This window comes from Lemur catta, chromosome 4 (assembly GCF_020740605.2).
Source record: "Lemur catta isolate mLemCat1 chromosome 4, mLemCat1.pri, whole genome shotgun sequence".
NCBI classification, from domain to species: domain Eukaryota; kingdom Metazoa; phylum Chordata; class Mammalia; order Primates; family Lemuridae; genus Lemur; species Lemur catta.
Genome location: NC_059131.1, coordinates 22,947,006 through 23,063,235, shown reverse-complemented (window position 1 = coordinate 23,063,235; position 116,230 = coordinate 22,947,006). Strand labels below are relative to the sequence as shown.

Below are 116,230 nucleotides of genomic sequence, written 5' to 3'. Positions count from 1 at the left end.
TTGAGGTAATAACTATCCTAAGGTTGATGGTTGGTGTATAACTTCCCCTTTCATGTGTATACATACACACACACACACACACACACACACACACACACACACACACACTTTTTTTTTTTTTTGAGACAGGGTCTTGCTCTGTCACCCAGGCTGGAGTGCAGTGGTGTCATCATAGCTCACAGCAACCTCAAACTCCTGGGCTCAAGCGATCCTCCTGCCTCAGCCTCCTCAGTAGCTGGGACTACAGGTGTGCACCATCACACCTAGCTAATTTTTTGTATTTTTTGTAGAGATGGGGTCTCACTATGTAGCTCAGGATGATCTTGAATGTCTGGCCTCAAGTGATCCTCCCATCTCAGCCTTCTGAAGTGCTAGGATTAAAGGCATGAGCCACTGCACCTGCCAGGGTTAGAAGCTTGATAGTGGTTACCTTTGGAGGGATGTGTACTAGGAGAGAGCAAGGGAGCTTCTGGGGGCTTGGTCGTGTTCCACTTATTTATCTGGGTGCTGGTTTCCAGGGTATGTCACCTTTCCAGAATTCATTGAACTGTTCATGATGGTTTGTACATTTTTATATATGTATTAACATTATTCAATAAAGAATTTCCTTTAAAAAAACAAACTACATCCATGATATCATAGAATGATATCCTTCTGCAACTTGTTTTTTCTACTCAACATTATGCTTTTAATATTTATCCATCTTGGCCCATTTGATCTGGTTTAACCATTTATCTGTTATGTAGTGCTTTATGTTATGTATATGTTAAAATTTATTTTTTCATCCCCATACTAATGGATGCTTTTACTGTTTCCAATCTCCTATTGTTACAAACAGCACTGTGGTGAACAACCTTGAATACACTTCCTTCTGCAAAGAATGAGTGTTTTCCTCTAAGGCACATACCCCAAACTGGGGTTTCTGAGAGTACCTTCTTCATTCCTTTATTTTCAGCTGTTCATGTCATGTTTTAGTTGGGTCTTGTAAATAATATATATGGTTAGTGTGTGTATGATTTGGTCTCTTATGAATAGTATATATGATTGGGGTGTGTGTTTGTGTGTTTAAATGCAATCTGAGAATATTTCTCTTTTCATTGGCAAAACAATGTGTTTACATTAATTGTGAGTAATAATGTACTTTGACTTATTTCTATCTTCTCCTTTGGTGTTTTTCTACTAAGCATGTTTAAATTTTTAGCAGGCATACTTGATTTAGCAAAGCCCATGTTTAATTAATATTTCTATGCTGTCACCATACAGTACGAGAAGCTTAGAATGCATTAACTTTGATTTTCCCCTCTCTTGCTCCGTGTTTCTATAATCAAATATTTTAGTTTCACCTCATTTTAACATGCTGATTAGTCATTGTTGTTTTTTTTCTTGTACAGTCAAATGTCTAGTTTTACTCACATACTTATCTTTGTTTTTCTCACCATTGCTTTTATATCCCACTCCTTCCTTCTGGATTCCATTTCCTTCTTTTAGAAACATGTCAGTCAATAGTTTATCAGCCAAAGTTTGAGAATGGTAAATTCTTTTTTTTTTTTTTTTTTTGTACAAATGTGGTTTTTTTTCCCTCATCCATAAATGATGATTTAGCTGGGTATTGAAATAGCTGATATTGATTTAGCCAGACCTTGGAATATATTTTTCTGATGTCAGTTTGTCATTCTTTTGCAGGTTAATATCTCCTCTCTCTAGCTGCATTTATTCTGTTAAGGTATTCTGTAAAATAGGCATGCCATTGTCTAGGTATGGATTAACTTTTTATTCCCTGTTCTTGGGATTCATTCTGTTTCTCCAAACTAAGAACTTGTTTTCAAGTCTGGAAAATTCTAAGTCCTTATTTCTTGCACCATTATCTCTCCTTCAGTCTCTCTATTCTCTTCTTCTGGAACTTCCAAATAAACTTGTACTGAAACTTCTCATTCTGTCCACCATGTGTCTTAATCTTTCTTTAATATTTTTCATCTCTTTATCTCTGTGATGCTTTCTGGATAATTTCCTAGGTCTACATTTCAGTTCACTGATGCTTCCTTTGACTCTATCTTCCTGCTTAAGTAAATTGTGGTTTCATTCTCAGTTTTTATATACTTTTATTTCTATACATTCTAATTTTTCTTTCTTTTCCCAATTCACCTGAATTAGTGTAGAGTAGATTATGCTACAGAAACAAAATATCAGCTCAGCTCTTGCTCTTCCCATTCTGATGTTGAGTTTCCTCTTCTTTTCTGGAACCTGAGAGTTTTCCTTTCTTTCTTTTGAGCTCGGATGGGGGGGTGGGGGTGTTAAAAAATTGTATTACATTTTCTACAACATTTCTATCTATTTGAAGCAGGGGAAGAACATTCATTTCCTTAAACCTTCATGTTACCAGAAGTTGAATCTTTTAAGAGGTTATATTCTAAAACCTTTTAGATCCCAACTTTCAATCCTATTTATTTTGTGTATTAATTTACATCTTTGGGCCAACTGCCTGAGCAGTCAGATTCCAAGCATCAGAAGATTTAGATATTCTACTTTTGCACATTATAGGTTTTCTTATGCTGTCAGAATCCATCATCAATCAGCTATTCTTTTCTGTATTTGAAAATATTTCTGGGGTCCATAGTCCAATTCCTAATTGCCATAGCAATTTATTTTATTAAACAATAAGCATCCATCCAGGTAGTGAGCCACCTTTCAACAAAAATTTAGCACTGGCTACCCATGAGGTGCCATGCTATGCACCTGAAAGGAAAATAAAGATGCACAAGCCTCAGATAGTCCTCTGAGTAGCACACAGTATCTAGTAGGAGAGATATGACATGTGCACAAATAACCCTAAGACCAGGTGGACCGTAGTGATGGCTGAAGAGACTTCAGGGCACAGTGCTCGGAGAATTCAGCGAAGGGAACACTCATGTATGGTAGATGGAATCAGAGGTGGTTTCACACACGTGGCATTTGTACTGACACCGAAGGATGGTACATTAGTCTTTTATTGCTGCTGTAATAAATTATCAAAAATGTAACAGATTAAAATAACACCTATTTATTATCCCACAGTTCTGGGGGTGGAATGTGTGGGGTTCATGTGGCCCTACCGGGTCCTCTGCTTAGAGTTTCACAAGGTCGAAATCAACCTTGGGTCAGGCTGCATTCCTTTCGGGAGGTCTGCGGATGATCTGCTTCTAAACGCGTTGAAGTTGTTGGCTGGATTCAATTCCTCGCCAGTCGTCAGCGGGGGCTGCTCACATTCTCCTTATGCTCACGCAGTGGGGGTCGAGTCCCTCTCACGCTCCCCATCTCTCTGACTTCTGCCACTTCTGACCCCAGCTGGAGAAACTTCTGTGCTTTTAAGGGCACGTGTGATTAGATTGGGCCGACCTGGATAATCCAGGCTACTCTTACTCCACTTTAAGGTCTGTGACCTTAATTACATCTGCAAAGTCCCTTTTGCTATGCAATGTGATGTATTTATAAGATCCAGGGATTAGGGCATCTTTGAGGGGCCATCCTGCCTACCAAGGGTGGGCAGACTTTACACCTGCTGAACCATGTCAGAGGGCTCTTCGGGCAGAGGGAATAGAAAGAACAAAACCGTGAAGGCAGGAAACCTCATGGAGGGGGCAGTGGGAACAGCCAGCCTTCCTCAGGGTGCCAACCAGCCAGCGTCCTCCAAACGATGAGATACGTGTGTGAGCTCTCAGACAGAGTATGACCTTCTGAACGAGGAAGGCAGCCACAGACGCCTGCCTCAAGGCATGTGGGAAGTTCAATGCCACCCCCTCAGTTCTGCAAGCGAGATTGCTCTTGTGACATTCTACGCTTCCTGTGTGCTGTGTTCCTCAAGATGGAACAATGTGGAGCTGAGCATCGTCAATAATTGTTATTTCATTTCACATGGTCTTTGCACAAAGTACTGGCAAATCAGAAGACTATAATAATCGCCCATAATCTGGACGCTCAGAGAGAACAACTGTGAACACCATGGGGGTCTCTGAGATGCCTTTAATAGGCAGCTTTCTGTGTCTATTAATATTCTTCCTCGAGGTTATTTTTAATGGATGTGTAGTTTCTATTGTGTGGATGGCACCAGTTTCATGGATGCCCCAGTGTTGACATTGGGCTTGTTTCCACGTTGTCTCACTATCATAAACAATGCAGAGATAACATAACAAGGGTTGTTTTTACAGACTGTTAAACAGGATGTCATCAGACCCCGAGCAGGAATGCAGAGGGGAGCCTGGGGGTAGTTGCGGCTGTTAGGGTGAGCGGCCACTGTCCTCTCGGCTGAACCACTGTGTGCTGCTTTTGCTAACTTGGGCCCGCTGCGCCTGAGGGCTCCAGCTAGTACCCTCTGGTGTACAGAGAAGAGGTGCTGGCACTGATGCTGCAGCATGAGAGGAAGGCTTCGTGGAGGAGGAGGCGTCAGAGCACAGGCTGAGGGGTGCTAAGTGCAGTGGGAGCCCAGGGGGAGTAAGCTCCAGGGCTGTGAGGGGCTGGCAGGCTCCTGAGCTCTGAGAGGAGCCACCGGGGAGACATGCTGGAGCTTTCTGGGTCCTCTCTTGGAAGTTATTTCCTTTGGAAGGAAAGATTAGAAAGTAAAAGGTGTGTTGCTTCGGTAGGAATGAGGGGAGAAAGAACAAGCCGTTGCCCCATGCTGCGACAGGGACTGGGACGAGATTTGTGCTTTCTTCACGTTATCCAGCTCCTGCGTCTCAGTTTCCTCCTCTGTGCTCCTTCCCTGCTTCCAGCTGCTTAAACAAACTGGGATATCTTAGAATGGAACCTCTTCCTAAGCGGTTTGCTCCAGAGCATGAGAACTGACTGGGAGAGGACATAAGGGAGCTTTCTGGGGCGATGGAAACGTTCTGTGTGTTGGTTGGGGTGTGGATTATGCATCTATGCAAACTCATGGAAAGGTGCACTCAAGAGCTATGCATTTCATTCTTTGTAAATGACCTTCAGTAATTTTTTTATGTTCAGATTTGCAAACCAGCAAGATCTTGCTGTTTTTGTGCACGTTAACATAAATGGGATTGGGTGGAGTGAAAACAGGAAGAGAGCGACTGTCCAGGGCTAGCCTCCCGCCCGGGACACAGGGGGACTCAGGTTAGTGAGGGGCGGCCACCGCGCTGCTTTGACCCTTGGCCCCGTCATCTGCAGGAAGCCCCCCCTTGCTGGCTTGTGCTGTGGTGGGGGAACTGCGCTGGGCTGCGGCTCTGCCCTGTGGTTTCCCCTGTGGGCTGGTGGTGAGTCAAGGGGCCCCTGGAAAGAAAGGAAAGAAGATTTGGCTGGAGATGCTACTAACTGCTTATTTCTGGGGGCCAGAGAAACCTCAACCCAGGGCTGCTTATTATTATTATTTTTTAATAGAGATGGGATCTCACTTTTGCTCAGGCTAGTCTCAAACTCCCAAGCTCAAGCGATCCTTCTGCCTTGGCCTCCCGTAGGGCTGCTTAAATGTCTCTGTAGGCACTGTGTCCTCTCCCCCTTCTCATACCTTCATGTGGAAAACAAGCCTGATTACTGTGATAAAATATCAACCAAAAGTAAGTTTTGGAAGGGTTTATATATACGTACACTTGCTTTAGCTTTGAAGTAATTTCTATTTGAACAGCAAGCTGCAGTCTTAACATCTAGTTATTGGCCACAATTTGTGTGGACACCAGTCTGCATCCTTCCATACTATAGGGCTCACCGTAACACCCTCAGAAAGCCAGATTGGTGGTGAAGAACCAACCAGAGTTATCATTAAAGACCAAGAGGTGTAGCAATTTAATATCATGACCAATTCAAGACAACAGCGATGGTCCCCTAGTTACAACGAGTCTTCTAAATGTGAGTATGGACGTCCAGTGACATCCGTACACTCTATAGGTGCCCGCAGATGGCCTCGTCCTGCAGGGCTGCCTTCCCTCCTGGTAAATGTGAGCTTATGAGTTACAAATAATGCTAAAAACTTAACAACTCACTAGGTGGGTATTTGGCAAATGATCTTTTTATGTAAAAATGTGCTTGTGTACAAATTGACGGAAGATCAGTGCATGACTTTGAAGAATCCTCCTAGTGCTCTACGGGGCCAAATGTTGTATCCTGAGAACTTGAAGAAAGCAACTGAGTCACCTGAGCTGGTTATTGAAAATGCAGCTTCCAGGGTGTCTGTCACAGAGATTCTGATTAAGTGGGTCTGGAGTAGGGTCCAGGAATCTGCCTTTTAAACAAGCACTGGAGGGGGATGCTGATGCAGGTGGTCCACAGATACAAACTGATGGAAAACGCCCCAGGAGAATGGGACCACTCCATGCCAGGTGCTATGAGCACCTGCTATTCTGAGAGTGTGTTCACGGCTGGAGCCTGTCTGGGTGGGGAGGCAGGTCAGGCTGGTTTATACAGCCAGAGACAGGGAGGACACTGAAGAAGCACCCGAACGTGGGGGCGCTCCATGTTGGAGAAAGTTTGGTTTGATCCTTGAGTTGGAGCAGCGCAATGGGAACCAAAGATGTCTTGGAGGAGTATGGGCCTGAGGCATGAGAGACTCAGAGGCAAGGACCAGAGAGGCAGCGTGGAAGAAGGGACCAAGGAGAAGGATGGAAGGACATAAGGAGGTGGTAGAGGGGAAGGAATGCACAGAGGCAGGCACTGGTTATGTGCCACGGGTGTGGCATGGGTTAGTGTATCCACTCCTCACAGCAACGTCTGACGTGAGTGATGGCATTCCCTGTTTTACCTGCAAGCAGACAGTGGCTCCCGAAGGTTAACCAACCAAGCTGAAATAAGCATGGAAGTCAGGATAGTCAGGATTTCATTCCAGGACCACAAGGTCCCTGAGCTGTCGCTCTTAACCTTGTGCTTCTCAAGGCAGCAAATGATGTGCGGCCAGTCCACCCACCTCCACAGCTGCTCAGTGCTTCACTCACGTGCCCCGCATGGGTGGGCTCCTGCTAAGTGCCAGGCACCGAGAGGGGCTGGGGATTGACAGGTAAACAAAAGACTCTGTCCTCGGTCTTAATATAAAACACGAATATTAAACAATCACGCTTAACTATAACTTCGCAAACAGTCGTAAGAACTAAAAAGGAAAACTGTAGACTCCCTGAGAAAGAAAGCAGGGAATCCTAAATTAGACTGGAGGGTCAGAAAAGGCCTCTGTGGGAACGTGAGACTTGAAGGATGGGTAGGAGTCAGCCAAGCTCCAGTGTGGGGACAATGTTCCAGAACTATGCTGTCCAAAAGAACTTTCTGTGATGATGAAAATATTCTATGTTGTGCTGTCCAATGTGGTAGCCACCAGCCATGTGTGACTCTCAGGCACTTAAAACATGTCTAGTATGACTGAGGAACTGAATTTTTAATTTTATTTAATCCCAATAATTGAAATATATAAATTTAAAGAGCCACATGTGGCTAGTGGCTGCCATATTGGGCAGCACAGCTTAAAAATAAATGGAAAGTTTACGTAAGGGACCTGAAAGAGAGTTTGATGGCTCCTAGAAGCCTAAAGTGTAGTGGGTTCAAGGGGAAGACTGAGGTAGAGTGAGGCCTGAAGGGAGCAGGGTTCAGATTGTGCAGGCACTTAAGGGAGCAGGGCTCAGACCGTGCAGGCACTTAAGGGAGCAGGGCTCAGACTGTGCAGGCACTTAAGGGAGCAGGGCTGAGTGTGCAGGCACTTAAGGGAGCAGGGCTCAGAGTGTGCAGGCACTTAAGGGAGCAGGGCTGAGTGTGCAGGCACTTGCAGGCCTCATGAGTGGTTTTCAGTTTTACTACAGTGGGGAAGTTGTTGAAGGTTTTGAGAGGAGTAACTTGGTCAGTGTTTTTTTATTTTAAGTAGATCACTCTGCACTGTAGCAAAAGGATCAGAGGGGATAAAGTTGGAGGAGGGAAAGCAAGGAATAAACATTGTCATTTCCTTGATGAGAGACGTTGGTGGCTTAGCCTAGGGAGGAAACTGTGGAAATGAAGAAACGTGGGTGGATGTGTGATATAATTTTCATATAGAATTAACAGAACATATAGTTTTAACGAGGCAGAATCCAACCACACATCCAGCAGCCTAGAGCTGTGTTGTCTGATATGGTAGCCACTAACCCCTTGCGGCTACTTAAATTTAAATTAATTGAAACTAAAGGAAATAAAATAAAAATGTTGCTCTGCTGCATTAGCCACATTTCAAGGGTGCAAAGGCCACATGTAGCTAGTGGCGGCCATTATTGGACAGGGTAGCTTTTAGTGACCATTTCTACCATCACAGAAACTTCTACTGGATAGTGCTAAAGTCAGCTGGAAAAGTATTAAAAAATGGATCTAGAGGACATCAAAGAGGCCATCAGTCCCACATGCTGACTATAGAGGTGATGTGCAGGAGGACGCCCAGGTGATGTCACTGGAGTGGTGCCTACACCAGGCTCTTGGACAGCAGCCTCTTCCTCTCATGTGCATTAAGCGTCGCTTGTGGAAACACCTGCTTTGCTAAGGGCTTTGTTTCCGAGAAAAGGCCTTGCTCCAAGAGCAAAGGGCAAAGCCGTTCTCGCTTCTCTCCCAGCTCTTATCCAGGAGAGGGGGATGGAAGCAGAGGTGAAGGCGCCTGGATGCAGTAATGGTACCCAGTTGTCAGAAGCTAAACTAAGGAGTTACCAGCAGTGCCTGGGTGACGGGAGGCTCAGGCCTGATTCCAACTCAGGCCAATTTAATAATTCCATAGCAGCCTGAAGGAGGAAGGCGGAGATGGAAACAACGCAAACACGAACACCATTATTGTCTCCAGCGAACGAGGTGCGTTGCGGGAGGCTTGGAGAATGTGTGTTCAGTTCCTTCTGCAGAAAATGCCACATTGCTTTCTGAAAACCACACACCGCACAGCTCATTCCGTTCCATCCCTGCACTCAGCCTCTCCGAAGAAACACCAGAAATGGGTTCCAAGAAATACCTCCAGCTTACACCTTATAGTCAGCCCTAGACCCCAGGTGTCCTTTGTTGTCTCCAGAGAAGGAAAAGAAAGAAGAAGAAGGAAAAAGACACTGAGGTAGCAAAGCCTCCCTGTGACCTGGTACCTCTGGGAAACAGTGAAGTGAGTTCCAGGAAATGCGTGAAGAGAGAAGCCTTGTTTTTCTCACCTCTGAGCTTCTGGTTACGGGCAGGGCTTAGTTCCAGATGAGTCAAGTGGGGGCTGGAGGGGGAGGCTTCCTGGGGACCCGGCTTGGGGAGGAGGGGACAGGATCCTCCCAGGTCCTGATGTGCTAAAACCTGGGGCAGACTTCACTGCAGGGCAACAGGTTTCTCTCCACCTCCCCTCCCCTGGTGCAGGTAGCTCAGGCCTGCGGACCCAGGGGCACAGGCTGGTAGGAGACCCCCAGATTCAACCTCGTTGGTGGCAGTGGTGCCCTGACGGTCTTCGAGCACTCCCTGTTGCCCTGGGCCTTCTGGGAGTGTGGATAGATGACCTGTGACTGTGACATCCCCACACGTCATATCTCTCAGTCAATACTGGGATTCGGGTCTCTCAATTTTGTATTGTCATTACCCTTGAGTCGGATGACAAGGACGCTACTGTTAGTTGAGTACAGCCTGTGTGCTGGCTTCATGTGCATCATCTCAATTATACTTCAGGATAACTCTACAGAATGATTGTTATCTTCACTTTACCAGTGAAGAAAACGAAGCTCAGAAAAGCAAATATGATTTAGTAACCATGCTCCTCGGTATTTACCCAAATGTGTCGACGACTCATATCCACACAAAAACCTGCACGTGGGTATTTATGGCAGCTTTGCTTGTAGTTGCCAAAGCATGGAAGCAACCAAGACATTCTTCAGTGTGTGATGGACAAACCGTGGTTCATCCAGACAATGGAATATCATTCAGCACTAAAAAGAAATGAGCTATTAAGCCATGAAAAGACATGGAGGAAATTTAAATGTATGTTACTAGGTGAAAGAAGCCAATCTGAAAAGGGTGCATACTATATGATCCCAACTATGTGACATTCTGAAAAAGGCAAAACTGTGGAGAGAGTAGAAGGATAAGTGGTTGTCAGGGGTCTGGGGTCAGCAAAGGATGAACAGGTGGGGCACAGAGGACTTTTAAGGCAATGAATCTACTGTGTATGATACTGTAATTAATGTTGGATACATGTCATTATACATTGTCCAAACCCACAGAATATAAGTGAACCCTAATACAAACTGCACTCCGGGTGATAGTGATGTGTCAGTGCAGGTCCATCCATTGTTACCAATGTCACACTCTGGTGCAGGATGTTGGTGGTGGGGTAGTAACATGGGAAATCTCTGTACTTTCTGCTCAGCTTTGCTGTGAACCTAAAACTGCTCTAAGACTAAGGCCTATATAAAAAATAAAAGTGTCGGCACCTGTCCAAGGTCCCAGCACTCGTGACCAGTGGAGCTGAGACCCAAGTCGGACACTCTGTTCTTTATTATCCCACTGCTATAGGCTTTCATATCTCACAGACACCTTTGTTTTTAATGAACTGCTTTCATTCACAGGGATTCCATGATGTGGGCATTAATTCTATTTTCCAAATAAGGAAGTAGGCTCAGAGAGGTTAGCTAACTCTGACTCAAGCCATGCACTGGGTAGGTGGGTAGCTGATTCAGAAACTGAGTCTAGGTTAACTGACTCAAATATCTGTGCTGTCCTCAGATAACACACCTGATCCAGGAACTCATGTGACCTGGAACACGCACAGAGTGGCATCTGGGCTGATTGCCTGCACCTGCCAGCAATAGCTGTTATGTTCTGGCTCTGTGACTTTTGCTAGACCCTGAGTCATTCCGTCAGCTGCTGGCAGTTGATAGAGCCTGTGTGTAGATTTGGGTCACTAATCCATGAAAGCGAGATGCATGAAAAACAGCTTTGTCATTGGTTCACACCCAGAATGCCAGGGTGTGTGATAAACAGAGAGGTAACTGGGCCAGGGATCTGAGAAACTGAGACGCAAGCCCAGAACCTCACTTCTCACCAGAGGTGGCTCAGCGCTTCTTCCCGCTGGGCCGTGGGACTCTGGGACGTGGGACTCTGGGCTGTGGGACGCTGGGCTGTGGGGGGCCAGACTTCTTGGCTCCACGGTTGGCTGTGAAGAGCCTGCAGCCAGGATGTGGTAGGACGAAGGAGGGACACCCCCCAGAGGAAGCTGATCCATGCACTGCAATGTCTAAAAGTGTGTGTCCGTTCATGTATTCACTCAACAAATGATTACTAAGCACCTGTTGTTTACCTAGTGTGTCTTCCCTGGAGACACCATGATGAATCCATCCAATGGCCTCTCTTCAAGGAACTTCTGTTTTCTGTTACCTTTCTGCTGGTGCTTGTGCCTGGTCATGAACTTATGGAGCAAAGTAAGGCTTTACTGCCACTGTGTCTCCTTGAGCGTCATGTAGAATCTGGATCCGGGCTTGAAGACCCCGGTGAAGAAGTATGGTCCTGTGAACATCCTCTCAGGCAAATCTTGGCTGCCCCAGATGGGATTTTCTGATGTCCTGTGTTTGATGGGGGAAGGACGGACTGTTTGTCTGTAAGGACTGGACAGTACTTCACATCCTTTCAGGAATTACGGGAGGAAAAATCACAGGGTCATTCCCAAGGGAGTTTGGGTGAGAATGAGATCATTCTTCTGTAATATACATATTGCAGGTCTACAGTCCATTACCTGTAATTCTAAAGTCAAAAAGAGCTCTGAAAATTGTACATTCAGTATCAAAATTCATTTGGAACTAAAACCTGTCCTGAAGTGGCATACAGCTACATTTGGGTTTTATTTATTCCAGTTAGTATAAATATTCATATGTTTCACTGCATAAATGCTAATGAGGTACCACTCTGGCCCCTGCTAGGGTTGATACATGGTATATTATACATGTACCATCTCACCTTTCTGAAATCCAAAGAATTCTGATGTCCAAAACATACCTGGTCCCAAGAGTTTAGAATAAGGGATTTTGAATCTGTATTGTTTTTTAAGAGCAGAGTCACCATGTCCCCTGATTGAGTTGCAATAGCAGTGACTGTCAACTCTAGAACCGTGCGAGCCAAAACCCAGAAAGGAATGGGATTCACTCTCTTCTCTCCTAGAAAAAATTATAGGCAGAAAGAACTAAAGGTCATGAAGTCAGCTAAAAAAATATATTAATATATCTTTTTCATTTGCTCATGTGATCACTGAGGGGGTTTAACAGGGGGTCTTCAAGAAAAATCTTGAAGGACCCTTTCAATTCCCAGATCCCAGGAAGGGTGGTGACACTGTTACCTCCTGCTTGTTCAGCATATTGCTAGGCTGGGCCAGGGAAAGCGGGGCAGAGCACTTGCCCCTCAGAATCTGTGCTTTCATTAAGGATATAAGATAGGGATGCCGGAAACAAGCTGTAATAGATTAGAAGATTAGAGATAAGATTAGGACACATTAGATTATGACATTAATATTCAGGTGAGTAACAGAGCTGGCATGTACCACAGGAGTTCAGAAAAGGGACCCCAAATGTCAGGGAGCTGGTCTAAGGTGAGCTAATTCTTAGAAGAACACCCAGGAATGGATAAGAAAGGAGAGGAGGGGAAAACTGAGGATGGGGTGGAGGGAGAAGTTGGGACTTTGGAGTTCGGTCCCAACTCCACGTTTACCAGCTATGTGGCTGGGGCAGTTGGTCTAACCCTGGAAGGCTCAGTTTCCTCATTTCTAACACGGAGACAGTCATAGCTCTCTGTAGCTACGGCTATCGTGTTAACTAAAACAGTGTTTGACAAAGGCACAGAGATCAGGAAGAAAAACACTCATTCAACCAGCCAAACCCCAAACAGGTCATCCCTTCACCCATTGCTATTTGGCAACTCTCTCCCATTCAGCCCTGCCCGTTCCTCTAGTTCAGCCATGTCCTCCCGCTGGGCCGTGAGACTCTGGGGCGTGGGACGCTAGTTCAGCCATGACCTCCACCCAGCGGTGGACAGGGGAAGCCAGCCTGCCGGTGGGACCTTTGCCCGCAAGTCAGGGGTGTTTGTTCTTGGGAGATCTCATTTTATCTTCTTCCTGGGACCTCGTGGCCTGCTGCAGTGCACAGCACCACCCCGTGGGTGGGTTCCTGATGGATGATGATGGTCCTGACATCTTGGCCCCAGTGGCATTGTTCATCCTCAACAGGTCACACAGATACAAAAACCATATAAATCCTACGTATCAACTAGGGGAGAGGTGAAGGGAAGTGCAAAACAAAAGGGGGTAGAGGTTATCACTGGTGGGAGTGCAGGGTGAGAAGGCTGCACTGTGTCTAATGCAGAAGGAAAAGTGGAAGGAACAGTCGCCAGAGTGGAGCTAACACTAGAGCCCACGCCACAAGCAGGGAGCTCAGGAAAACGCTCCCAATTCTGATGGGAAACCTCCCCACCCTGATAAAAATCACCTAGTAGAACAGGGCAAATAAGGTTTTGATGAGTGGAGCAGGAGTTTGGTAACATTGTCATCATCACCATCCTCCTCCTCCTCCTTTTCATCATCATCATCCCCTTTTATAGAGGATGGTTCATGAAGATCAGCTCTTCTCTGAAGCCTGGAGTCAGGAAGAGCTAACACACTCCAGCGACAGTGAGAGGCTAAAGCAGAGGCCGTGCCTGGCAGTTCCAGTAGAGAGACTGGAAGAATTTGAACAGCAAACTGAGCCTTCTCCTATAGTCACTGAGGTGACGTTGAGCATTGTTGAGAGAGCAAAGCATCATGACAGGTGATTCGAGTGCTTAAAGGGGGGGGGGAGGGGGTCAGGGAGATTGATGGGAATAAAAATAAAGGGATGGGCCATGATGACATCTTTGATTTTTGTTTAGATTATTTTTATTATTAATTATTCTTATCGCCATATATAACTGAATGGATGTGAAATTCACTTCACCTAAACTTGGCTACTAACGTGAACAATTCAGTGGCATCTGGCACATTCATAATGTCGGGCAGCCACCACCTCTATCTATTACCAGCTCCCAAACATTTCTATCACACAGCAAAACCCCTACTGCTTACGCAGTTCCCCACCCCCCCAATCCCACCTCCCTCCAGCCCCTGGTAACACCACCTTGTCTTCTGTCTCTATGGATTTTTCTATTCTGGATATTGCATAGAAACGAAATCATACAATATGTGACTTCTTTCACTTGGTAGGACGTTTTCAAGGTTCATTCACACTTGTAGCAGGTGTCAGTACTTCATTCCTTTTTATGGCTGAATAATATTCCATTGTGTGCACGCACCACTTTCTGTGTATCCATTCATCTGTTGACGGACATGTGGGCTGTTTTCACCCTTTGGCTATTGCAAGTAGTCGGTGCGAACATGTGTGTACAGTCTTGATGACATTTTAAAGATGACTTTAAACGGCTTTAAATGGCTCTGTGCATCCTCTGCTTGGATGGTGTGGGAAGAGAGAGTTCCTGAAATGTATTTAAGAAGTTAGGGTGCCAATTTTAGTTACTGGGGAGCCACGGACATCCACGGTCAGAAGAGGCTTAAGACTGGAACCCGCCATCCTGGGGAAGCCGTGAGCGCCAGTGTGGTCTGGGGAGGACCCCTCAGGCTGGAACCAAGACAGGCCCAGGCTGCAGTGGTGACCCTGCTGCTCCCAGGCTGTGTGGCAGCTGAGTAGGTCTCTCACCCTCAGCTTCCTCATCTCTCAAAAGGCGCCAGGATTGCTGCTTGCCTTCCTCACAGAGTCGTTACAAGGCTGAGTGCGCTGTCAGACGGGGACCTATATCTCAAATGGCTGAGGATCACACCTTTGTGCTGTGACTTATTTCCCTGTTAGAAGACATGCAAGGTGACACTTGTGACTCACCATCAGTAGGCTTTTGTGTTAGTCACAGTGCATTACTGGCAAGTGTTAAAAAATGGAGACCTCTTGGAGGGCCGCTGCGTAGCCCACAGAACTGAAGGAGAAATGAATAATCAGGCTTAAAGGGGCAGGGGGCAGACAAAGTCTGGGGCTTCTAGGGGTGGGGGCAGACTGTTGAGGGGATAAGGAATGGTCATTTTTCTCTCTTTGTGTCACTCCACTCAAGGTTCACAATCCCAGGAGGGGGCTGATCCATGGACGGCTTGACCAGGGGAGGGCAAGAGTCCTTGACTGACAGCTCCACCAGGCTGCACTGGGGAAGAGGTGATTCCCCAGGTGGAAACTAGGGAGCTATGAACAGAAGGAAGAGGATGTGGGTGCCAGGAGTCCCCCAAAGCCTCAACTGTCCACTAGAAATGTGCGCTTCGAGGCTGGCACTGTTGAGCCAAAGGATCTGGGGCTACCCTAGAAGCAGAGCACAGGTTGGAGGGACAGCAGATTTGTGCTGAGGTCTGGAGCCTGGCGCCTGCGTGCCCCTGCCAAGTGCTGCCCTTACACAGCATGCTTGATGCACGAGGTCTGAGAGCTCAGGCCTGAGAAGTCTGAACCCAGCTGCATCTGGCAACTAAAAATATCCCGGCTCCAGGGAAGCAGTGGAGAGAGCTTTTCCAAAGCCAGCTGAGGCCTTCAATATAGGTAGGAAATTATTAATCACACCCTGGGATTCTTCTTGGTATGAGCTGTCTTTGCACTTTAAAAATAAAGAAATGTGAACCGAGGCCCATCCGACCCCTTCTTTCTTTAACCATCCATCTCGGAAATAGTTGGTAACCCCCGCTGCCTGTGCCCCCAGTATAGGCTGCCCTGCTTCTTGGAAAAACAGGAATTTCTTATCGGATCAACAGGAAATTCTATTTTTACTTGATGTTAGAATTTAAAATATCACAGGGAGAGAGAAGCTGTCTTATATCCAAGCCTTGCCCTAAATTCATCCTCTCACCGAGGAGCTCTCCTTCCAAGCTGTCACCCCCAGGGTTCCCTCCCTCTGAGACTGGCCCCAGATGGCAGGTGAGACAGAGAGCTTTGACACCCCGGCTTGGTTTTCTTTCTAATCTCAGATGGCAGTGTTGCCATGCAGGTCATTTAGGGAACTGTAGGAGGGTGCTGCTCCGTGCAAGGCATGGTTGGGCCTAGAAGGTGTTTCACAGCAGTCACTGAGACAGCTCAAGTTAGCAGCACTTTCACACTCACTAAAGGCCCCGGCCAAGAGTCATCCCCAAACTAGACGACCCTTTCTCCAAAAGCAAGCGGGAGCAGTGAAGCCAGAGTTCATCTAGGCCTGCCTGTGTGCCAGGTATTTCCTAGCACGGGCCAGGCCACTGGATCTTTCCAGCAGCTGTGGATGAAACCTCATCAGCATCTTCAGCATCTTCCCCAATTTACAGAGGAGCAAGCAGAGGCTGTGAGAGGTCGTGAGGATTAGAACCTGAGTCAGTTTGATTCCAGAGTTCAGGCTCTTTTCTCTTTATTGCCGGTATTTGTTCAACGTCTTGCTGTAGGTCAGAAACAAAGCTAATGGCTCTAGTGGCCGCTAGTGTAGGCGCTACCAGCTGGATGACTGGCAGCCTGCAGGAACCCTTTCTTCTGGAAGGAGCAGCTGTTTAGGAGCAACTGCCTGTGCTGGGCTGTAACCACATGCAAATAACTGCCTCACTCAGAGAGCGCTAAGAAACTTCCTCAAAGCCCAGCTTGCTTGAACTTGCAAGGTGCAGGGTTCCTTCCTGGAATCCTTCCTTTTCTCTGAGAGTTGTGTAAACCAATACCTTATTTACTTACTGAATGTTTTGTTTTATTTTGCTTTGCTTTTTTTTTTTTTTTTCTTAGTGGTGCAAATAAAAGAGTGTTGTAGAACAGCCGGGCTTTTAACCCTGGCTCTGAAGCTGGGATCTTATGAAATTCACTTCTCATTTCAGAGCCTCAGTTTCCTCATCTGCACTAATAAGAGGGTGGATCCTGACATGGCAAAAAGAGGGGCTAGAGAACTCACTGGAGCCTTTTTCATAAGGGCACTAATCCCATTCGTAAGGGCTCCACCCTCATGACCTAATTACCTCCCAAAGGCCCCACCTTCTAATGCCATCACACTGGGGGTTAGGATTTCAATATATGAATTTTGTAGGGACACAAACATTTAGTCCATAACAGCTCCCATCTCTGAATGTCACAGACCCCTGTCCTCTCTGCCACCAATAAAAGGAAGAGGGCACCTACCCTCTGAGATCCTTCCTGCCGTGGCGTTGACCACCCCGTTACAAAAGCCAGGCATTTGGCTAATGGCTGAGGAGCAGCCTCGACTTCTGGCACTATGTCCAGGAGTGAGAGATGCTTGCTACTTTTTAAAGCCTTGATAAGTTTCTTAACCTCCAAAGGATTGGTTCTATTCATGCAGAAGCAGTCTAAGGAAAAGAGATCAAAAGACAAAGAAAATAGGAATTAGAGCATGTGGTGGACAGAAACTCAGGACTCGGGTTAAAAGCCTGGCTTGCAGAGTCAGGTAAGGACTTTGAATATTAATTGAATGAGTAACAGGTAAAGCCAGGGCCTGGATAGATGCGAGTTGAGCGTAAGTACAATACTCCTGGGCCACAGAAGGAGGAACCTGGAGGTGTGAAAGTTTGTTCAAGAGTAGGCCAGTCCACCTAGGCTGCTTTTCTAGACGTGATGAGTGAGTCTCTTCGGGCATGGGAGTGTCGAGGAGAACCGGTTGCTGGAGTGTGCAGTCGGGCTGAAGCAGTTCTAGATGTGAAATTTCAAGCCCGTGTCCCCAAAACTGCTAGGGAGCCTAGGAGAGGATCCTTGAGCTGTCCAGCCTGTGTTCTCTGAGCACGCACAGACACATGCGATGGGCTTGGGATCCCAAAGGGGCAAGGGCAATTTGTTTGGGAGTCACCTGGAGCTGTCCCAACAGATGCATATTTCTAAGGGGACTTCCTGGGAAGCAAAGGGGTTGGCACTGCCTCTCTCTGGCCCCAGGGCCTATGGAGCTCTATGCTGAATTCTAAGGTAAGAATGAGGGGAAGACAACAGGAGGACACTCTGGCCTGGGGTCATGGTCAAAGGCATGGGCTAAGTCCAGAGCCAAGCAGAGGGGGACCTGAGGCATCTGCTGTTCTTCTCTTTAAGCGGTTGTTTGTGGGTCTCCTGCTCTCCATGCGGAGAGGCTGATGGCTCTGCAGAAACAGGGAGAAGAAGTGAGAGGAGTCGGTGACCTTATCAACTCTGAATCCCTGTCCGTGGTGACAGAAGGAGGCCGTCTCTCCACTGGGCAGAGGTGGAAATGCCCCGACCCCAGGCTCAGGGCTCATGGAACGGCACGCTGGCATCTCACCATCCCTTCTGGAAAGGCCTCGGTTCCCACTGGTCATTTTGTACATTTTGACCAGATCTCAATGTGCCATTTCTAAGGCTGCTATAGTCACCCTGAATTAATCTAGAAGAGATGTTGACAAGCCCTCTCAGCCCCTGCTGCTGACATCCTCCTTCAAGACTCTCAGTATGATTATTTAAAGTAATAATGAAAAGCAAAACAGGAAATTCTTATCCGTTTTGGCAGGAAATTCTCGAGCTGTGTGGAAGGTGCTGCCCTGGGGGTTTGTGCCCTCCAGGGCCTGCTGGGAAACGATTTATGGTCCGAGGTGGCCCAGTCCTTCCTCCAGCCTTGGGGTGGCAGACGGAGGGAAGAGCTGGACCCTGGGAAGCAGGGGCTGCATTATCTTGAATTCTTGAAATGTATGTTTCTATTGATAACACACGCTTTGTGTCCGCTAATAAGTTATGGTCCTATTTTTGTCTTGTCCTGGAATGGGAGTACCAAATTCAGGCGAAATAAAGATGAACCATTTCAAGTTTGAAAAGTTGCATTCTTTAGTGTGTATAATTTATGTGACATCCTAGGTAATAGGACTTAGAGGAGAAGATTTATATTTATCGAGGACCCATGAGACCCACGTATCATGATAGGTCCTTTACGTATGTACGTCATGGTCTGTTCTCTCATGATGGGTATTATTTTCTCCATCTTGCAGATGTGGAAACTGGGGCTCACTGAGGTTAAGGGACCTGGTCAGAGCCGCGGCAGTGCTAAAGGGTGGAACCAGACGAGACATGTCTTCAGTAGGCTGAGTGGCCTGAGGCCCAGGCCAGGCCGGCTCTGCCAACCACTGTGTCCACGGTGCCTGGACTAGAGTAGGCACTTGGTGAATATGTTTTAAATCAGAGAATTTAGGTGCGTTGGTGACGTGGGGAGGCTGCTGACCCGAGGTTTGCTGCAGGGTCCTATGACGAGGCTTCCTTGTCCCTGTTCCCACGAGGCCTTTCGATTGTTTGCAGTGTGCACTGTGCCAAATCTCACAAAAATGCTGAGGGAGCGTCGGGTGTCACCAAGAGCCAATTTCTCTCTTTCTCTCCCTCTCCCTCTGCTCCCTTTCTCTTATTACCTCCTGGGAGTTATGTCCTTATGTGGGCTCCTTGCTTTTTATCCCACGTCCCTTATTTCAGATTCCTGGTCTCGGAATCTGCGTGAGAACAGAGCCGGTGCTGACGGTGGTGAGCGGCCGGGCTCAGGCTGAGGATCCGGGTCTGTGCGGGAAAATCACAGAGTGATTACCCAGCTTCACAGTGGGGTGCAGATGGTTCTAGACCCTTTTCTCAGGGGAAAGAGAGATGGGGAAGTGTGGATGAATTTAGGAGATTAGTAAATGATTGTTAGAGGAATTCAGAGGATTTGAAGAACATTTTAATATAATGGCCTGGGATGAAGTCCGTTGGGCTCACGGAGCAGAAAATGGTTTGTGCTAAGTCTGTCCAGGTGTGTTGATGGACTTGTCTTTCCTCCTGTGATATGAGTCCGAGTGACCAGCGGTAATGGTTTTCTTCTCCGGCAGGTCTGGACTGCAGGCAGATAAAGGAACTTCTGAAAACAACTTCTTTCTGTGCTTCAGGAGAGACAGGATTGAGAGACGGGGGGGGGGGGGGGGGGGGGGGCGGTCAGAGAGACCTCGAGGCCTCTTCTTCAGTGCAGGGTGTCAAAGCACCATATTTGGGGTATTGGTTTCCGAGCCCCGACAATGACAAGCCCAGCACTGCTTATTGGTTTGTGCCTCTGCTGTACTGATTTACATCTGAGTTTGAATCTTCAGACTAGACGGCTCCCCTGGCCACTTCCAGGGCCAACAGCCCCTGTGTCTGTGATTCTAGGACAGCTTTCCACGCTCCCTTACCCTGCACTCGGCTCCCATTCAAGAGGTTTCTCACCAGCATTGGTGTTCCTCTCCTGTAAGGCCCATCTGTGGCTGCTGCTTTGTGCCTGGTGTCCTGACACTTTGCCTGTCCTCATGCCTACTGCGCCACTTCAAACTCCCACCGCTGGGGGCTCCAGAACTTGGGACTGCCGGCCCTGGTTTTGTACTGATGTTATTAATAGTTAGCACTGACTGGTTTTTAGGTTCTCCACGGGTCTGACCTGAGTAATTCCATATTCTTTCATTCATTATTCAGCAGATATTTATTGCTAGTTTTCATTATGTCTTTTTAATTCATTGTTACTTTCATGCTGTTAGCTTATGGCGGGCCCAAGAATTTACAATCTGTTTTTATTTATCCCTTCTAATTTAATCATTAAGCTAATACTTGGAGGTAGGTAAAATATACCTGCCAGTCCATTTGGGTTGCTATAACAAAATACCATAGACAAGTTGGCTTATAAACAACAGAAATTTATTTCTCACAGTTCTGGAAGCTGGAAAGTTCAAGGTTAAGGCACTGGCATATTCGGTGCCAGGTGAGGGCCTATTTCCTGGTTCATAGTCCTCACGTGGTGAAAGGGGCAAGGCAGCTCGCTGGGCCTCTTTTATAAGGGCACTAATCCCACTCATGAGGACCCCACCCTCATGACCTCGTCACCTCCCAAAGGCCCCACCTTGCAGTACCACCACGTTGGGGCTTAGGTTTCAACATATGAATTTTGGAGGGGACACAACCATTCAGATCATAGCAATGCCCATTTTACAGATGAGATAATGGAGACTTAGAGGGCTCAAATGACACCTGTTCAGGGTCATGTGGCTGATAGCTGCAGGCCACCAGCTGTTCCCTGGTCCTCTGCTTCTAGCTTTTCAAGACTCCCTGTTTGGTTCTAGCTCCTGACCAACACAAAGGGGAGAGGTTTTTCAGCTCTGGAGAATTTCCTAATCTCTGGGAAAAGATGTGCTAAAAAGGAATTGTGCACCTCCACCCTTCTGCAGAGAAATTGCTGTTACAAGAAGCAGGTCTGGGATGAGTGAGGCAGAGTAAGATGTAGCAACAAAGGGATTTGGGAATGTGGGCTCTGCAGGGCGGGAGGGAGAGAAGGATGCAGGACAGCATAACAAGCCGGTGCACACGCTGCAGGCCTGAGTGTGTCCTCCCGAGGGCCTGGGGACCCCTGCGGAGGGCTTGAGGTTTTCAGAAAAGGACCATGTGAGGAGCTGGTAGCCAAGTATGAATCGGTGGCCACGGATGTACTAACACCATCACCTGTTGGGAAAGGCAAGGAACTCAGTCGGAAGAGGGTGCTTGGGAGGCCCCTGGAGAAGAGGCAAGTTCTGGGAATTTCTGTGGGTAGAGTTTAGGTGACTTGGCAGGATCTAGGAAGAGCACTTCGATTGGAAGCAGGGGACCAGCCCTCCCTGACTGGCAGCTAGAGGAGCTTTTTATCACCAGGGCTAAGGACTAACAGAGTGGTAGCTTGGCCTTGAGTCGGAGCACAGAGAGCTGAAGGTCAGTGACCAGAAGGCTCTAGAAAGCAGGAGTGAGCTGACCATGAGCATGAAATAAGGAGTAGCAGAGAGAAACCAAGACTTCAGGCCTGCACCAAGCTAAGTGAGCAACCGAGAGTGTGTTTCCATAATTTATAAACCCATCTGTCCTTTGTGTGCCAAGACGCTTCTCAGTGTAATAAAAATTGATGTGTAAACATATCTGTCTTCCTTTCCCAGGTTAACCTTTCTACCTTCTTCAGGATCCAGTAATTATCTCACTCTATCCTCACCCTGTCCCGTTAGTGCTTGTAGGATGACGCTTATTCCAGTTTGCCTGAGACTGTACTGATTTTAGCAATGAAAGTCCCATGTCCCAGGAAACCCCTAAGTTATAAGCAAACTGGGACCTTAAAGTTCTTTTTCTCCACTGACTCTTCCTTAACCTGTGGACATGCCCAAGTCTCCTCTGTGTTAAACAATTTTGCTTTTCTTGAGTCCCTATTTCATTTTGTTTCCCTTTAACAAATTTCATTGCTAAGTTTCTTCCGGATGACTCCTGAACCTTCTCTTATCAAACTTCACCAGCCCTCACTCTTGATAACTATTTCATCACATTAGCACCACCAGGTTCTGGGATCATATTTTCTCCTCCCAGCTCTGAAGCTGCCACTTCTCTGTCTCAGATCTGGAGAGTGAACCCCCACTCTGTTCTCTCTGTCCATTTGGGATGCCCCTCAAGGCTCAGGTCTTGGTTCTGTGCTCTCATTGATTTGCATAACAACCTACAAGAGTCACGCAGGCAACAAAATATGTTAGGCTGTCCCAACAGAGACAGAGTAAACCAGAGAGTTTGTGCTCCATCTGAAGAGGTTTTGAATTTAGCAGGTTTTCAAGACTTGGCCACCCTTACTTTGAGTTGGGGTTCAGCTGCCATATGAAGCAAAATTTGCAGGGGCCACATGATTCAACCTGGGAATGGAGTATTTCCACTCAGAGCAATAGTGGTACATCTGGATATACCATAAGCAAGAGTTCACTTCTTAGAGCTTTTGGAAATATCCTATTTTTCACATGGGAGAAATGCTCTTGGCCTTACACTGGGTGGAGAAGGTTCTTCTCCTCACCCAACTTTACACCTGCCCCCTCGTCCCCAAGCAGGTGATCAACAAGTTCCTGATCACACAGGTTGTCACGGGGCAGTCATGACCTTAATGGGAATAGGTAAGGGCCAGCTATTGAAGTCCTGGGAGCATTATTAATGTGGAAAAAACTTTTAGCTGATAAAAATCTTTTCACTCATCACAGATTCATTCATCTTTCCATTGCAGTTAAAGGGCGGAGTGTGGCAAGACAGTGAGCCCATGGTCATAAGCAGCCAATGAACAGGTCGATCACGAGTCATTTCAGACATGAACAAAGTCAGCAGCTTGGATATTTAAGCTATTTTTAGTATTCAATGTCACAAGTCTAGAACTTTGAAGAATAATTTGTTTATTCTTCTGGTCTTTTGTGGGGCTGTATGTATTAATAAATAATCTCATATTTTCTATATTCTAGTTTTTATTATTTCCCTATACAGTTTGTGCCCTTGACTCCCTTTTTAAAAAAAAAAAACAATTCCTTCATGCCTTTCTTTAGCATTTTTTTGGTGTCTGTTTTAAAGGCTATATCATTGGATATAAAGTCAGTAAAAGGTATATCTTTATCCTTAAAAAGTCTTTATTAGAGATGAGAAGGCAAGATACACATGTGAACAGCAACCGTTGAAAAGTCTTCTGTTGCTAATCCTAGTCTGCCACTCCATGGGTGACCTTGGACAAGTCACTTTATGTCTCACATCACATCTCAGCCTTCCCTTAAATTCCTTATCTGTAAAATAGGGGTCACAGTAACAGTGCTTACCTTCCAGGGTTGTTCTGGGGTTCAAATGAAATGCATGTAAGGAACTGAGCCTGGTATACATTAAGCACTTAACAAATGTTAGCAATCGTTAATAATGCGGATAAATCTCGGTGGCGAGAGTGCCTGATGTCATTGTGCCTCCAGCTGAGCAGTTTGAAGATCCAGGACAAAGTTTGCATATTATTATGGTTAGCTGACAGCCTGGCTGGGGGACAAAAGGACAACACTCGAAACCCTTCGTAAGCAGCTCAGTCACATGTTAATAGGTGCTGAATTTGTGGATACTGTCAAGTTCAGGAAAGGGAGAGGTCACTGTGGACGTGTGACCAGGGCTGGAAAGAGGAGGGGGTGGTAACAACCAGACGGGCTGGTCCCCTACCTGCCTTCTGTGGGAGGCTGTTGGCAGGCATGTCAGGAGGAAAGAGGACAGAGCCATGCTTGTGCCCACGCTCCACCAAGGGGTGATGGGGAGACAGCAACTGTACTGTCCTGAGCACCTGCTCGGTGCTGGGTCTGTTATAGACACTGTCTCCTTCCATCTTCATGAAAACCCTGTGGCAGTCAGTTTAATCAGCTGTGTTTTACTGATGCGGTTCAGAGAAGGGTTCGATGACCTGCCCAGGTGATATGCTGCAGAGGTACTGGCAATGGGCTTGGTGGCCTTGAGAGAGAACGGTTTGATAATATGGAGGCACTTTACAATGTCCTCTTTCGAAAGCTGGAATTGCTGAGTAGAAACAGCATAGGAAGATTCTAGTAAAGTGCTTTTCAAAGTTGTTTTCAGGTGCTCTTCAAACCTGTTGCACCACTAAAGAAATGGGTTAAAAACAGTTTTCAACACACACACTGGCACATACACAAAGACACGCATACATAAAGCACACACATAAATGCACACAGCCTCTTTCTCCCTCTCTCTCTCCCCCTTTCTCTCTCTCTCTCTCACACACACACACACACACACACACACACACACACACACACACACACTTTCTCTCTCTCTCTCTTCTGGATGCTGAAGCCCTGTAGACACACTGCAGTGCTCCCAGTACTTTGGCCAAAAAAAATTGGGTTAGGGCCAGAAACTACAATAGTTGAAATAACTTTGCATGAAACCACTGCAGGCATTGGGAAGAGTCAGAGAAAGGGCATTGGAAGGATTATTTCACTTTTTATCCTTGTTTAATTAATGCTCGCAGAGAGGGGGGAATGAACTGAAACTGATCATTTTTCTCCCATCACAAACCTGCCTTTTTTTTAATCTAAAAAAATAAATAAATTAAAAAAGACTGTGGCTTGGGACACATGAATGATACATTTGGTTTTCAAGGGAAATTTTATTTTTACATTGGAAGAACACTAAAGAGTTCTTCTTCTTCTTCTTTTTTTTTAAACTTATCTAGAGTTACATTTCCTGAGCTACAAAGAAAAAAAATCTTTCCTTCTTGTGACTTATCTCCTTTTCTTTCAACAATAAGTCGTCGTGGGTTATTTTTTTCCATGCACGGATCAAATGAGACCAACAACACAGGGAAATGCTAGGACATGATAATCTCAAAGCTGGCCTTGCTGGAGGGCAGGCTCCCACCCAGAGAACTGAAATGGGTGCAGGGAAGGGGGTTGCAGGGACAGGGAAACCAGGTGCTCCCAGATAAGCTATGATTGTAAAGATGAGCAAATTGCAGATAATTAATTAAATGATCAGGTTCCAAACTCCCAACTCAAGATACAAACAACTCCTCATAATAACCAGCAATCATTGATGTTATTATTTTTTATTTTATTTTGATGGGGAAGAAGGAGCCAGAGGACCCAACTCCATTGACCCCAGAGCACATCCTTTACTGCTGCATATAGACGCTGAGGTCCACCTGTACAGCGAGGGCCCTAATTTCTTTCTTCTTAAAAAATTAATACACATTATTTTTTAGGGCAGTTTGAGGTTCACAGCAAAGTTGAACAGAGAGTACAGAGAGTTCCCATATAGCCCTGTTCTCATACACATACAACTTCCCCCATTGTCAACATCCTGTATCAGTAGGTACATTTGTTATAATTGATGAACCTACGTTGACACATAATTTTCACCCATAGTCCAGAGTTTACACTAGGGTGTAAACAACAAGGGTTCACTCTTGTTGTTCGTTCTGTGGGTTTTGACAAATGTATAATGACACTAATTCCTTTTCAGATGTGGTTCTATGTATATGTTCCAAAGGCAAAGTATTGAAATGACTGGACAGCCACTGCTATCTGAGTTCATCACTCAGCGAACCTTCCAGGGCAAAGGGGACATTCCCCTCACCCCCACACCACACTGGGTTTCAAATTCCTACCGCCAGCAGTGTTCCAGGGCGTCGCTACCAATCCGTGGTAACTTGGATTTTGAAACCAGCTGTGGGTATCTTGAACCCCCTCACAGCTTTTGTGGCCCCAGTTCTTTGTCATCCACTGAGCTTTTATATGCTACAGATCTGCAATTTAAAGTATGTCATTCTTATCATTGAGGCTTTTATGTCACATGTCAGAAAGTCTCAAAGTGTCAGTTTCTATGTGCGATTGTTCTAGGCTGCTGCTTAAGGGCAGTATCTTCATCAGTTTCATTCCTAAGGAAGCATCCTTCCCTCTAATGCTTGGTTTCTGAAAAGCTGGCGCTGGAGCTGCACCCCAGAAAAGGATGCCCTCTCCCTCATCCGCCAGCCTCTGTCTCCCTCTGAACTATGGCATGTCCCAGAACAGGAGGGTTTTGCCCCAAAGAAATAAGCAGTGTACAAATGGATCATTCATTTTAAGGCATGAGATGATGTTGAAGATGAAATCTCCAGTGCAGACCATCCATGTCAATTTGAGAGAAAAAAATTCATCTTGTTCATGCCCTAATGGAAGAGGACCAACAATTAACAGCAGAAACAATAGCCAACACTGTAGACATCTCATTTTGTGCAGCTTACAAAAGAAGAAACTCCAGATGGAGAGATCTGGAAAATGGTCTCATTTGGCAAAGAAGGTGAGTCCTGTGGGCCTTCTCATCATTTCCTAATAGCAACCTTCTGGCTGGAGCTGCCCGAGGTGTAACTCTGGGGCCATGTTTGCCTTATCCTACAAGGTCTATGGCTCCATCTTCTCCCAGTGATTCAAAGTGGCCTGCCCAGTAAGGAGAGTCTGATGGCTTGTGGCAGTTATTTTAACAAGGTCACTGCACCTATTTGCACGGTCAGCTAACTAGTCCCCATGAGGTCATCCTCTGATTGCATCTATCACTGAGCAATTGGCTGTTCGATTATGCCGACAAGCATCTATTGAGCAGCTCTGATTAGCTAGACACAGCTGCCAGTTGTGCTCCCTGGAAAGCAGACTCTGAGACGGAGTTTCACATGTAGGAAGGTTATTCGAGAGTGTGCTTGGGTTTTACAAATTAGAAAGGGGAAGGGAGGGAAGCAGGATTGGTGGAGGGAGCTGTGGGGCTGCAATGCAGTCACAAGGACCCACTGATCCCATGGGGACCTCTGAAACTGGGATGGCCTTTTGGAACTATTCCGGGTTGTGGCAGGGAGCAGGTCTTCCTATGCCCTCATTGACCAGCCATTGGATTAGGCTGCCCCTGGGAAGAGGGTGTGACATTGGGGGAGGCAGATTTTGCATCTGAGGGCAATATCTGGAGACAGCTTGCAGCGGAGGGCTGGCAGCTGGCAGCATTGTCAGCAGCTGGGGAAATAAGTCCTTCATCCCTGAAGGGGGACATGGTGGCACAGCGAGGTATCCGCTGTTCTGTGCAAAGCATGTTCTGTGCCCCTGTGAAGCTTATTATCTGGATGCGCAGTGCTAGAGCAAATGACAGTGCTGTAAGATGGTGTCAGGCAGGTGGCACTCTCAAAGCTCTCGTGGTTTGCAGATGGTGGGGATGGTGGGCATGGGGGTGTCACATTTGCTTGGGGGGAATATTTGTACTAGGTCTTGGAAAATCTTAGCTTGAGGATTTCTGTCATTGTCCAGTCAAGGTAGCTTGATTGAAACCCTTGGTGCATGAAGTGGGGCTTCTTTTACAGAGACCACTAGACTGGTACTACAGATGGGACATTAAGTAAATCCCCGAGGCAGAGGAGTCATGCCTGGCCAAGTGCTACAGCTCAGAGTCAGTTTGCTTATTTTCTCTTCATCTCAAGAAGTTCCAGGAAACGTTACTGGAGAGGTCAGGGCTATCATTATCTCAGGCCTCAGTTCCTGCAGCGCTCGGACACACCAGGGTATCAAGAGGACAGGCTGCAGCTGCTCGGGGGCTGGAACGGTTACTCCTCTCAGGGCAAGAAGCACCAGCTGACTTTTCTGGTGTGAGTTCTGTCTTCTCACCCCAGTGCCTGCCCCTGAAGACTAGGGTTTTCTGGAATGAGGGGAATTGCCTTGTAGCCAAGAAAGCTGTGGAGGCACTTAGGAAACAGATAGGATCGGGGGAATTCTGCACATAAGCAGGTGCCTACAGGGTAGCATGGCCAACACCTGCCTGATCCTTCATCTCTCACTGCCTTTGCTGCCAGGTTGGCGCGGGCCTCTCTTACTGGCTTCAGGAGGCTCCTGTTAGATTCATATCTGTGACCAGGTCAGGGCAGCATCTGCCGTGGCCGCTCATGCAGCCTTCTGGTTCCTCAGATCAGCCTGTGGTGCCATAGCAAGACCCAGCTCTGTGGGATGGAGCAGATATGGATGAGGGGAATGAAATATGTGTGTGTGTGTAGGGTGCACACACATGCATGCACTGGTGGCCTAGGGAGGACAGAATGCCCAGTCAGGGGAGGGTGATCCTCTGGCACCCTGGGCTGGGGGCAGACAGAACAGCAGGAAAGGGGAGAGGGAGTGGCCTGTGAGAAGGGAAACCTGGACTGAAGTCACCAGGGTCATTATGACGCCACTAGCTTGAGAGTCTCTCAAAGGGGAACCAAATCCCAGTCCGGGCCTGTCATGGAACTGGGATGCAGCAAGAGTCCCCTCCTTGCTACGCTGATCTGGCATTGCTGCTGCCTTAGCTCCTTGTCTTAAATGAGGCTTAAGAAATGCTATGACAAAACACTGGCTAGCAGAAAAGGAGACTTTTACCTTATGGAATAGTGTGATCCTGACACTTAGTGAATGAAGATAAACATTTGCCATTTGGGTCATGCATTCAATACCTGGAGGATCCGCCATCACCTCTGAAGTTGTGAGGTAGCCTGCATTGCAACCAGGCTGTCACATGCACCAGCCCCTGCACAAACTCACCCAGTGAGTGCCCCTCGAGAGTTCACAGCCCCCTGTCAGCACCAGATCATGGTGGCTGGAAGGCCAGCAGGGACTCTGGGATGTGCATTTATCTTGGTGGCAGTGGCCATGCTGGGCCAGGGCCTGCAGGTAGCCCCTAGATAGTCTCCAGGCCCCTGAGCACCTTTCAGGTATCGAACATGGCAAGCATTGCTTTGCCTGGGACCTCCACATCTCCTCTTCCATCCTCTTTTCCCCTGTGCGTTTGCAGGGCTTAACTGCTTTCCTATTCCCAGAGATGGGATTCTCACCTCTTCCCTGAACCGTGCCTCTTATGGCATATGCCAGCAAAACTCACTCCTGTATTTATGTTGGTAGTGAACTTTCCCATCTGTTGTCTGCTTGTATCCTCATAGTATCTCCAAACGACTGAAATAACCCCCACTTGGGGGAAAAATAAACAGATGCCCAGAGAAGCCCCATGGCTTGTTCCAATGGTGGAACGCAGGTCACCCGCTCCCCTTGGCCCTGCTCCTTCCAGCCTCTTCTCTGTGCAGTCTGCGTGTTTATGTGCTGATCTGTCCTCAGGCCGTGCTGCCACCACTGTGCGTCAGTGATGCTCCCTCAGGTGGGAGTTGGGGAACCACCCTTCATGAAAGTCTAGGGAGGGAGATAGAACTGCTACTTCTAACACATCCTTACTTTACAGTCTCAAATGTCCTACGTGAACACATTCATCCCCATAATTCTTAGGAAGGGACTCTGGCTTTGAAAATGTCTCCACATCATCCTTTCTGGGAAGCACCGCCACACCCTCTCCTCTTCACTCAGCCAGCAAGAACCAGCGCAGTGTGGCCTCCCAACCGGACCCAAACACACGTGATGCACACACGCACGCCACACTCTCCTGCTGCAGCCCGGGTCCCCTCTGAACATGGCAGCAGTGCTCTGGCACAGTGGACAGGTGGGCAAACATCTGTTAGTGTCGGCCACCACCACCTTCTTGAGCACACATAGGAAGCTGCGAAGCCAGGAAGCTGTTATAGCTGTATAGCCGCTGTGGCATGATCTGCTTTAGCACAATCTCCCAGGAATATATCTGGTTGGCAAGACCTCAGATCACATCCTGAACCTGGCTGCAAGGGAGTCTGGGAATTGTAGTTTTTCTCTTTCTAAACTGGCCACGCCCCTGTGCATCCCTAGGCAGACAAATGCCCAGTCAGTCCCCAGTATCTACATTCCTGCAGAGAGAAGGCAAGTCCTGAAGAAGGACTTGAAGGGTGGGACTTAGACAGGGCAGACTATGGCTCAGACACTGAAGGACTTTATGCAAATCCCACCCATCCCTTCAGCTTCAGGTGAACTTAGCTTTTTTTTTTTTTTTTTAAGAGACAGGGTCTAGCTCTGTTGTCCAGGCTGGAGTCCAGTAGCATGATCATGGCTCACTGCAGCCTTGAAATTCTGGGTTCAGCAATCCTCCTGCCTTGGCCTCCTGAGTAGCTAGGGCCATAGGAGTGTGCTACCACATCTGGCTAATTAAAAAAATATATTTTTAGAGGCAGGGGTCAGGGGTGTGGTCTCTTTATATTGCCCAGGCTGGTCTCAAACTCCTGACCTCAAGTGATCCTCCCACTTCAGCCTCCCAAATTGCTGGGATTACCAGCATGAGCCACCATACCTGGTCTAGTGACCTCAGTTCTTAAGAAGTCAGGAACTTAGTCTCCTTTTTACTAGCTGAATGGGCTGAACTATTGGAAGAGCTCACCAGTCTCCTGGGAATGATGGTGCAGGCCATGCTGGGTAACAGCCCGTGACTATCAAGGGCTTGTCATCAGAATGATAGAGTGTATGTCTCATTGGTGCCAGCTGTCCAGTGTGGGTAGGGAAGGGGTTTTAGCGTGACCTGGGACTCAGGCTGACCAAGGCTCCATCTTCACACTTGCTCCCACGTGCATTCCTGGCCAGGCAGGGAAAGTGGAACGTGGCAAACTGAGCATTTGTTTCTTCTGCAAGGAAGGGACATGTTGCTTATGCTCTTGTTTCATGTGCCAAAGAGCTCCCCAACTTCAAAGGAGTGGAAAGCTCACCTCCCATGAACCAAAACGTGGCGAACAGCACTGGGGAGGAGTCCCTGTCCTTACCGTGCTATGGCTCCCTCGGCTGGGATAATTGACATTCCTCCATTACCATTTTTCTATTCCTCCAGGCACTTAAAATTTCACCTTTAAAGATGCTGATAAAATTTTCACTTGAAAATGGCCCGTGAAAAACCCCATAGCCCCCAAAGGCAAGATTCTAATCATGGTTTTTCTCAGATACATCACTGGTTCTCAGCCTGTCAGATGTGGTGGGCAGGGAGCGCTCTGTGCTTAGTTTTGTATAAAAATCCCGCGGATCTGTCTTACATTAGGGAAGAGGACAGGCACGGGAGGCTGGTCCCCGCAGGTTTCTGGGGGTCAGCCCAAGTGCCCACCCTCGCCCAGGCCTCCTCTGGCCACCGTCTCCGCAGTTTGAAGCCGTTTCTGGTCTCCGGAGCCCCTGCTTTGCCTGTACCCCCTTCCACGTTCCCTCTTTGTAGTACCAGTGTTGCGTAACCGCCTCACTTCCCCTACCAGGCTGCGAGCTCTTTGTTCTTCGAGGACCTGGATTTGACCCATACAGAACTGTCCCTGCACACAGGTAGATTTTATTGAGCATTTTTGATTGGCTCAAGGAATGGAGCTCCAGATTTTCCCTCAGGGTGTTTTCTGTAAGAGGTGCTCAATGTCTTTGAGTGAAAAGGATGGATGGATGGATGGACGGACAAATTAAAGAACAAAGGAATGAATATACATAGAGGCCAGTCAGCATCACACAGGGAGAATGAATAAACCTATTTGCCTCCCCAGACAGTTCTGCTAACTCTGATGAGCTAACTCATAAATACAGGCTTTTGGAACAGAGGGGACCCAGTGGGAGTGGGGACAACTGAGGGCCACACTCTGCTATGGCCAGCAGAGGCACCTGGACGTGTGCACGTCTATACCTTGGTCCTGACGTAGCTCTTAAGTATGGGGGGAGGGGGAGCTTCACTGGGTCTGTAGCACAGGGTGTTGCTGCTTTTATTGGGTGACTTTCATGGCCCAGGCTGAGTAATGAGGGGGAAAGAAGGAGCAGTAAGTATGACAGGTGCTCTAGAAATTCTTGTCTGTGGGACTGCCATGTGTCTCTGCTTTGCATAGCAGATATTTCCCAGCCTGAGGCGTGAGATCTCCCCAGCCCCCCAAGCCTGGGAGGGGTCAGCAGGCCGAGGCAGCGAGGCTGGAGGGCACTGCTCCAGGGAGAGTGACCCGCACCTTTCCTCTCCCCCACACCGAGAGGACCTTCAGACATCCCTTCCTCTTTCCAGGCAGACAGAAGCAGTGTGAACATGGAGTCCCCACGCGTCACAGGTCCCTCCTGGGTGCGGTGCCACAGAAGGCAAGGAAGAGAGGCAGAAATTTAGAAGGGCAGGAGAAGGGTGCACGTGTCCATGTGGGGAGAAGGGATAAGATATCCCCCTTTCTTTTAAAATAAAAAACCAGAAACTTCACCTACCTCTGCTATTTCCTCCCCATTTCTCCTTCAGCTCAAAGAAAGGTGTGGAGCTGAGAAATGGCCCCTCGCCTGGGCTTGGCACTCTGGGGTTGTCTCCAGAGAAAGTGAGAGGTTGTTGCCTTGGCCTTCATTTCGTGTGAGAGAGAATTGTGTGTTTGCAGAAGGAAGCCTAGAGGCTCAGGGGCCATCTCCACTCCAGAGGGGCAGGGAGCGGTGGCTCCACCGGCTCTGCCTGGCGTGGGCACTGGGCCCAGAGAAGCACCAGGCCGTTGGCATGTGGTTGGTGGATGCTGACCTGCGGGTAGCCCCAGCGAGCCAATCTCTGCCAAAGATGCCGCCAGGACGTCTCAGCAGGAACCCAGCCCCTCTTCCTCAGCCTCCCATTGAATGACACACTGTGGCCAAGCGTGTACCAAAGAATAAATGGACTGTATTAACATGAACACTAATGACAAATGCACTGCAGTAGTAAGCACATCACAGATACATAGAATATTCTCTATATAGTCTGAACATAGGTATAAAATAAGTTATACTTGTTTTGTTTGCTGTCACCGCATAGCATACAAAGTGACTGATTCAGCGGCCATGAAGCAAGCCAGGGGCGAGGGGGGACCAGGAAGGAGGAAGTAGGGCACTGAGTATGGCGGGGGTTTGCCATGGACACTGCAGAGTCCCTGGGGACACTGCAGAGAACAAGCCCCCAGGAAGCTGAGAACTAGCATGGGGTCCCACTTGATAAAAGAGCTGGTGGCTGCATTTGAGCTGGGATGATTCAGGATACCACGTGGGAGGCTGAGCAGGGATGGCATGAACAGCTTCCAGCAGGCCAGCCCCCTCCCCGCCTGGCGCTGCCGGGCTTCTGCGATGTAAGGAATGTGGGGCGCTTAGCCAGAAGGCACGGTTTGCTTCTGTGCTGTGACAGACGGCCAGACTGACGGCCCACCAAATGCTGGGCAGCCTGCTCTGGGAGGCTGCGAGGGGGCCTGCGTGCCTGGCGTGTTCTCCACCACGGTTTGTCACCAGGTAGCAATGCCGGGATCTGCACACATCATAGCACAGGGAAGGGTGTGAGGGTCGGAGGCCCTGGCTTGGGATCCTCTCTCCAGCACGCGTGACCTCTGTGAGTTTGGGAAGGTCACTTAAACTCTTCTGAGGATTCTCAGTCTCCTCGTCTGCACAGTGGGGAGGATGATACATACTTTCCCAGGGCAATAGTGAGGGCCACGTGGAATAATGTGTACAAAGTGCTGACTGCAGCTCCTGGCACACGCGAGGGGCTGGGAAAATGTGAGTCAAGTATGAACATCCAACCATCATAGGCCAGTGAAAAGAACATGAATCTCAAACTCTATAAACTAAAATCACCTTGACTGGTTTTGAGCTGACTACAGGGCAGTTTCCTTGCTCTTTCCAACCAATGTTTGCTCTTTGTCCCCTGCTGGGATTCTTTGAAATGAAGTGCAGGGTTCAAAGCCAGGTTTGCCAAGGAAGACAGCCTTAGATTAGGAAAGAACAGGGCTCGTGGCCACTGTCTCTGGAGGATGCTTCCTTCCCCCGCTACCTGCAGCGGCCCCCCCACCTCATCTCTCCCAGCCCCTGAGTACATTACTTATTAGGAAGCCAAAGAGGGGGGAAGTGCAGGAAAAAAAGTGAAATGCCTCATAAATGCCAAGCCTTTTCCATCTGCTCAGAGCCGGGTGTGGGGGTGTGGAGGCACCGGGGAATGTGGGAGTGGGCTGCCGTCTGTGCTGGAGTGAATTGTCCCAGGTCTCTGGGGAGTGGGAGACGGGAAGGAAAGAGGGATGGAGATGTAGGCTTGAACCCTTGGACCTGGGAGCGCTCCTTCCCTTCTACAAACCCCGAGAACTTAGAGATGTGTCCAAACGAGGATCAGCCTGGAAAGGTGGGGATCACTGTCCTCTCATCTACAGTGCAGTTCTCAAGATCTGTGTGTGCGTGTCTGTGTGTGTGTGTGTGTGTGTGTGTGTGTGTGTGTGTGTGTGTGGTCACTGCTCCCATCTCCCCCTCTAACACCCGCCTGTCTGAACCTCCTCCTGCTCCTGTCACTCGGCAAGTTTCCTCTTGGACGGGGGCAGGAGGTGGGCAGGCAGCTCGTTGGGCAGCTCATGCCCTTCCAGCTTGACCTTGATGAGGTGGTTGGCCAGTGCGAACTCCTCGTCATCCAACATGCCATCCTTGTCGATGTCAGCCAGCTTCCAGATCTTGCCCAGCACGCTGTTGGGCAGCTTGGAGCGCACCATCTCCTTCTTGGCATTAGCACCTGTGATCTTGCCATCCACGGGGGACAGGGTGTAGAAGATCTCATCGTACATGGGCTTGTCCTTGGCCACCACCCACTCAGCGTCATCGATGCCCTCCCCGGCCCCCTCCCCGTAGCCGTGCCCGAAGGGGCCTTGCGAGGTGCCCTCGAACGCTCCTCCCTTAACCATCTGGACGGGCCGCTGGGACTCCTCCTGGCGCACCAGCACCATGAGCTGGGCAATGTCGTTGGCCAGCATGTCGTCCACCGCCTCCAGCAGCTTGGTCTTCAGCGGCTGGAATTTGCTGAAGTCCTGGGCCTGCAGCTGGTCCTGGGAAGAGCGAGAGAAAAGAAGGTAGAACACGATGGAAGGAGAAACATCCAATCCACCCATTTGTTTGGGAGGGAAGACGCCTCTATTAATACTGGAATGTTCACAGTCAGCTCCTTTCCCCAGTGAACGGAGTTTGGTCTAGAGGCTACGCTGATCTACGGATGTCACAAAATGACCGGAGATAGAAACAAGAAAAAAAGGCCCACTGGGCTGATGACAGAGTTTTTCAGGAGGGTGCACACAGTTGCAGGGGCTGGGGAAGAAAGGGAATTTTAACAAGTATTGGTTTGAGCTACTTATTTCAATCCCCTTTAATGTTATTCCAGAGACTAAGTCCTTCAATTTCTCTTGACGTTCGTTTTGGCTACAGACTAGTGTTTCTTAAATGCCGCACCCTCTGAGACTGAGTCCCGTGGGTCTCTGCTTTAACAAGGGTTACACGGTACCTGAAAAACACTGCAGGTGCCTCCACTACCCCAGCGCCCTTCTGAGGTGGGAGAATCACATTCTATCCCCAGTGAGTAAAGGAAAAGCAGGCACAGGCTACTAAAACCAAATCATAATAGAGTGCAAAGGTCATCACCAAATCTATGGTTCTTAATTAGGATGCTCATCAGAATTCACTTAAGAGAGTTTCAAAACAGAGTCATGCACCAATGATGGACCACATACGCAACGGTGGTCTCATAAGACTATAATGGAGCTGAAAAATTCCTATTGCCTAGTGACATCAGAGCCTTTGCAAGGTCGCAGCGCAACGCATCATGGGTGTGTTTGTGGTGATGCTGGTGTAAACAAACCTACTGTGCCGCCAATTGTGTAAAAGCATAGCATATACAATTACGTATAATACATAAATACTTAATGGTGATAATAAACAAATATGCTACTGGTGTATGTATTTACTTATACTATGCTTTTTATCATTGCATATTTTAGAATGTACTCCTACTTACTAAAAAAAGTTAGCTGTCAAACAACCTCAGGCAGGTCCTTCAGGAGGTTTCCAGAAGGAGCCATTGTTATCATTGGAGATGACAGCTCCATGCCTGTTACTGCCCCTGAAGACCTTCCAGTGGGACAAGATGTGGAGGTGGAAGACAGTGATATTGATGATCCTGACCCCGTGTAGGCCTAGGCTAATGTGTGTATGTTTGTGTCTTAGTTTTTAGCAAAAAGTTTTAAAAGTAAAAAAAAATAAGGGGGAGACATTTAAAAATAAAAGAAGCTTATAGAATAAGTAAAAGGGGCAGCCTTGCAAAAATAACAGGAAAATACCTAATCCCACCATTTCCCCAGTAACAACGGTTAAAGATCAATCCTACGGGTTCTCTCACTAACAGGTACCCTGTGGGAGTTCTGTTTTGTACTTCTGAAAAAAGCTGAATGGATGGAAAAGAGATGTAAATCTCTCTCTTTCAAAATTGTGTTTTGAGAGTCTGCTTTTACAGAGTTCCCAAGTAAACAGCAAGAGAGGGAGCTACAGCCTCAGCCATATCTCAAGGCCACAGTCACATCTCCTGGGATAATCCCTTCTCCAAGGAAGGCAGGAAACTAATTGTTGGACTTTGACATCCTTGCAGTTTTTGTTACCTACCTGCTGCTGCTTTTGGTATCAACTGACAGCCATCACTATTTCTTTTCTCTTCCTCCCCCTTGAAATCTCGGCCTTGCTGGGGGCACCCCTTCTCTTTCTTTGGGATGCCACGCTGTCTCCCTGCTCTCTCTCTCTTTCCTCTCTGTCTCTGTCTCTCATTCTCTCTGTCCTTCTAGAGGATAAAATAAACTTTTTACTTATATATCTTAATCTCTGAGTGAGAACTCTTTCTCCACCCATGCTGTGAGCACCTACTAGGCTTTCCACCCTAACAATAAGGATATAAAGAAAGAAAATATTTTTGTACAGCTGTACGATGTTTGTATTTTTAAGCTAAGTGTTACTACAAGAGTCAAAAAGTTTAAATTAAAAAGTTCATAAAGTAAAAAGGTTAATTTATTATTGAAGAAGGAAAAACTTTTTATAAATTTGTGTCATCTAAGTGACAGTGTTTCCAGAGTCCACAGCAGTGCACAGTAATGTCCCGGGCCTTCACCTTCACTCACCGCCCACTCACTGACCCACCCGGAGCAACTTCCAGTCCTGCAAGCTCCGTTCATGGTAAGTGCCCTATACAAGTAGATAATTTTTTTATCTTTTATACCATATTTTTGCTGTACCTTTTCCATGTTTAGATATGGTTAGATACACGAATCCCTACCACTGGGTCCCAGTTGCCGCAGTATTCAGTACAGTACATGCTGTACGGGTTTGTAGTCTAGGAGCAGCAGGCCGTGCCATCAGGTTTGTGTAAGTACGCTCCTTGGTGTTCGATAACCACAAAATGGCCTAATGATGCATTTCTCAGAACATGTCCCTGTTGTTAACTGACACATGACTGTCCTGGCTTCTCCTCCGAGGGTTTGACACAGCAGGCACAGGCAGGCATACAGGTTTTGTAAAACCTCCCTTCCTTACCTTCACATGACTACCCACACCATTATCTTTAAAAAAAATATGTTCTGTTTTGCAGGTCTTTGCGATTTTGTAAGGTCCAGAATCTAGAACACCCAACTTCTCTTTGGCCTCTGGAGGGTGACAAGGTGAGAACTTTCTGCTCCTGCTCTGGCTCTGGCTGGGAGGAGGCCAGGGCACAGGGACAGAAACATTCAGAAAACACCCACAGCTACATTTCAGGAGCAAGTGTCAGCCTGGACGCCTCTCACCTGACTCCTAGGGAGAGTGAGCCAAGGAGACGGTGGGAGAGCAGATAATACCCATCTCCTGCCCTCAGGCTATAACGTTCTGAGGTGCCTCCCACCTCCATTCTTCTTGTTTCTACCAGAAAGTGCCCCTCTAGGTGTGTTTGGCGGGATGGATCTGAGCATCTCCCCGGGGGCACGGTGGATGCTTCCATCGCCCTACACATACACTCCCACGGGACAGCTGTGAACATTATTGATTCAGCACATCTGACTACACAACAGAATACTGAACTGGCAAACAAATAAGAAGGTGAAAAGCTTTATGTTGTGAAAAGATTCTTCACACTATAAAAGGGGGTTGTATGGTCCCTTTCGAATGTCATCTTCCCAAATGTTTGTTTACAGATCATTAAATTCTTAGCAAGGAGAAATGAAGAGGTGAAGTGTTCCAAGCCAAGGCTGATTGAAAAACCCATGTTATGTTTAAGCAATCCTGAAATTAGGGACTGGGTCCTGGTAGGGGGGTATATGAATGAACTGATAAATAGACAGATGCATACTTGAAAGGTGTTTTCTTTTTCTTTTTATTTTACCTGATAAGAAACTAAAAATGCCTGTATGTGACTAAAGTGATGTTCTGCAAATCCTAGTCTTAGTTTGAGAAACTGGTCCCCAAGCTAGCGAAAGATCAAAACAACAGCAAAAGCAACAATGACATCTATTAACTACTTCTGTGGCTGTTATTTTTTTGTTTTCTTATTCCCTAATTAAAAAATCCTTTTTTTATCTTGAAATAATTATAGAATCACAAGTTGCAAAAATTGTACAGAGGGTAAGTCCTCTGTGCTCACCACCCAACTTCCCCCACTGGTGACATCCCACCTGACAACTGCTACTGCACAGGAAGGGCATAGTCTGTGCCCAGCTCTGTGCTAAGGGCCTTGCAAACCTCATCTCGGTGATGCTCACAACACCTGCATAAGGGGTGCTTTTGCAGCCTCAGTTTACAGATGAGGAGACAGAGGCTCAGAGAGGCTCCAGTCAGTGTGGTGTGGAGGTTTCTTAGTGGGACCTTGGGGACAGCTCCTGGCCTTCCCACTCGCAGACTGTGTGAATGTTACACTTGGAAAATGCTGAGACCTCAGTTTCTCGGATGAAAATGCCTCCTTCCAAGGACGGCTTTGGGGAAAACCATGAGAAACCACGTGAGATGGCCCTTGGCCCAAGATAGGGGCCTGCAGCGTGACCCAAAGACGGCAAGCTCCCATGGGAACTTCTGCCTCTGCATGGCTTGTGTCCCAACTTGCTCCTCAAAGGGAGCTCAGACGTAAACTTAAGTACCTAAGGGCCTGGACACTGAGTCAGGTGACCTGTCCCACTGCACAGGAGATGGTGGGGATGTCATGCCTGGCTATGACCGGGAAAGGTCATCAGTTGGCAGCGTCAGCCCCTAAACATTATCTAAGACACCTGTGCCCCCTGGGCGTGCTGGGCTCCGTGTTTCTCCCCAGGCCCAGACACGGCACCTGCTGGGCCAGTAACAGCCAGCAGGAGCGCAGGTCCAGGCCTGCTGATTCCGGGTTTAGTCTCTCCCTGGGGGCCCCATGGGTGGCCGCCTCCATACTCAGACTGCACAGCCAGCTTGGGGACACTGTCCCTGGTACAAGGGCCCCTGACCCTCATTACCTGCATCCGCTTCAGGTTGGGGAAGTCCCCAGGTGAGATCTGGTGCTCCCGCTCGATCCGGCCATAGATCTCAGCCAGGTTGTTCACCAGCTCCTTCTTCTTGTTGTCCTTGCCGAACACCGAGGGCATCTCCTTCTTCAGGGAGCTGATGATGTAGGCGTGGACCTGACAAACGGCCAGAGAGATGCCTTTGCATCAAGACCCTTGGTGACACCCTATCCCTTCCCCTGCATCCCTCCTTCTCCTTCTGCTCCTACTTCCTAAATACTTTGTGCCCCCACCCTCTTGCTCCCACATTGCTCGCAGTGCTGGGCTGTTTCTCTACATCACCTGGGCAAGGTGAGGCTGGGGGAAGCTAAGGTCAAGGCACAGTTGCTTGGGGATGTCACATTGCTGACGTTTGCTGAGCACTTCCTAAAGTGCCGAGCACTGTGACGAGGGCTTTGACAGTCTTTACTTCACTTTACCCTCTGATAACCCTTTCATTTTGCAGAGGTGGAAAGAGACACAGAGAGATAAGGGCTTTGCCGGAGCTGGACATCACACAGACAATAACAGGGGAGTCGGGCTCCAGCCTGGCCATCTGATCCCAGAGCCTGTAACCATGGCCACCACACTCTCCTGCCCCCACTCGTGATGCAGTGGCTCCAGGACACTCTCACACGGGCAGGCAACAGCCCAGTTGTTGGAGGTGAGAACCCTCTGCTCTTGCAGCTGACCCCCCAGCTCCTGGCCCTGCCCAGGGGCCGCCTCACCTTGGCCAGCCTGGCTCTCTTGATGAGGTCGTTGAGCTTGCGCAGGGCAGTGTTTCGGGGTAGACTCTGGATGTCCCTGAATAGGTCCTGCTCCTCGGCCTCGAAGAGCTTCCGGTTGTCGGGGATGAGGAGGGGTTGGGACCAGAAGGAGCCGATGTAGACCCGGATCACCTCCGGGGTGTTCACAATCTTCCCCAGGGACCACATGAGGGCCCCGTACACCCGCATCAGCTGCTGCGTCTGGATCTGGTCGGCCTTGTTCAGCACCACCCGCATCTTGTCCTCATGGTTCTTGAGGGCCTTGATGACTTCCGAGAACTCATCAGAGATGTCCAGTTTGTGGGCATCGAAGAGCAGAATGATGCGGTCCACCCGCTCAGCAAACCACTCGAGGACGGCCGCAAAGTCATACCCTGCCGGCAGAGGGACAGTCAGGGTACAGGCCTTTGGGGGCAGGGGTAGTGGTTTGGGGAGAGGCAGTCAGGTGCAGTAGAAACGACACAATCTTGGGAACCAGATCTGAGTTCAAATTCTGACTCCTCCATGTTATAAGTGTTTGGCCTTAAGCAAGTTACTCAATGTCTCTTAGTCAGTGTCTTTTCATCTTAAAAGTGGGCATAATGCATAATAGTACCTACTTGTTTGAATTATGAGGATTCAATACACTCAGAGCCCAGCACTTAGTAGATGCTCAGTAAACACTAGTTATTATTATCAACATTATTCCCACAAAGCACAGCCACCATCCAGCCCCTACCCTCGCTTGTTTTATCTGCCAGCCAAGAGCCCTGCCAGAGAAGAAAATCTGGACACCTAATCTGATATAAAGACTCAAATTCTTTCCAAGGTCAGAACACAATGAAATGGTCAAATGTAGGATGTTGATGATGGTTCAGGCCATACCCATCATGGATCTGGAAGAAATCTGCAGTTTTTTGTATTTTTTTTTTTGAGACAGAGTCTCACTCTGTCACCTGGGGTAGAGTGCCCGGGTGTCAGCCTAGCTCACAGCAACCTCAAACTCCTGGCCTCTAGTGATCCTCCTGACTCAGCCTCTGGCGTGCACCACCACGCCCAGCTAATTTTTTCTATTTCTAGTTGCTCAGCTAATTTTTTCTAATTTTTTTTTCTTTCAAATAGAGACGGGGTCTTGCTCTTGCTCAGGCTGGTCTCAAACTCCTGACCTTAAGAGATCCTCCTGCCTTGGCCTCCCCGAGTGCTAGGACTATAGACCTGAGCCACCGTGCCCGGCCTGCAGTTCTTGTTATAAAAACACATGACTTGTTCTCACTCATGCACGTGAGCTCACTTCTTTCCTTTGTCATTGGCTGCAGCACAGAACTCCCAACTCTTAAAACCAGGAAGAAGTTTCTTCCTTAGGCTGTGACTGGACCTCTGGCTGTTGCACCCTGCACTGAACTGCTCCAGGTGAGGCTGGTTCCAGGAGCTCCAGAGCACCTGCTGTGCTCAACCCTGAGGAGCTATGGATCCGGGAGGGGCTGGAGGAGGAGGTCATGCACTCAGAGCTGCGTGAGGTCTTACCTCTCTGTGCCTCCATCTCCTCTTCCATAAAATAGGAGGACTACACATGAGGAAGTGAGGCTCAGAGAGGCCAAGTGCCTTGTTCAAGGGCACACAGCCCATAAGCAGCAACACCGGGATGAGAATGAAGGCGTCGGGCTTTCCCAGTCTGAGTCTGAGCAGGACTCCCAGGCCCTCCTTCTGCGGTTCCCTCACGGCACACCTCTGGCACCCAGGAAGGAGCCTTTCCTTGGGCTCTGATGTGATCAACAACCCTGGCTCCTCACAGCACAAGGGTTACGAGGAACACACCCTGGGGACCCAAAGCTCATTGCCACTGCTGAGTGGGAAACCAAACCATTAGGAAAAGGTTAGCAGCTCCTGCCCTGCTTCACAGAGGGAGGCTGGACACCAGGCAAGGTCACCCGGCACTTGTGAGTGGTCAGTGAGGAGTCCTGACTGTCTGTAACAGGGGTCCTCAACTTGAGTCTGCATCAGAATGCCCTGAGAGCTTGTTAAAACCGGATGGCTGCACTCCACCCCAAAAGTTTCTGATTCAGCAGGTGTAGGGTGGAGCGTCTCTAACGAGCTCCCAGGCGATGTTTATGCTGCCGGCCCGAGGACCACACTTTGAGACCCACTGGTCCATCATAAAGATAACAACAGCTGGCATTCATGTAGCATTCACAAGGCGCCCAGCACGGGTTTAAGTACTTTGTAATCATTAACTCCTTTAATCCTCACATGACCCTATGGGGTGGAGACTAATATTGCTCCCATTTTTCCAGTGAGTAACCAGAGATACAAAAAAGTAAAAGAACGTGTCCAGGGTCACCCAGCTGGTAGGTGGTGAGGCTGGGAATCCAGGAAGGTGACACGAGTCAATGCTATTAACTGCTGCACTAAGCTGGCTTTGAATGGTTGTCGTTTCAGACCCAGCTACAGCCTTAGATGGGGTGGAAGAGGAGGATGGATGGAGCCGAGGGACCTAGGTTTTAAAAGTATTTCCCCTCCGCCCCTGTGGTATCTTTTGAACACCCAGTGGGGTGCGTATTTCGGGCACCTGAAGGCGTCATCACAGGGGCTCAGCGTGAACAGGGAAACCTGCCGCCCTAACGCTCGCCCGAGGACCCCTTTCTTTAACTTTCCCAGTGGCTGTAAGAGAACTCAACCAACCACAGAAGGTAAAACCCTCCCTTGGATACTGGTAAGTGAAGTGCTTCCAGGTGTTGCCATTCCCATGTGATTTCTCCAAGATCTGTCAGCTGCTCAATTAATACACACCTCAATTAACACAGGTGTTTTCTCTCCCTGCTCCTGCAAGGTGGACCCACGAGGCTAGGAGGAGCTTAGAGATCATTTGTCCAACTTCCTGATTTTCAGATAGGCAAACTGAGGCTCAGGAAGGAGCAGAGCTGGTCTAGCGTCATCCAAGTACCACCTGAGAAAGGTCCCTGCGTGTCGCGTACTTGAGGGCCTGCTGTCAACTAGATCCAGCCGGCTCATTCAAGGCAAAGTGCCCGCTCAGCTCGGGCAAGGCCCGGGAAAGTGCGTCAGAGGCGGGCTCTGCCCAGCCAGGGGGCGGGGGCATTGTCAGTCCTTCCTCGGAGACACTCGCACAGGCTCTGTGAGGTTTAGTGACCCAGCCAGGGCCACCGTGCTTGTACAGAGCAGCCTGTGGACGCGACCCCTAGCTCTCCGACTCCAGGTTCAGTGCTTGCTGTGGCTGGCAAGACATTCGCGTCACTACCTCGGTTCACCTCTCGACGCCCCGTGAGGTGGGCAGCGCAAGGAGTATCCGGCGTTGCAGAGGAGGAAAGCCGGCAAGTGGTGGGGCCAGGACTGGACTCGGCAGGGGCCCTGGGTTCACTGCAAGGAGCACTGGCCGCGCCTGCCTCCCCTCCCTGGCACGCAGGCCCAGCACTCCCACTCCAGGTGAAGCCGCTGCCTGCAAGCACTCCTCCCTCCCCAGGGATGGCTCCAGCCTATTTTTATCTTCCCTTTAGCACAGCCTGTGGCAGGCCTGCTGTCACCTCCCAAAGGTAACCCCCCACCCCCAGCTGTGGGTGGGAAGAGAGCCAGAGGGCTCAGAAAATCAGGACAGCCTGAGCCCCCTCCCCAGCCCCACCTCTGAACACAGGCCAAGGCTCTGCCGCTCTGGTGCCTGCAGCCCCCAGCTTTCCCTCCACAGCCGGCGGGAGGCGGCAGGGCCCAGGTCGCTGCCTACTTGGCTGTGGCTGGGCAGGCCCCCGGGGGGGTTCCTGGGAAGAGCAGCTGCGCCCCCTCCCACCTGTCTAGCAAATCTCAGCCCCACACTGTGGCTCAGCTGCTCAGAACAGGCTCCGGTAGCCAGAAATGGAGGTTTATAGAGGGCGAGAGAAAGGCCCCAGGCCAGGCAGCGGTAGGGGAACTCTGGCACTGTAGCCACCGCTCCATGGGCTGGGGACAGCAAAGGCACCAGAGACATGGCAGAGAAGAGAAAAGGCTCTAATCCTCCAACCTGACTCCAACCCCTGATGACACCAGTGACATATGATGAGGCTGTGTCTGCAAGGGGGGGGGGATAAGGGGCTGAGGACAGAAACTTGTCCTCGCTGCCAGAACAGGACAGCCACCTGCCTGTCCCCGTCCTGCCCTTGGTGGTCTTGCAGCACCCATGCATCTGCTGCTCATCCCACTGAAACCCCCCCGCTGCACGGGGAGCTGGGCAGGGCAGGGCAGCACCTCACCCTCCTCGGCCTCCCCTGCACCCAGCACGGTGCCTGGCACACAGCAGGTGCTCCGTCAGTATTTGCTGAACAGAACTGGGTGGGAGCCCTGTTCCATGTTTTACACCTGGGAGACAGTGAACAAGTCATCTCTGGGCCTCAGTTTTCTGGTCTCTGAATTGGAACCCACCAGTGGCTCCACCATAGGGCTGTGGCGAGGCTCAGATCAAATCAGAGGGTGCAGGTGGGACTGCTGGTCCGTGGCCCTGGCTGTTCTTATCCCCTCAGCCCCTTTATGAAGTGTTCCCTCTAAGTGCCAGTTTTCATGAGATGGGATGTGCTCTAACGGGGTCACCAGAGGAGCACTGGCTTACACGAGCCCACTGCCAGTTCCCGCTCAGCCACCTAACTTGCTGTGTGTCCTTGGGCAAGCAGCCTCCTCTCTCTGGTCCTTGGTCTCTTTGCTTGTCAAACCAGGCGGTTGGGCTGGATGATCTCTGAGCTTCCTTTCTCAGTTCACAATTCCCTGCTCTGAGACGGGGGATGTGAGGGCGGGGAGGACAGTGGGATGGATGGAGATTAGGCACAGGAAAGCCTGTGCAGGCACAGCAAGGCTGGAGCGTGGTCTTACCCGCCCCAGGGATGCCGACGTGAAGGGTGATGGCTTCCAGGAACCCTTCCTATGCCTCTAGAAGCAAAGAGGCCGCCTACTCATCCTCCCCCTTCTGCAATCTCTGCATGCCCAGGCAAGCCACTATCACGTTACAAACTGAGTAATGCTGGGGGCTTGCTCTCCAGGTGTGGCTGTGCAGGCAACTGCCCAGCAAAGACTCTGTGGGGCTCCTCTGAAGCCCAGCCTCCCTGCTCCTGGCTAACGCTGAGCCTACATGACTTGTAGGGTGGACATTGAGTTGTTTCTTTGGCTTGGATTTACATGCATATCTAGAACGGATAGAGACAGCACAGATGGGACCCAACAAGGAACAGGGCATAGGGATAGCTCTCCCATTTATTTTTTTGTGTGGCCTTGGGCAAGTCTGAACCTCAATTTTCTCAGCTTTAAAATGGACATAATAACAAGGGACTGAATGAGGGGCCTGTGGTTGAGCCATGGCAACAAGATCCAACGGCAGAGGGAGGAGGCTGGCCTCAGTCTCAAGACGTCGCCCCAGTGTCTGGGGTGAAGAGCAGGCCCAGGGACAGGCCCCCTTCCTCTCCCTGGTCCCAGAAGGGCTCTGAGACCCACAGCAGCCCACGGGTTCATGAACTGTGGACCAGAGGATGGGCAGATTCGAGCCCCAGAGACAAGGCAGAGGAGCCCTTCCTGCACATCTCAGAGCAAGCCCAGAGGCTCCAAGGGATCTGGTCGGCAGGCCCCAGGCTGGGAGACTGGGCAGCCTGAAGGATCTGTGCTCCCCCCAATCGTAGGCGCCAGACGACTGGAAGGAAAGCATTTCTAAGTGATGCCAGGCAGAACGAAATCCATCAGAGAAATGCAATAAGCAAGGCCACTTCTCCATCACCCATCAGCTTCCTCCATGGTCTGAAAGGCTGTTTGCGTTTCTTTGCGTTTGCACAGGGCCTCATCTGATCCTCAAAAGCCCATATTCCAGCGGGTAAATGGGACATTCCTACCTTACAAAGGAGGGAGTGGGGACACAGAGAGGTTAAGGGGCTTGCCCAAGCTCACACAGCCAGGTAGCAGCAAACTCAGGCCTGGAACGCAGATCCCTGCCTTGCAGTCCACCATCTCTTCTCAGCTCTCAGCTCTGTGAGCCCGCAGCTCGGAGGCTGAGTCCTCAACCAGGCACTTGCTTGCGGTGGGTACATAAAAAGTCTTATCCCTTCCCAAAATATCTCTGTCAAAATTTAAAGACATTTTAGCAAAAGAGAAATAAAAAGCCATCAATTTCCAAAATGTGGGAGGAGTTTGGCTGACAATGGGGGACAAATGCCACATTAGATGCCTCCCCGAAGTAACTGCAGAGTGGCCTAAGCAGGTCGTCACAGGCCTCCCGACGACCACAAAGCTGTTGGCGAGGACTTTTGAAGGGTGTCAGGACCGGCTGCTCAGCCCTGGCATGCAAGAGCCCACACGAGCGTGTGTGTATCAGTCTGGGGAGGCCTGGACTCCAGGGAGGGTGCCCGGGATGGGCTGGGGGAGCGAGGCTGTGAGGACCAGCCCAGGCCCACCAACGTCTGAGCCCCAGGACCCTCAGAGGAAACTGGGAGATGTGAGGTTTGCCCTCATTCCTACCCCCTGCGTCTTCCTGGGCAGGTGGTGACATGTGGTAAGAAGCCACTGGACTGGGACTCGGGAGACCAGGATTCCCACTCCAGATGCGTGACCTGGCCAAGCCATCACCTGCTCCGGCCTGCTGACCTCACCTGTGCAGGAAAAGGACTGCAGGGCGGAGTCTCCAGCCGCGTCGTCTGTGATGTGAGCACCCAGCCCTTGCTTTTCTAGGGTGGGGGTTGTGGGGACGTCCAGTTGGGAAGCAGCCAGGAAATGCGGCTCCCAAGCTGAGGACACTCAGCCTTCCGGAGCCTCCCACTTCTGCTGCATCCTCGCTTCTTCCCAGTAATGAGCCTGGGCCAGGCACATCCTGCCCCTTCCAGGAACTGCCTCCCTGCCTGCCTCCCCTGCCCACCTCCTCTGCCCACCCCAGCACATCCTCATCTAGAGGCAGGTGCTGGCCCGGGACCCCCTGGACTCAGCTTCCGCCTCCAAGATACACACACACCCCAGCCTGGGCAAAGGGAGCTCCTGGGATCAGCTCACTCCCCAGAACGGGCAGCCTGGTGTGGCCAGTCGGTGCCTCTACGCTGACTTGTTAACGAGGCCCCTTTTTCTGGAGAGACGCAACCCTGTGCCAGGCATGTGGCTTGGTGAGTGGAACGTGGGCCGGATTTCAGGCTCTGTATACCCTTGTGTAGGGCACAGTGTGCAGGACTATCCCTGGGTTGGCCCAAGGAAGGGAGGAAGTGACCAATCTGCTCTGCAGCCAAACCCAGGGCTCTGAGAGCCCCAGGCAAGAAGCCACGACAAAGCGAGTTTGGTTCTATGAGCACACAGTGTGCTCGGGGGAGGGGCGGGGAGGTGTGTATGTGTGTGGGATGGTGGGTGTGTATGTGTGTGTGTTATGGGTAAATGTGTGGGGAGAGTGTGTGTGTGCATGGAGGGAGGTGTGTGGTAGGGAAGGTCTACATGTACAGGTTTAAACTAGAACTGCGGGTTCTATGACTGATGGTGAGGAAGGATGGGAAGGGCCTCTGCACACTGCAAACGCTCTTCATTTGGACTCCCACTGATAGCTGGGGGTTTCCGATGCCCTCCCCACAACTCTCCTGATCTCCTGAAGTCAGCACTGCGCCAGGCTGGCAATACAGTGCTGGTGGACAAGCTCCCAGCTCTTGTTTTCATCACAGACTGCTCTTGCCAGCAGCTGCATTTATAGTCTGGACTCAGGAAGGCGGAGAACAAACTGGCCTGCATAGCCACTCATGGGACTATCGCTTCTCCCAGAGGTGGGTAGAACCTGGTGCCTAGTGTGGGGTGGTAGAGGAGAGGAAGTACAGGTAAGAACGCCAAACACCTCATTTGGGTAAGGCAGTACAGAGGTAGAGAAATAGGAAAATAATGGAATGGGATAGGAGTTGAGGAAGGCAGGAGGCCCTGGGAGGAAGCTGCAATGTACAGTGGCACAGGTTGTGCACTGCACAACTACAAGGGGGACCATTCACATAGATTACCCAGGGGTTGTACAATGGGCAGCCCTGACTGACACATAAGGGAGCTTACCAGACCCAGGCCCAGACCCAGAGCTGTGGTTGTGTTTCCACTGTGGTCTATGGATCTCACAAAAATGCTATGTGATGTATATCGTTATCCCTTGTTACACATGGGGATGTGAAAGTATGACCTGTTGAGACACATAGAGGTTCTAAAGCCCAGAAATCTGAACTCCTAGTCTAGTCCCCTTGGAAACTCCAGAGGCCAGAGTCCTCTGCACCTGCCTGTCAGGATGCACTGGCCTTGCAGGTGCCAACCCTGCCCCCCAGGCCTCCAGGTCGTTCAGCTTGAGAAGTGTTGGCTTCCCCCAGCCTTCCTTGAGGAGACTTGGGCTTCCTGAGTGACACAGTGAATCCCCTTTAGGCCTAACTCAGGGGGAGCCCCAGATGAACCCCTGGGTGTGGGGGCGGGTGGGTTAGGAGGGGGAACAAACAGAAGCAAGACAGAGAAGCATGCACGCTGTCCCTCCATAGGCCCTGAGCAGGAGACAGGTGCTTGCAACGGGCACGCAGGCCGGGAAGAGGGAGGTGAGATGCCCCTCTCTTCCCACAGGTTCCAGCTCCCCCTCACCTCCAACACACAGCACAGAGGCAGGGAGCCAGGGGATGCAGGCCCCTTCCCAGGGGACACTGTGACATCCCAGGGCTCCCAGACAGCCAATTACAGGAGCTGACGATAGTTTCCCACGTCCTCCCACTTGACTGCTCCCTTCCCCCTCCTCCCCCCAGGTTCCTTCTCAGGACGCCCAGCCTCTGCACCCTCCTGCCTGCTCCAGGACCAGGATGCGTCTTCCCTTGGTGCTGACTGGGGTTAAGCTGGCCTTCAGTCTTCCCCCTGTACCCTGGCCGCTCACACACAGCCACGGTGGCCCCCCAGAGCCGAGCCTGGCCCTGCACCACACGCCTGCCCTGGCCGGGAGAGACTGCTCTCTTCAGAGAGGACACCCGGGTGGCTCACATGAGCGCTGGACAGGAGCCCAGTTCAGGCACTAGTGGCCTGCACCCCTCGGACCTCGTCGGTACACAGCCACGGGGCACTCGCCTGTCGCCCGGTGAGGCTGTGGCCTCTCCTCTCAGAGGCCTGAATGTGAGCAGGCGCTGGCTGGGGCAGGCATGCCCCTGTGGGAAGGGGTCCCTGGGCCCCCACTACGGTGGCACAGACATGGGCAGGACAGACCTGCGTGTGTCCCAGCTGCAGCCACAGATCACAGAGGGCTGAGGCACACGCTTCCGGGAAGCAGAGTCACCTCAGGTCAAGTCAGGCGAGTCCCAGCTGCTTCCCAGAGAACCCTACCCGTCCCGAGCCTGTCCTTCCCGGAGGCTGCCTTCCGAGTGCTGGTCTGGCTCCAGCGCCAGCAACTAGCTCCCATATTGGGGCGGGTGTGGCATCATCTGATTTTCTTGCCAGAGATACAACATGTGGCACAGAAAGGGTGGGGGGCACAGCAAACTGTGGCAGGAGAGGCTGGGGGTGGGAAGCTCAGAGCAGTGCTTTTAGCTTTTTACAGCATTAGTCTGGTAATTCAGAGCTAGGAAAAACCAAGGATGGTGGTAATGACGACGACACCTCGTGTTTAGTGGGCACTTGCTCTGTGCCAGGCAGGAGGCTTTTACCTATATTATGTCTTTTAATCCTCAAACTCTATAAGAAGGATAGTATTCTTCTCCACCCCATTTTGCAGAAAAAGCAGCTGAAGTGAAGAAACCTGCCCAGGGCACCGTGCTGGAAGCGGCAGAGGCAGGCGCAGCACCTGCCAGTCGGGCTGCAGAGTTCTGTCTCCCAGCCCTGGTGCCGGGCCACCTCCTTCAGGGAGCACTTACCCCTATTTGTCTGGAGTGAACAGTTTTCAGTGTGTTCACAGGCCCAATTCCTTCTTCTTCTGACCCAGAGCACTCATTCTACTGAGCTGAGGTTCTCTGCATGCCTTTGCTGCCCTGCAGAGCTGCAAGCCCCCCCAGAACTTGAGAAGCAAGCCACGGTCGGCCCACGGAAGGTGCCTTTTGGATGAATAAACCCGACGAGGTAAGGCAGATATTGATGTCTCCATTTTACAGATGAGGAGACTGAGGCCAGCTGTCTCCTGAGCTACAGTGGACCTGACCCTCCGCTGGCCCCTGCCCAGGACTGCGTCAGTACAATGGCCCCACGCAGCATGGCAGGCGTGCTGGCTCGCCAAGGGACAGCAAGGCCCTGGGTGCTTCCCTTGCGGTATGGAAGAAAGTGAGCGTACCAGAACCACGGAGCCCGGAGCCAACACCTACCCGGTGTCTCGCTTACCTCGGCTGATCCTCTGCTTCTCCCCAGAGAGGATTCCGGGCGTGTCGATGACGCTGATGCTCTCCAGCACGGGGTTGGGTAGCTGGGCACACACGAACCTGCACAGTTAGAGGAAAGCGGGTGAGTGCTGGCCCACCTTCCCTGACTCAGCCCCCGACTCCAACCACCTGTCTCTCCCCCAGGTGAGCCGCAGCTGTACGCTGAAGGGTTCAGCTCACATGGGCCTGCTGAGTCCTGGGTGTGGCTGACGCCCGACTGGGGCCTGAACCCCAGTCCTCTTATCTCTCCCCGAGATACATCTTAGAGTGCCGGGCACCTGGGTGTGTTTGGTAAAATGCTGCCTGACCAGCAGGGCTACTCCATCGTGACGGCCTGTCCCCATGTGTGACCAAAGCCTTGGTCTGATTCCGTGGCCTCAAGTCCTTCATTGGTTGTGGTCAGCTACCTCCCTGCCTTGAGTGACCACACTTAGCTTGCCCCTCTCAGACCCTCAGCTTCACTAGACAGTCAATGAAAAGACCCCCCCACCTCCTCTTTACAATTAGCCCTTAGGGATTGGGGGCAGGAGGACTTTGAGGGTCTGTCCCAAACCATCACTGGGCACAAAGTCAGGATCTTGGGGTCCTCTTTCTGACTCTATCCTCATTGGCAAAGTCATTGTGCTTGTCTATATGTGTCCTCATTTGCAAATGGGGTGTCACTGAATAGTTACTGATGCCCCACTCTGTGCAAGACAGTAAGATGCTGGAAATTTGCATTTTAAGCCAGTCTGGCTGGCTTAAAATGCAGGCTCCCAGGCACCAGGCCAGACTCAGAGCCACAGCAGTGGGCCTCAGGATCTGTACTTTGAGGAAGCTCCTCGGGTGATCCCAAGGCAGCCATGGTTCATGCTTACAAACCTCTGCTGCTGGGGGCACCAAGATGTCTCAGTCCCTATCCCCAAGGAGCACAGCCCAGTGGAGGAGAGGAGAGCTATCCCTAGGCAACCGTAATACAAAGTGCAATGGGACCAGCACCCCAAGGGAAGTCAGATGAAGAGTTCAGAAGATCCAAGGCAGAGAGACAGTTTCCAGGGAGGGCTTCCTGGAGGAGAAGGCACTAGAGCTGGCCTTGAAGGATGGGTCACACCTCCCAGGAATGTTTATTCGGGCATCTAAAGGCCAGCATCACTATTAGGAGAGCAGTCAAGTCTTATTCCAGAGCAGTAGGGGAGGGAGAGCTGATGAAGGCCATGAGCTAGGACCACTCTGCAGCACAGAAACAGGAACCCAGAGATCTATGGTGCAGTAGCCCTGTGCAGGCTGCAGCGAAGCTGGGGGCAAGTAGAAGAGGATCTTCCCGTTCCCTATTGTCCTTCCAGTGGACGTGCTTGGCAGACCCCCACCCACCTAAACACGCACCATCTCAGCCGTTGAGCACCCCTGCGGAAAATCACAGAACCTCAGACGCCACGTGTCTTCTGGTCATAGGATGCCTACACTGAGCCACGTTCGCCCATTCCTCCCTGCTTGGAGTATGTCTCTCTTTTCTTTACACTTTCAGTGTAAAAAAAAAAGATTTTGCTCATCATTGAAAGCCCATGTCAAATGCCAGCTTTTCCACAACAGCCTCATCAGCCCTGGCATTGCTCTTGCCTGGGTGTTACTGCCTGTGCCCTCTGGGCTGGATTCGGCCTCCTATTCCCGCCCCTGGAGCGGAGCCCAAGGCTGCTAGGGGCCCAGGGTCTGCTGAAATACAACAGGAATTCTGCCCCTTAGCAGGGCACCCAGGAGGGAGACGGGAAACAGCCCCTCCTACGGCCACAGTTCTTCCCTTATTGAAGTCCACGCCCCAGGCTAGACGCCAAGAAAGGTCACTCTGGAAATGCGGGGTCCTGCTGCGTCAGCTTCATCAGGCTGAACGTGTCATTTATTGAAATCACAGACTTAATCACAGATTTAAATAGAGATTCCTGACACTCAAGGCTTCCCTCTTAAGACCAGGGTTCTTTCCGCCAAGTAAAAACAATGTCCAGAGACAGAATGGAAACTTCTTCTGTCTCCTTCCAGTCAGATGCAAATCCCTGCCATGGTATGCTTAGGCAAATGCTGGGAACTATATAGAGCATCCTTCTCCCCTTTTACTGGGCAGGGGGAGATGCAAGGTAGGGGAATGTGATCTAAGTTGTCGTTGCACCCTTCCCTGCTCCTTAATCAGGAGGAATCAGCTCAACATTGGCAGCTTCTGCACCTCACAATGACCACTGACTCAGTTACATTCCCAGGGAGCAAGGGACAATGAAGGGACTCCAGGTATGGAAAGGCAGCAGGCCTCCCAAGACCCTGCTCTTGTCCTTTCACTTCCAATACTCCGAGGAGGAGAAAAGACAACACCCCAAGGCCCCTCCACACTCACCTGTTCAGGAAGGCATTGCCAAAGACGTTGAGTTTCCTGAAGGGTTTCTTAGGGTCCACCACCAGGGCGTTCCCGGGGATGATCCCCTCTGTGTCTCCCTGCATCACCGCAATGAAGGAGTCCGTGGTGGGCTCGGGCCCAATCCTCATGCCTGGGAAATCCTGCTCCAGCAGGTACCTGGTGGAAAGAGCACAGTCACAATGCAGGCATTCTGCCCAAGGCCCGACACTCCACGGCTGCTAGAAGGCAGATGATATTCGAGTCAGAGGAGAGGGCAGACCCAGGGCCGTGAGATCTCGTGGTGGGGAGAGACGACTGCTGGACCACGAGTCCAGAGAACTCTGCAGGGGAGGTGGAATCTCAGCTGAACTCAGAGTATCCTATCTGTTCTTCTTGGTCCTTATCTCTTTCTCTGTTTCAATCAGTACGGGGGAAAAGCAAGATTTGGGCTCAGAAATAAAACACGATTGAAACTGATTCCTACACAGAGGACATTGTCACTGAAGGCAACCTGCTGAAGTGCCTGCACAAAGGCATGGTTAGAATTAGATCATCTACAAACCCTGCTGCCTTTTCACAGGCCATTATTCATTTATCTGGTTAATTATTTAGTATAAACAGCTCACACATGATGCAAAATACATACAGTGTTAAAGGTACACTATGAAAAGCGAATCTCCAACACTTTTCTAGACTTTTGATCCCACTCTCTCTTATCTGTACTTTGTATCTTTCTCTTTCTAGAAATGCTCCATGCACACAAGTGCTATCTTATTGTGTGCTCACACATATTTACACATATATGATCTTATTTTTTTTAAGCACAGAAGCTGACTGTGCACCTTTCAATCTCTCTCTGGTCATTATCCATTTAATTCAAACTTTCAAAGAAGAGACTATATTCCAAATGCCTTGTATAGTACCTAACCAGACACAGTTAATAAATTAATCCTCTCTCTTTTGCCTTTGGGTATTAGGCAAATGAAATAGTGTATGGTGGGATCTGGGGGTGGGAGAGCCACGGCACGGCACGCAGCCGCGGAGGAAGCTGCGGATGTGCCGAGAGCGTGTGGCACTGCTGCCCAGCAGGCCACCCCGCCACACATGCCACAGGCGGGTTTCAGGTTGCCCTGGGAAGCCCCCCATCCCTCCAGATCACAGCCCAACAAATAGGGCATGAGGGCAGGACTTCCTGTGGCCAAAGGATCATTTTGAAAGCTGGCACTGGGGTTGTGATGAAATAAATCACAACAGCTGCACACTGGGACAGCACTTCCTGCTTTCTCAGGGCACCTGCTCCTCCAGGGCCTCCTGGGAGAGGCTGGGACAAGCTGACCTGGTTTCTCTAACCATGAGGACTATGCCCTTCAGAGAGTACTTAGCTCAGCGAACGTCAGTACCTCCCTCCATAACATGGGGGTGACAGTTCAGAAGTATTGAGCACCTGTGGTGTGCTGGGCATTGTTCTCAACTTTCCACGGATTATCTCATTTCATCTTCACTTGTACTCTGATGTGAGCACTATGATTCTCATCATCAAAAGGGCCTAATGAGAAACCTATCTTATAGGGTGTTCTGAGGATTAAATTAGTTACAGATGTGAAGCATTTAACCAGTACCTGACACCTAGATCATCACTCCATTTTTAAGGACGAGATAAGGGTGAAACAATATGCCCCATGTTATGCAGTCCATAACGAGCAGGGCTAGGATTGGAACCTGGCACTTGGATTTGAGAAATGATGCTCCTAACCACTACATTTCCTGCCTTAGGTACCCCCTTGACCAGGTAATGCAGCCATCTCTGGGGACAGGCCAAAAGGGCTGAGCCTCACACGGAACTAGAAGGAATCACAAAAGAATATGGTTTGGGCAGGAGGCTGGCCAGGACCAGGCCTGGGGCATGGGGTGAGGCTTTAGGGCCCACAATCCCAGGAATGTACTCATTTCCATAAACACCAGCCCTTGGGCTCTCAGCTTGGCCCCAATGACTGGGGTGTGGCATGCAAAAGCTGTTGCTATTTAATATCAGGTGACCAGAGAAGGCCCTAGTCCTGTGGGCTCTAAAAGGACATTTTTGGGATTTAAAAACCATGGGGCCAGATTCCACTGGGAAGCAAGGTTTCCAAGATGGGAAACCCCATCCTTTCTTGCTTGCCGGAGCCCCTGACAGCATGAGAGCTTGGATGAGACGCCCTAAGCACGGCCCTGCAATGGGGTGGCAAGTGTGGATGGGCAGTGGGGGGGGGGGGGGCACCATCACAGGCTCCAGGGACGGCGGAAACAGACAGCGGCACAAAGAACCATTCTGAGGCAGCCTCAAAGACACCCAGAATGAACAGGGCCAAACAGCAGGGATGAAGTATCTTCCTCACGCCGGCATCTCAAATTCCATCTCCGAGCGAGACATGCTGTACTCAGCGGATGAACAAAGGCTTCCCAGCCGAACAGGGCAGCTTCCCGGGATTAAGGTGCCACAGCCTGAGGCAGCTGAGCCAGGGCCTCAGGCTGGGCCTGCTGTCCTGCTAAACCCACATGACCCAAAACTTGCTGACCACACACCGGTCTGGGGAAACAATGAGTCTAACGAGGCCACCAGCAAGGCCAGGGAGCACAGTCGGGGCAAGCAGAGAACCTGGGGCTGGGTAGATTCTCAGGGACATGTGGCTATGGCTTGCAGCACTGGTGCCCCTGTAACAAAGCCACCACTGTGTTCAGAAAGGAAAGTCTATTGAGGAATCTCACGCACTGATTATGGGAAGCGAGACAGATCGTCTCCGCTGCCAGGCGAAAATATTCCCGCAGCAGTGTGAAAAAAGAAAAGTTAATTTAAGCCTAGGTAGGAACAGCTGAGATGCTGACACACAAGCCTAAGGAGGGACAGCCCTGGCTGAGCCCAAGATAACACTCGCCCTGTCGGTCTCAGAGGATCCTAGGGAGACTGTAATGCACCTGGCAGACACAGTGACAAAGTGGCTGGGAGGCCCTGATGGCCAAGGTGAGTCAGCTCCGTTGTCCCTGGAGCACAGTACCCTCGGCCACGGGATGACGAGATTCCAGCACGAGGAGAATCTGGTGGCCAGACTGTCCAGCCTCGGCCAGCCTCCCTTTCCTGACCCTCCCCTGCGACAGGCCAGCCCACCCAGGGCACTACCCGGCACTGTCGGCAGAGCTAGCGGCTGTGTGGGGAGGCAGGATCCCTTCCCGTCGTGCTGGAGAAGGGCTCCCCCACCCTCCCCAGGGTCAGCCTCTCAGTCTCATGTTAGAGAATGGAGCTAGAAAGAGGAAAGGGAATGATAAAGCCCCAAGCACAGTGCCTGGAACATAACTGGTGCTGTGGGGAAGTTATGATTCTTCACACCTTAGAGATAAGGTAAGTGAGGGTGGGAAAGGTTAGGGGCTTGACCTCAGCTGGGCCTTTAACCAGGACCCTTGGCTAGGAAGTGGCAGAGCCTGGGTTCTGCTGACTCAGACTGTGGCCCGTGGCCTTGGTCCCCTCATCCATGGGAATAGGATGGGGACCTTTCCCCAGAGGTCTTCCTCCTCCCAGTAAATGCTTTTCCCGATGACCTCCAGACACCTGACTTTCGGGGCAGACCCTGAGCTGGGCCTGAGACAGTCAGACCATCTGGCCTTGGGCCTTCTGCTCCCGTGGGTGACACTCAGGCCTTATAAGAAGCCAGTGGATTCTCACCCAGTCCCATTTAGAGACCCAGCAGATCAGAGCCCTGACAGACAAAGGACAACCACTGACCTCAGAGGGGGGACAGGGACTGAGGTGTTGCGAGGATTGTGGCTGGAAGGATGGACTTTGCAGAGGTCGGCGGGTCTACCCAGGATGGTGATGCTGCAGTGCCTGGGTGGGGATGCCAGGTGCCGACGAGAGCCGGTGCAGCCACAGGCAAAGGCCCGTTACCTTTGCAGGGGGTGCAGTCTCCTGACAAAGTAGGAGAGGCTGAAAGGGCCAGCTGAGTACCCTCGCAGGGCAGCGCTTCCCACCCCAGCTGCCCCACCTTGTGCTCAAGACTCAAGAGTCCACGTTGCACTATGGAAGGTCCATGCAACCCTCCAGACCAGCTCAGCGCCCCCTGCGGACACGCCCGCAGCTTAGCTCTGCAGCTCCAGACCCCACTGCCAAGCCCTGGGGCCTCTACTGCAGCCCTGTCACCGTCCAGTGTGTCTTCCCCAGCCCCAGGAAGCCAGACCCTCACCTCCACTGCCCACAGGATAGAGGTGCCACGGCAAGCGGGCAGCAAGGAGGAGTGACCAGGGGCCAAATGGTCCAAGGGAGGAGGGATTTGAGGCTGCAGGCCAGCTAGAGAAATAGCAAGGGGTGAAAAATAGCAGAGGCAGGAAGAAAGGCTGCCAGGGCCAGAGGGACACAGAGCTACTGTATTCCAAAGAGGCAGTCTGTGTTGGAGAGAGCGGCCGCCAAGCCAATTTATTGTTTATTTTATTACTCTGGGCTGCCGGGCCTTAGGCCAAGGAAGTTATTTCAGGCAGAGATCATAGCACATTAATTAGTTATTAGAAGAATGTCCTTTTCTGTATGTTCTTCCTGAGACAAGAAATAGACCCCGTGGCAGGCACATATAACTGAAAGTGGATGGACACTCAGAAGGCAAAAGGCCAAGAACTGGGGGAAAGAAGAGGCAAGTCTTTGTTTCCTTGGGAAAGGGCCCTCGCAGGTTCAGGCCTGGGACACAAACGAGAATCGAGGCAAGAGGCAGGGATGGGGGAAGGCAGAGAGGACAGGACATGCTCAGACCTAGCCACTCTGCTAAGATCCTACCCCAGGGGAGCCTTACTCGATTTGGGGAAGGGAGGTGGTACCAACTTACCCTCTTGGAAACCAACTGTGAAATATGACTCAGTAAAAAAATTAAAAAGAAAAAAAAATTTTTACGCATAAAATTTAGCCCAACCTTTGGCCTAGTAATTCCACTTCTGGGAATCTCTGAGAAAATAGTCCAATATATGGAAAAATATGCGCACAGATATTCAGAGTGATACTACAATAGCAAAAAATTCGGAACTACCTAAAACATCCAGAAGAAGATTAGTTAAATGAATAATTGCATATATATACAGTGAGATGTTTATGCAGCTCTTTAAAATAATGCTTACAAAGATTTTTTAATTACATGGGAAATGCTCATGTTGTAAGTAAAAACAACAACAACAAAGAAAACAAGCCAGCATACAAAATTATATCTAGCATAATTTCAACTGTGTCATAAAATAGCCACAAATACTGGGAAAAATATATATATACATATAAATTTAAAATGGTTTCCCCTAAGTCATGGGATTATGACTAATATGGGTAATTTTTTTCTTCTTCAAATGTACTTTTTTGAATTTTCTAATAAAAAATAACTGTTTATTGAATTTGATGAGCAGAAAGAAAAATATGTAATTTGTTCTAGAGGGTTCCCTGTGTTACAACCCTTCCTACCCTGCTGGTTAACTCTCCTTCAGGAGTAGACAGCTTTTGGTGCTGGAGCTAAATTCAGTTACTGACATGACTGGGGAGTGGGAACTCTTGTACTTGGAAGATAAGAGAGAAGAGAGACCTGCCTCTCCCAGCCTTCCTGGCTCCCTCAGATAAGGAATCATCTGCAGCAACTGGACTCTGCCACTTTCTTAGCCCCAGTTAACAGCCAGCGATGACTCAGGCAAAGCCAGGAGAATGTTTCAGACAAAAGGCACTTAAACTTGTCTGCTGCTTGGGGATCCTGCCTCCAGGGACACTCATCTCTCCCTATCTTCCCTCCCTTCCCCAAAACAGCTGTTGGGGACCTCCCGTAGCTGAGATCCTGGGCAAGGCCCCAGAGATGCTAAGGCATGGACGCTGCCTTGTAAGTGCTCATGCTCCAGGAAGGAGAAGCTCCAAATAATGTACTAAGAATTGCAACCAAGGTCTGTCCAGAGAGCCAGGCAAGGATGCACAAGGGCAGGAGCAGGCTGCAAACAGCCTGTGCTTCCCGTGGAATGTGAACTGGTGGAGGACAGAGATCACAAAGGAAACCTTGTATGAAACCTAGGTAGCTCTGAAGTACCTTTGGCAGCAATGGGTGTTTAAGACAACAGGGGACATGGATTGGATCAGGGGTTCTCATCCTACGGTCCATAGATGGCTCTTGGACCCCCAACATTACATGCAAACTTGGGATGTATGTGCATTTTTCTAATGATAGGTCCACAGTTGTCATCAGATTTCCAAAGGTGCTGACTTTTTAAGAAGTTAAGAAGCCATGGATTGGATTAGTCTCTAAGGGCTCTTGCCATTCACCAATATAAGATAGACAGGAGCCAACAGGCCCATTGCCCTCAGGTCCTGAACTTCTTCAGGAATCAAAGTTGCTATGCCCAAGGCTGTCCACTGCACAAGGACAAACTCAATCTGGTGTTCTGTTCAGACATGACATGTTAGCATGGTATGCCTCCTGCTCCCAGAAGGCTTGTATTACAAGCTTAGCATTAGAGAAAATTAGTACCTAGAAAATCAGTAAACAGACTGTTAACTTTTCTGCTTTCCTCAACAAACAAAGCACAGGCCTTTGCATGTTGCAGATGTTCAAACAGCCAAGGAATGGGAACCAGAGGACCCCAGCTCTCAAACCCTCTGCAGGCGATGGGCACCCTTGACTGTGGGGGCCACCAAACCCCATTCTTGTGCTGTAGGAGCCTGACTCTTAACTCAGAGGGTCACAGCACCTGCAACATGGAATGGCTGTAAATGACGTGAGGAAAAATGGCCTGGCCTTGAGGCTTGGGTGGACTGTGCACTGGAGAGGAGCCTGTTCCCTAAAGATAGGAAGGATTCTCATCACTGTGGCGGACAGTATGAGGCCCTCTCTGAATGCAGGGGGACAAGCTGACCTCTTGAGGATGCCTCCAGCCCAAGGATTCCATAATTCAAGGGAATAGATGACTCGCCTTCTAAGTTACAGGAATTTTGCCAACCATTTCCTCGCACGGATCTAGGACTTGCAGCCCAGTCTGCTGCCCACCCATTATATGACTGGGGACACTTCATTTCACTTCTCTGTGCCTCTGTTATCTCACCTGCAAAGTCAAAGGGCTGGATGAGATGATGCCAATACCCCTTCCCCCTCTAAAAGTCTTTAATATTATCATTGAGCCATAAGATCAAATAAGAGAAAAGAAAAAAAGCATTCTGCTTCTGGACTCTGCTTCTGTGGAGTCTCCCAGATGCACACATAGGAGCTGTGCCTCAGAGAAGGAAAATGATAAAAGAAGGACAGGTGGCACCACCAGGCAGGAGGCCACAGGGCCCCGCCAGCCCACCGCCACTCCCAGGCCTGCTCCCACCAGAGCTCCTCAGCTGCCACTGTAAGGCCCCCATTCGAGTGCCAAGCCCTGTAAAAGGCAAAGGGAAGTGGTCCTGACCATGAAGGACGCGTCCCTAAAAAGTGAGGCTATAAGGCACCCCCACCAGCATAAGGTGCTCCGGAGACCAAGAGCTCTCCCACAAGTGCCTGCTGGGCCTCGGTTTCAGCATCCATAAAATGGGGACACCAGGGATGGCTCTGAACTTGAGCACTTCAAATCCACCACCTGAGCCAAAGGCTAAGCACTGTGGAGAAGCACTGGGTAGGATGGGGAGTGGGGCAGCAAAATTGTGGGATACGCTTTTAATGCCCGCACCCTCGGATTTCTTCAGAGGCCTCAAGTGAAGGCTTCCCATTTGTCCTCCGGCAGGAGAGTGGCCCGAGGGGCTAAGCGCTGGGCGGCGGGTGGGCTGCCGGGACCCTGGGCCCGCTCACCTGATGAAGGTGGTCTTCCCAGTGGAGTACTGGCCCACCAGCAGGACCATGGGCTTGTTGTCGAAATCGGCGTCCTCCAGCGCGGGCGAGTGGAACTCGTGGAAGCGGTAATGCTCTTCCAGGGGCAGCAGCTTGCTCTTGTAGAGTTTCTTGAGCCCCTCGCTCACCGTCTGGAAGACCTCGGGGTCCTTCCTCCGGCGGTCGTCGCTACTCAGCCAGCTGAACATCGTGGCCGCCGCCGGCCGCCTGCGCGCAGCCCGGGGAAGGCGCCTCGGGGGAAGGGCCGGCCCGCCGGCTCAGCGGAGCGCGGGGCTCAGCCGCACCATGGCCCGGGCGCGCGGCTCGGGGCGCCGGGAGCGCGCTCCTTCCCTGCTCCGGGGACCGAGCCCGGCCCCTGCCGCATCAGCAGCCCAGGCCGGAGGGAGGAAAAAATGATCTGGGCTGGAGGATGGGGGCTGGAAGCTTGGAAAGTAACGTCGAGCCCGCGGCGAAGCCGCCCGGCGCCGGGGTCGCGGATGCCCCCAGCCGTCGCCCGCTCTGCCCGGCGTGCGGCCAAGGGACGCTTCGGCTCCGCTCCCGCCCGGCCCGCGCGGCTCAGGGGAGGCGGCGGCGCGGCGCAGCCCGCGGACAGCTCCGCAGCCGCAGCAGCAGCCTGCAGCCTCGGGCGCCGATTTAAATGCCAGCTGGGCAGAAAGCCGGCGCGCAGAGGAAGTCCCCGAGTACTGGCAAGGCCGGGCGGGCCCCGCGGTCCCGGCGACGAGACGCCGCGCAGGGCGCCGCCATGTTTGTGGGCAGGCGCTCCGCGGGGGACCCGCGGCGGCTGGCGGCGGAGGGATGCTGCCCGCGCCCGGCCGGGAAGCTCTGTACCCGCCTCTGGGGGCTCGACTTGGGGATAGCGCCCTCTCAGGGATGGCTGCGGCGACGAAGTTGACCTACTCATCGCTCTCCCTGCTTTGAAATCGCCTTTCCTTCAGTTATTGAGGTCAGTTCCCTAGGAAACCAGGTATTTTACTATTGGGGAATATTGTTCTTGGAGCAAAGGAATGAGGGATCCAATACCAGGTTACATGAAATAACCAAAACTGTCACTACCCAAACTTTTTGCTAGACTTAGGGTGAAGTCCCATTTATTCATCCATTTATCCATTCATTCCAATAAAACAAGCCAACATGCAAAATCCCCACAAGTGTTGAGTTATTATGGGGCAAATACAATTTTGGTGACTCTGCATACAAAGTTGAGCATTATACAGACTCTCCCTTCCGGCGCTCCAGCCGAGGCAGGCTTTTAAGAGAAGATAGGAACAGAGGGCCCTAAGAGCACAGGGGAGGAGTCGAGTCATTCCTTTTGTGTGGGTAATTTCAGGAAGGCTTCACAGAAAGCATGACTGTGAGCCGGATCTTAAATGATGAACTGACAAAGAAGAAGGAAATCCATTCTAGGTGGGGTAAAGGGCATTTGCATTGGGAACATGGAAGAACTTGGTGTGTCTAAGGCAGAGTACACAGTCTGGCATAGCTGGAGAACAGGGTTCAAGGAAGATGGAAGGGAGTGACTCAGGCCAGGCCTGAAAGGCTTTGCAGGGCACAGGGAACGGATAACAGCGTTATCACTAATAATTGTTACATTGGCACAGTGCTCACCATGTGCAGGGGCCTGGGCGGAGTTCTCCGCAAGCATTGTTTCATTTAACCTTCACAGAAGCTCTATGAGGTAGATCATATTATCTCCAGCATCATACCAAGGAGAATGAGTGGGAACATTGGCCGGGTGTAGGCAAGAGGGGTGCATTGTAGAGAATTTAAACCCGATGATAAACCAGCTCAAAGTCAATGTGCTTTGTGTTCGCACCATTCTGCACAGCGTAGTGATAAAACACTCTTCCCTGCCAAGGCTCCCACTGCCCTCCCGTCCACAGATGAGGAAGCCAGTAGGCTAATGTACCAGGAGGGGACTGGAATGCCGGGAATGGTGTGGGGAGGGACTGGAGGAACCAAAGAGGCTGGAGGCCAGGTTAGAAAACTGTTCCAAAATCCAGGAGACAGCAGCAATGGGAGTGGAGAAGAGGTTGGATTCAAGAGTTTTTTTTATGGCATAGAATTGACAGATCTTGGTAAACAATAAAAGAGAAGAAATAAGGGTGAGACAGAGTCTAGGGTGATTCTGGATTTTCTATTATAAGAGGACAAGGTGGTTGGAGATGCTTTTCCACTAATTAAGGAAGTCAGGAAGAGAGTAGATTTAGCAGATAGAGATGATGTATTCAGTCTGAAATGTGTTGCATTTGATATGCTTGCAGGAGCTTCCAGTGCAGGAGTGTGGTGAGGTTGTATGGATTTCTGTGGGGATTATCAGAGGCAGATGCTGAACAGTATCTTCTTAGTTGCAGCTCAGATCTCCTGACTCCCTCCTTGAACCCCAAAGATGATCACCTCTTTCTGAGCTCTCTGCACCCCTGGTTGAAAAACCACTCAGATTAATATTTCACCCTTGGTGTTTATGTTAGCACCAACATATGAGCCTAAGAGGTAATGTTAAAAATATTTAACAACTTGCAAGGCATGGAAATCAAAACATCACAGACACTGTCCTTTCCAGTGGAGCAAGTCCCTAGGCCCCAAGCTGTGCTGGGTGTTAAGTCAGTGGGGTCTGGAGCTTGGGGAAGTCTGAGCCTGTCCAGGGGGAGAGGTCAGGATGGCCGGGGTGGCAGGGGAGAACTCAGGGGGCCTCACTAGGGCAGAATTTCAATGTTTTTGTAACCAGTACAGCCATGCTATTGTGTACCACTGAACATCAGCTCTGAATATCTAGGTTACCTGTTACCGGTTGACACATCCACTCCAGTGTCAACCCTGAGTAGTTGAAAATCTATCTTCTTTTAAAAGGAACTAATGCAGCATTTCTATACACTAGCAATACAGAGTTATAAAGGAGAATTTCCAAAAAAAGATACTATTTTCAAAAGAACAGAAACCTAGAGGTAAATCTAACAAAATATGTGCAAGGCCTTTATGAGAAAAACAATAAAACTTTATAGAAAGACATTAAAGAAGTTCTAAATAAATGGGAAAGACATACCATCTTCAATCATGGAATGATTTCATGACACAAAGATGTGAAATCTTTACAACATAATTGATAGGTAAAATTTAAATCAAAATCTGAGCAGGGTTTACCCTGGAAATTAACAAGGTGTTTCTAAAATATATAGAGAACTTTGGTGCAAAAATAACTAAGATATTCCAAAAGAAGAAATAATACAAGGAGAAGGAGGAGGAGGAGGAGACATAGTAACAACAGCAATAGTGGCAAGGAAGTGGAGGGAACTTGCTCTAGTGATGTTATTATAAAGTTGCACAGTGGTTAAGATGGTTTGGGCACAGAGACAGACCAACAGAGGAATGACAAAGTAAAATAGCCAGCAAATACAGAAACCTGATATATACAGAAGTTGCAATAGACATTGCATACACATTACCACAAGGTCAGGAAGAATTCCTTAAACAAGATATCAAAAGTACAAACTGACAATGAAGAAACTGATAAGTTAAAAACTAGTAAGTTTTTAATAGTAAAATTAAAAATTTTTGTTCAACTAAAAATACAAAAGAGAATGAAAAGGTATTTACAAAACCAACAAAAAGCACATCCAAAATACAATTAATGCCTGTACATTGATAAGAAAGACAAACATTTCCAATAAGAAAAAAAATTGGCAAAATACACAAAAATTCTTTTTACAAGAGGCTACATGAATATCCTATAAACACAAGAAAAGATGTTGAACCACATTACTAATTAGAGAAGTGCCAAACTTCAGCAACACTCTATACTCACCAAATGGCAGAAAAGGAAAAAGTTGGACCATACCAAGTGTTGGTGGGGACACAGAGCAAAGGGAGCCAATGGCAGCGCTCCTACAGTGCTAGTGGGTATGCAGGTTGGCACAACCACTTTTGGAAACAATTTGCCGTTGCCTGGTGAAGCTGAAGATGTGCATGTCCTGTTACCTATGTACTACAATTCCATCTCAAGAAACTCTCTTGTACATGTGCATAGGGAGATAAGGCTAAGAATGTTGATGGCAGCATTATTTGTAGCAGCAAAAAATTATAAACAACTCAGTGTCCCTCGCCAAGCAGATGGATAAATTATGTCATGTTCATATAATAAAGTACATACTATGCAGATAAGAAAACGAGGGAAGTGGAGCTAGCAATGCTAAACCATAGTGCAGAGTGAATAAAGCCAGAAGTAGGCTATTATGCATAGAATAATTTCTTTAGTGTTTTAAATAATGCAAAAACTGCTATCTGTTGTTTATGGATGCATATATACGTACAGAAGTTTTTTGGAAGAGAAGCAAGGGAACACAAAACACCAGTCATGAAAGGGGTGTCCTCTGGGGAAAAAGAAGGTAATGGAATTGGGGATGGATACACAGGGGGCTTCACCTGTATGTGCACTGTTTTATTTCTTAAGTTTGATAATGGGTACCTGGCTGTTCAGTTCTTATTCCCCCATCCTTTATTTTTTAAAAATCTGGTCCTTGGTTGCACAAATTTGAATTTTTTTCATAATCGTGGTTCAAGACAAACTCTTTATACCTGGCTCTTTTGTTGTATTTTTTAAAAGAAATTTAACACATATTTAAATTATATAATGAACGCTTGGTGAACCTCTCATCCAATCCAAGGACTAGGAAAATTAGCAATAATTTACATCCACCTATGTGTTCCTCCCCTATCCTGTCCCCTGCCCCTTCTCCACCCCTAGAGGGAACCACTATCCTAAAGTTACTGTGTATTATTCCTTTGCCTTTAAAATTAATGTTATCACATATATATATGCAAGCCTAAAAATCATATTGTTGAGGTTTAGGGTTTTTGGACTCTACAGGAAGCACATCCTGTCTCAGTGGTTCCCGTGGAACTCAGCTTTTCTCCCACTGAACATTTGTTTTCAGCCCCTTCCGGCTCCTTGGGGCTCTCTCCCGCCTCTCCTGCCAGGAGCCACGCCCAAGCCAGCACCTGGCTCCTATTGCCGCCTGCCAGGTGCATGGGAGTTCCCAGTCAGACACCTGCAGTAGACAGAGTCCTGGTCCCCCCATGTCTTTGTCATGCGACCTTGGAGAAAGGGCTTCACTCTCAGGCCTCAGCTCTCTGGTCTCTGAGAGGAGATGGCAGCCGCATTTTTCCAGGATTGAGAGGACAACGCATGCAGAGTATTTAGCGCAGGGCCTGGTCCATTGAGAGTGCTCAATATACATTGTTAACTCTTAATATCATAATCATTATTGCTTTTATCCACTACATGTCACTGCCCTGTGTCCTATTTAATAAGCTATTTAATAAGCTATTGAATAAGTTTAATATCTAATAGCTTTAATATTTAATAAGCTATTTAATAAGCTAGCACCTAATAAGTTAGTAACTTCTTTCAGTTTGTTTGTATCTAAACTGAAGATGGCTCATTGACTCAGAGGACTATAATTGCTAACAATGGACTCAGTGGCATTCACCACAGGCCCATGGGGATGACACTATGAAACAGAGAACTTTCTCGTCTCTTCCCTTCTCACCAAGACCTCCAAGGTCTGGCCAGAAGCAAAGGGAGAAGAAGATGAAAATTGCAGTGACAACCTGGAACAAAAGGTTGAGACCTGGCTAAGGGGATAAAAGAATTAGGAAGTGAGGCCAAGTGTCTGTAATCCCAGGAATGCCTGGTCCCTCTCAACCTGGCCCCATCCTGCAGCCTATGAAGCTCCTGCAGCCACGCATGTACGTGCACCCCCACAGCCGCCTCCTGCAGGGCTCTTCGCACCCCCTGTTCCCAGTGCCTCGGCCTTCCCTCCCCGACCTCTGCCTGGTGATGCCCACTCGTCCCTCAAGGCTCAGTCGAGTGGTTTCCACTCTGGAGTGCTGAGTTAGCAGCGCTGCTCCCTGCTCTGCACTTCCATGCTACCTCACACGAACCTGTCACTGCATTTGTCACACTGTACTATAATTATATGTTTGAATTGTCTGCCTCCCAAGTAGATAATGCGTGTCTCCAGGCTGACACCCTACTTTACTCATTTTGTTGACCTCAGTTGGAGAGGAATGTGCATCAGTTCAGCAGATTCCTACTCTTGAGATCAGGCTAAGTGATTTAACCTCTTTTTATGACAATGTTCTCATCTGTGAAACCAGGCCTGACAATGACACCTCACAGTGTTGCTGTGGGGATAAAATGAAGCAATGGGGTCAAGGACCGAAAATGTTTATATATATCTATAGTAAGCACGCAACGAATGAATACTGCATCTACACAAGGGAAGGGAAGTCTGGAATAAAAATAAGGGATAGGGGAAATTGTGCCCAGGAAGTTCATCAACCAAAAAGGAGATGAAGAAAGCCGGTCAGGTGGAGCCTAGTTGTTCAGTTGTGCAGGAATAACATTCCCCTTTCATACCTTTGCTACCACCTCTACTTAATTGCTCTCTCATACATAGCAGCTCTCTTGGGCAGAAAGGTAGTTTCATTCCTAGGTGTAGCAAGAGCAGAGCTAACCTGAGAAACCCAACATCACAAGCAGGAAAGCCCACACCATGGAGGCAGTGGTGCATATCTGGTTTTATTAAAATGCCAGTTCGATGACCCTCCATGGTTCGGTTTTCTATCTAAAAGCCTCGACTTCGAAAGACACAACATTTGTTACCTGCAAGATGTGAGCTATATTTAGAAAACCTCCTCATCACCTCCATCATCAGTCTCTGCTTTGGTAGCATCTGTGTTTGCAGAGGTGGACATCGCCACTGTAGCGTCTGGTCCCTGCAGCGGTCCTGAAGGGGAAGATGGGGATGTTTCCCAGAGAGAAACACAAGTGCAGAGAGCTTGAAAGTTTTGCCCACACGGGCATCCTTTATTGAAACTTTTATCATCCTACCACTTTCCCCCTCAATCCACAAAAAGAATAAGGCAGCCTACCGAAATTCCTTGTTTTCTAAAAACCAGAAATTAATCCTTGAGGCAGCAGCTGCGAGGAGAATGGGCAGGTGGGTGGTACAGCAGTAATATCAGGGGAGATGAGCGCATGAGTCCTCCCTGCAGGTGAGCAAGCATCACGTTTGGCTCTGAGCTGCTTCTTGATCAAAGCAAAAACAGAAACAAGTCCTTAATTCCAAGCCCAGATGTACCAATCTGTCCCTGCAAGCAGAATCTTGCTACACCATCCCGCTGAACCACCTCGCTTAGGTAAGAGAAACACCAAAAGAACAAACATCTGGAGCTGAAGCAGCCTGGAACCAGCACCAGCTCATGAGCATCTTTCCTGGGTTGTAAATGTTGTTCACATGTCTGTCCCCTCGCTGCAGGAGGTCGAGGAAGCACCTGGAGGAGGAGCGCTCTCTTTTAAAGCCTGCACAGGGCTGCGGCGGGCACCCAAACTTGACTCATTACTGATGTGGCTCTCAATAAGCAAACAGAAAGACTAGAAATGTGAATTGCCTGTAGTTGGCCAGTGCTTATAAAAATAATACAGCTGTGACCATTGCAAAAGTGTCTAAGAGAACAGAGAATCCGATAAGGGCAGAAGGTACGAGTGTGTATCATTTAAAAATACACCAGCAGACCAGGGGAGAAATCGCAGCCTGCTCCTCTGGCGCTGCCCATGTCTTCAAAAGCATGCTGCCTCTCCTCCTTCTGTCTTTTAAAAGTCTATTTGTTTTTACTTTACTGTATCGAGTTTGTACTTTGCTTTTTAATTTTGAGTATAGGATTTGTTTTTTACTGACTGAAGTTTAACATTGGTTTATAGCAAAAGCCATTGATGTGATTCTTTATTTCTTCTATTATTATACTAAACGTAGAGGAGTTCCCTTACTCAGAAATTTTGAGAATTCGTTTTCTCCTAGATTTTTGTAATTTTTCTGTGGTTTAAATTTTTTTATATGACTTTCTAATTCACCATCTTTTGTGTGTCTGTAAACTTGTGGGGTGATAAAGTATTTGAAATTATTTCTGGATTCTTTGCCAGTTCTCTAAGTTGCATAATCTCCATTCTTTTTTTTTTTTTGAAACAAGAGTCTCACTCTGTTCCCCAGGCTAGAGTGCTGTGGTGTCAGCCTAGCTCACAGCAACCTCAAACTCCTGGGCTCAAGCAATCCTCCTGCCTCAGCCTCCTGAGTAGCCAGGACTACAGGCATGTGCCACCATGCGTGGCTAATTTTTTCTATATAGTTTTAGTTGTCCATCTAATTTCTTTCTATTTTTTTCTTTTTTTCAGTAGAGATGGGGGTCTCTCTCTTGCTCAGGCTGGTCTCGAACTCCTAAGCTCAAACGATCTGCCTGCCTCAGCCTCCCAGAGTGCTAGGATTACAGGTGTGAGCGACCGCGCCCGGCCTTCCATTCTTTTTTGATTTGTCGAGTCTTCTTAAAAATCAGCTATTATAAATTATTGGATAATATAAGCCTTTTTTCAGAGTTATCTATTTTGTTTCCATGAGCTATTTGCATATTTTTAGTAACATGCCATTTAAATTACTGTAGCTTTAGGATAAATTTTAGTTATCTGGTATAATAGTCACTCTCCCTTACTGTTTTAAAAATATCTTAGATATTCTCAATTTCTTCTTGTTTTCATCGATGTCTTTTTTCTCCTCCTTCTCTCTCTCTCTCCTTCTCATCTTTCATTTCTTTTACTTGAAAAGTAATTATGAAAATTTGGAGGTAGTTTAGCTTCGGTCTCTTTTCTGTGCACATGTAATTTACTCACCATCTGCTCTTCCCCTAGTCCACACCATACCACCAGTGTTTTCACAAATCCTGAAAAGTATTCAAATAATTAAATTGGAATAAATGCTAATATCCAACTATATGGAAATTCTATAATTTAAGCATACTCAAGGATGGACATGTAAGTCATTTGAAAAATTATTGCCGACAATAATGAAAGCTCTATTTCATGGTTATCTGTTCTGTTTCTGTGCTTATCATTGAAAGATGAACATTTTTGTACATAAATCTCATCCATGGTTTTATTTGCTTAGCATATATTTTATAAATGAAATTACTGGGAACATTGCTTTTGATACTTATCACTAAATTGCATTCCAGAAGAGGTGCATCAATTTATATCCTTATCACAATGATATCAGAGTTCCTAGAGTTTTTTTTTTTAAATCTTCCTCAAGCCCTGTTTGTTAGTATTTAAAATTATTTTAAAATATTTTATTCTATAAAAAAGTATTTAATAATCTAAAAATTATTATTTAAAATATTCAACAATTCAGGAAGTGAGAAATGATAGATCATTTTTTAGATCAGCATATATTTCATTATAAAAAATTTGAAGTTTTTTATTTACTAACCATTTATATTTATTCTGATTGTCTATTTTTCCCCTCATTTTTCTAAAAACAGTGTTTTCCATACTGTTTTGAAAGAATGCCTTATGTTACAGTAAAGACGTTCATCTTTTATCTGTGTCTAATCCAGGTTAATTTTAAAGAAGTTTTGCCATTTACCTTCTCCAGTCTCTTCTCCTCCCCCAAAACAGAATCATTGAGATCTTTTAATCAGAGTCTTATTAAACCTATAAATTAATTTTAGGAGGAGTGGCATCTTTTTAATACTCAATCTTTCCAACCAGGGATATGGCATGACTCTCTATTTATTCAAATATCTTTTACATTTCTATAACTTCTTATAATTCCCCTCAAATAGGTCAAAAACATTTCCTTTAAGATTATTCCCAGTTATTTTATATTTTTACTGTTAGTATAAATGAGATATTTCTATTTTAGTAACTTCTAACTGCTTATTATTATATATTGGATTAATTTTAAAAATATCTTTTATCTAGTTATTTTACTTACTACTCATTAATTTAATGATTTTTCATTCATGCTTTGGTTTTCTAGTTATATGAGGATCAACTAGTGTATTTTTTTATTAATAATATATTGGTTTGTAATTTACATTTTGTGATTGGTTAGAATTTTCAGAACAATGTTGAAAATAAAAAAAGAGCATTCTTGTTTTGTTCCTGATCTCGGTGATATTCTGATACCTGTCTGGAATCTTTTTTTCTCTTTCCCTTCTACACCCTGCCCCCCCTTGGCTTGGGTGTTGCGATCTCTTTGAACAACTGGGTCCCAGAAGGGAGTAGTGGGTTTGAGGAGTTCCCTGTTGATAGCCACAAGAATATCAATGCATTGTTCCAGCATCTTCTCACAGGGTTTTTCCTTTATAGAAAGGAACAGGATTAGCATGTTAAAGAGATATGAGATTTAATTGACAGCAAAGTCAATGTGGATCAACACTGACATGTAGTTGCCAAAAATGATTATAAGGTTCTAGCTGCACAAGCACAAACACAGGAAAAAATGACTACCAACGCTGGTGAAGAGCCTGTTATATGTCAGCTATTATGCTAGGTGTTCTCACATAGATTACTTTGTTTCATTTTCAGAATGACAGCTTGAAGTGTCATTGTTCTCACAGATAATGTAACGGAAGCTTAGTACCTGGATTGAGGCAGAGGAGAGGAAGCGCCACAGTGTTTCTGACGTGGAGGGTCTTTAACTGACGGATGTGGTTCAGGTGTGGTCTGATGGGGCCTGTTTGACAGTGAGGGAACAGGTGTCCAAACTATGTTCTGAATAATTTAAGGAATTAAATTTTAAATTTGAAAAGTTATATTTGAGGGGCTGTCACGTGGGAGGGCAAAACTGTGGATAGAGGGTGAGCCACAAACAATCGATCTACTACTGTGATATTGCCCACCTGCAAGATATCAATTACCATCTGCGTGCTGGTAATCTTAGATATTCTTACCTCCAGCCTGAGCTTCCCCTTGGTCTTAGGCAGTGTGGGCTGCCACAACAAAGCGCCGTAGACAGGGTGGCTTATAAAACAGCAGACGTTTATTTCTCATAGTTCTGGAGGTTGGAAGTCCGAGATCAGGGAGCCAACACAGTCACGTTCAGGTGAGGACCCGCTTCCGTGTTGCAGACTGCCAACTTCTTGTTGTATCCCCAAATGGTGAAAGTCAGCAAGAGAGCTCTCTGGGGAACCTATTATTATATAAGGGCACTAATCCCACTTATAATGACTCTGCCTTCATGACCTCATTACCTCCCAAAGGCCCCAGCTCCTAACACCATCACATTGGGGGTTAGGATTTCCACCTGTGAATTTTTGGGGGACACTAGCATTAAGTCCATGGTCTCTTTGAACTCCAGATCTATTTCTGATGCTTTCACCTAGATATGCTGTAGACCAATCACACTCAGTCCCAGGGGTTAAGAGATTCCCAAAATCCTCTCAGTAAGCACCAAATCCAAGCATTAATGAACAATCATAATTATGATTTTCACAAAATTTACTGACAGCTTATTATGTACCAGCTCCTGGACTAATGTTTTATGTTCATTACAGAACAAATAATTGCTTCATTCCACTAATCACACAAAGTATCCTTCTTCCCATTTTGTAGGTGACAAAACTGAGGCTCTCAGAGGTGAGCTAGTGTCTTGAGGCCATCCATCTAGTAAGGGGTAGCGTTGGGGTCAAACCCCAGGTTTATCTGGCCCCAAATGTAAGCTCTTTCCAGGACACAAACTCCACAAAGCCAGAGGGGGTGGATGAAAGTGAAGCACACGGTGTGTTGGGGAGGCCCAGATGAGAAGGCCACCCAGGTGACTAATGTTTTCAGAGCTGCTTCCTCATTTCTGAAAGTCCAGACTAGAAGGCTTACCGGATATTATACTTTCAGTTACAGGATGTTTGGTCTTGTATGCTGTGAAAGGCACAGACACACCTTTCCACGGAACTGTAGGAAGAAAAGCTATTTCAACACAAATCTCTGGCAAGTTCCTGTTGAAAATTTGACCCCATACACAACTCCATAAAAGTGTATTATCTTCATTTTAAGATACTGCAAGCTTTAGGATGGCACTTGTTAAGGTATGGAATTCCTTTGACTGGCAGACCCAGAAGCTTCCATGCTAAGTACATCACTTTAGGTAGTTATGTGTGACAAAACTCCCAGGAATTGGGACTGCTATGTTGGCAACTCTACCAGAGCCATCAGTCTAGCTGGGGTGCTGCTGACTTCAGGACATGCTACGCCTCCTTTCTTGCATCTCCAGGGCGTCAGACACAATGTGTTACATTCACTTTTGTACCCTTGCAATTAGTCATGGTTTGTTTAGGGCTTCTTTCCTAACTATACCTCCAATGACGTGAAACAGAAACTTTGCCACCATCTCTTGGAAACCACACTATTCTCCCTGGCAATTAATTTTCCCTGTCATGAACATCATAAGGGCAAATAAATTTTCTGCCAAGAAAGACAGGCCAGGTCACAAGTCAAAAGGAAAACAAATAAACAAAATAAACAACCCCAAAAAAGTCAGATTTGGAGAGACAAACTGTAAGACACTTGGGAAAATAACATCAGGAAAAAAAGAAAGGGTCAGGAGGAAGAATGGTTAGAAATACATTCTTTTGGAGATTGGGCATGATGGCTCACACCTGTAATCCCAGCACTTTGGGAGGCCGAGGTGAAGGATCTCTTGAGGCCCGGAATTCAAGACCAGCCTGTGAAACATAGTGAGACCTCATCTCTACAAAAAATGAAAAAAATTATCAAGGTGTGGTGGCACATACCAGTAGTCCCAGCTACTCAGGAGGCTGAGGCAGAAGGACTGCTTGAGGCCAGGAGTTCAAGGTTGCAGTGAGCTATGATAGAGTCACTGCACTCCAGCCTGGGTAATGGAGTGAGACTCATCTCAAAAAAGAAAAAAAATATGTATATATATATATACATATATATTCCTTAGTAGCATATTGATTTGGACACATTTAATAATGCCAAGTACATAATTAAGAATAGAGGCAGAAAATAAGAAATGTACAGTATTAGATTTTGAAAGAAAAAAGCCTAGATAACATTTTAATCTGTCAGGGAACCAGAATAGGAGATAAAAAAGAAAAACTAAATCACACTGTAAAGACTTTTTTGTTTTCTCTCTTTGGATGGCCTTTTTGTGGACAATAGTCTATCACCTAATAACTGTGTGATTTCTGGGTATCCCAGTAAAGCCCATCGTGCCAAAAGGGTCTCCCCCAGTGGTTTATTGTTAAAGGATGAAGTACTATGCTTCAAGGCCTATGTTTTTAATTGAGTTATTGGCACTTGACAATTAAACTGTTCTCAATCATGAATGTCTTTTCATTAATTAGGTTATCAAATTCTTTCCAATGGTCATGGGAGAAAACATGTTACAAAAAAAAAAAAAAAAAAAAAAACGCCAGAGTGCTGGAAGAATGTATGTCTGGTGACCTTGCTAGAGAATGCCAAGGTGCACTACCCATCTAACTGAAATATTATGCACCTGTCATACACAAGTGTGTCCCAGGTATTGCCCCAGTATGACTCCAAGTGCTGTACACACCTGGTCCCCTGGACCAATGCAGACCAGAGAAGGGAGGGTAGAGAAGGCAGTGACCAAAATAGAAGGTGATAGGCCCCTGCCTCTGCTTTCATTTAACCTCTGTTCACCCAAAATTTAGTGACAATTCTGGCCCAATTTAGATACTTTATGGGCTCTTGAAGCCTTGTTTTGATAACTTTGCTGTTTACTTGTTTGATTTTCTAAGATCAGGCGGTTGCCTTGCACACTAAGATCCCTGAGGGCTGCCTGCATAAAGCCCCTTTTCCTAGAAGACTGAGGCTAACTTTATCTCTGCCACCTGTCTAGGAATCCACCTGTGCTCTATGGCTCATCACCACAGCCGGTCTGGGCCCTCTCTGGGGCTGCACGTGTGCCTCAAGCCTGACCTCGGTGTATTTCTGCGTCTTCTCGCCCTCACCTATGGCAGACCCTCCCGACCACTGCCTGACGGCTGCCTCATGCCCCGTGCCTGCCTTGCCTCCCTCGTCAGGATGGCTCACGGTGCTGTCTCCACGTCCTTCCCAGGTAAGCATTCCTTGTCAATTTGAGTTCACTCAGGTTATGGGCTATGTGTAAATGTTCTTGAAATTTTAATTAGCTGTCTGATAACTTAAGAAAACACCCTTCTAGAAAATAGCTTATCTGTTCTTTTCAAACTTCACAGTGAATTTCTTAAAGAATATTTTTCTATGACATTCTAAAAATACTGTGAGTGTGAAGGATTTAGTAACTTAGGTCTTGGAATTTACTTGGAAGCTTTGGAGATGACTTTTAATTTATGAGCTAGCCCACAAAGCCTCTTTTTATTATCTTGGTTTTTGGATAAATTTCTAATGCTTGAGAGTTATATATGGAACTGCCAATTTTTCCTTTAATTCTTCTGAATGTGTTATGGTCCTTTCTCCCACCCACAAATCAAAGTCCTTCTCTTTACCTTGTTGGATCCTGGTTTTGAAAATGTATAAGCAAATGAACAAAAGTCAAGTGAGAAAAAAAGTCAGGAATAGTACAACCTGCCAGTTGATTTCATGAAGTTTTGGTACTTCTGTAACCACTGAGTCTTACGCCCCTGTCCCTAGGGCTGCCAGAAGTAACCCCGGCCAGAGCAGCAATAGCCCACAATTTTCTTGTTGTATTCTTATATCTGCAAAAAAAGAGAATCGATGGTTAGAACTTAGCCATACATATTTCAGAAGTTTTTCTCATTTACAGTTGTGTTGGACATAAATCAGTTTTATGTGTTTTTTAATATGAGTCCAATAAAATGCCATAAATGATCTGTATGAGCATGAATGAGCACTTTTGGGCAGTTATTCTTTACTATGTCAGGTACCTTAACTTATTCCTCAGCTGGGCTTTTTAACTTCTTATTTCACTGACCCAAATTCCAACAATCAGGGATTCATTTGGGTAAAGAATTTTCTATTTTAAAAATGCAAGTACTATGGTAAGGCTAAGGACCTGTGAGCTGTTTACACAGTAGTGAGAACTAGTTCAATCAGATTGCTTTCCAGTGCCCTGAAGGAATGAGAATTTTGATTGGAGGAAAAGGAAGAAGGTACTTAAGAGAGCAGAGTTAGGTTTTTGGAAAAGGCAATGTCTTAGTCCATTTGTGTTGCTATAAAAGAATACCCGAGGCTGGGTAATTTATAAAGAAAAGAGGTTTTATTTGGTTCATGGTTCTGCAGGCTGTGTAAGAGGAATGGTGCCAGTATCTGCTTGGCTCCTGGTGAGGGCTCGGGAAGCTTCCACTCATGGTGGAAGGCAAAGGGAGCCAGTGTGCACAGATCACATGTGAGAGAGGAGGCGAGAGAGAGAGGGGAGGGAGATACCAGGTTCTTTTCAGCAACCAGCTCTCAGGGGAACTCATAGCTCAGTCATTACTGTGAGGATGGCACTAAGCCATTCATGAGGGATCTGCTCTCATGACCCAAACGCTTCCCAGAAGACCCCACCTCCAACATTGAAGACCGTGAGACTTGGTGGGGCCAAACCAACCATTTCCAAACCAGAGCAGGTTGGGTAGGGCACTTGGACTCTTCTAGAGGAAAGTACCAAGAAGTGGGAAATAGGAAGTTAGAGGGTGCCACAGACACAGGTGACCTGCTTTGAGTGTTTGCTCAAGGCTGGTCCCAAACAGAACTATGGAATGTCATAACAGAAAGCTGAGAGATGATGATGCACAGCCTCCATGTTTTATGTATGTGATTGAGTCCCAGACAGAGGAGGTGGCTTGCCCAACTTCATATGGTTCTTGGACCTGAGTCCCTATTTCCTGGCCCTTGAACCAATGCTTCTTCTCCAATACTCTGCTGCACCACCAACCGAGGAGACACTTCCTTTCTCCCTCTGGTTTGCCTACAGGACCTAGAACTCTAGCAAGTGTTCACGAAGCCCTTCTGGGAATTACACCTCTGCTAAAGCCTTGTTTGCACAGGAAAATGAATTCCCGGTTATAAATCACACACTTGCCAATCTACTTTTGGCCCACAGCCCGCTGCTGGGTCAGGGACGTCATGCTGTGCAGAGACAGAAGGCCCATCACCAGATGGACTTGACTTTCTACTATCTTTTTTTCAGGAATACCAGTCTGTCCTGGGTGAGCAACGGAAGCCTGGGGAAGGGATGTATGACCGCTAAAATTCCAAAAGGTCACAGGACTAGTGTGCAAGACAGTCACAGAGCTAGTGTGTAAGACTGGCGAGCCTCCCTGGCTATCTGTTTCCTGCCACCCAGGACAATAATATTCAAGGGTTGTCATGGGAGGAAATGGCCCCTGGGCCTCACCCTCTGCATCTGAGTGGCTCTGCTAATCCTTAGCACAATTTACGATGAGCCCAGTGATGACCATAAGAAAAACAACTCAGACATAGAGTGAGCCCCACCCCTGTGCTAGATGTGGGGTCTCTAAAGCTGCCCGCCTGGAGTTCCTGAGATGATGAAACATATAAGAGGAAAGATAATGAAGTGCCAGAATGAAGAGAAAAAAATGAAGAAAGTTATATCTGGGAGACAGAGATCAATAATAATAACAGTCTTCTACCTGTATGGAGATACAGCTTTGTGCAGTTTTATAAAGCTTTTTCACACTCATGGTTTGATGTGAGCCCCATATGAGCCTCAAGTTGGAGATGAATTATTATCCTGATTTTTCATAAGAAAACATTGAAGTCCGCTTAACTAAACAGGATTTTACCCCCTGTCTTTTGATTCCCAAATCCACCACTTCTGCTATCCCTGTGATGCCTTCAGACCAAATAGCATGCGGGGGCGGCTGTTTGGCACATGGGGTGAGGGCAAGGATCCAGAAGGCTTTGAACTCAGGAGGAAAGCTTTGGATTTGACTTAATAGTGGCAGGAGGCATAGTTTCTTGCCCAGGATCATGGCAAGTTAGTGAAACATGACATGCCTGGGACTTGGCTCCATCTCTGCTGTTTACCAGCTGTGGTTATCTTGGGCGAGTTACCGTGCTGTGCTGCCATTTTCTTTTTGTAAAATGGCGATGATAGTACTACCTCACAAAGCTGCGAAGGTGCAATGGAATTCTGCATGCAGTGTGCTTAGCACTGTACCTGGCATGCCCTAAGTGCTTAATAAATGCTGGCTATGACTATCAATATTATTTTCTTTATCAGTACTAATAAAATGGGTGAAGTCATAGTCTCACAAAAAGATGGAGATATGAGAGATTAGAGACAAGACAAAGGTAGAGAAGGCCAAAGGGAAGGGACTCTTTGAGTCCACTGACACATATTGAGCACCTACTGGGTACCAGGCATGGCTCCAGGTTCTGGGAATCCAAGGTGTGTGAGCTTGGAGGCAGGCAAGCTAGAACTGACTTAATTGCTATAATGAAAATCTGTGCAAGCGATGGTGGGAGTCTAGGAGAAGGATCTGGTGAAAGTCAAGAAGTCTTCACAGTAGAGCAACCACAGGAGTGCTGGGAAATGTTTTGAAGGAAGAATAGCCAAGCCTGGAGCAACTTAACCCAGGATGAGATGGAAGGAAACAACCAATAGTGGTCCATGTTTCTGGTCCTGGATGGCCAAAATGGGGAATTTGGAAAGTAGGTTTGGTAAGGAAGAGGGAAATAATAGCACGAAAGGGTCACAAAGTTCCTCCTTAGCAGGAGACATCTCTGAGGGCTGCATCAAACTCTTGCCGACCGCAAAAGAAAACCCGTAGCCACCACTTGCTAATACTTCCCTGGCTTCAGCCAACATCTAGTTTAAACATAGGAATGTCCAGAAAGCTCAGTATTTGCCTTTTAGCAGCCTGTGAGTGGTGCAGGCGTGAGCAAGTAGGCTCATGTGCACCTGCAAAGAAATAGTGCTCCAAGTCACATCTACTAATACCTCACTTCCTAGGATTGGAAGTGAGATGACTAACGCTCTCTCTTGCAGAGGCATTACAGGAACAAGTTCTATTTGTCTGTTGTTCTAAGAATGTAATAGGATTTTTGCAATACCGTCACAAAGCCCTTGGCGCTCCCCTCCCTTCCAGAGAACCTGCAGAGGGGAGGAGCCAAGGCCCAGGGAGGGCTCTCAGACTCTCAGCTGAGCACCATGTGTAGAAAGAACCCCTATATAAGAGGTGGTCTCGGGCTGTAGGCTTCTGACTGCATCAAGATTAGCACCCAACAAGCTGCTCAAAAAAGCGGGATCTCCTGTACAGGTAAATTTCTTTAGTTCCGAGAGTGGGTCCAGGTTAGCCCAGAGCCGCCATGGCCTCTGCAGGGTCTGGGTTCAGAAGCTGAGAGGAGGGTATTTGCTTCCTTTGGTTTGAACTTTGTAGGTTACAGTGGATATGCAAAAGCCCTGCAGTCTGGAGATACAAATTTTGTGCTGAGTTTTGCGATCATTTATCAGTGTGACCTTGAGGAATAGACTTCAGTTCATTGCCCCCAGTCTCCTCATTAAAAACAAAAACAAAAACGCAGTGCAGGGTGTCTTTGGGTTCTCTGAGGTCCCCCTAGCTCTGGTTTCTCTAGATGGTCTTTGATAGAGTTATTGATGCTACTAGATGCTGTCATTTCCCAGGGCCATCCCAGGGGCCCTCTGAGCCCCCTCCCTGGAGAAATGTGGAGGCCACTAGTTCCCACCTCAGGCCTGGCGAGATCCTGACAGTGAAGGAGGCAGGCTGCTCTTGGGTTCTAGGAGTTCTAATAGCCAGGCTGGTTCGACTTCCTGCGTGAAATCAGATGCAAAACAGAGACTGGAGATGTCCACACTCTGCGAGACTGAAATAGTACCTCACATGAGAGTTGTCAGTGTGGTGCTGGGGGCAGCCCTTGCTTAGACCAGAAATCCAGAAACTGCCATTGTCTGAGCAGTTTGCTGCCCCCTGTGCCCTGGAAATCACTGGTCGAGGCTCTGGAGGACTCTGGCTCAATGCAGTCGGCTCTCAGTTCAGCATAGAACCCTCTCTTATGGAGGCAGCAGGTAGCAATGTTTGATGGGTGGGATGCAGCCTGGATCTGGGTTAAACATTTTTGTTCCAAAAATGCCAGATATAGTCTACAGGAGCTCATGGAACTGTGAATCCCAGCTTGAGCCTGTGCAGTGGCCCTAGGTTTCTCAGTCTGGGGACATCTTGCAGGCATGACAGGGTGACTCTTTGACTTTCTAGAGTGAGGATTCTTGCATGGGCTGTGTACTGACCACTGCACAGAGTGGGCACCTTCATAGCGAAGAGTGAGAGCCGCCTCTGCAGACTGAGCCTGGCCATTGGACTGTGGCTTTCTGAGGGCAGAAATCCTGTCTACTTCCTGCTGTCCCCCTCCCATCTAGGGCAGCCCCAGCTCCCAGGGAGGCACACAGCAAAGCCTTGTTTAAATGAACTGAATATCCCACCTCTCAGACTCACTTGTAAATCTCTCTCCTGACCATCAAAATAATCAAAACTGAATAGAGCTGATTTAACTATGAGTGGTATAATTGATTTGGTGATAAATCACTCTAACTCTAACTGCTAAGCTGATTTCTAACACATAGATTGGTTTTGTCACTCTTGCAAGTTATGTAAATGGAATCACAGAGTTTTGTGTCTGGAGTTTTTCACTCAGTATTATGTTCGAGAACTCCATCCACATCGCAGCATGTAATTCTTGTTTGTTCATTCTCGGTGCTGTACAGTATTCTATTGGTTTGTGTGAATACACCTTAATATTATTTATCCATGTTCATGGGCATTTGGATGTTTCTCAGTTTGGGGCTATTTTGAATAGTTCTGTTGTGAATATTCTTGTACATATCTTTTGGTGCATACATTTACGCATTTCTGTTGGGTAATACCCAGGAATAGAATTATTGTATCATTCAGTATATATGTGTTTAGCTCTAGTATTTACTGCCAGTTTTTCTAAAAGATATCTCTAATTGATTTACTTTTTCCAAAAGTTTGCCTGGGTTTCTAACTGTGGACCTTGACATCTTGGAGTAGCATAAATTGTAGCATAAAATGAGAAACCATCAATTTCTCTAGCCCAGGAGTGGGCTTTGGAGAGGCGCTGCTGTTACCCAGCCTCCTCCTCCCCAGTGCATGGCCTGGTTAAAGGCCAGACCCCATGAAGAGAAGATAAAAAGTGACCAGAGGAGGCTCCAGGGAGGGGGGAAATTTGCCCTGAGCTTTGAAGGATAGGGGAGCTCCAAGGCCGTGAGAGCTGAGGGGGAAGAGACATCTCCTTGTAAGTTTGGACGGAGCAGAGGTTGTGTGCTGGACGTTGTTTACACAGAAAGGGACCAACACACCGAGAGTCTGGCCGTTTGGACTTGAGGCCGTGAGCTGTGTGGTTCTGAGGACAGTGATATGAAATGGCCAGTCTGGTGGCAAAGGCAGGATGGGAGGAGAAGAAAAGCTACCTCTGTCTAACCACGGATGTAGCTCAAATCTGTGGCTCTCTTAAGAAGCAAATACTTCTGTAAAAAAATAAGAAGAACAAATTTACATCTGTTTTCAAACTCTTTTCCTGTCCAAATGTGTTTTTAAACATTCAGAAACATTTGACTTTTTTTTTGTTTTGAAAATTCAAAAGGACTGGCCCTTTAAAAGTATGGGAGTTGATGGAAAAACAAGAGCAGGGGGTGACTATTAGACTAGAGTGATGCTGTCCCCTGGGGCGGGAAGTGTCGGGCCAGAGCAGGCTGGAGGGGAATGGAGTGAGTCCACAGAGGTCACGGTTTAGGAGGAGGCTGTACAAAGAGGATGTGCCCAAGGGATCCCAGTCAGGCTAGGCAGGATGTGAGCTCCCTGGAACTGCTCAGGGGTCTTACCTGTAGCTGGGGGTGCTGAATGGGGTGACCACCAAGTTCTTTTTAGCCTGATATTTGGTTCATTTACAATGAGTGACATTGGGGTCCAGTTTTCTATGCCCAGGGAAAGCTATGTCCACAACGTGGCACCTAGAGGTGCACAAACGTGCTCTGGGGGTATCTGCAGAGTGTCTGCACTTCTGCAGAGATTGTGGCTGTGCAGTGGCTCATAGGGGCAGACGAAAGATGGGGCAGTTGGGGGTGGGTAGGGAGCTCCACCAGCCACATTCTTAGACCTCCATCAAGGCAAGCCATCAGCCCGTGGGATACCCCCATGCCAGCACCACCAGCTAAGGGGGCTTCCTGCCTCTCCTCCCCCATCTACTCCCAAGGTGCATGTTCCCTTTGGAGAGTCCCTTTTTCCTTTTAAGGCTGATCTTGATTTTACTTCCTCAGGTTGCTTTGTCCTGGGTCTCACATATCCCCCTGGAAAGGAGCCCTAAGGCAAGCCTGGATAAGAACGTGGGAGGGGGGTGGGTGCTAAAGGACCCCTAGACCTAAAGCAGTTCTCAGGGATGTGATCAGACACCAGAGGAGCAGCCGAATGGTTGACAGTTCACAGAAAGTTTTCCCAGCCTGTATCTCAGTTCAGCTTCAGAACAGGAGGGGAGGAAAGGGCAGGCTCTGTTATTCCTTACATCTTACAAATGAAGAAAAACATCCATCTCCCCAGTCAGTCAGCCAACGTTTGTATCAGACATCTGTTTATTCATGATACAATGTGAATGTATCATGAATGATCACATCTGTGAACACAGAAAAGAAAAATAAGAGCTCATAGTTGGGCCACATTCTTCATTGTGTCCTGAAAGGTAAAGGTCTGCTCTAATAAATGAAAAATTGTGCTTGGGGTCCTCTGTTAGAAACTTGATCTAAATGCAGGTGGATGTCTAAATAGTAAAAATATTTAAAGCCTTTCAAACCATTAATGTTACAAAATCATTTCCCCTTTTGTGAATGGGTCATGATGTGCACATAGAGATGTGGGTTTTCCTGGTCATAATCAGTAACCACAGAACCACCTAAAAACTGCCCAGGAATGCATGATGGCATCAGATCTAAAAAGGGATTGGAGATGAAACTTAAACAGAGAGAAATGGCAGGCCACATCTTAAAGTGTTTTGAGACATGAATGTAACTGTAGATGTTAAGAGTCTATAAGAAGTCGATGCATCAATTAGAAATAAAATTCTGTTGCACTGAGATAAATTCTTAATGGTGGATTCAGTCCAATACATTTTACTCTGTAAGTTCCTGCTTGGTGCCTACGCTGTGCCTAGCACAGTGCAACAGCAATCTGCTGGGTAGACAGTGCTTTACAGCAGCGCTCAGCAAACTTTGTCCGTCAAGGGCTGGCTAGTAAATATTTTAGGCTTGTGAGCCCTAAGATCTCTGTGGCAACTACTCAACTCTGCTGTTGTCACACAAAAGTAACCATCAACCATACCAAACAGGTAAGTGTGGCTGGGTTTCAATAAAACTTTATTTACATAGGCCGCAGTTTACCAACCACTACTTTAAAGTTTATTTCCAAGCCCCTTCCCATGGTTACATTATGTGTGATCCCATATTACGGGTGAGAAGACCAGCTCAGAAAGCGTAAGGCACACCGGTGAGGGGTGGCAAACCCAGCCACCTCCTGGGTTTTCTAACTTCAAATGTAGCACTCCGTGGCCGCTGTAGACCGCCGATTATACAAAAGATGTGCAATCCCTGCCCAAGATAAATCAGGCAGGGCCTGTAGTCAGTCTTGTTCTTTTGTTCAACTGTCAAGAGCATGGAATTGATCATTTTTTCAATCTGGTGCTCTTTATCATGCAGACAGAGCCATTGTGCAAGTACCAAGGTTTCTATTACAATTTTGCCTGAGACAACTTTGTGGTTGTGGCATGAGGCCAGAGTTCTCTGGAAATTTATCATCCCTTAAGAGGATTCTACAGGTTCACAGTACCTGTAAGCCAGGGCGTGGTACTTATTTCTTTTGTTATTACCCTTCTGGGTAGAGTCAGGTCTCTGTGTGTGTGCACAGTGTCTAGCACTTCGTAAGTGTTCAGTGAACACCTGAGTGAACTGAACATCAGGACAGGGACCCAAGACACGGAAAAGACCCCTGGGAACTAGTCCTGATTTCCGTACTCTGATGAGATTCATGGGAAACTCATTTGTATAGCTTAGGGTCCCAGTTTTCTCTGCTTTAAAATGGAGCCCACCATTCTCAACGCCTTCAGAGGTGGTTGAAGAAGTAGCCACGACAAATGAATGCCAGTAGTTTGGCAGATCTTATATTCCAAGTCAAGGCAGTAGTTCAGCGTGATGGTGCCACTGGGACAGGGCTCAGACTGCCCCCTTGGTTTTTCTACATTAACTTTAAAAAATTTAATTTGGATCAACTTTATGGATTTATGGTTACATTAATATGTAATGAAATGTACCATGTATTTTTTACTGTGTTGTGTATAGTTCAGTGAGTTTTTTTAATGAATGAACATTGCTTTATTTTATTTCCTTACTTCTTTTTATTATTATTATTATTTCAGCATATTATGGGGGTACATAAGTTCAGGTTATGTATATTGCCGTTGCCCCCCCCCCCCCCGAGTCAGAGTTCATTGAGTTTTGACAAACATACGTATTCAATACATATGCAGCCACCACCACAATCCATATAGGACATTTCCATTACTTTGAAAGTTCTTTTGCACCCCAGCCCAGTTAATTTCCCACCCCAGCCCAGGCAGCCCAGGTAACCACTAACTTGCCTTTACTGTAATATATTTTTATTAAACACATTTTTTTCTCATGATAAAAGTAATACATATTAGTTGTGGAGTCCAGAAAATATAGAAAAATATAATAAAGAAAAATAAAAGTCTTGAGTAGTCACATTATTCAGAGATAGCTAATATTATCACTTATATATATTTTCTTCCCATCTTCTGTGTGTGTGTGTGTTTTAATAACATTGGGGTTATGGTCTACACACAGATTCCTGAGTGATTGCATATGTGACTATGATGACTGTATCTGAAATCACCATTGTGTTCCCAGAGCCTCTAACTGACTCTATATCTTGATTAATGGCACCAAGTTATCCATACCAGTAACCTGGGTTGCTATTAAGAATAGATCTTTTCTCCCATTACATTTCCTAGTTATTTGTTGCTGTAATAAAAGAACACCATTGAGTTTTTGTTTAGTGCATCTTACCTGTATTCATTGACCTTGAATTCTGTTATTGTTTCCTATAGTTTTTTAATATTTTCTTTGATAGTCTACATGTAGAATAATGTTTTGTGTGAATGATCGTCATTTGATTTTTGCTTTCTGATTTTTATGCTTCTTTCTTTTTTTGTTTTCTCTTATTGAGTTGGCTAGGAGTCACAATTAAAAATGAGTAAGAATGGTAGTAATCGGAAAATATTTTTTTCTTTCCTCAGACAGTATGATGTTGCCCTAGATTTCATAGTAAATACCTTTTTTTAGGTTAAAAAATTTTTATTCTATTCCAATTGATACTAAGAAAATAAAGATGTGCTCAAAGACATAGTTCAAATCTAGTAATTCTGTCACTGTTTAGTGTAGCAAAAAGGGGGAAACAACATGAAATTCCAGAAAAAAATAAATTTTTAAAATAAATTTTGGTTGGCCTATGATATGGCATACTTTGCAATAATTAAATATGCTCGTGTGTATTCAATTTATTGGCAGAGGAAAGTGCTCGTTAGATATTGCTGAGTGAAAAAAAGCATAAAACACAATGTATAATGTCTCACTTTCTTAAAAAATAAATATAATTAAGCATAGAAAATTTCTCTAAAAGTATACAACAAAATATTCAAGATGGCTATCTTTGAATAGTAGAAATATGGGTAATTTTTATTTCCTTTTTTCCCCTTGATTTTTCTATAGAAATATATGTTATTGGACTTTAAAATGAAAATAAGTCAACTCATAGCTAAATGAGAAATAATTCTCTTATTTTTAAAGTCATCAGAACAAATATATAAAAACTTTCACTCAGACGAAACTTTTAACGGCAGAGATATATTAATAGTATTCATTTCTGTCCAATTTGTCAGTCATTTTTTTCATTAATATCAACCCCTCTTTCCACATGAGTTGAAACACTGCCATTGGTAAATGCTTTAGGGATTCTTACCCTCTATATTCCTGGAAAACAGGAAAACTTCCAGCTGACTAGCCTCCCTCAAGGTCCACCAGTGGTGTGCTGCACATGTTTAACAACCAGCTCTCCAAAAAAAAAAAAACCAACCCCCCCGCCAAAATCAAAACCAATTAAGTACCCCTGATTTGTAGCATTTGATAATTCCATGGTGTGAACACTCCCACCATGCCAGTTACAAGCTACGAACATGACAACCCTGAACACAGACTTGGGAGGAGATGTACACAACGGGCTTTTGTGATCCTGTACGCACCATCAGCTACTGAGACACTACTGAGCCCAACCTGAAGGAATAATTTTTGACACAAGGTGTATCTAATATCTGTCTCTTCTCCATTTAACATTTTCCCATTTACCTTTATAATAAACACTAACATGTTAACATTTTCTCATTTATCTTTATAATAAACACTAACATGTTAACATTTTCTCATTTACCTTTATAATAAACACTAACTTGTTAAGTAGGCAGAGGGTTAACAGGAGAGAGGAGCAAACCCTGCCTGCACACAGGGATTGGGGCATAGGAGTTTGCACTGCTGGTTAGGGGCACCCTCGGGTGTCTTGCCTGGTGATGCCCCTGGGTGCTTACTGGTCAATGGGCATTAAAAGGCCTCCTCTAGATCAAGGCACATAGGTTACCTGAGCACCAGGGATACCCCTCACCATAATGCTTTCCCTAGCACCCAGCACCTGGAGACAAGGTGAGCATAGCCAATATGGAAAAAGTGAAGGCTAAAGCTCTGACTGTTTACTCCCTGAGTACAAATGAATCCTGATGTGAAGAACACTACAGAACAGTCCAGCACCTGCTGCACACTCAAATGTCTTGTGCCCCCGTTGGCTTTCCCTTACCCATTTGCACAGTCTTATTTTATGGGCCTGCTCCAACATGGTTCACTTACAATAATCAAAATGAATTTCCAAATATGACCAAGACCCACATGGCCCTTTGCAGAAAGCTATGCCAATCTGGGAATGAGCCAATTTCACCTATGACTCGTAATATGCAGGAAACACGCAAGAACAGCCAACCACCCACATTTGGGCCTAGAGTCTCCTTAAGGTGACTTACGAATACTTATATAAGAATAACATATTGGTGGATGTGTGTGACCTCATTCTGAACTTTGGAGGGTGAGCGGCACTTATGATGGGCATTTTGTTCTTGGAGCCCATGAGGGACCACACTTGTCACGAGATGCACTGTTTCCAGGCTTGGAGAAGAACCTGAGTGGTGGAGTGGTGACCCAGCACTTGGTAAGGAGGGTCCGAGCCTGGGTCAGGTTCTGAAGCCAAGGGACACTCTGTCATTTGTCACGTCACAAGCAGTAAAGGTTTATTGTTCAGGAGTGAAGGGACAGAAAAGGAAGACCTTGCCTTTGTGAGGCCTCGAGTCTGTTCACAAAGGAACCTGTGATAGAAGAAACTTGTTGGGCAGAAAATGGAGCAAGGCTGGAGGAAGCTTTGCCTGCTCGTCCATATTAGGCAGAAGAACTCAGGGGACAACACAAGACCTGAGTAACAGCTTTGGGTCTCTGTGAACTGGGTTTGAAGAGTGCTGGGGCTTCACCCAGGAAGTGTGCACGCACCTATGACAAATAAGATTAGCCAGGAACCAGGTTGTCGTAAGCTCTCGAGAGGTCAGGGTGTGAGGCAAACAACATTCCACCAGTCTAATCCCACAGGGGCTGAAAATACAGATTAGGCAGAGGATACTTCCGTGCATGAATCACTCAGAGTGGAACCCAAAGGGTCTGAAGACAGGGCCACTCCACGAGCTGGTCACTAGCAGTGACTGATGAGCTAAGTATGAGGCTGAGGGTAAGTGTTTAGAAACTTCTATAGCAATAGACCAAATAATTTTGTTTCTGTCGAATCTGAAAATTTTTTAAAAGGGGGGCTTGATTTTATATATCTTGTAAAATTTCATGTTTTTATTAATTCCTTTTCATCAGATTTCCATGACAGATTGGAAATAAAAGAATACAGGCCCTTCGCTAGTGATAATTTGAGAAGCGCCAATTAGAGGACAGCAGGGTGTCCTATGGGGTAGAAAGCGGGTCAATAGACGGTTAAGATGGGAACTCAGGGAATGCCAGGCATGCAAGGTGGGCCTGCTGGGGGAGTGGCTCAAGTTGGACTTTGGGCAGGGGGCAAGATCTTGACAAATGTTCCCTCGGGTCACTCCTGCAGCTATGAGGGAGTACTCACATGTGGCATAGACATATTTTCAGGCTGCTGTTAGTGCATATATAGTCTGTCGCAAGCTCTGTGCTAGGTGTAACAGGCAGTTGCTGGTACTGAGGGCTGAGCACTGTTATGGGAGTGAGGGCCCTGGGTTGCGGATATGGCTCTGATAAAACCTTCCTGGGAAGCACCAGGAAAATTATTTCACCCCTCCTCATTAGAATGTAACAGCCGTGAGGGCACATCTTTGGTGAACGGTGCCAAGTCCAAGCCTGGCATATATGGCAAGTTCCCAAGAAAATATTTGGTGAGTGAGTGGATAGATGGGTTTCAGTTTTAATACCTAGAAAATGAGGGGAGTAGATAAGATCAGTGGTTTTCCAACCATAAAATAAGAAACCTTGCAAAGATGCACTGTGGTCCTACCTGCAAACTCAAGCCTCCACCCTTGAGTTTTTGTAGGATTTTGTGTGAAGAAGGAATTCTACTGCTATTTTGAAAAATACTAGACTAGATGATTTCTAAGACCTCTTCTCTTTTTTTATTCTAAGTGGATAAGAATGCAATAATAGAGGCCATAAAACCATTGACTTAACCAATCACAGCTGCACATAATTACACACAGGAGCTCTAAGGTATGCTAGAATATTGCGGTTGGTGGGCCCAGATGGCTTGCAGAGCTTGTAATATGAAACTCATGCCTGGGCTTCAAAAGAAGGATTCATTGCTCCTAAAAATGTATGTAAAACTTTATATGTCATTGCATGTCAGTTAAGAGTGCTGTGGCTGCGTGTAACAGACATACGGTGATTGACATAAACACTACAGAGGGGTCTAGCTACTACCATGGCTTAAATAAGCAAATGGTTTGTCCTTCTCATGTAATAAGAAGTCTGGAAGCAAGCCGCCCAAGGCTGGTGCATTTGTTCAAAGCAGTCATCAAGACCCAGGCTTCTAGCATGTGACTTTTGTCCTAATGGTCCCAAGACAGCTGCGCCATCTCCAGATATCACATCTGCTTTCCAGCAAGAGGGAAGGGGGAAAGTCAAAAGTGGGGCCAGCTGAAGCTATCCCTTTTCATTGAGAAAGTCACAGCTCTACAAATAACTCTATGTAGTAGCCTCTACCTTGATTTCATTGGCCAGAACTGTCCTGCAAAAAGCCCCGGGAAATCCAGTTTTGTCGCTAGGTGATCAAAACTGGGATTCTGTTGACAAGGAAAAGGGAAAATGGCTGTGTACAGGCAACTGTTTGTATTTGCCACAATATGCATGTGTGATTTTTTTTTCTTTTACATTACCAAGAAATTCTTTGAGGGAGAAGTTCTTTTTAAAGAGAATGTAGAAGGAGGTTTTGCAGGGAAGAGGAGGACATTAGAGCAGGAGGACCAACGTGTGTGCAGCTGCAAGGCAGGAGCTGGCAGGCCCGGGTGGAGGACTGACCGGCAACCCCTGCTCCCCGCTGCCCTGGGACCCTAGAGCCCGGGGGCCTGAGCTTCGGATTCCTGCTTGTCTTCTCCCCACCTCCCTGCTAAGCAGAGGGGCCCCTGTGACGCTGGTACAGTCAGGCCTGGGACCAGCCTCGAGGCTGGGAAGACCCTTCCCTTCGTGTAGGCGTTTGCTGTGGGATCCCAGATCCACACCAGGACCCCGAGCACTTGAGCAGAGGCCCGCGGACCCCCACCCTCAGGGAAAAGAATTGAGCCACCTGCTCCAGTCTCTCCCGCTCACTTCTCCTCCCACATTCTCTCCATCTTCCTCCTCCTCTCTGGGGTATGGTGAAGCACAAACAGAAAGTGTGGAAACTGACCGTGGGCTCTCCATTTCAGGAGCCACAGAGACCACCCAGGAAGACTCGTGGGACCCTCTCCCCTGCCTGCCATGTCTCTGGGGCCACGCTCCATCTGTGGCGTGTGGAAGCTGGGGCAGAGGGACTCGAGCCAGGCCTCCCCGCCGCTCCCCCAGCAAGACTTCGAAGCCCTGCTGGCAGGGTGCCTGCGAGACCGCTGCCTCTTTGAGGACAGCAGCTTCCCGGCCACCCTGAGCTCCGTGGGCAGCGGGTCCTTGCTGCGGAAGCTGCCACCTGGCCTGCAGTGGAAGAGACCCCCGGTGAGGCTCCAGAGGGGCTCTGGCAACACCTACAAAATGCCCCAGGCTCAGGGCTGTTGAATAACAGGTATAAGATACACAGGGAAAAAACAAAGTGGTTTCCTACTCTCCACTCAACACAGCAAACACTCTGACACCAGATGTGTGGGAGGTTCTGCTTACACACCAGCCAGTTCTCCTGGGGACACCAGCTGAGTGTCCTCCAATTCAAGGCACTTCTGCCACTATCTACCAGGAGATAGTATCAGCCCCCACAGGTTAAGGGTTCAGCACCACAGACTGACCCCCACTTTAGATGCCAACTGGAAGTCCCAGGTTGTGACCTGTACTGATGACCAGCCATAAATCAGGGTTTCCGTGACCCCCTCCTTGGGTTGATTAATCTTCTAGGGAGGCTCACAGAACTCAGGGAAACACTTTACTTCTGTTTACTGGTTTATTCTAAAGGCTATTACAATGGGTACAGATCAAGAGATGTGTAGGGTAAGGTATCGGGGAAGGGGTGTGGAGCTTCCATACCCTTCCAGGCGTGTTCAGCTCTGGAGAAGCTCCTTGAATCCTATCCTTTATGGAGGCTTCATTACATGGGTGTGGTTGATTAAATCATTGGCCATTGGCAATCAATTCAACCTTCAGTCTCCCTCCGCTCCCAGAGGTTGTGGGTAGGGATGAAAGTCCCTACCCTCTAATCATATCTTGGTCTTTCCAGTGACCAGCCCCATCCTGAAGCTATCCAGGGGACTCCAGCTGCCATTCATCTCATTGACATACGAAAGATACCCTTAGCCCGCCAGAGAGTTCAAGGAGCCATGTGTTAGACCAGATGAAGGCCAAATACACATTTCACAATATCACACCGGGTCTTACTTCATTGATTCCCCAGGAGAATGGAACTGGGTACATTCCCATATTCCCACTTTCCAGATGGAGAAAACAGGGGGTGACCCCGAGAGTGGTCTAAGATGGAGCTCCTCCTCAGGCCCTGCCCAGAAATACGCAGAGCAGGTGCAGTGAAAAATTGATCAAGGTTCTGTTTAGTTTCATCTGAGATGGCAAGGCCTCCTGAGTCACAGCCAGTACCCTCTGCCAGAGACACAAATTTTAACATACCTCCAATTCCCACTCCTGCAACAGGCTCATGAAACATGTAAATTAAGAAGCTATTAATCATTTCACAAAAGTATTCTTCACTTAATAAAATGGATCAATAATTCCTTTAAAAGGCAACTTCTTAATGGGTTCCAATGTAATCCACCTCCCCCAAACCTGATTTACAAAGAAGATCCCAGGAACACGGCCAGTGAACAAAGCGAAGGCAGCTGGGGCCACACGTCTTTTCCCTCCCTGCTCCCCACACAGCCAGCGCCATCAGTGCTGCAGTCCCAGGCTTGGGACGTCCCTGCTATGTGTACAATTCCCAGGTGGGCCTCTTATATAGACAGCAGCCAAGATACTGCTTGTTCTCCCAGAAAATCTTAGGAGCTGCTGACATAGAGACTCTGTCACATACCTGACTCTTGGGGGAACTGTGTCCATGCAGAGATTAAGGGATTTAGAGCTTGTGTGGAGCAGAGACCCCCGGCCTGGCCACCCCTACCCTTGCCCACAGCTCAGCATGAAAAGCCAGAGAAGCCATTACATTAGGGGGCAGGGAGGGACGGAGGAGTAAGAAGAATAAAGAGAATGAGAAGATCTCTAGGAAAACCCAAAATATCTCCTCTAAAATGTGCTTGTGTTTTTAATGGAAACCCCAAGAAAAGGCATTTTTGGCACAAGTGCTATTTCTCAATCTCTACACAGAGTTCTCTGACTTACATGAGCTGTAAGACGAAATGAGAAATACAAGGGACAGAATCTGTATCCCATATTTTCTGGGATAGCCCTGATTTCACATATGTTCTACATCTTTGTCCCTGTAAGTCCAATTTTGTGGTATGGGAAAACATGGTCATTGTAGCTCCAGGAGCCTCTTTGTTCTAGGTCAGAATGACAATTCCCTCTGTGCCCCCAGGAGCTGCACAGCAACCCTCAGTTCTATTCTGCCCAGGCCAAAAGGCTGGACCTGTGCCAAGGCATGCTGGGTGAGTCTGCATGGGCCCTGGACACACAGGGCAGGCTGCTCGTCCTGGCCCGGCCCCGGCAGAGTGGGAGACAATGGGATCCAGAGGTCCCCATCAGGGAAAATGTGGGTGGGCCATGAATGGCTGCCCAGCAGTAAACCCTGAACTCCACCTTGACGTGCTCTGTCCTTTGTTGTGAAGTTTATGAAAACTGGCCCTCTGAGGACGTGTGGGAATGCCACACCTGGCCTAAGTCCCCACAGTGCTCATTACCAACTAAATTTTGTGTTGGAAAATGTGCTCACTGTGTTTTAGTCCCCACAATGGGTCCTTCATGGGATGCCAGTCATTAGCCTACCCAGAAGAGGGTCCAGGCAGGCCTGTCCTCAACTCAACTTTTTAAAAGGCTAAATGGAAACGAGCCTTGGCAGTGAGGAATGCACAAGTCCAATAATATACATTTCACACACAGGGAAACGCCGTCCCGAAGGGCTGAGGCTTTCCCAGAAGAGCATAAATCAGTTACAGAAGCAGGATTTAGAAGAATGCTGGTGGTGTTTGGGTCCAAATTCCTGAGAATGGGGCATTGAGGAAGCTAAAAGCTGGTCCAGGAATATGGCTCCATTTTTGGTGTCAGATTTGGATTCTAGCCAGTGTTCCTGTCCTCTGCCCACTCACCATCCTCCTTCCTGGTATAGAAGTCCCTTCCCCTAAACTAGGCTACAAGCCCAGAGAGGACAGCAGTTGGGACCGGCATTGCCGGCACTCAGGAGTCCTTGGCAGGTTCATGCGGACTCTGTGTGCCGTCTGCCCTAGGAGACTGCTGGTTCCTGGCCGCCCTGCAAGCTCTGACTCGGCACCAGGACATCCTGAGTTGGGTCGTTCCCCTGAATCAGAGTTTCACTGAGAATTATGCTGGCATCTTCCGGTTCTGGGTGAGTGGCCTCCTGGGGCCTTGGCCTGGTTGGGGGGCTGTAGGGAAGGGGGTTTTGGGAGGAGCCACGTCTTTGCCTCCTGGGCTGACCATTTCCCATGGCCATCCTCACTCACTAGGGGCCACTCTCTCCCTCCAGTTCTGGCACTTTGGGAGCTGGGTCCCCGTGGTGATAGATGACTGTCTGCCTGTGAATGAGGCTGGCCAGCTGGTCTTTGTCTCTTCCGCCTACAAGAACTTGTTCTGGGGAGCTCTTCTGGAAAAGGCCTATGCCAAGTAAGACAACCGGTGGAAATATCTGCTTCCTGGCTCCCCCAACCCCCTTCTCAGTGCTGAGGGAGGGGGGTAGACTCAGGCAACATTTATGAAATGAGATACTGAGGCACGTCTCAGCCAAAGCAGAAGTGGCAACATATTCAGGGTCTTTTATGTGGGAGTCACCCCATCTGAACAAGCGTTCAGGAATTTTGCCTTTCCCTAATGGACAGAGTTGTTTATGAAGGCTGGGAATTCGGAGTGCAGATTCTCTCCTTTGCTCCGGGGATGGAGGGAGGGAATAGCAGCACGTGCCCAGAGGCTAGCAAGGCAAAGGCTCCCCTGCCCATTTGGACCATTCCTTCTGCAGCATAAATGTCCCCGCCCTTTGTTTTGAATGAAACTCTACCACCTTAGCTGGTCACTGCTATTCCTAGCAGCTGAGAGGTCCGGACAAAGGAGCACCAGCATGGGATCCACTTGCTTGGGTCCCTCTGGGAATTGCATGGCTTCAATGACACAATGACGATGTGAAAGTTTTTAAGAGTTTTTGAAGTTGGGGAGCACAGGCAGAAAGAGAGAGAAGGGACGATGGGTCAGTGCCTTTATTGGGTCCAGGGTGTTATTCAAACAGGTTTCCCATGGGGAGCTGTCGTTGGTGGGTTTAAAGCAAACAGGCATGAGTTCGAGGAAGTCGCACTGTGACTGAGAGGAGGTCGCTTTAAGTTCTCAGGCAAATGTCTGAATGGTCTGTTTAAGGGAAACGACAGAGCAGGGAGCCCAGCCTGCTAGGCAGGAGAGATGCCTCAGGGTTTTATCTCTGGCCACCAGCTGGAGCCATTCAGGTGGGGTGTAGGACTGGAACTGTGTGAAGGATGACTGAGCTCTGCTCCTGGTATGAGAATTTTAAACTTATATGAAAAAAATGGATGTTGAGGCAATGTAAAATTGTAAGCACTTACTGTACCCTTCTCCTCTCATGTTTCTGCATTCCCTGGGCAGGCTCTGTGGTTCCTATGAAGACTTACACTGTGGACAGGTGTCTGAAGCCCTTGTGGACTTCACTGGAGGGGTGACAATGACCATCAACCTGGCAGAAGCCCCTGGCAACCTCTGTGACCTCCTAGCCCAAGCCACCTACAGCAGAACCCTCATCTGCTGCCAGACCCGCTCAGGGGTGAGGCTGGGCTGGCTCTGGCAGAATGTCCCCCTCTCCCTCCCTGTCCCCGTCATCTACCAGCTGCTGCTTTCCCTTGGGTGTGGGCTCGGGACCTCCACAAAGCTCCTGCACCTAGAGTCCTGGTGTTCAAACCAAAGCAGCAAAGCTGGGCCTTCGGGGCAGGCAAGGCAGCAGTAGAATGAAGATGGAGTGCAGAGAAGGGAGCCAACAATTAGTAAGTGCCAACTACATGCAAAGCACTTTCCATGTCCAATTTAACAACAACTAAAACCACGGAACAGGGGTAGGAAGCCCTCACGCCAGCCCTGTCTTCACTAATGGCCACACGTGTCACCTCGCCCATTGACCTAGCAACCCTGAGACTGAGTTTGTTCTCTGGAAAATAGAGGTTATAATCCCTGCAGAGTGGCACGCTTGCTATGGAGAGGGTCGCATGAGACTATGGATGCTGAAGAGCGTTGGAAACTGTGATGTGCTATGCAGTGATTCTCTGCCACTCCCCTCTCCGGAAACCCCTGCTCCAGCCAGACGGCCTCCCATGACTCCACGAATAGGCTGTATGGAACAGAGGACCAATTGGGGCCCCTCTTTTGTCTCCACAGAAGGTGAAGGTTCTGGAGAATGGGCTGGTGGACGGCCATGCCTACACTCTCACCGGACTCAGGAAGGTGAGTTGGGCTGGACCCCTCTGCCTCCCTCTCAGCACCCCCACTGCCACCCCCCAGGGCTCTTGCCAAGGCCTGAGCTCCTCTTGGGGACTGGTGGTTTCTGTGCCCAGTCTGGGGATTGGAGACAGTCTCTGCTAAGTCCTCCAGGGCCTGCCAAAGCAAGTGACAGGCTCCCTGTGCCTCGGCACCTATTTCCAGGGTGAGGGGTGGGTCCAGCCTTTGCTGCCTCCAATGCATTGTCCCAACCCTGTCCTGTGGGGCAGTCATACCCCTTCTCGAGCTTCGCCCTGTGCTGCCACCATCAGCCTGTACATCTAGTTCTTCCCTCCCAAGTTCTTCTTGCTCTCACATGCTCTTCACCACAGTCTCGCAATTGCTGCTCTCCTGAGCTCCACTGAGCATTGCGGGGAAGGCAGATCTGACAGGGGCCCTGCCTACAGAGACGCAGGGTTTCATATGGAGACAAACCATGTCTGGAAGTGACAAGGAAGCCAAGCAGAACCCAGAGAAGATAGTGTAGGTGAACGCTTAGGAGTTCAGAGGTGGAGAAAGGGCATCCACCTAGCTGGGCTGGGGAGAAGTTGAAAAAGTCTACCCAGGAGGGGACAGTGAGTTGGCTCTGAAAGAGGGGTAGATTTGGATTGGGGGGAAAAGAGGATTCTGGCGGAGGGAGCAGCATGAGCAAAGCGGAGAGGTAAGAAACCGGTAGGTTGAAGCTTAACCAGCCTCTGACATTCTCCAGGGAACCCGACTCCCCCAAAGCCCTGCAATTTCCTTTAACTCTGTTTCAGATTTCTTGAACTCAACTCTCACCTAAGCTTTTCCTTCTAGATCTCCGACAACCATGTTTGTTTATGTGTCAAGAACTTTTCATTTATTCTCATATTTATTTAACAAGATGTATACAGCACTTGCTGTGTGCTAAGCATGGTTCTGACTGCTTTGCAAATGTTAACTTAATCCTCACAACACTATCACTAGTAGCTATGCTAATTTCCTAGCATTGCCACAACAAATCACTCCAAGCTGGGTGGCTTAAAACAACAGAAACTTATTTTCTCATAGTTCTAAAGTTCAGAAGTCTGAAATTAAGGGGTCAGGAGGGCCACACGCCCTCCAAGGCCGTGGTGGAGAGTCCTCCTTGCCTCTTCTGCCTTCTCACAGCCCCAGGCGCTCCTTGACTCGGGCTACGTGACTCCAGTCTCTGCCTCTGTCTTCACATGCCCCCTCCTCTGTGTCTTCTCCCCTGCTCATCCCTTCTAAGAACACCTGATTTGGGGTTTAGGGTCCACTCTGATTCAGGATGATCTCATCTCAATCCTTAACTTATTTACATTTGTAAAGATTGTTTTTACAAATAGGGTCACATTCACAGGTTCTGGGTGGATGGGTCCTTCGGATATGACTACCAGGAAACTGAGACAGAGAGGCTAGGCAATTTGCCCTAGGTCCCACAGCTCAGAAGTACAAGTAGCAGAGCCCCTATGTCCTCTACCACCTCTCTCTGGCCCTGTGACTTCCCACTGCAAGTGCTCAGCTGCAGGCCTGAGTGTCACTCAGATATTGAGAACATGTGCACTCAGCCCAGCCACGTAAACTGCCTCTTGTTTTGTGCAGGTGACCTGCAAATATGGACCTGAATATCTAGTAAAGCTGCGGAACCCCTGGGGGAAGGTGGAATGGAAAGGAGACTGGAGTGACAGGTGAACTTTGGGGACCGTCTGGGAGGGGTGAGAGTGGGATAGGTGAAGGCTGCAAGGGATGTTGCCATTTGCACACAAATTCACACGTCCTGCCTTTGATCTCAGGCTGGATTAGGAAGCTTTCAGACTGTGGGGCTCAACCTCAGATGCTCAACCTCAGAAAGCAGTATATAGACTGCTTTCTCTCACGTTGTAATAATTAAAGCTAGTGTTTATTGAGGGCTTGCCGGCACTGTGCTAAGCCCTTTGAATTTTTATTATCTCATTTAATCCCCCAAACAACACTATTATAAAGTAGATAGTTTTATCCTCATTTTACTAATAGAGAAACCGATGCTTAGATTAATTGAATTGCCTAGGGTCACACAGCATGACTCAGCCGAAGTCATTGGTGCCTTGGTCCAGCGTCTCTCCCTGGTATGGTTCAGTACATTGTCAGGGCCTCGTTGAGTCAAAGGTAGACAAATCTTCATTGGCCCCTACACTCCGGTTACATTTAGTGGCCTCTGGGCATTCTGCTTAGATGCCTGTGTTTAGGTTGTTTCTTCCTAAAGGTGGCGGTAAAGGGATGTGGGTTTTATAGGCTACAGACTGGCCGTAGGGCACAGGCAGAAAGGGAAGCCAAGTTCTACTAAAGTCCTTAACCCTGCTGTTACGAAGATTTACAACACAACTCTGTGTGATACTTCAGAGCTGCGGTCCCCAAGGCCCGGGCCACAGACGGGTACTGGTCTGTGACCTGTAGGGACCCGGCCACAGAGCTTTGCTGCCCCTCACCGCCCTTGCCCCCCACCATCCATGGGAAAATTGTCTTCCATGAAACCAGTCCCTGGTGCCAAAAAGGTTGGGGACCACTGCTTTAGAGTATGCAAACATGTCCCACATATACATTATCACTCGATCATTTTTATAGTGAAAAAAATGAAGGCTTAGGAAAACCAGGTGAATTTTACTCCTGATGATATGTGCTGCATTACGTGTGTTATACATTAGCAAACAGTCATCAGAGGAGCTGGGTCTATGTGGCAAATGTCATCCAAAGAAATATGTAAATTTTAATGTGCTACAGAAATATAGCATCGTATTGTTGGTGGTGGTGGGTTGTTTCGTGGAAGAACGAGTACTAACAAGTGCTAACATTAGAGGCAGATGATGGGTAAAATTCCAGTTTTGTTACTTCCTAGCTATGTGATCTTAGGGAAGCTTCTTAATTGCTCTGAGCCAGAGGTGTGGTGAAGATTAAATAAAACGATGGATTTTATTACACAGTGTTTAATCTGCTTCTAATCCTATCCAGTATATTTTTCAATTGTAGAAATTCCACTTGAGAATATCTTCCATATTCCTCCCCCTCCCGCCACCCCATTTTGTCATGTCCCATTATATCCTTGAGCATGTGGAGCATATTTATCAGAGCTGTTTTAATGTCCTTATCTGCTAATTCCATCACCACTGTCATTGTTAGGTAGGCTTCTACTGACTGTTTTTAATTCCTGGTCATGGATCACATTTTCTGCTTCTTCCTATGGCTAGTAATTTTTTATTGCATGCTGGACATTGCAAATTTTGGTTTCTGAATGCTGAATTTTATTGTATTCTTTTAAAGAGTGTTAGGCTTTTTCTGGCAGGTAATCACATTGCTTAGGGATTATTTTGATACTTTGAAGTTTTTAAGCACTTTTAGGGCAGGTCAAGAGAAACCATCATTTCAGGGATAATTTGACTCCACTGCTAAGTTGTAGATCCTCTGGGATCTCTAGCAAAGACTCCATGTATTCAATAAAGTCTTTTAACCCTGGCTGGTAGAAATTCATATGATTCATAGCCCTGTGTGAGCTCTGGGAATTGTTTTGCTTACAGTCCTGTCTTGCGAGGTTTCACAGATTAGATTTCAGCCAAAGATTCCAGGGAACCCCTTTGAAGTTTTCTGGAATTCCTTTGTTAGGTAGCTCCCTCCTCTCGGGGGCTTTGCCAGCAAATTCTGGCTGTCTTGGTCTCCTTGAACTCCAGACTCTGTCTGCTCCACTGAGCAAGGCTGGTAAGTTCTCTTTGGGTTCCCCTCCCTGCATCACTACTCAGGAAATTACCTTTGGGAAGAGAGCCTATGTGATGTTAGGGCTCGCCTTGTTTGTTTCCTGCCTCTCAGGATCACAGTCTGTGCCACCTGCTGTCCAATGTCTGAAAATAGTTTCTGATATGTTGTCCCATTTTTAGTTGTTTATGGCAGGAGGCTGATACAGAACAGTCTTACTCCTTCATGCCCAGAAGCAGAAGTTCAAAATGATGGGCTTTGAAAATAAGCAGGTTCAAATAGTAGCTCTGACATTTAATAGATTTATGACTTCAAGCAAGCGAATTCATCTCGCTTGGCCTCAGTTTCCTAATCTCTAAAGTGGGGATAAATATTCCTATTTTTCAAAGTTGTTGTTAGCCTTAAATGAAATAAGGTATATTAAGAACCTAGCCCAGTGCTTGGCTCATAGGAAGGGATCAATTAATGTCAAATATTACTTTTATAATATGGAATGTAAGATTTAGTTGTCTGCAAAGCAGCATAAAAAATAATGACGCTGGGGAGCATTTACTAAAGTATTTCTGGCATGCCCTGCACAGTCTTTTCAATCTCTGTGAAAACTTTTCTTTTCTGTTTTCAGTTCAAGTACATGGGAGCTGCTGAGCCCCAAGGAGAAGATTCTGCTTCTGAGGAAAGATAATGATGGAGAATTCTGGTATTTGACTCCGGGACTTGGGACAAATGTCCTGGTTTATATTTGGACACCCATCCAGCAGGCATTTACTGGGTGTCTCACGTGTGGCAGGGGCTCCCAGCCCAGCAGGGCCAACAGCCCCTGTAAATAAACCGTCACAGTCTCCATGATGAGAGCGGTGACCGCTAGCGTGGAGCTCAGCAGGGGCTCAGGGCAGGCCACCTCCTCCTCTCTGGCTTCCCGTCTTGCTCAATACACTCAACCCCAGGGTTTTGCTGTTCCTGATCCTGAAAAGGAGATGAAGAAGGAACGGACTATAAAGTCTTGCCCAATGATAGGCCCCCTGCCCTGTGTCCCCCAGAGCAGAGTAGCACCACTCCCATCCGGCCTGAAGCTGCTCACCCCTTTTTATGAAAGGCCACCAAGTCTTCCTGAGCTGATGCTACTGCTGAGTGTCTGACAGGAGCCCCATATGGTCCCCTTTGTCTTTGCTTGTCACTGTTACTACTAACGGCAACCCTTGTTCCTATGGATTCCTGTTCTCCCATGAACCGTCCAGTTCAGACTGCTGTGGCCTTCTCTCTTTTGAAAGTCTCTCCCTGAACTCAAGAGCCCTGCAAGGCTGGGCATGGTAGCTCATGCCTGTAATCCCAGCACTTTGGGAGGCTGAGGTGAGAGGTCCGCTAGAGGCCAGATGTTCAAGACCAGCCTGAGCAACATAAGGAGACCTTATCTCTACAAAAAAGTAGAAAAATTAGCCGGGCGTGGTGGCACACACCTGTAGTCCCAGCTACTCAGGAGGCTGGGGCAGCAGGATCGCTTGAGCCTAGGAGTTTGAGGTTGCTGTGAGCTATGAGGATACCACTGCACTCTAGCCTGGGCCACAGAACAATACCCTGTCTCTTAAAAAAAAAAAGAGAGAGAGAGAGAACTCTTTTTCTTGTTGGTATAATTCAGTTCTAGAGCACTGCAAAATTCTGTTGTTTCCATTTTAGGGATAAGTGAACTGAGCATCAGACAATTTCAATAGCATGTCACAGGTCACAAAGTTAGTAAGTAGGGACAAAGATCTTTATCCATTAATGATTGAGAGCTGATCTGTGCAATTCTTATTGAACATTTATAAACCACATGACTAGTTAGGAATGCCTCAGTTCGTGATCCTCCCTACGATGGACTATCACTGGGCTCCAGCCAGCCCCATCTCGTGTCTCCAGGGCCAGCTCAGCTCTGCACAAGAGCTGGGAGGCCGCGGCCGCGGCCTGGGGTGGGGCTGGGCTGCCCACTGCTTAGCTTCACCCTCCCTTCGGCCCTGACGACGAGGCCTCCCCTCGCTCATGCCTTGTGCTGTTCCCGCTCTTCTCCGCAGGATGACACTGCAGGACTTCAAAGCACATTTCAGGCACCTTGTCATCTGTAAACTGACCCCAGGGCTGTTGAGTCAGGAGGTGGGCAAGAAGTGGACGTACACCGTGCGGGAGGGGAGATGGGAGAAGGCGCGCACAGCTGGTGGCCGGATGAAGGCGTGGGGAGGTGAGCGTGTGTGCGCAGGCGCGGGGCCCGGGTGGGGATGCCGGGAGCCGGGCACTGCACCAGCTCTGCGCGCCCAGGCGCATGCGCTGGTCCCCCACTGTGTGCACAGGAGACGTGGGCACTTTGGTCCTAATGCGCACAGAGGCAGAGTCCCCTCGGTCAAGCCGTCAGCTTGTGGGGCCGCCTCTTTGCAGAGCGATGCCCCTTCCCAGGAAGCACAGGCACCAGAAGAGGGTCTGTGACATCTTACTCTGATTTTAGGACAAGGCCAGTGATATGCTAAAGTAACCACCCCTTAAGGGGGCAGGATTGCAACAGTAATTGCATGATAGGTACCCAGCCCTCCCCACCTGGACCCGGGGAGGGACACACCCAGGGATTTTTTGGGCTCACTAGATACCAGAGACAACCAAGTCTCATTCTCAAGCCGGGTAGGTGTGGTGACTGGTCCCTCTCCACAGTGCAGACAGGGAGCCGTCCCTTTGCCAGAAAGGCCTGTGGGGTGTGATCTCAGGGGCCCAGGGTGGGCCCAGCTCTGGCGTCCCCCTCCCACCGCAGTGTTTTCCGCAGAGGCTGAAGCTGCCCTTCAGCTCAGGCTGTGCCCCAGGGAAACGCACAGGCCCCTAGGTTGTGGGCACGTTCTCCTCACTGAGCTGACACGGTCACTTGGTCAGGCTGCAAATGCTTATGGGGCAGGACGTCTGGGTCAGGCACAGAGAGACCACAGTGGTGGGAACAGCTCTGGGTGGGCGTGTCTGTGGAAGAACCCGAGGTGGAAGAGCGGGGAGGGGGGGGGACATAGAGCCAAGGTTGAAGGGATCCCACGCTGTCCCAGTGGGCCTGAGGTGTCCTCAGGCTGCGCACCTCTGAGTGGTCTGGTGAGCGGGATGCTTGGGGACCCAGGGCCTGCTTTCACCTTGCTGTCTTCTGCCCAGGCACATTTTGGAAGAACCCGCAGTTCCTGCTGTCCGTCTGGAGGCCTGAGGAGGGCAGGAGGTCCCTGAGTCCCTGCAGCGTGCTGGTGTCCCTGCTCCAGAAGCCCAGGCACAGGCACCGCACCTGGAAGCCTCACCTTGCCATTGGCTTCTACGTCTTCTGGGTAGGTGGGCCTCAGGGGCCCAGGGAGAATGTGGCCCAGCAGGGGGTCTCCAACAGTTACCGTTTCCCCGTGTTTCCTGTCCTCCTCACCATCCGTCTCTGTCCATAGACCTGGGTACGAATCCTGGCTCAGTCCCTTAGGAACATGGGATCTAGAACAAGTCAGCTCCTCTCACTCGACCATCAGTTTCTTCATCTGTAAAATAGGCACAATGATATTCATGCAAAGGGTAGAAGAAAAGGACATCCTGTGGCGTGCTCGTCATTGTGCCTGGCACATAGTTGTACAATCAATATTGGTTTCCTTTTCCTCTCCCGAGAAGCCAAGGATTCCTTCCCTCACCCTTTTCCAGAATTTCCAATGATGGATTCAAATGTCCCTGGTAGAACAGCAGGTCCTGTGGGAGGGAGGGGGCGTCTGGGTGGAGGGTCTTCTATATCCACTTCTATTCTGGTTTGGGCTTGTGAAAGAGCTGGATTTCCTGCCTAGTGAGAGCTCTCTCCCCTTTTGTTTTTCAGATGAGCAAGGTGAGTTCCACCCTTGCCTGGCTGACCCTGGTTTGGAGTGATGTCCCTTGTGGCCAAGCCACTGTGGGATTCAGTTAGACTGTAGCAGCGTGTACTATGTAAGAAGCTGTGGGAATGTCTGACCATACTGCCAACTGCCTGTGTGTGTGTGTGTGTGTGTGTGTGTGTGTGTGTGTGAAAGTAAAGGACATCTGCTATTCTTTTTATCCAAGGACCCCAAGAAATCCTTATACATTTATAGGGAGGTCTCTGAGCCTGGAGTAGAACCAATAAATTTTAGAATTTATTGAATTCCTGCATAAATACCTAGGGCTAGTATTGAAGGCTGTCACAGCATAGGTAGGATGATAAATCACAATCTTGCCTGAGTTATGAAACCCATAATAAAATAGACCCAAAACATATGGGCAATCAGAGACCATGCAGCCCACCTCCCCAGGGAGAAGGGACAAAGGCTTGGGAAAGTAGGGCAGAGGGACAAGAACAACTCTATGCTTCAGCTGCAGTGGCAGCCTGGAGGGTCAGGTAAGAAGGCCTGAGGTATCCAACCATTATTTTATGTCCCAAAGAAAACAGGAGTGAAAAACTTAATTTTCTCAAGTTGGATTGAATCAAGTAAAGGTATTTTTATAAAGAAACCATTTTGCATTGGCTCTTTTTTCCCCCATATAAGTTCCTCTTTGGGAACACTTAGAGCCCCCAAAGTTGCCTATTCATTTAAAAGGAAAAGTTATTTGTGTCACGCCTACTTCTAAATAGAATTCGGGTCAACTTGCAATAACAAGTGTAAACAAAGGAGAACTGCAAATCACTTACAAAATTAAAAAGGCAAGAAAAAAAGTAATAAATGGATGAGAGCTAGGTAGGCAGTTGATTCTACCAGGAAAACTAAACCCAGGACAGGTACTATGGCTGATTATAAAATTTAGCTCCGAGATTCCTAGTAGCCAAGGTAAAGAGGGCAACTGGATGATTTCCTAATTCTCATTGTTTGATAAAAGAAAGCATGTGTCATCAGGAGATATATTTTGTTAGAGGAGAGAGAGAGAGAGGGAGAGAGAGAATGAGAATGAATATCAGATAAAACAAAACGCGTGCCCAAACAATGTCAGAACCAGCCCTGATTCATGTCTTCTGAGCTTCTGTCCAGTTCTCTTTCCCCTTACAAGGCTGTTTTCACTGAGACAACATGGAATGCCCAGTTTAGCAGGATGTAGGTGTTGTAATGTAAGTGGGGAGATGGTGCTGGTCCTTCTGTATCTGTGACCATAAATCATGCCACAATCAACACTGAAATTGTATGATGCACGTGGAGGTGGCATTAGGAAGTGTAAAGAACATGGGCACTGGAGCTCAGCTGTCCTGAATCCCAGTCTTGGCTGGGACTCTTAGCAACTGGGTGACGACCTAACTTGCCTGAGCCTCAGACTCCTCACCTGTGAAATGGGAACCGCAGGCACAGGGACATTTCTCACATCATTTTGTGTCAGTGTTGTTCATGTAGTGTCAAATCAACTGACGTGTTTATTCAGCTCCCATAGGGTGCCAGCAAAGGTCCCCGCAGTGTGTTCTGGTGTTTTCTCCTCCTCATCCCTTAGTCTTGTCCTCCACTGAGACGCATTGGATTTGGCAGGTCAGAGGCCACATGGTCCTGGCTCCTGGCCAAGGGCCTCAGGCCTGGCTGCAAGCCTTGGGTGATCACCTCCACTGAAGTCTTTCTGTCCTCCACCCACAGGACTACGATGACCGGAAGACACTGCCCCCCGCATTTTTCCAGAGAAGCGCTCCCCTGAGCAAGCCTGCAGTGTTTCTCAAGGAGAAAGAAGTGAATCAGGAACTGTGGCTGCAGCCGGGGACGTACCTCATCGTGCCCTGCTTGTCGGAGGCCCACCAGGAGGCAGAGTTTGTCCTCAGGGTCTTCTCCAGGAAGCACGTCTTCTAGTAAGGACACAAGGCCTCTCCCAGAGGTTGGGGCCCCTCGGGCAGGGGCAGGTGTGGAGGGTGAAGTTTGAAATGGCAGAGGCCATGGTCCCTGCTGCTGAGACGGAAGGGAGATGGGGAGAGCAGGAGACCAGGGCACTCTCTGCACGGAGAACATCTCTCCCTCTTCCTTCCCACTCTCCTTCCGCTAACAAATAGCACATGCTAGGCACAGAGACAAAAAGATGGCACAGCCAGGACCCCTGCCCTCCTGCAGCTCCGGGTCTGGAAAGGACACAGATATATGAGCAGTTACAGATCTTACAGTGCACCCAGTGTAAGCATTTAGACGCACAGGGTCAAAGAGGAGCATCTGAGCCAACCTCCAAGGTCCTGGGGCAAGTAGGGATGGCTTCAGGGAGGAGGGGACTCCTAAGAGAGGCACAGGGCTTATTTGGCTGAGCGAGGCTGTTATTAACTAGCCACTACAGTATGCAGTTGAATTAATATGCACACATCCCAACCAAACTTATTACTTTGACACACCAGTCCTTCGGTGCCAGGGATTTGTTTGTTTTGTTTTGTTTTTTATATCTTGGCCATTGGTAGTTTGACTTGATCTGGGCCTCACTGCCATGTCAGACTACTGATTCTTAGACTGTGAGCAGGAGTAGCCAGACGAGGGTATGGGGAGGTGTGGGCAGTGTGCTGTGCCACGTGGCTGGACTGTGCACTTTAAGGAGAAGTGGCAGGTGAGGGTGAGAGCTGGGCAGGCCCGCGTGGCACCTCAGCTAAGGAACTTGGAACATGAGCTCCCAGGGGAGGGAGAATATTGGTCAAAAAGTTCCCAGGAGGATTCCCAAAAGGAAACTGTCTTTTTTTTCCCCCCCTCAGTGAAATTGGCAACAATTCCAGTGTTGTCTTCGTTAAGGTGAGTAGTCAGGTAGAATTCCACATGGCCGGGACTGTTTTCCAAGCCAGGATGGTGGGTTTCTCCCATCAAGCTAAGGGGCCAGGGGAGGAGGTACACAGATCCTCACAGACCGGATTCTATGGCAAACATACTACATCACTTATGGTGTCCTAAGAGGACCTGGGTTCTGTTGTTTTTGCACCAAGAAAGGGTAGAGAACTGCCCTCTGGTCAGGTCCTCATCACGGAGGTGCACGAGCTACACTTATACTCACTTCTGCTTCTCTCTCAGCCTGGTGTTTCTTTTTCCCAGTTCACTGTTTGTGACTTCCCCCAAAATCAGGGAGAATTGGCAAAACAAGGGATGTTTGTGAATGCTATGGTGTAAAATTAAAGACAATGCAAGGTCAAGATCATGGATTTCAGGGGCCTGGAAGCCATGAGACATTAGTGTGTGCACGAGAGTCCTTTTGTACAGGTCAGCAGTTATGCGTTTCTGAGTGTCTGTTCCTATAGGAGATAGAAGACCAGAATGAAGGGCAGAATGAATTCTTCACCAAAATCTTTGAGAAGGTGAGTGGACCAGGTGTGGTAGAGAGGGATGGGAGGAGCTGGGGACAAGGTGGAAAGTCTCATTTTATGATGTGTGGGTTTGCATCTGCTCGAGGCTGGGTATAAACTGTGACTGGAGGCTACCTGGTCCCCAAACTGCCACTTTCTATCAAAGTCCTCAAGTTTTTAGACAAGTGAGTAGAGTCATTGTCTCCAGAAGGCTCCTTTAAAGTGGTAATCTGTTCATAGAAGCTGCATTGATTAGTTGTAGGAAAAGCAGCCTTGATCTTTCATCCCTGAGAAACTGGGATATAGCAGAGCTGAGAATCAGTGTTGGGGAGGCGAGGGGTGAGGAGGGAGCTTGAGAATGACAAGCTCTGGGGTCGGGGGGTGCATCTGAGGGAAGCCCAAGAGACCAGGCCCTGGATGGGTGGGACCGGCCCGGATCTGGGCCTGGCAGGAGGCCAGAGGTGTAAGTGCAGGGCTCTGGAGGCCACGCTCCATAACCTGCAAGACAGGAAAGGCCAAGAAACGTAATGGAAATCTGGGGTCTGACATTTGAGCAGGTCATTAAAATGGAGAGAACATGAGCTCTTTGTGTCAGTGACATTCCCGATTTAAATTCACAACTTACGTGCCCTCCCTATCTGGAATTTTGCTTAATGTTAGCCAGAGGGGATGAGTCAGAAGCTGACATGTGTTGTTTATAAAAGTTTTCCTCCATACCAGTGGTTTCCAAGCATTTTATCCTGCAGTCCTTTGTCAAATGAATTCTCATAGAACAGTGGTCTTTTTGGCACGAGGGACCAGTTTCATGGAAGACAATTTTTCCACGGAGTGTCTAGTCACATGACCTCTCTGCCATCTAATGAGCCTTCAGGAATGATGATTTTTCTCTTGTTATTCTGCTTTTTCTCTAGTATCCAGAAATTAACGCAGTTCAACTGCAGAACATCCTGAACCACATGCACTGGTCAAGTAAGTGTTTGGAGCCACACTGTAGGATGCAGAGGGGACACGATCTTTCTGAACTCTGTCTCTGTTCCTCTTTCTCTTGGGACATGTGAATTACTGAGCCCGCCCCACCCAGCAGCTATGTTTTACACCAGGGTGGGCTCTGTGGTCTGACAAAGCAATAGAAGAATTCACGCAGCTTTGAACATAGTTTTTGTCTTGTTTTGTTTTGTTTTTGCTTAGTTTGGATGTAGAGATATATGGCAGTGAAAATGATTTCTGCCATTTTGCAACTTTGAAAATAAAAGCTGAGTACTTCTTTCTTGGCATAGCAATTGCTTGTGGAAGAACTGCACCCATTTCCTCAACCTGGGATATAAATATTAGGTATTGACTAGTCTACCCAGGGAGCTCTCTGATGAACTCAGGTTTAAATTGATGAAGCTATAAAAATCTAGAAGGAGAGCACACACCACCTAGATGATGCAAATAGGTGTCGATGCTTTCATACGAAGCTGGGGATAAATTATAAGGAGAGCTTAAAGCCCATATAAAATGTTTTATACATATATCTGGAGTGAGACGAATATGGAAGAAATAGGCTCATTTCTCCAGAGAGGAGAATGAACTTCAAAATGAAAAAAATAAAACAAACAATTAAAAAGTATTTACTACCAATGATAGATGATTGCTTCTCTTTTTTATGGAGCCAAGATTTCAAACCCAGACAAATTATAGTCCAAGCTATTGTACGATTCAGAGTTCAAAAGAATTACCAGGTGGCTTCTGAAAGCCAAATTCCATTACCAGTAAAAGGTCCAGAAGGGAAGACCAGAAATTATAGAACATAAGAATCTTCCTCTCACCTTGCAACCCCTGAAAAAAAAAATTCCAGGGCTGATTCTTGGCTGATTCTAGTTATCTAGAAGAGATGGTTCATACACATTTCAAATTTTTTAAATGTCTTGATCACAAGTATGCAAAGTAGTTTTTCAAAGAATGTATGGGCAGATTGCTTTTATTTAGTCTTAGGACAGGGTTCCTGGATTGATAGATCAGAGAACTATTGTATATTTTAGCAAAATATTTGGTGAAGTCTTCCATAATGAATGGTAAAATGTGGGCTGAAAAATAATAATATTAGATGTAGTCATAACAGATCTTATCACCATTCCCAAGAGTTATACAATAGAAAACCAGAGGGATAATCTGTCTAGTCACAGGTGAGAGTCCAGATGTTTGAATGTTTAGATGAGAGTTTCTAGATTCTGTCCTTGGTCCCATTCACTTTCCCAACTTTTATTAATGTCTTGGAAAAAGACATGGAACATAGGCTTATCGGATCTGCAGATGGCACAGAGCTGGGAGACATCATTTATATAACAGACAGCAGAATTGAAATCCATAATGTTCCCAACAAGCTGTGCCCATACCAAAAAAGGTGAGATGTAGTCAGAAAAATAATAAACCACTGCCATTATGATATTTTTAAAAAATGGTTGCACAAGTTCTTAACAGAAGAGACCTCATTTTTGTGGCAGTTTATGTGAAAGATACTTGTTTAACGGAGTCGACCTTCAGCTTAACATGAGCTAATAGTTTCAATTTGCTGCTAAATTAGCTCATATGAATTCAGGCTGCATTTAAGGGAAGCATTTAGATTTGTGTTTTTGAAATTGTGTTCCAGGAAACATTAAAAACTAACAGGTTTTAGTAAGTGTTCCATGAAATAAAAGGGGTTAGGCTCTGTGGTCAGTGGTACTTGGGTCCTCATTACCTGTCCTATGTGAGGTCCATGGTGAATGGAGAAAAGGATCTATGGCTACAAAATATCCCACATTTAGTTGACCACAAAACTCGATTTCTGCAGATCATTTCCCTTGGAATATGATTTGGGAAATTCTGACCAAAAACTTTGGAAGTGATAGGTCCATTGTATTCTGTTTAACCAAATTGCATCTGAAGGATTGTGTTCAAGTCTTGGTACCATATTCTGGAGAGATACCTGCAAAGTATCGGGTCCAGAAAGAGGTGGTGAAGGTTAGGAAACCACCCCCGATCCCCACTCTGTCCACTGCTCTCCCTCTCACTCTTCCCAGCCCTGCTACGCGGTGGTCGTTAGACTTGTGGCCAGTGGTGCAGCAAGGCCTCTTCCTGCTCAGGACAGGGGTGGGCAGCCCTGGGGCCAGCCCCCTGCACTCTTTCTGCTCCTTTTCAGGTCTGGGGAGCGCACAGCCCTTCTTCAGCCTTGAAGCCTGCCAGGCGATCCTGGCCATGCTGGACGTATCTTTTCAGGTTTGTGGGTGGATGCTGCGCTGCTGGTTGAGAGCTTCACACAGGGTTTGAGTCCCAACCCCAGCCCTTACTAGTTGTGGGATCTTGGACAGGTCACTGGGCCTCACTGTGCCTCCAGGTGCTCCTCTGAAGCATGTGCTCCGTAGGATTGATGTGGAAACGCAAATGGGATGACACGGGAAAAGTGCTGATGACAGAGCCATCATCTAATAGATGATCAATGTTAGGTGATCAATATTAGCTACCCTCAACAATAACCTCATTTCCTGAGAGTGAGGATGAAGCGGCTGCAAGGTGATGTTGGTTAACGCCTCTCCAGGTGTAAAGAGCCTTTGCAAAGGCCTTGGGGCCCTCCATTTTCCATCTGGTGACCCAGAGGTTGCTGTCCCCCTTTGCAGATCAGGAAGCCAGGGCTCAGAGAAGTGAAACAGCATACCATGAACTCAGCTTTCCTGGTTCTTAGCCCTGCAATGTTCCTAGCAAACACTCTGCCTCTCTAAGTGCACAATTTTAATCAAAGTTTTGTTATCCATGCTACAGAGAGGCATATAGAGTGATAGTCTGACGGGGGCTGTAAAAACAAAAGCAGTCTGGAGAAACTCAGAGACAGCGTGGGATGGTGGTTAGGTGTACAGGCATCGGAGCAGGTCTGAGCCCTGTCACCAGCTGTGAACTTGGACGAGAACACAACCTCCCTGAGGGCTCATTTCACCCCCTAGAACATGGGGGAATGAAGCCTACCTCACCTGCTAGGCATAAATGAAGTAACACAGATAGTAAGTGTGTAACAGGGCTACACCCACGGTGAGGGCTCCGAGGTGGTGCGTGGTGGTGTTTTGATCCAGTCTCTGATGCCAGGGGTAGCAAGACATGGTCTACAAAAGTAACCATTAAACTTTGAAAACATAAGAGGCCCCCGTAGCCACAGTATGCCTGATTCCTTCTGTAAGCTGGTTCTTAAACAATGAGAAAAGGTTGCTGATTTTTATTTAAATGGCATCAAATTGGCCATGTCAAAAATATCTGCTTCACTAAATGCTAACTGTGGTCACTACCATCATCACCTCATTGTCATCACTTCTCCCAGTGCTGCTGTGTTCTGCCTCGTTCTGTCCTTTCCGAGCAAGGGCAAAGGACCCCTGGGCTGGACTGGCCAGGGGGATGTCAGACATTGAACGGGGCCATCCACAGATTGCACACTGCTGTGCAGGGCCGATCGCGGCCTCCAGAGCATGGGTGGAACTGTCCCCGGCAGCTTTTACCTTAACCTCTTATCAGCTTAATGCGTCGGGTACGGTGAGCATCCAGGAATTCAGGGACCTGTGGAAGCAGCTAATGCGCTATCAGGTAAGAACAAGCCTTACCACACCTCTGCAGAGGGTGGTGCAGAAATGGCAATTCTGCAAAGCTATCAAACACAGCTCTCCCCTGCAGCCCTTTATATCCAACTCACCAAATCTCCACTCCCCGGCCAGTGAGCCTTTCCTCCTTCTCACTCTCCCAAGCTCAGACAGCCTGTTGCACTAGTCTCCTGAATTTCCAAAACACGTATCTCACCATGTTGCTTCCTTTCAAAAAGCTTTTTAAGGCTCTCTGTTGGCTTCAGAGACAGTCCAAACTCCTAGCACGCTTGGCATTTAAAGTCCCTCATAAATTGGCTCTGCCCCACTCTTCCCGTCATTGCTCACAACTCGCAATTCTCCCACTTGTCCCCTGAGTCAAACAGTTGGAACCACTTCAAAGTGTGGCTAATGCACTTAGTACATTCACCTACACCCAGACTGTCTACACCTGTGACAAAGGGACCTTTCCCTTTCTCAGCAGCCCCGTTCCATAAGAAATGTGAGGTAGTGGGATCCTGGCATGGACCCTCCGCCACATCCTTGTCCTGGTGGCAGGACCTGCTGGGGGAGCCTCAGACGTCCCTGACAGTGTCCCTGCAGCGCTGGCATTGGGGCACGTTGGGGCTCTCAGTGGGTGCTTGGAAGTGCCTGGCTTCCTTAGCCTTTGGTTTTGGTTCTTCGCAGGAGGTTTTCCACAAGCAAGATAAAGACGGATCAGGCTACCTGAACTGGGCACAGTTGCGGGCCGCCATGAGGGAGGCAGGTAGGCACGGGAGGAGCGGGTGTGCCAGGCTTCCGGGCCCGCACAGGCAGGTGCACGCTGGCAGGGAGGAGGCGGTGCGGGCTGTTCTGAAGTGACTGATACGCAGCGTGACTCCCAGAGACACGGATCGGCACATAACACAAACATTCGTTGTTATTGTCACCGTGATCAAAGCTAATTTACTGAGGGCTGGCACATCCAGGTTCTCACTTAATCTTCAACAACACCTTGTTATAATCCCCAGTTGACACAGGAAGAAACTGAAGCTCAGAGAAGTTAAGTAACTTGCCTGGGGTTCAAATCCAGGCCCACCAGGCTCCAAAGCAGATGCTCTTGACCCTGAGCAGACTGCCTCCTGCCTTGAAGTCCTCATGCAGCTTGCCTAACGGGGCAGGGGTAGGGGATGGGGAGAAAATAAAATAAATTGATTAATTAAACAATTCAAAATGAGCTCCATAAAAGAGCTCCATGCTAGCAGGATTCAGGTCCCTGAAGTGGAGGGACCACTTAAGGGCCGTGGGCGGGAGGGGAGCGGGGTGCAGGACCCCAGCACCCACGGCGGGAGGCTGTGCTCGCTGCAGGAATCGTGCTCAGCGACGACGTGTGCCAGCTGATGCTTATCCGCTACGGCGGCCCCAGCCTCCAGATGGACTTCGTCAGCTTCGTGCACCTGATGCTGCGTGTGGAGAACATGGAGGGTGAGCTGGCGGGAAGGAGGGCGGGCCAGGGCTTCCTCCGCACGGCCGTGACCGGCCACTTGTCCCTAGTTCAAGCACGGGGGAGGACAGCTGCCAGCCCAGAAACAGCAGGCCAGGGGAGCTGTGGGAACCTGGCCACGTGCCCGGGAGACGTGGCCACATCTACCCACACTATTCATGCCCTGCCTTGTTCCAGAGGCAAAGGTTGGAAGTAGCTCAGTTAGGATATGTGTGGCTGCATGTGGTTTTATACACAGGCAGAAATTGGGTTCCCTCACGTTTTCAGCGTGGATGTGGTTAAGGTGAGGAGATGAATGGGAGGAAGTAGATCATAATGTTTCCAACACACACACAAGTTAACTGTGTTCCTTTCTGCTGTGTTTTCACAGAAGTTTTCCAAAACTTAACCCAAGATGGCAAAGGAATATACCTCGAGAAGCCAGAGGTAAGACTTTCCCCAAGGAGGTGGCTGACGTCTTCTTAGGTAGAGGTGGCCATTGCTGGGCTCTGGTGACGGAGGGCCCTGGGGACCCTTCGTTCTACTGAGTTTGAGGCTTAGCACTGCATTCATTGTACTCATTCATTCATTCATCCATTAACTATCTACTGAGCATCCACTTTGTACTAGACACGTATAAAGGGAACAGGGGACTGACTTAGTATATCCAGTATATGTGATCACCATAATGCCACATGGCAGAGCCACAAAACTTCGCCAGCCTACAGTAGCACTTGTTTAGCTCCTGAGTCGCATGGCCAGGAGTCTGTGGATCTTGGCTGGCTTGCTCATGCATCTGTGAGTTTGCTGGGGGTTTTGCTGGGTACCTTAATTGAAGAAACTCTGACCAGGCCTGCCCTTCTCAGGACAATGACAGAAGCACAGGAAAGCCAGTTTAAACACGCAAGGCCTCTGAGATCAAGGCTCTGATCTGGCACACCTGCAACTCATCCTCTTGTCCAAAGCAAGTCACATGGTCAAGCCCGTTTCTGAGAGATGGGGAAAGCACCTCCTCCTCTTCCACATCACTTGGCAGACATGGCAGGGCATGGACACAGAGAGGGGCAAGGAGCTCTAGCACAGACAGTAATGGGAGAGCTAGTCTAGATAGGGGGTCCCCCAAGGCCTTTCTGGAGGAGAAGGCATTGAAGTTGAAACCTCGAAGACATTCATTTGTTGAATGAATGAGGTGATATGTCTTGGAGAGGACAAAGTCATGTATGGCACCAGTTGTCTTCCCTGACCATTCCAAATGCACTGATTTATGGAGCACCTGCTAGGTGCCAGGTGTGGTGCTAGGTAATATTCACTGCAAGGATATTGGAGTCTGGAGTTGAAATATCTGCTCTTCTTTTTTCTGCAATACTTCCTCTGTTTGGGCTGCTTAGAAAGGATTCTGCAAAAGCTGGGGTATCTCCCTTGATCTCAAATGTCCATTCTATGGAATAGCCTAAGAGGTAGGGACCCTCAGCCTGTGTCTCCCTTCAGTCACACCAATGTGTACATATGAAGATGGGATTCAGCTGGAGGGACAACGGCTAGAATCTTCTCGGCCCAGCCCCAAACTGCTGAGCCCCACACCCAGCTGCTGAAGCATCAGTTCCTGATCCCAGGCACTCCTTTCCCAGTGGCAGGCTCAGAGATGGGGGAACGGGGGGGACATGAGTCTGGCACCTGAAACAGGATGGCCCACAGCTTCATCAGGCTCCAGCAAAGCAAAGTGCTGAACTGGACAGGTCTGAGTTGAAGCCACAGCACTCCTTGTTACTAGCTACGGGACCTTAGGCAAATCGCACTACCCCTCTGGGGCCTCAGCTGCCCCACCTGTGAAATGAGTGGGGCTCGGTGGTCTCTGAGATCACCTCCAGCTCTGACCATCTCAGCGCAATGAGGATGAGACCAGCAGGACCACCCAGGGTCTGCAGGAAATGGAAGCCACCTTGTTGGAATTTCACTCTGGGGCTTTCTCTGACACCGCTGGTAACGTCACCATTATCAGCTTGATCATCGGCATCATCATTTTGATGGATTGGGTTGGGGAGTGGTTTCCCCAGAGGTCCCCTCTATGTGAGTTAGAGGGATCCTTCATCACACCCACATAAAGCTGTCAGACCCAGGGGCCCATAAGTGTAAACACATAGAATATGCTCTAATGGATTTCTGCTACCCAGTCTGCACACCTGCACGGAGCTGGCACGAGCTTGCCAAATTGCATTCATGGGAAAAAAATTCATTGAGAATTGAATACAGAATCAGCCTCTATCTTGGCTGTCATCATTCATAGGCGCCGTGAGAAGTCAAGGTTGATTATATTTCGGGTTGATATATACTTACTAATGGCTGGTGTGGTCCCTCTGGCTAAACCATCCATTAATGTCCTGTCTCCATGACTCCCCGGGAGTGAGGGGGAGGAGGCCCAAGTGAGAGGTAGGTCTGAACTGACCTTCCTTTGCTTTCTCATCACGTCCAGTGGCTGATGTTGATACTGTACTCCTGAGAAGGCTGGAGCCCCGTCTGCTCTTACTGCGGACTCTGCATATGGCCCAAGGGCAGCCTTTGGCTGAGACCAGCCCATACCCACCCGGCTTACTGTTCTTCAGGACCATGTCACCAGCCATCGCCTTCTCAGCTGGGAAGATTTCTCTTCTGTGGCTGTCTCCTTTGGATGACCAGCATGTGGAGAGGGAAGGGTGGCAGTAGAAATTGCCTTGGATTTGTAAAGGCCAGGTTTCTTTCCCTGTGACCACAACCTTGTCACAAGCAGGGATGCTGCCTGATGTGGCCTGAGCAATCTGACTCCAAAGCTGGTGCACGTAGCCTCTATACACACTGCCTCCGTGGCTGCCCAACTCAATGACCTCAGACATGCCAAGTGTCATCACCTGGGTAATAGTCTAGGTGTCAGGGTCTGAAGAGGGAATGATATATCCTTGATATCTATGCCAGCATTTGTAAATTGGTAGAGACATAGCCTTTCAAGTGGGCTTTCAAGAACACATAAAATAAGAGAAATGGCAGGGTCCAGGCTGGTGGGCTGTCTCTGGCATCTGAGGTCACTGGGTAGCGCCTGCTGACAGTATCTCCAGATGATTGGATTTGGAGGAACCCAGTGGATTTAAAACACTTGAGTTCTCAAAGAGCTTCCAGCCTGTGACTGATGTCAGTCTGTTTACTTAACCTATAGACTATCAGATCCATTTCAAATCAATCCAGAAATTCTCTGTGTACCTACTTCAAAAAAGAACAACAAATCCATGCTAAATTGTATAGTCAATCAGTGGGTGGTTGGTATATCTGATTTTTTGAATTATCATGATACATCATTTTTGTGGCATCCCTACCAACCCTGAATACAGATGTCAAACCAGAAAAAAGACCATTTTCCAAAGTCCATGCATTTTATTCACAGGTTAACACCTCAGAGCCAGTCGTTATCTGAGGTTAAGCCTCTCAATTCTGAAAATCCAAAATTTAAAATGCTCCAAAATATGAAATTTTGAGCACTGACATGACACTCAAAGGAATTTCGGGATTTGAGATGTTCAACTCACAAGTATATAATGCAAATATTCCAAAATCTGAAAAAGCTGAAATCTGAAACATTTCTGGTCCCAAGCATTTTAGATAAGGGATACTCAATCTGTATTCTAGTCACTATTAATTTACAAACAATTCTCACTAGAATGGCTGTCTGGTTTCCAAGTCTATAGCAGACCAACGGAGGAAGCTGAGTGAGGGGATGAAATCGTGTCCACTGGGAGCAGAACCACCGGAGATTTGCCCTCCTGACAGATGGGTACCGCACCCGACAGAAGGAACACTGCGGAGCATGGTGTAACGAGGCAGAAAAGTATTTTCTTTAGGAAAAACCTTGTGTTTATTCCAAATGATAAGATGTAAAATGGTTTGCCACAAAGTGCCAGATACATGAGGAATTACTGTTTTTATAATATAAATAATGATCATGCATTTATAGCCTAAAAGATTTTTATGTCTATTTGTTCCTACCTTTGTCTTTAGATTCCACTGTTGTAAATAGTTGTTTTAATAAAACAGTTTTGGCTTGGTCCATGAAGACAGTTTTGGAGGTTTTTGGGGGGTGAAGGGAAGGTGATACCATCATCCCTGTTTATGATACTTGGATCTATTTCCAAATTAAGTCTGATAGAGCGCCCCCTGCTGGCGTCTTGGCAGTCTGAGCTGCCCTCCTGTGTCACTCAGCTGTTCCCCTCACTCCCCTGAGTCCATGTGTCACTGTGGCAACTCAGAGATGACCTGTCTTTGCTGACCTCCCCTGATTTCCTCCAACACCCC

General features: G+C 48.1%; 2 protein-coding genes across 2 annotated transcripts; one reads left to right on the top strand and one right to left on the bottom strand.

The window, feature by feature from the left end:
* Positions 1-32,721: 32,721 nt before the first annotated feature.
* EHD3 (EH domain containing 3) lies at positions 32,722-61,359 on the bottom strand. The gene is made up of 6 exons (XM_045549334.1): positions 60,578-61,359; positions 52,785-52,961; positions 50,391-50,488; positions 40,092-40,504; positions 39,337-39,501; positions 32,722-34,905 (listed from the first exon to the last, which is right to left on the bottom strand). The coding sequence occupies exons 1-6, from the start codon at positions 60,802-60,804 to the stop codon at positions 34,378-34,380; spliced, it is 1,608 nt and encodes a 535-aa protein (XP_045405290.1). The 5' UTR covers positions 60,805-61,359; the 3' UTR covers positions 32,722-34,377.
* A 13,152-nt stretch (positions 61,360-74,511) lies between these two features.
* CAPN14 (calpain 14) lies at positions 74,512-115,942 on the top strand. The gene is made up of 22 exons (XM_045548865.1): positions 74,512-74,544; positions 89,535-89,814; positions 91,826-91,895; positions 92,691-92,809; positions 92,948-93,084; positions 94,066-94,240; positions 94,849-94,911; positions 96,529-96,614; positions 99,269-99,343; positions 100,692-100,855; positions 101,791-101,954; positions 102,473-102,481; positions 104,217-104,422; positions 105,296-105,332; positions 105,830-105,886; positions 106,786-106,843; positions 109,038-109,102; positions 110,393-110,461; positions 111,142-111,220; positions 111,802-111,918; positions 112,308-112,363; positions 114,387-115,942. The coding sequence occupies exons 2-22, from the start codon at positions 89,587-89,589 to the stop codon at positions 114,411-114,413; spliced, it is 2,061 nt and encodes a 686-aa protein (XP_045404821.1). The 5' UTR covers positions 74,512-74,544; positions 89,535-89,586; the 3' UTR covers positions 114,414-115,942.
* Positions 115,943-116,230: the final 288 nt, after the last annotated feature.

Coding starts and splice junctions, on each gene's coding strand:
- EHD3 (XM_045549334.1), bottom strand. CDS start 60,804: ATGTTCAGCTGGCTGAGTAGCGACGACCGCCGGAGGAAGGACCCCGAG. Junction 40,505..50,390: donor GAAGCAGAGGATCAGCCGAG/GTAAGCGAGACA, acceptor CTCTGCCGGCAG/GGTATGACTTTGCGGCCGTC. Junction 39,502..40,091: donor AGAGAGCCAGGCTGGCCAAG/GTGAGGCGGCCC, acceptor GCCGTTTGTCAG/GTCCACGCCTACATCATCAG.
- CAPN14 (XM_045548865.1), top strand. CDS start 89,587: ATGTCTCTGGGGCCACGCTCCATCTGTGGCGTGTGGAAGCTGGGGCAG. Junction 105,333..105,829: donor CCAGTGTTGTCTTCGTTAAG/GTGAGTAGTCAG, acceptor CTGTTCCTATAG/GAGATAGAAGACCAGAATGA. Junction 110,462..111,141: donor AGCAGCTAATGCGCTATCAG/GTAAGAACAAGC, acceptor GGTTCTTCGCAG/GAGGTTTTCCACAAGCAAGA.